We start from the raw sequence: 144179 nt of genomic DNA, 5'->3' as shown, positions 1-144179 counted from the left end.
ATTGTGTTTTGTTCACCCATTTATTTATTGATTTATTTTTTTTAAAAATTTATGAACGACTGACTTTGCTGCCACTGTGAATTGTGGGACAGCACCATTCCCTCTCTCTTTTTTGTAAAGGATGAATCAATTATCCTTTGCTAAAGAAGATGCTAAAGGAAGCTCTGAAGATCCTTTCCTTTGCATTTAGAGACTTCAAACCATTCTTACCATGGCTGATACTGACGCAAATCACATACTTCTGTACTTTCACTTTGCGTGAGTAACTGTGAGGCCAACACTGTTTGTTATGACAAAATGCAGCTCACTGTGAGGGCCCTCAAATGTGCACTCAAATCAGTAAAAAAAAAAAAAAAAAAAAAAAAGTGCGGAATGATGGACACTTCCCACCTTCAGTTATCTCCATCATGGTTGTGTTGCGGGAGAAGGGAAGGAACTACAAATGACAGAGAAGGAGGCAGCAGCAAAAATCACTCTGACCATCACAAAGTCATGGTCATTCAAAAACTTTAAATATAAATAGAAGTACAACTTAGAGAATAACACAATAGTTAATGAATTGGCAGATATTCTGGTGGTTGGAAATACTTTGCCATATTCTGTTTAAACTTAATAAACAGAATCTGTGATGTTGTCCACTGATTTCTAAGGTGCTGTTTTTGAAGTAGTTTGTGATTTTGCTGTTGTGTTTGAGCCATAAGTGAACATATTTAGACAAAAGGGGTGGAGTTGTGGGATTCAAGGGTTCTGAGGCATGCATTAACTTACTGACTCGTTATAATGAAAAACTTCATTCAGCACTGTGAAACATGTCTTTTTTAACTTTATTTATAGAACTTTTCAGCATTTATAGAAGTTTTCATTTAACAAGTATAAGATTTATAATTTCAAGTAATGTATTCATGATAAAGAGATTGACACTGGACATGATAAACAAACAGAACCCAAGGGGAAAAAAAAGGCAATACAAATTGAATTAAGGAATGTCGGGAACAAATGGAGGAGGAATGGACCCTAAGAAGCGTCATGTCCCACTCCCTTGTCTGAGAGTGGCATCCCTATGTCACTTTCCCCACTGTTCACGAAGGTGAGATACAGACGGACTCAGAGCCTCCAAAATCCACGCATAAATCATTGACACTCTGCCCTTGTCCATCATATTGACCTCTGGGACATGATCCAAACCGGATAGAGAGGGCAGATTTGGAAAATTGGCCAATTTATTTCATCCAAAATCCCTGATTTGTAAATAGCGATAAAAATGAGAATTAGTTAAAGAATATTTTGTTAGAAAGCTGCTCAAAACTGGCAAATGTGAAACAAATTATTTTTACAGTCTAGTTACTAGAACCTGTCATTTAAGAAAAACATGGTTTATTAAATAAACTTTGAAATATTTGACTTAGCAGGCAGTGAGTGATCAAAGCCTAACATGGAAGACATCAGATATAGCCTGAGATTTATTAGCTGAGGAAAAATAAAAGATGTATCACCAGAACACTTACCAGAGGTTCTATATAAAGCAAATTATACTGGAATGAGTTCTAGAGAAAAATTACTGGCTTGGTATTTTTAGAGAGAAGTTCAGTGTATGTCTATGGGCTTTTTGGATGCATCGCCAGGAGGCCATCTGCAGTATTTAACCCAGGGGTGTCGAACTAATTTTCTTCCAGGGGCCACATTCAGCCCACTTTAATCTGAAGCGGGCCGGATCGGAAAATAATAGCATGATAGCCAACAAATAATGACAACTCAAAATTGTTTTAGTGCAAAAAATAACATTCAATTATGCCCATATTTACATTTACAAATTATCCAAACAAAAAGGACATGAATAACCTGAAAAAAAATTACATTTGTTAAGAAATATAAGTACAATTTTATCAATATCATGCCTCGACTTATCATTTATTTTTATATACATATGCATTACAGATCAGATCTACATATGCACAAAACACTTAGTAACAGGCAGAAAATAGTTAAAATTGCACTTAATTTTCTTTAGACATTTCAGGTTGTTCATATTTGTTCAGGTTATTCACATTTTATTGTTAAAGGATAGTTTGTAAATGTAAATATTTTCATAATTTAATGTTTTTTGCACTAAATCAAAGAGAAAAAATTGGTATTGTCATTATTTATAGGTTACTATGATATTATTTTTGAGTTTGATGCCCTAACTTGCACTTAGTAAGTTCATCCCGCGGGCCGGATTGGAACCTTTGGCGAGCCGGTTTTGGCCCCCGGGCTGCATGTTTGACACCTGTGCTTTAACCCTTTATCGGGCAAGTGACTATTTTTGGTAATTTCCACATAAATTACAAAACAGTGACTGCAACAGTTCTAGTGAGGACAGTGAGGCAACAATCTCGAGTCCAATGTGGTCTACAGGGTCTGTAAGGTCCACCTCTGCATTAACAGTGAGTGTACCTGCTTTGTTAGGTACCATGAAGTAATGGTACTAATGTAAGGAATGATGTTCAAAGGGATAATGTGAATGTTGACAGGTGTCTGGATCAGCACTTATGTTGATGTAATGTTATAAAAGTGATGTTCTAATGTTCTACAATACCTGTTCCTTTCACCTTAGACATGTTTTTCTTGTATTTTTATGTATACTTCTTGGATTTTTTTTTGGCCACTTTTTGGGTAAGGAACCAAATATTGTAACTTCACTGACCTTGATTTTCTACATAATAATAAAAAAAATGTGGAAATTATATAAAAAAAAAAAAAAAAAAAAAGAAATACATTCTTGTTATGTCTTCCAATAACACACTAAGGTTGAAATTTTGAATTTCAGAGTATTCCTATGAGTGCCCAATAAAGGTTTGAGATACTTCAGCATTGGCTTCATTTTTAGAGATGGGATTCTTACTCCTTTTACTTTGCTGATTAAGTAAACTAATAACAAAGAGAGGTGATCGACACGGACATCCAGAAAATGAAAGGTGTGCAGGATCCAAAAAAATGATGAAAAAATAAAGGGAGGTCCACACAACCTGTGAGCTCCCAAAGAATTTATTGACAGACGTGATGTTTCGGGCCGACGTCCTTCATCAGACAGATGAAGGGCCTCGTCTGTCAGTAAATTCTTTGGGAGCTCACAGGTTGTGTGGACCTTCCTTTATTTTTTCTAAACTAATTACGAAACATGCGTCTCCATTTCTATTTCTTGTGAGTACTAAACAGCCAAATTACTTTGAGACAGCACTAATTTGTCAAAGTTTGCAGAGTGCAGGTAAGTGCAACATGTATACAGTGCACTATATGTATACTAAGAAGAGTGCTTGATTTGAGATACTTACGGGCCACCTTATTCAGTTTAAAACCTCAGGTCTATATGAAGGTTTATTGGACTCAACTTGTGTAATCGTCTGCTCTGCACAAACTGCTTTAGGATCAAATATCATCTCAATGGTTGCAGTTTTATAATGTACTATAAATCTAACACTATGCTTTCAACACTATAACAAAAGTCTTTTATTTTATGTTTTGCAGAGAGTAACGTAACACACTGTCCCTCATACAACAGCAAAAAAGCAGATGAGCCATTGCAGCCTTTATAGCTCATATATTACTCTTTGTACAATATCCTATTATTTGATAAAATAAGCTGTGTAGTAGCATGCATATCAATGGTAGACTGCTTTAATATTTTTTCTCATTCCGTTTCATCGTGCTCTATCTCTCCCACTCCCATGCACATGCTTACCTCATATTACTATAAAAAGGTCTTGTAGGCATATTGTAAATTAGATTCCATTCAACAGTGAAGGCTGAATAGCTGGGCTAATATTTCTTTTGATGATCAGAAACACCGAGGGACCTGATAGCCATTCATGTGTGGTCATATTGTTGGACTAATGTATTGCATTCATTTTACCAATGATCCAAAGGGCTTAATATTTCTTTCAAAAAAAAAAAAAAAAAAAAAGAAAAGAAAAGAAAAAAGCACCCTGTGTAATTTCCTATGTTTGGCCATTTTTGATGAGAATCAGTGTACACAAAAGATTTCAGAATGTGCAAAAGGTATCTGAGCGTTTTGGTCTGATAGAAAACATATTGAATTTAATAAAGCAAATATGGGATGTAAATAGAAAAGATAAGAAAATGTTAGCCAACATGTTTGCAGTAAATTTACAGTTAATATACTGAAGGCTACATTTCTTGTTGATATTTTTACAATACTCACACAGTTGATTTATATATAAATGTACAGCTCCTACCATGAGAACATTTGTTCATACTCTAGTAAAAATGGATAAATTGTGAAGATTTTTGAATCTCAATGCAAACACTTAAAACCTATTGTACAGTACATTATACACATTGTACTGAGAAATAGAAAAACACAGAAGTTATTCCATATCAACTAACTTCGATCTTCTCGTTCTTTGATTTGTGTAAGAAAATTAAAAAGATAAGTAAATGGTAGAGGAATAATATAAAATCATCCGACATTTAAAATGCACAATTAATAAATTATTCTGCTTGGAGAGACACAGTCAAAATGTGTGTTTTAATAGTTCTGATGCCATATTTTAATCTGTGGTTAGTTTTTGATTAAAGAGCAACAAATTATTTAGCGTTTGTTAAATTATTTCATTCCAGCAACAGTTGTTCACATGAACATATGCTGCAAATTTCCTTCAGGGCTTGTGTAGATATTCAGCCCAGTACTCTGAAAAATAAGACATTCATTCAGAGTGCACATACTGAAATTCAGGCTTATAGTAAATAGAATGTAACCATTATTAATAGGAACACAAAGCATAAGTGACATTTCTATTGACTCTCAAATTAGAGCTGGACGATATGGGCAAAAAATTAAACCTTGATTTTTTTAATTTTTAATTTTTAATTTCTTTTCTTGAAAGTGATGGATAATCTCTGACTTTAATCAATTGTTTTCTTGATACATGAACTGAAGTTAAAGCTTGATTTTAAAACCCTAGTACTAAAACAATATGTCGTAGGAGGCTATAGAGACAGGTTTGTAATATATTACAGGAAGCAAACAGGTAGTACTTAGGATTTTTGTTGAGCAAGGAAAATGTCCAGAAGGAATAATGATCTTGCAATTTAAGCATCTTCAGAACACAAAACCTCGATTAATCAAATCAATTCAATAGCTCAGTCTTACTTTAATATACACTGATAGATTGACAGTGAAAACATGAACTCAAATTCTAATTAAATAAGCACATGTCATGTTTTTACAAGTAATAAATAGGTGTGATACCAGCATGGCATTGTTTAACTTATGCATTAACATACTGTACATATAGATTTGTTCCATATCAAATCAGCCAGAGGATCTCAGGTCACCCGCTCATATCCCCCTGGAAAAAGAAATCCACTGCTCCTCCTATGGCAGCATCCCACCCGTCTGGTCAATATCTCATACTTCTGAAACTACAGCTCTTTGAAATTTGTATTAATTTCATGCATTTTACTGAACAGGCCTCTCTACAAATTTCGATACTCTTTGCTCCTTTGCTGTCATATGAAACCTTGCAAATGGAACTATTTTTCAACATCTTTCTCGTGTATTTTTCTTACATACAAGGCCTTCAAAATGACAAAAAAAATAAAAACTGAAAAAAATAAAAATAAAATAATAATAATAATAATAATAATAATTACACAGCTTCTGAAAGCTTATCATGTAAACAACTGCAGATAAAGCGCTCAAACTCAACTTTTCCTGTCTTTTAGTAAACATTAGGTGGTGTATATAGCCATTTTTATTACTCTCTTTAGTCTTCTTATATGTTTGACAATGATTGGATGAAAAATTGATGTTACTGCCGAGTGTGATTCTAGGATTCTGATATGTTTAATATACATTAAAGAGTGTGTTTGCCATCTCAGATTTTTTATTTTGAAAAAAGGATATTCAGCAGTGTTTGTTCCAGATTAACTCCTAACCACCTGCCTGGCCAAAACCCAAGTTTTAGGCATTTACGGCAACATGCAATGTCATTTTACTGTATGTACTGTTATATAATAGAGTGAATTGGTCATCTACTTCTGGAGCAGCAAATTAGAACCACTACAGTTTGCATATAGTGAGGAATGGAGTACAAACTGTTACACAGTTTGTTTTAAAACACTTTGAAGACATTAGGAATTACATTAAGATTTTGGCTCTGCTTTAACACTGTTCGGCCACATCTTTTAATACAGAAATTTATAACTCTATGGGTTAAGGTCAACAATAATCCATCTCAGTTAAACTGTCAGCTAATTCAGACAGTCACCTCCTCTGCTGCATCATGATATGCGTCTCTGTCCACACATCATCAACCAAACACACTTTCCAATTTGGCGCTCTATTTAAACTTCAGGAAGCTCTACCTCTGTCATGTCAATGCCACTGCTGCTCTGCATCAGTACCAGCCAAGGAAAGTATTTATTCATCATATATCTGCAGGGAGTAATGAGCTTTGGGCCTTGACGCTAAATTGTAAATATGTGTAATAACGAGTCATCTTCTACAACATTGATTCACCAGTTAAACCCATGGAGTTTGATAAATGACAATGGTTGTAGATGCTTGTTTTATGTTCAGTTATTGACATATTTTGCTGGAAAAGTCACTTTTTCTTCAGTGTTCTCTGTTTTGAGATAACAGTTGAATTTACTCTGAGCTTTTATGAACATCAACATGGTCAGTGAATTAGATATAAGAAAACACCAGATTGACACTGACAGACGCAAACTGCAGATGATAACATTCTAAAAGATAAGTGATTAAAAATAATTTAAAACAGATTAGATTTAGAGAAAAAAAAATCATTTGGAGGTCAAAACAAAACAAGCTTTGGGTCTTTCATAGTTAAGAAGATTCCTAACTAAATAAATGTCAGTGAAGATATGAGCTGATAAAATTCACGAATTGTTAAGAAAAGGAGCATCAGTACCTCCTCTGGTACCATACGATAAACACTGGAGCATCCCTTATAAAGGGACAGCAGATAACACCGTCCCACGATTCACTGCGGCGTTGACATCAGCCCACCAGACTGTTCACAAATGCAAACAGCGCCATGACAAACAACACATGCATCTGCTGTAATTGCCTAATGTCTTCTATGTTTTCAATTTTCTTTTTTTTTTTTTTTATTCAAGTTTTTATTTGGTTTACAATGCAAAATTTACGTATTTTATACATTGATAGTTTTGTTTTTTATAAAACAAGACAAAAAACAAACAAAAAAAACAAACAAAGAGAACAATTGAGTAGCAATTGAACAATGGGCATCAAGTATGTTCTTTTTAAGTATTTAGAAAGTCTGTCCACGGTCTCCAGCATTCCTTGAATTTGTCATGGTCGAGTCGTGGTACAAAGGTGAGTTCTTCCATTTGAGCGATTTCTTTAACAAGGTCCTTCCATTCGTCCAATGAGGGTGTCTTGTCTGTCAACCATTTCCTAGTGATCACTTTTTTGCTGGCAATCAACATGATATTCCACAGATATGTTTTACAAAATCCTTTTATACAACCTGGTCGTTTACCTAAGACCATATTCTCAAAATTTAAAGTAAGTAAAGTAAAGTAAAGTAAATTTTATTTATAGAGCACTTTTCACAGACAGAGTCACAAAGTGCTTTATCAATTCAAATCAGAATCAAATTAAGTTTACAGAGACCCAACAGAATCCTTCAGGAGCAAACACTTGTGATTGGTGACAGTGGCAAGGAAAAACTTCCCTTTAACAGGCAGAAACCTCGAGCAGACCCAGACTCCTGAAGGATGGCTGTCTGCCTTGACCAGTTGGGGTTAAAGAGAGAGAGAGAGAGAGAGTAAAGGAGGAGAAAAGAGAGAGCGATAGAGATATAGAGAGACTGGGGGGGGGGGGGGATATGACACATGGAGTACGTTATGATGAATACATAGAGTGTAATCAGTTTGTGGTGGTCCTGGGTCAGGTGGGAGACTAAAAAGCCTTTTTGAACAGGAGGGTTTTGAAGTGTTTCTTAAAGCTCTCTACAGAGTCCATGGACCGTAGGTGTAGAGGCAGGTCATTCCATAGACGTGGTGCCACAGCTTTAAAAGACCTGTCACCGCGTGTGCTAAAACAGGTCCGTGGAACCATCAGCAGGTGCTGTCCTGAAGACCTCAAGCTACAAGTCGAGCTGTAGGGCTGGATCAGGGAAGCAATGTATGCAGGGGCCTGGCCATGTAGGGCCCGGAAAGTTAGCACAAGAATTTTGAAATGAAGACGATATAGAACAGGGAGCCAGTGGAGAGATTTAAGGATGGGAGTGATGTGGGTTCTCCTGTTTGTGCGGGTCAGGAGCCTGGCAGCAGAGTTCTGGACAAACTGTAGACGGGCCAGCTCCTTCTTGTTTAAGCATGTAAACAGGCTGTTGCAGTAGTCTAAGCGAGAAGATACAAAAGCGTGAACGATCATCTCGAGCTCATTTGTGGACACCATAGATCTGAGTTTGGAGATGTTGCGTAGGTGGAAGAAACAGTTTTTGACTAGGTGTTTGGAGTAGAATTCTAAAGACATGTCCTGGTCAAAGATGACACCCAGATTCCTCAGTTTTGTCTTTACCGAGGAACTCAGGTCTCCAAGGTGATGTGTGATCCCTGGGATTGCACTATCCGGGGCAATGATGAGGGTCTCAGTTTTGCTGGAGTTCAGCTCTAGGCTGTTATCATTTAGCCACTGCTTCAGCTCTGACAAGCAGTTGATTAAGGAACTCAGTTTGTGGGGCTCAGAGGAGTTAAAGGAGCAGTATATCTGGATGTCATCCGTGAATAGATGATAGGAGACATCACTATACTGCTGGATAATGTGGCCAAGTGGGAGGACATAGAGTAAGAATAGCACTGGTCCCAGGACAGAGCCTTGGGGCACACCACACAGTAGATCCGCTGAGTCAGATTGGAAGTTGTTTATTGACACAGTGAAGCTTCTGCCAGTCAGGTAAGAGGAGAACCAGTCTAGCACAGGACCTGACATCCCTACCAGGTCCCTCAGTCTCTCAATCATTATGGTATGGTCCACTGTGTCAAAGGCCGAGGAGAGATCTAGCAGGACCAAGACCGTGGATTTCCCGGAGTCAGCCGCCATCAGGATGTCACTAGACACTTTTAATAGTGCGGTTTCTGTTGAGTGGCGTTGTCTAAACCCAGACTGAAAAGTGTCATAGATCTGGTGTGTCTCCAGAAAAGCTGTAAGTTGTTTAGACACTGCTTTCTCAAGGATTTTGGCCAATAGGGGGAGCTTTGAAATGGGCCTGTAGCTTTTGAAGTCTGTGGGGTCCAGTGTGGTTTTCTTTAGTTTAGGTTCTATGATGGCCTGTTTGAAGGAGCTGGGAAACAAACCAGTTGAGAGCGACAGGTTAAAAAACTTTGTGACCCATGGTCCAATAGTGTCAAAGACACCGACAAGGAGCTTATGGGGGAGGATGTCTGCAGAGTTGGAGGAGGGTTTCGTTTTGGATAAAAGTGCTGAGATGTCCTCCAGTGTCACAGGGTCGAAAGAGGACCAGGTTTGCAGAGGGGGATCAGATAGGGTCAGACGGCCAGAGGGTGGTGGGATATTGTGTTTAATATCCCTGATCTTGTCTGTGAAGAAGTTTAGGAAGTCATTGCTGTCAGCTTTACAGAGCACAGGGGCAGCAGGGACAGCAGGGGACACAGTGGACTGGATTGTGTCAAAGATTACTTTGGGGTTTTTCTTGTTTGTGGCTATAAGTTTGTGGAAGTAGCTGGATCTTGCCTCCTTAATCATTTTATTTAATGAGGTTATGAGATCTTTAAGATGTAACCTGTGTACTTCCAACTGGGTTGATTTCCAAAGACGCTCAGTTTTGCGACAAGTTCTCCTTAGGTTTAAGATGTTTTCATTTATCCAGGGACAAGACCACTTACGAGTGTCATTAGTTTTCACGGGAGCCACCTGGTCAAGAATAGAGCTGCAGTGTGTGGCAAAGCACTGGATAAACTCATCAACATCGGGACACTCATTAAGAAGACTAGGCGTTAAAGGCGTTTTTATTTTCATGACTTTGTCAATACCATTCCTGATATTTCCCAAAAGGGAGAAAATTTGGGACAGCTCCAAAAAATATGATGGTGATAAACTTTTTTCATCCCACACTGTCTCCAGCATGATGTATCTACATTTGAACCTTTTTGTGCAGGTGTTCTAAAAAAGTGAATCGCAAATTCTCTCCAACTAAGTGAAGATGTCTTTTTCCATATATTTTCTCGTATTTTAGTCCATTCTTCCATAGTCAGTTCAAAATTACCCTCCTTTTCCCACTTTTCTTTGATATAAACCGTACTTTCAGCCCTGATGTTTTGTAACTCGGTGTACAGTCTGGATATTAGTTTGTTGTTTGGGTATGATTTATATGATTTCAGTAAAATTGTCATTATTCCACTAAGTGGTCTGTCTAAATCTACTTTGTTCATTTTGTCCAAATAAGGATGGATTTGTAAAAACCTATAGAAATCTGAGTTATCAAGATGGTAAATCTGTTTTATTTCTTGAAAGCTTCTAAGACAACCTTTATGAAAAAGGTCACTGTATTTCACTAATCCTTTCTCGATCCACATCTTAAAATTCTTGTTTGTTTTGTTTTCGATTTTCAATAATTGTATGTGATGTGTCTCTTCTATTGAGGTAAATTGTGATGGTAATATTGCAGCCGAACCTACTTAGTTTGTGCCCTTATTTGGTGCATTGTATTTCAGGCTTAGGACTATAATTAGTTTCTGGCTCCCTCAGTTGCAGATGCCTTAGCAAAATGAAACTGTAGACAGTGAACTGTAAATTGAATCTTCAATAGGAAGAGAAATTTAGCCAAATCAGGGTGGTTGTAGTGGGGTGAAATTTTAAGGAGATGATGTTACGAATAATCTTAACAATGATTTGTAGTCCTAATTTTACCTTTTAGATGTAATTTCATATATTCATAGTGATTCTGGATTCATATTAACAAATACATCTGGAGGGTGTTTGCATATATTGCTGTATTTATTTGTACTCCAATCTCAGTTATGGAGTCTTGTTTGCCCCCTAGTTGTCCATTTTTATTATTTATACTAACTACATTAAATACTTTTTGATATTGTAGCAGATCTACATCACATCAGCCTCAAAGCAACTGATTCTGTCACAACATGTCTTCATATCCTTAGGAATTCTGCACAGTTCCTTGATTTAATTAATGTTTTTCATTAATGTGAAGAAAAAAAAAGTAAATAAGATTTAATTTTTTGGACTTTTTGAGCATAACCTTGGAGTCTACTTTGATAACCTTTTAATTAGGCTACAAATATTCTTGTTGACAGAGTTGGTCGTGACTACTTCAGAGAAGGCATATTTTATGCAGACTCATTTAACCAAAGAAATAGATTTTTACAAACATGAAACACTGTTTAGAAAGCACTGTAATCTGCTGACTTCTGTCTGAATGGTTACAAATAGGATGCCTGCATTCTGAGGGTGAAGAGTTCAGAAAGGTATATTAATGAGATCAGGTCCATATTCATTTTAGATTTTATGCATCATCCAAGCAACTAAACCAAGCTATGATTAGTGCAATATAGTCACAATTTCCCTCAAAGTGCCCATCCATCTTCACTTCCACTTCCACTCGCATGCCTGCTGTGAAACTATAATCACAATTACAATCTAAGACAGAAAAACAATGGACATTTATTTAAGTCACATTCTAAAGCTCAGGCAAAGACTATTTCAGTCACATCTATGGCAATAACAGTTGGTGAAATTATAATAGAGAAAAACTGTCAAACAACATGCGTCCTTTAATCAGCTTCTTGGATGGTGTAATGATATTTCAAATGCAATTCCATATCGCATTTCTGCTGCTGCACTGCTATTACAGGGATCATAGCGTGGTGAAATCAAATGCATTTGGAAAATAAAAAGCAATGAATTCTCTCTCCCATTGTAACAACTTGAACATATGAGTGATGAACAACTCCTCCGAAGCTGCATGACCTTTGGCTACACTAAGATAGTGTCTCACATAACCATGTATCATGACACAACATGTCACCGGATATGTTTTTTCCCCTCCTACTCATTCTCAAATGCCAGAGATGCAACACAATTGTAATGGCTCACATTTCACCAGGCCCTGTCACGGGCAATTGCCACATCGGCCAAAGAGGCAATTATTTTTCTGTTTAGCCAGTTATGAGGATATAGTATGTCAAACACACATCCCGTCCCCTAAGGTGGAAAAAACAAACCTGTTATTCTGCAACCACCATGACACCTTTTAGCCTATGCTTATACATAGGTATTGTCTGCTCCAAATAGACATAAAAAGGAGTCTATGTGACACCTTTCATCAGTAGCCGGCCCATCTTTTCAAGGGAAGCGAAACAGCCAGCGGGTGCTGATGTGTCTGTTTGATATCAAAAATCAACATTCAGAGCTAAATGAAAGGCGAAAAAAACTTGCAAATTAAATTCTCCTGTCAATCCACATCTGTTTGATCCTGTGTTCCTGTCAGTCTACATCAGGATTTCTCACCACATTATATAAAGACTGTGAAGAGGAATGATAATTGTGTTCAGACATGTCAGACCACCTTGTAAAGATGTACTTTCATTTTTTTCCTTTCATTTTTTTCTTATTTTATAACAAGCTGAACTTCAAAATAAGAAACTTATAAACATACAGGGGGGGGAAGCAAAATTTACAATGAACATTCAGTTGTTTTTTCTCAGCAGGCACTATGTCAATTGTTTTGAAACCAAACATATATTGATGTCATAATCATACCTAACACTATTATCCGTACCTTTTCAGAAACTTTTGCCCATATGAGTAATCAGGAAAGCAAACGTCAAAGAGTGTGTGATTTGCTGAATGCACTCGTCACACCAAAGGAGATTTCAAAAATAGTTGGAGTGTCCATAAAGACTGTTTATAATGTAAAGAAGAGAATGACTATGAGCAAAACTATTACGAGAAAGTCTGGAAGTGGAGGAAGCAACAAAAAATGTACCAAAGCTTTTATTAAAGCTCTCAAATCCAAAATCCTAAAGGATCCAACCAAATCCATGAGAAAAATGGCAATTGAACTTGAGGTAGACAACAAGACCCTTAGAAATGCAGTAAAATATGATTTGAAGTTAAAATCTTACACAAGAACACCAAAACACTTGTTGACAACAACAACAAATCCAACTTTAGCAATTTCTGGGAATCATGTTTATGGTCGCCTTCTAGCCCAGATCTAAACCCTCTGGATTATGCTATTTGGGGCGTTTTAGAACATGCTACCAATAGAACATCACACAGCAATGTCAACTTTCTTAAAGATACTATTAAAGAAGAATGGGAGAAGTTGTCACCCGAATATTTGAGGAACACTTGCGCAAGTTTCAGGAACCGTGTGAAGGCAGTTATTGAAAAAGAAGGAGGACACATAGAATAAAAACATTTTCTATTATGGAAATTTTCTTGTGGCAAATAAATTCTCATGACTTTCAATAAACTAATTGGTCATATACTGTCTTTCAATCCCTGCCTCAAAATATTGTAAATTTTGCTTCCCCACCCTGTATACAAGCGGATCCTTAGCTCCAGTTTCCCCTTCAGTCATCCCATGTGATTCACAGAGGAGTAAGCAGTGAGGTTCACTTTGTGTCTCTCCCTTTATGGGGTACAGTCACAAATTCTCCAAACTTTCTCATTATATAGATGGGGATGATCACCGATTTACAAGTCAAACACATAGCTCGATCCTTCCTTGTGGTCTTTGATGGAAGGCCATAAAATATTAATTTCACAACGGCTGTCTGGGGCTCTCTGTTATTCGATGTGGGCTGTCAGCCTTCTAATAATATTCCTGGGTTTTGTCTCATTTGTGTGTCCCCATCGAGGTGTCTGTAATCTCCTTCATTATTAATCTCATGGAGCAGAAATGTCATGCCGGCAGCTTCGGCGCACACCAGGCATCATTTAATTCTTGTTTACCAGTCTTCCTCTTTTGCCCCTGTGAAACCGCTCGCTCCTGCCACAGCAGCATGTTTTCCCCTAAAGAATAGTCTTTTCATTCTGTCAGGAGGGAGAGAATTTGCATTGAGATCTACAGTGTTCTTCCCGCCGTTCGTCTTATCATTCCCCTAATGGATCACAACAGCCATTGTGCCTCAGATCTGTGTGTGCATGTGTGTTGTTTGCGTGTGTGGGCTCGTAACTGTTGTATATAGATACCTTCAGAACTCCTTGAGGAAATTCTCTAAGCTGATTTTACCCGCTTGCTGCATGTCCTACTTCCTGCTCCCTCATCTCTTTTCCAGATCCCCAGGCTCTCACAGCTTTAATGTGACATCACAGGGTTGTGTACCTGGCCGGGACCCTCGGTTGGATTGAATACAGATGGAGCCTGGCTGTTTGTCTGGGTTTTGTGTAATTTATCAGGGTACTGCAGATTGGGGCTAAGAAAAAGTGGAGCAGAAGGTGACTGATGGTGATAAAAAGGTTTAGGCAAACGCTTCAGTTATAATGGAATTCAACCTTAAATTGAGAGCAAATTTTATCATGATTTAGTCTCCTGTAAATAATTTCCCATTTTCTACTGGACTCTAAATGTCTCTCAAGTGTCAGTCAAATTTAATATTAGTCAAGTTTACTTTGAAATGACTACAGATACCAGAAAATCTGAAAAACACCTTTATTTCTCTTATTTGGCCAGCAAAGGACTGTGAATGTGTTATATTAAAAGTCTTCTCACTACAGTTTTAAACAAACTAAAGTTTAACATTTGCAACAGAAGAGGATTTCTGGAAATAATTCACACAAAAAACACCACACAATGGATAATATGCAGCCCACTGGAATGACAACTCCTTTATATTTACAAAGAGGACTGTCAAAATGCTTGGCTGTGTCAAGATAACAATGTCATATTTTCTGATCCAACTTCTGATTAAAGTTGTTCTATATAGTATTAACATTCCAAACTCTCAACAGCAGGGGAAAATCTCTCACACATTTAGGACTACCAAAACCACCAATGAATCAGCATTATCTATCTACAGACTGTTTTACTCACTGAGTAAAATATAAAACTCATTGTTTACACACATCTCTATTACGGTATCAACAAATTTTCTTCTTCAAACTAAAATTCATAGATGCTAGTCTGTGTATATAATGTACACGTGTTGTATCAGCTGAAAGTTTATATTGTAGCTCTGTTAACTTAGATCTGTTTTGAGACAGAAAACAGCCACAGTAAAACCACAATTCACTTCTAGGCGTGTTTCGTGACTAATAAAAACTATGTTTTAAATTGCCAATTGTTGTATTACCATGGTGGTGCAGGGGATAGCACTGTCACCTCACAGCAAGAGGGTCCAACCAGGGACTTTTTCTGTGTAGAGTTTGCATGTTCTCCCTGAGTTTGCGTGGGTTCTCTCCAGGTACTCTGGCCTCCTCCCACCACTCAAAGACTGATCGGTTAATTATCCCAAAATTGCCCATAGGTGTAATGTGACAGTGATTGGTTGTTTGTGTCTATGTCAGTCCTGCGAAGAACTGGTGACTTGTCCAGGGTGTGCCCCACCTTCGCCCATAGGTAGCTGGGTTAGGCTTCAGCACCTCCCGTGACCCTAGTGAGGATAAAGTGGGTTCAGAAGATGAACGGATAAATGTATCAATATGGCACAGATGGAACAGGATCAAAAACTCTTTTTTTCCTCAGGATGGACCGCTGTTCATATTTTTTCTTAAGTTACATCCCAATGGGTACAGCAGGAGGGCCCTTACTTTGGTTATTTCTTGCCATCAGACTACAACAACAATAAGATACACTTTTTGAAAATATGAAAATACATTTCAGAAAACACAATGCTATTTCATAAAACAAGATTCCACAAAATCCCTGAAAAGGCTGGCAACAACAGGAAACAGGACTGTGAACTGACATGTGCTCTGTTCAATCACAAACAAGCAGTAATGTTGTTCTGTCCCACCCTTTCAATACTGTCATATCTTCTGATAAGCTTTATCCTCCAGAGTGTTGCGAGGGTGCTGGAGCCTATACTTGATACCTATGGGCCTAGTAGGGGTACACCCTGGACATGTTGCCATTTTATCGCAGGGCTCACACATTCACACCTATGGGCAGTTTTAACCTATTAATGTATGTCTTTGGGTGGAGGAAAAAGTACCCAGAGAGATCCCATGCAAACATGTAACTCCACGCAGAAATGTCCCTGGGGTTGGAATCAAATCCAGGACCTTCTTGCTGTGAGCCAACAGTGCTATTCACTGCACCACCATGCCGCCCCATAATGTCCATATGTTTATTGAAATATTGTTGTGTTTGGTGAAATTAAATATTGTGTGAAAATAACCCCTTTTCTATACTTGTCAAACCGTAGCTGAGGAAAATGTAATTTAACTTAATGCTGCCCATCAACACTCAATTAAATGCTAGCCATAGCTGTGTGTTTAGTGAAATCTGCCTTTGGATGAAAGTATCAAACCACAGGTGGCGGTGATATGAACCCAGATTTAGGATTAAGACAGCAGGGCTGTCTGGAGGTCCTAGAGGGGCTGAAATCTGGGGGTAAGTCTCTGTCTCTGAGTGCAGACGTATGTACGTATACCACTGAGGCCTTGGCACTTCACTGGGCCTGTATATTAGCACTCACCAGCTGTTCTTTTTAATATGCCAACTCCTCCTTTGTTTGCTGACAGGCTCATTGGCAGCTGCATGTGGGATGGGGAAAGGCACCTGTCAGAATTATACATAGGGCCTCAGCAGCTCCACAAATAAGCTCACAACAGATGGAGAATGCTAGAGAATGTGGCCTATGTGTAATGAATCTCTTATTTTCAAATGTATTCTGCATATGCAGTGCCGCCGACATGAACAAAAGTTATCGTAGGAAATGGAGTTTGCATAGTGGGTCAAAATTATATAAAGTTCACTTTCGCAGCCACATCCTTCACACATGTCTAATGAATATACCTGTTTTATAATAAGCTGTTTTGGATATTCTGGGTTTGCCATAATGACTTTGGTCTCTTCATCCTATTTTGATGAAATGTCAATATGTTTTCCTGACCTGACAGAGAGCACTAGCATGATAATAGAATATCATATTTAAAGGGACTCTATGTGGTATTTCTACTTTTCCATGTTATTAATGAAAATAAATCTCTGAAGTTCTATTAAAGACTGTATTGTAGAGATACAGAACTGAATTTATCAATGATAATGGTCTAGGGGATTTATGTGACCACTAGAGAGAGTAGTGTTAGTAGGCAGCATTTCTTCTACACAGATGAGTTTGATAATGAAGTTTATGAAGGAATAAAGTTATTGTATGATGTTATTATCTTTGCCAAGTTCGCCATTTAAGGACAGAGCTGGGTTAACACGGCCACGATGTAAACTATTAGCTGATGCAGCACGTAGATATATAGATGGATAATAAAACAGTATTATTTTTGACCTACTATGACACTTTATTAGGTGAATGATACAGTCTGTGGATACACACTGCTGATTTGTTGATAGTTTTGGTAGTCCTTAGTGTGTTCTGGTATGAGACTTCCCCCTGGTGGCGAGAGTTTGGAATCTCAAAACAAGAACTGCTTTAAAGCATAGGGGGATATGAGAAAGTAGGGTTCATTTCCTGTATTTTGCATGTTGCAAATCATGCACAACACACTAGGTGAACAGTTTAAATAGTTTCTAGTCACATTTGACACACTGACATTACATCTGAAAGTTTTTCACCATCTGTCTATGCTTTCATACTGCTGCGACATTTTATACTGCTTACTCTGCAGTTCATGGCCATGTTTATTTCTCCCTCTACCACTAGACTCCAATCTCCTCCTGTCTAAGGTCTTATTATCTTTTCTGCATATCCATCCTTACATTTCACCAAGGTATGTGACGTCAGTGCTCGGTTCTTCAAATCTCTTGGGAGATCGATCACAGTTTCCCCTGAATCAGTCAAATATGTCGCTTCGCTTGGCTTAATATCAGTAAGAGCAAAACCTGCACCACCAAATTAAACTGTATAACATTTGCATAAAATTTCACCTTGTCGTTTTTCTTTTTTTAAATAAGGAAGAAGGACTTGAAATGTGAACTACTAGGTACTCATTTATAATTAAAACACTTAACTTTATGATTTACTGGAACAAATTAATCGTGCATAGTGACCACTTAATAGAAGATCTATTGTTTTGATTTCTATAGTATGTTCAGATTATTTTCCCCACTTGTAAAAGTTTCCGCCTTGCACTGACTAATTGTGTTTATAATTAATTCTCTGGTTTGTTGAATAAATGCATAATTAAATCAGACTTTTGAAAAGGTGTAATGAATTGACATTTATTAAACAAGCATTACTTCAGGTAAAAAGCTCAGGGGAGGAGTTATTAAGGCATTGCCTGCTGACAGGGGTTGTGATATAAAGTGCTGCTGTTGGTACAAAACAGAACACAATCAGTTTTCATCAATATGCAGACCTGGGGGAGGCTACCGACCTGCTTCCAACACCACACGGCTCTCAGAAACGATGACTGAGATTGTAGTTATGTGTACATTATCTCATGAGCATTTTAGTTTCATTTATGCTTGTTTAATTATCACATATCAGATAAATCAATGATGCTAATATCACATTAATTGATTTGCAGTAGGGAATTAACTATATTCATTAAGACGCGTCATTTCACTTGATGTTTTATAATTAATCTGTTTCTGGTGTAATTTTGTTCCAATGATAAAGTAGACACCTATACTTCAATATATAACTATCCCGTATAGTATTTCCTTTCAGACAAGGTGTGTTGTCTGGAGTAATGGAATGGACATATTGAAGCTGCAGTAGTCAATCATTTTTGGCATTATTGAACAAAAAATCCATTAATATCCTTTAGCATATTGTCATTCAATTGGTCTGAGAGTAAACAAGAATTCGGCACAGCACTATGAACTGTTCTGTGGCTGTAAAAAGTCTCCTCCATGACACAGACTTATTTGTGCAGGAAGGGGTTGAATCAGCTGATCAAAAAACATACATGTAATTTGGATCATTATAAATGGCTGCATCCTATTCAACTGCATCAATGTAAGGACTTGGAACGGTGCATGCAGGTTCACTGAATATCCTCCTGAGGACACTGAATGGATCAGAGCTATCATACATTTCATCAGCAACACCTTTGCTTTGTCTGCATTTAGGGGTGATAGAGTCTGTCCTTCATGCGCTTTCATGGCCCAGCCCAGTGCTCCACCCCAACAGCAGCCCCTACACCTACATACTAGGATAGGTAAAATGCAGAAAACTGATCCAATCTACTGGAACAATAAAATGAGTATAACTGTTAGATTTGGGTAGATGTTAACATTGGTTGTATCACTTGGTCATCAACACTTAGTTTTTAATGACTGGGGTACTTTTTAGCATCCAGCTTTGATGAACAGGGGACCTGGGTTGAAACTGATGACAAGGAGGAGGTGACATAAGTTGGTAAAAAGCCTAGTAGGAGGCTGTCAGGTTGGTGATGGTGAAAACCTAAAGGTATGTGTACTTAAACAAGGGAGAACAGGGTTTTTCCTCACATTCCATGTTGCATTTAGTTTTGTATTTGTATGGATTAGATTAATACAGGGCTTTTTTTATTATGCATACTCAAAGCACTTATAGATGGGGATGATCACATTCACACACTGATGGTGGAAGGCTACATCTGTAGCCACAGCTGCCTTGGGGCAGGCTGATGGAAGCATGGCTGCCAAACTACAGCAATGGCCGTTCTGACTACCACCAAATATTCATATGCATTCATACACCGGTATGAGTGAAAGGTGGGTGAAGTGTCATGTTAGTCTTTCCTTAACCTTGTCTCTATTTCTAACCTATCCTAGTTGTTTTATGCCTAGACCTAACCAAATAGTATCCATGCTATTGTCTGGATATATTTTGTGGTAGTCAGCGCAGCAAAACATGATATCTACCCACCCTGTGTTATAAAAATGATGCTCTAGATGTACCCTGTCTGTCATAATATGACACTTTGACTTTGATCTGATTAAGCTTCAGTGTCAAGCTGGGAGTGAGAATGTCTTAGAGCCTGTAGCTCAGACTTTCAGGTTCTGACTTTGTAGATATTCTATTCTTCTGATATATCATTCAATCTACTGAATGAAAAGACTAGAATAGAGTCATTCTGTAACTTTTGTTTTTGTAAAAGAAAAAAAAAAATTATCAAAGGCAGGACAGTCAATTTCATTCCTCATGTTGTTCTCGTAACAAATTGTGATACTATTATTACTGTAATTAAGACTGATATTATTCTGATCAATTCAAATATTCAGTATGTAAAACTTGAAGAAACATAGAATGGTTTTAAGTACAGGACATGAAAGTAATTTATAGTTAGCTCTAATAATACATATACTGCATCTCAAATTGTGTGCTTCAGTACTTATATTGACTTTGCTAAGTGTGTAAGTGAGTGTCAGTTACAGCTTAATGCAGTACAGTGAAAGAAGCTGGATGCAAAAAAGTTGAGTGTAGAATACTGGACACTTCTAACCTTCAAAGATTGCCATCTTGGCTGCATAACAGAACAGCAGGGTCTGTAGAAAGTCATTGTGTCTGAAAAAAACGTTCAATACAACAAATTACAAACTGAAGTACACATTTGTGACTAATGTGGTAGATAACGAAAGGAAAATTAAGTTAAATTGCAGATATTCTGGCCAGCAGTAACGCTCAGCTGATTAACCATTAAAAGTAGCAGTAAAGAATAATGCTGCATTCCCATTTTTGGTTACTGTAAGTGCACAAAATGGTTTGATTAGAGACAACACTATTTTGTCAAAATGTATGCACTGTGCAAGCAAGTATGCTATGACTATGTATGTAGTGTATACTAAGTATACTAATATAAGTACTCAATTACTTGCCTCAAATGTCTGTCAATTACTTAACATTAAACACTGAAATGAGCTTGTTTATGTGTTTGCAGTGTATTTTGTTCCTGTACCTATTAGGGCATACATGGATCCCCTTGAGCTTTAATCATTCCTGTATAAAACACCTCTAATATTTTTCTTATACTTACTTGTGTAGAATGATCCGCAGATGTTACAGTGTGAATTTGGCTTATTATGACACCATTATCCCATTAGCAAGCCTATGAGCTGGATTTGTTTACTGTGACTGAAAGAGAAATGTTAAAGGCCCCTGTGAATAGAGCTGCCACTACTTTAAGTGACTTCCAGACAGCTGAATGATACCCTTTACATGAGGAATGAGCAGGGGAATGAAAAAACTCTGCAAATAATGAGTGTACTGAAATTGTCTGGTATAATGAGCCTTTTGATGGGGGGGATACACTATCATTTGTTGTCAGTTGTAGTCCTTAGAGTGAGGCACTATTCTCAGATATCATCATTTCATTCAACCTGTCTATTCATATTCAACGGACCTGGGAGGCAAAAAGAGCAGGCAACACGTGTATGAAGCAGAATATGCAGGAGTGCCATTGTGTGCAAGAAGCAGATCTTTTCCAAATGCATTCTCTGTCAAATTACTCAGATGTAATGAGACAGATAGGGAGTGCAATAAAGCCTGGACAATAAGCAAGTCACATCTGACATCCAGGTAGGGGTTCTTGAGTAAATATGGTAATATGGAACCTTTGATAAGCTGAGACTCGCATAAAAAAAACCCTCTTAGTTCTTTGATATTGGCAGAGCCATGTATCAGATAAAATGAGCTGAACAGAGTGTGGGCCTATAAACTGAATTTGAAAGGTAGCGCTGATGAGTCGACTATGAGTCTTACATATGGTCCGCTCCTCTTCATCCCTGAAAAACGTAGAGGAATACGAGCAGCTAATGAAAATGAACGGCCAGGTCCATTCAAGTTGATTGCCAGAGCTCCTTTAGTCAATAAAACTAATATAAAAGTCACACCTCCTCATAGGACAGAATGGACCTTCAGTATAGAATCAGTGAAACAGCATTAGGCTTATCGGTCGAACCATTGTCTACGTTCTCTTTTCAAATAAGGTGATGAAGTATATAGACCCATGGTTCTCAAACGGTGGTGCAAGCACCACTAATGGTATATCTGTCCTCTTCAATGGTACATGGAAGTAAGCTCTGAGAAAAAAAAAAAAAAAGAGTTAAAACCTCTAAGACTGAGACCATCTGTGGCTTAAATGGCTAATTTTCTAAAATGCGCAATACTTTTTTAACTACTAATCCACATACAGTCACGGAAAAAATTATTACACCATCAAAAGTCATCAAAAACAATGGTTATGCAATCAAGTACCAACTCCTGTGTGTATCACGTGACTAAAACAGACAGAAAAGAAACATGGAATCCCTAAAAGCACTGTTTTTGGCAATACAATGCCTTAGCTATTGATGTAAGAACTTAAGTGGGTATTATCAAGAAAACATGGAAAATGGCTGGATATCAGCTCTTAAGTTAAACTCTTATGAGCTATCTTTGTTGTTATCATTATATTTGTTTAGACAAATGTACCTTTAGTTGTACCAGGCATTAAAATGAACAAGGAATTGAAGAAAACAAGGGTGGTCTAATAATTTTTTCTGTGACTGTATATGCTTTGAAAAAGTAAAGTGGAGCTCCTGAACATTTCAGTGATATTATGTAGCTCTTATTTGGGCATGTACAGGCTCCAAAGGGAATGTGTTTACACCCTAACATTGTGCTTCACTGATTCATCATAATTCCTACTTTGAGCCAATAATTGGCTCTTGGAAGTCAACAACATCTACACTGAAGTCTCCAAATGAGGAAAAAGACATGTGCTATAGGTTTTGTCTGAGTTATAAAGTAAGGAAAAAAAAAAAAAATCACTTTTTGACAGTATTATTACTTTTATTGAAAATGAACAGGTATAGTGAACGGGGATGTGTCCTGGCATTAAAGAACTGAATACTCAGCTGATGATGTTGCCGCTGCTTGATGACTCTTTCTTTCACACCACTTACTCAACAGCTGGTAAAAAAAAAAAAAAAAAAAAAAAAAAAAAAAAAAAAAGAAACTATAAATGTCTTCATGGTAAGGCTTGTCTTTCATTTGAAACAAAAAAGAGGCTTGTGGCATCCTTTATGTCTGTGCTCGACACTGGTGATAGGATATATGAATGCATCCTCGCTGAGGTTTATCGCAAGTACAAGTTTTATTAAAGAACTCATCAATCTTGATTATTCTTTTCTGGATAAATGAACTGCTTTCTTTTTGAGACTGCCCAGGGGTCCCAGAGTCCATCAGGCCTCCTGACGAGTGAATGTGAGGTCCACCCTGGACGCATCGCTGGTTAATTGTAGGGCTGACATATACAGACGAACAACCATTTACTCTCACATTCACTCCGATGGGTGTTTTAGATTGACCAATTAACCTATAACGGTGCATGTGTTTGGACGGTGGGAGGAAGTCAGAGTACCTGGAGAGAACCCATGCAGATCATTACCCTGTAAATTAAAAACACAGGATAATCCAAGCTCACTTGGCATGTCCATTCTATGGCCTACGGATTTTATAATGTGTAGTTATAGGTCTTCTAAAAGACATCTTCAAAATACATCAATCCCAGTGTTTATGACTGTTGTTGTATTGGTTTTCCATCTTTTTGGGCAAAATGCGCAAGAATAAGTACTCAAATAGTTCAAACATGTCTGTGTTTTTTTAAAAACAAATGTTAAACACAATTTATAGCTCATTTTGAAAGCACTAGTCTATAAAAACGTACAGTAACATGGATGAAAAGATGCTAAGAGAAGTGTTAATAAGTTTTAGTTTCTGACTTTCTGAGTTTAGGATGTTTTGCTTATTCATCGCAAGAGGTTAATTCACTGGGAAAAAAACGACACTATCCCTTTAAAGGTGCGGGAGACTTCCGTGACCAATTTTTCATCAAATCTGTAAAACCTCAGTCTTAGCCTAAGTAGTCTTAGTAAGCCTGCAAGTCTTTCTGTGATTACCCACCTGAATCTCTTGCATTACGGTGAACAATTTCAAAGTGCCATCCACCATAAACAAAATGTGTGTTTACATTCAGAGCTGGGAGGTAACTCGGGCATCTTCGGAATTTTGTCGCAAAGTGCATTGTGGGAAAGGGAGGTTCATGCAGCCACCTGCAGCGGCAGTGGCAGCGCGACCATATGATATTATATGGATGAAACAAACACGCGGAAACGTCTGAAATGCGGAAACGGCTGGAGGAATATATATAGAGGGAAGGGAGCTCCTGCCATTACTGCATCGTGTCTTTAGCAGCTGCCGCTGTCAGGTGGCACACGTTTTGTTTATGGTGGATGGCACGTCGAAATTGTTCACCGTAATGCAACAGATTCAGATGAGTAATCACAGAAAGACTTGCAGATTTGTGATACTTAGGCTATGACTGAGGTTTAACAGATTTGATGAAAAATTGGTCACGAAAGTCTCCCGCACCTTTAAGGAGCTCTGAGTGCTGTGTCTATGATGTTGTTGCAAGGTACAAGATACAATGGTAACATGCTTGATCCTGAAATGTGGGATAGATTTTCATTAAAAGTTGCCAAGATGAAGATGGACATCAATAACGTTACTTGTTTTGGGGGTGCAGCAACTACAAAAATGTGCCCATGCAACTATTTATTCAGTCATAATGGTATGTTGTATAAAAACTTTGACGACTGACCTAGACCACAACAGCATTACGAGTCTGAAGGGACTTAATGTGTACATTACAAAAATGGAAATAATTTCACATTTTCATCATTTACATTTCCTGCCTGACCAACTTCAATTTCTCCACAGCAGGAAAAAAAGCATAATTTATGTTTAAATTGTTTTTTAATCTATATCCAGTAGCAGACCTCATAAATATTCATTGAGCTAATTTAAGAAAATGCTACATGTCTTAACCCACTGGCAAATACTTCAGTCATTTCATTCAGACTGGGAAAGTCAACTTCCTGAGGGTCTGCCAGCAGAGATGCCTTCCTACACGACTTTCCAGAGAGATGTTACTAAAGCTAAAACAAAGTAGTTGCCTTATCTCTTTCCGTGGCACACTCATTCATGTGCTTTAGCAAGGAAGCACAATCTAAATGCAAATGGAAAATAGCAGCCTGATTTTGTCATACGGCTGTCCTTCGGCATTTTGGGTTGAATTTAATAAGTAAAAGGTTGTTTTATTGCTGAGGGGAGTAATTGGAGTCTTACCTGTTGTGATAAAATGTCAGAGGAAAGCAGAGTTCAGCTAGACTATCACAGTCTATGTGGTCCAATCAAGTCCAGCGATGCGGTTTATTAATATATATGGTTCACTAAAGAGTATTCAAGACTGAGGAGGTGTAGGGCTTCTGTATTTTTGAGCAGAATATATTAAAATCTTTTCCCTTTTTTTTCTCCATGACATGTCTTAAAGTCATTAACTACAACCTGTCTAAAACACACTGTTAGGACATATAATTGTATTACGACGTCAAATGGAAACAGATCCTTAACTCCAGCAGTACTAATGCCATGATCTGCCTATTAGGTTCTACAGGCCCTCATTACTTTAAACACTGACACAATTGTCAAACTGTCTGACAATAACTATTGCGTTTTTCCGACCAAAATGGTTTTCTGTTACCAGGTAACCATAGGAAAAGGAAACTCAGAGACAGAAACTTCACATCATTATTTCTGCTTTGAATGACAACATGAACTGCAGAGAAGGGAACTGGTTGACATTATTTCTGAAATATAAATGAAATTGGAGGTTCTTCACATATCATCGCTTGGGCAAAATCCTGAATGACAACTTTTGAGTATGTAATGTGATGTAGGATAAGTTGGTAATAATTTAATCTAATGTATTTTTAGTCCAATCAGGCCATGTACACCTTTACACTGTGGTTGAGTCGCATCACCTCAATCTGAATCCAGAACATGAAGCTCATTACAGGCTATAGGTTGTCTATAGCCTGTCCATCCATGGGAGTGGATCTCTCCTTCACTGTGGTTCTCCCCGAGGTGTCTCTTTTCCCCCTGGGTTTTTGGAGTTTTTCCTTGCCAAGAGGGAGGGTCTAAGGATGGGGGAGGCCAAGGACATTAATCAATTTCCTTCTTCTGCTGTTTATGTGACTGTTTTTGTTTTCATATCCACCTAATTCTGTAAAGTTCTGTGAGGCAACATTGTTGTGATATAGGGCTCTACAAATAAAACTGAAATGAAATTAATTACAAACCAGCCACAGTAAGTCTTAACTGACACAAAATCAGTGATTTAAAAGAAAACAGTCAAAGTTAACAAAGTGTTTCTGTAAAGGTTTGGCAGGGAACAGGAAGTTAATTGCTAAGGAAAGGAAGCATAATGAACAAGTGGTCTTTTTTTTTGAGGCGGGGGTAGGTGCCATTCTAGGGATTTAGAAACACAGCTACAGGGAATTCCTAGATAAAAGAAAATGAATAACTTACTGCTGAAAAGAATTGTGTGAAGAGGTTGGAGAGTGACAACAAGCCCGAGATGCTCATTCATTTAGATGAAACAACACCCAAAACTGGCTCGATTTTGGCACCTTTCTTTTTTACCACAGACAACACAGAGTATATTGAGTTTACTGGTTAAATCTGATAATATAGTCTGCTGTTAGTTAAAGTATTTGTCATGATCATTCTAGTTAATTACCTTACGAATCAATATGAGGCTTTAACCTTTCTGACCTCGTTGTTGTTGTTATTCCATTTAAGTTAAACTCTGGGGAATAGAAACTTATCTAGGAAATGAGTAATTACTGTTTTTAATAGGTTGCAAATTGATTTCATCCAATACTGAAGTGCTTTGTTGAATTCATCCACAACAAAGGCAAAAGGCTAGGTTTGAACAACAATTTATGCTACAAATAATACTATTTAAAGAAGAAAAAATGGATCCTGCAGTGTGTAGAGATAATTTAATTTGCACCGTCTCAGAATGTACACATGTGACTCAGGTATCTACACAGTAAAGATTTGTCTAAATGTCAGAGAATCACACTCAATGCAGCATCTTAATTAAAATGTGTTTGCCTTGCTGATTTTTCTCATTTTCTCAAGAAATCCTGAGGGCAAATTTGTACGGATACCAATTAATCTGCAAAGACTGATTCAAGTTATCTTTGACGATAGTTGTTCAACATTAGGTCAACAGCATCACAGTTCAGACAGTTTGGAAATCTTAGTGAGATGCCGTGATTAATTCCACAAAATCCTGTTTAGTTGGAGGCAAATTATTAAATTTCTAAGGTTAATTGTAGAGAGAGGGGAATGTTATGCTATAAAAAGGATGGATTAGTGTCAAATAACAAGAAAGAGCAAAGTTTTGCTGTATGATGATGCAGGAGTGCTAATGGAGTATGTTACTAAAGTAAACTAAACTGTAGAGCAGGGGTGTCAAACTTTAGTTCAGGGGTCACATTCAGCCCTATTTGATCTCAAACAGGCCGAACCATTAAAAAAATAGCATAGTAACCTATAAATAATGACAACTCTCTTTATTTTATAGCAATAAAAAACATTAAATTATGAAAATATTTACAAACTATCCAAACAAAAAAGATGTAAATAACCTGAAAAAACTACATTTTCTCAAGAAAAATAAGTGCAATTTTAACAATATTATGCCTCAACCTATCATTTATATATGTACACACATCACACAATGTTACAGAAACATTTTGTAACATGCATAATATATGTATATATTTTTATTTTTAAGTTTGGAATTTTGAACTACACTATGAACAATTTGTACAATATTATGTGTCATCTTATTATCAAAAACTTACAGATTAGAGTGGATCTACAAATGCAGAAAACATTTAGTAAAAGGAAAAATATTGTTTATATTACACTTAATTTTCATTTTGTCCACATTTTATTGTTAAAGGGTTGTTATGCTATTATTTTACCTTCGATCATATTGGTCTGTCTGTGGCCCCTGAACTAAAACAAGTTCAACATCCTTCATTGTTAATATCAGTGTAATTTCTGCACTTTGCAAATTCATGCCACGGGCCAGATTAGAACCTTTGGAGGGCCAGTTTTGGTCCACCTGTTTGACACCTGTGCAATACTCACCCAACCTCAGTGCAATAGCCACAACCCATGCACCTTACTACTTCCTGTCTATATTATATTCGTTGTACATACCTCTCATCTGTAGTATAGAGTTGGCTTTTGTATTTTCTTTCTGTTTATTTTGTTCATCTCAAGAGTTCTAGCATTACTTTAGTAGCACATGTGTATTAATATTTTATTCTGAAGCCCTTGCACAGTCCTACTTTTTCTTAATACTCTGTGATATTTTTATTTTATTTTATTTTTCTTATACTGTCCCTTTTGCACTAAGTGCTTTGCTGCTAAATCGAACTGAGCTGCTAAACTTATTTTCATTGTTCCTGTGACAGTGACAATAAAGATCTATTCTATTCTATTCTATTCTATTCTATTCTATTCTATTCTATAGGGAAAAAAATACCAAGAAACCATACAGCACTTGGTGCCAGTTTACAGCGGAGCAGAAAAACAGCAAAACTGTTCAAAAACTAATTTATGCAACGAGGTTTCAGTCAGGGGCCAGTATTAGCTTTTTGAGTTTTGATGAGCCAGAGAGTCGCCCTCATATTTGCTGTAAAGTTGTTCACAAGCCAGGTGAGACGGGTCATTAGGGAAAAAGTAGGTCAGTGTGTCATTTTACCCACAGGGTGGAGGCATAAAAACCTGTTAGACATAAATTACTGAAATGATCTGAATATTCAACAGGCTGCACAGAAGACAGAAGCAGAGGTCAATAAAAATATGATAATATATACAATTTTAAGTTCTCAAATTTTCCAGCTGTCACTTAGCAATCAGTTACAAGCAGAAAGAAAAATATCTGTTCATTTGCAGACCAAATTATAGAAAAGAGAAAGACCTCATCTGTTTGTTACACCTAGTCAGGATATACACTGCCAGGATAAAGGTGAAAACCTCTGTCTTGGTAGGATTGGCATTCTCCTACTGGCCTGAAAGTCATCCATGTTACAAGAAAGAACATTCAAGCTTCAACAACAAGCTGAAAATTGCCAGTTTAGGCAAAGACACACATATTTTCATGTTGTGTTGTTGACTAAGGATTCAGTCTTTCCCACAGCATGAATCCTTCAGTGCATGTTCCACCAAAAAACAACTTCTCTCCTGGCACGATTTTGTAACTGCACAGTAACTCAGACTTCTTACCTTTATTCGAGAATAACTGTAGATAGTGCCAGACCCATCTCATGTACTGAGCGGAGATAGGTCTGGCTAAACAAAACTACAGCCATATTCACACAGGACCTGTGAACCTCTGGTAATTAGTAATAATTACAGAGGTTGTCTGTGATCTTAATCTTGTACAAATCTCCCATGTCTGCCATTTGTAAGGTAAAAATTCCACCACAGTTTATCTACAATATTTCTGCAAACATAGAGGTCCTGTGATATTAGTCATGTGTAAATCAGTATCTCTGTAATTCGGTAGGATTTTCATTATATTTTTTTGTTTCTGCTGCTCATTTCTTCATCTTATTTCCAGGTCAAAGATGATGGAGACTGATGATGAAAAATGTGGAAATCTTGGTGGCTCCTGTTGCAATGTCTGAAGGATGGTTTTCAAAAACAAACAAAACGAAATTGATATCTCAAAAATTGTTGAGATGGAAGACATGCATGACAACTACATTAAGGAATATATAGTTTCTATAAGTGGTGAAAGTTCACGTCACATCAGAACAAGGGACTGATGTCATTCAATTCAAGTAAAAACACCTCATGAAACATGGAGGGTCATTTCTAAATCAAATGCTGAAAAGTTAAACCAGTTGTGTGAATTGGGCTTACGTTGCACCTCTATGAAGGCAAAACCTCCATCCTGACAAGTGAAAAACAAAATACATGATAACAAGGATGAAATTTGTGGTAGAAGGAATAATCTTTGCCATTTCAGACTGAGGTTTCCAAACCAGCAGATCATAGAATGTGTCAACACTGGCTTGATGCAAGAACAGTTCGTTTTCAGCAAGAACAGTCAATATTAAAAGTCTGTCCTCTTAAATAACAATCTATTTGCATTTTCATGGCTTCTAACTTCCAAGTTAGTTCCTAAATATTTGCACTGTTGAACTGACAGACAGAGGAAGAGAAGTGAATTTGTTTCTTACAATCACATCAGCTAAAATCATTGGCATCATATCCAATTTTTCATGATTCTTTTCATCATTGTCCAAAAGATTGACTATAGTAGTAGAGTTGTCAGTGTACTTAAGACCATGGTTCTCTTAATGACCCACCCAGTAATTTTTTGTTCTAAAAACGTTCTGAAAATGTGGCCAAGAGGTTCTTGTAATGTTTTCAGCAGGAAATTGTCTTTGTTCTCTGCAAAGATTCAAAAAATGTTTTGTGGTATCCTTAAAATGCTTGGTGACAACCAAGGTGGTTGTTAGACGATTATGCCCTACTGTTCTTAAAAACATTCTGACTGGGAAGTTTTCTTTATGTTCCTAGAGTTACTGGATAACGTTCTCTGCAAACATTCTGAAAATATTTTGGGTTCACCTTCAGAAAATGTTAAGTTAAAATATTGCTAAAATATTACACCCTAATGTACTTACAACATTTTCAGCTGTTTTGTTTTGTTTGTTCCCATAAAGATTTTGGATGTTCTCTAAAAATCATTTTAAAAGTGTTTGCATGCAACTTCTTTTTGGAAGCAGCTGTCAACAGTCATTTTTATATTAAGCAAATAAATGCATAAGATGTCTCAGTATCTACATGACTGTCAGTATTTGTCTACTGTTATACTGTTAAAACAGTTCTAATACTGCTGTTAGAACCAAACAGTTCATTGGTCTACAGTGGTCTGGTAAGTCATGTAAATTAAACACTCACTCACGCACATAAATACTAACAAGAATAAGAACTTTATCTGCATGTAGCTGAATTTGAGCTCAATTTCACTCACAAATCACACTTAAGCAGCACCATTTAAGAAAAGCAGAAGTGAATTAATTCAAAACATCTCTTCAGGCTCTTCACAGCATTTTCAGAAGCAAACATGAAAACACCTTAATATGGAACAGAAGTCAGCATGGAGTTATGTTCTTTCACACAGCTACACAAAGATTAGGAAAAACCTCATTAAGCAAAGAGATTCAGAGATAAACTAATACAAATAAAGGTTGTGTGTGACTCAGTACTTGATGATGAAGCCCTTTCATTCCATGAAGATGAAGTGGTCTGTATCCAGACAAAATGTGCTGCTCTTGTTGTGTTAGTTTTATCTGTTTGTTGACTCTGTTCTTTGCTCTTCATTACTGATAGTTTATCAGTTTTTCAAAAGCATGGTACGTGATGTTATTAGCAGCACCACAAAATAAACTATTTAGCTCCATACTTTTTGTTATGAGACCACATAGGTTATTTTTCAGATAGAGTCCGTTTATATTTTGCATGTTTGAAATGTGGTTCTCTATCTTTCTCCTCTTCAGTAGACCTCTTATTGGACCATCCTGGTCCATCCAGGTTTATATGTTTCGCTAAATAAGGAAAAGGCACTGAGGACAGGAGAGAGCTGTTCAGGATGATTAGGGGGTGTCTAACATGGGCTTCTGCATTTAAAGGGGCACCAGCAGCTCCAGGCTTCTACAAATAAGAGTAATAGTTATTTGCTAGTAGGTCATTTGTTATTTTTTAACAGGGGTGATGGCACCATTAGAGCATTTCTACACACAAAACCAGACAACACTTACTCAATGAACACCTTCAAATGTATTTTATTGCAGGGTGTCTTAATTATAAGGCCCTTACATTTTATCCCATTTCCTTATCAAGGATTTTTTTTTTATGAGTGTGTATTAATTAGTTTTGGTGTGTTCAGTCAGACTCTTCCTCAAGCTGACAAGGAGGATAGATCCTTAGATCACTTACAGCCAGTGGTGTAGTCCAGGGTATACGCCGGTATATGGAGTATACCTACTTATTTTTCAGTCAGCATTGTGTATACCCACTTCTAAATCCCAGTGATGCGCACCATTCAGTAATCTCTGAGCCAAATTCCCCATTTTTTCCCTTAGGATGGTGAAGCCATGACCTGCCCTACTCTGCCTCTAATTGACTAGTACTCACTGCCTTCACTGATTACACTGGTTGACTCTAGGCATGAAGACTGATGAGCCAATCAGAGCCAGAGTAGGGCAGGTCATGCCGAGTAAAATATCGCTAACTAGTGCTGCCCACCTCTGGAACCTTAATGGACACCTCAGGTGCCAGTGCCACCCCAGCTGATTGACGGGTCACTGCATGTCTCATTGAAAGATATGCAATTATTGGAAATGCAAATGAGAAAGGCAGAGTAAACGCATCGAGAGAACTTACTTTCATGGAATACAAAATCCTGAGGTAAGTTTTAAGGTGGTTTCCAAATGAGTCAGTGTTAAACTACTGGCCATATGACTGCACATCGAGAGAAGAGATTTTGTCCCCAATAGTTAAACTGTGTGAGTAGGCTAACGGTATGAAAGGCTAACGTTATTCTATGTTTGCCTCACGTTGAATACATTTACATTCATGCAGCTTCTTGTGTGACCAGTAAAAACCTACAAACTACTCCCGATCAAGTCATGATAATTTTAGAATAGTGAGCAAATACTACTGATGGATTTTTGGGTAAACTAAATAGAGTAGTCTGACATGTCACTGTTTCTAGAATAGCATTTTTCTGGACTACTCAGAAAAAAAAAAAAAAAAAAAAACACAAAAATTGAGAGTATACCCACTTCTCTAGGGACCACTACACCACTGCTTACACCCAAATTAAGTAGCATAATATGACCAATTTTCACACGTAACATACTAGACTATTCAAATTTGAGGGTTTGATAGGTGGTGATGGATGGCTCTTGATAAGTAGAAACAGTGTTAATCTTTGAGATATGTATTTGTAGACATTCATGAATCACAGTGAACGTGAGGTGTGGCCGAAAGGTCACAGAAAATACCTTCTATCTATTTTTCTTTTGCACTTTCCTTGGCCGTCTGTGGTCGACATCAGGGGTTTAAGGAAAGATGGACCGGAGAATTTATTAGGACACAGGAAAGGACCAGCAGTGCTGAAAGAATCCTGCTGTACTTACACCAGACAGATGTTATGTAGGTCAGCTGTGGTGAAACTACAATATCCTGAAGCTTGACTACAAAAGCATCTACTGATGTAAAATGTTTAATAACTATTGATCTGCTAATTCAATTAATGTAAATAATTGATGTAAAATGCTGTTTGTCATCTTTTCATGGTTACCAGATATGACCCATTTGAACATTCAGAGGCTCCGTAGTGAGCATGGAAACACCATCATCTTCTACAACATGGATTCACCAGTAAAATCCATGAAGTTTGATAAATGACAGTGGATGGAGACACTTGGTTTAAGTTCAGTTAATGATAGATTTTACCAAATAAAATAGATTTTTCTTCAGTTTTCTCTGTTTTGAAATAATAATCTTTGAATTACCTTTGAGTTTTTGTGAACATCTACATGATCAGTGAATTAAATATAGGAAAATGAATGGTTTACACAGAAAAAAAAAAGTGGGGATAATATTATAATAAATGGTGATAAATCACTTAAAAAAAAGGTTAAATAGAGAGAAAAATTCATTTGGGAAATGCCATAAAAGTAGCACTGGGTCTTTATGGGATAATGGGTTAATACAAACATGGACATCAGATAAAAATGTGACTTCATGGTTGGATCATAAATGGATCTAAATAAATGCTAAAGCTGCAGTAAACATCTGATCATATTTGTCAATATGGATCTTGAATCAGTATGATTGTACCAAAATTGAATCTATGTAAGAGAATTCTGTAAATTCTATTCAATAAATTCTGTCTATAAATGTATTGCCTGCATGTGGTGGTCCTTCTTAAGTTTCTTTGGGGAATTAAAAACCTAACCTGCTGACCTTTATGACATCTTACCCACAGATACACTTTCTCCTTCTTGATTCAACTGGAAATCTCCTCTTGTTGACGATCCAGTTCACAGTTCACTGTTTAGTTTTATTAAGACATCTGTGACTCAAGAAGACAAACATTAATGAATGATACAACTACAGACTGTGAAGCTAGAACTCATCATAACTAAGCCCAGGTTCTGCTTCATTAACGTCACATTTTAAACCAGCTAGTATTTAAAGTAGAACATTTATCATCATATTATACAGGTGAAGGATAAGATGAAAATATGTGTCCTGTCTGTCATGTTGATAATTAGTTTTTATGAAAAGTCAGGCCAGCTGATGCTGTTGCTCCGGTGAATTGTGGGTTGTCATTCTCTCCTCTCCTTTGGCAAAGGATGTTCCAGTGTATCCTCTGCTAAATGAAACACCAAAGGAAGCACTGACGCTTCTTTCCTTTACATTTACAGAAAAAAGACAGCTCTTTTCATGACTGACACTGAGATTCTTTTTAGTCAATTCATTCTGTAAGAACCATCCTAAGATAATACAACTATTTGGATGCACAAATAGACAAAATACCCTCAGAAAATAAACATAATGTCATCTATGAAATACCCTGCCTGTCATGTAATAAGACCTATGTTGGAGAAACAGGAAGAGCGTTTGGCACAAGGAAAAATGAGCACAGGAAGGAATGTGAAAAAGAGACGTCAGTAAGACACACATGCAAAATCAAAGAAAAGGCAGAACAACAGAACATGAAATCAGCTGTAATGGATCACTGCAAAAGACAAAACCACATTATGGACTGGGAAGAGGCCACGGTCATTTGCTCTGAAACCAACAAATACCATCAATAGATCAGGGAGGCCATAGAAATCAGAAAACGGGCCCCGAGGACCATGAACAGGGATGAGGGATCCTACACCTGATCCCACACCTGGGATGCTGTCCTCTGTGGGATGCCAGGCAGCAGGGGCCATAATCGCCCCCTGTTGCCTGGCAAACCAGGATAAAACAGCTGACAACGACACATCACAGGAACAACAAATGACCCTTCAGAGGAAGGCTACAGGTTGTAGCCGAAACATGACAAGGTAAAAGAATTAACTCTTTTTCCATCTGTCTGACAAAAAAGAAAAGGAAATCTGTATTTGGATGCACGATGTCTGCACCATGAGCTGAACTGAATTAATTTTGTTACATTAAGTTTTTAGGATGATAATGAATATATAAACTTCAGAAGTTGATCTGAAATCAGATTACGGTCTTTGAATAATCCATTCATCTTTAAGTAGCTCTGTTCAGAACAGTTTCTAGAATTACTAATAGATCAGTTAGCTGTTTTATTCATTGCTAACTTTAGTGTGTATGATATTCTGCAGAAGACGGAAAAGGTCCCACCTTAAATACATTCAAGCTTTGACTGCTTGCGGCGTCATTGTTTTATGCGCTCTCTTCCCAGATATCCCACACAGCCATTAAATGGTTCTGTCTTTAATATGTCAGTTTTGTCTGCTGTTGAGATTTTTTCAAATTCATTCACCACGCTCCTATCCCCATTGGAGCATGACTGCAAGAGAGCAACACAGAAACTACAAAGGAAGTACAAAAGGTTCTTTGGCTTGGAGGCATTTGTACAGAGATAACTAGTTCCAACTCAAGTTCATATCTCTGCTTTGAATGTTTGCAGTATTTTCTGAATACACGAAGAAGGAAAAAAAAGGCTTTTTACAGAGTTCCACGCTTGGCCCTACTTTTTGCAGCGAGGCAGTATTCCTGCCTGCTGTGGTTTGCTTCATAGATTACAGACCCTTACCCTCAAAGATCATATCCACCATCTTGTATGATGCCACTATGGTGTGAACACACTAAAAGAAACACTCATACGGCAGGAATATGGTGCATTTAGAAATTAAAATATATTCACAGCACTGGATCACTAAGAAATTGATTCTGTTCCTAGATATTGTCATTTAAGATAAGATAAGATAAGATAAGATAAGATAAGATAAGATAAGATAAGATAAGATAAGATGAGATGAGATGAGATGAGATAAGATAAGATAAGATAAGACTTCACTGATCCCATCATGGGGAAATTTAACAGTTTACAGCAGCAGTATGCATCACACCAGTGCAAAAGAAAAGGCAGGTAGAAATAAACATTCATAAAAGTATAAAAATATAAAAAATTTTACATATTTACATAGTGATTGTACATATACATGATGTGATATGGGGGTGGTGGAGGGTCACTGTGTAATTTGCATATGTGTCAAAAAATTACATCCTTTATTCTAAAATCTGGACCATATTTGTAGAGAACAGAGATTTTGAGATCAACCTCATCTAAATTTCATAAAGTATCACCCACCCACCCCCACCCCAGGGTGGCACGGTGGTGCAGTGATTAGCGCTGTTGCCTCACACCACGAAGGTTCTGGGTTTCATTCCAATATCAAGACCCTTCTATGTGGACTTTGCATGTTCTTGCCACGTTTGCATGAGTTTTCTCCCACTATGCAAAGACATGCACTAATAAGTTAATTGGTCAAGTGAGTAATTGGTTGTTCGTCTCTATATGTCAGCCCTGCGATGAACTGGCGACATGTCCAGGGTGTACCCTGCCTTCGCCCATAGGTAGCTGGGATAAGCTCCAGCACCCCTGCAACCCTCTTGAGGATAAAGTGGTTCAGATGATGATGATGAACTATCACCCACCCCTATCACTACAAATTATTTCAATAGGGCTCTGGAGTGCAGTATTTTTAGTGCAAATTTATGGAATGAAGTCTATCACCTGAATGCAGAGGACAGATAAATAATTGACCTTAATCAGGATCACAGTTCGGAGTTAATGCAGACAGATTGTTGGTTGCCAATTGTTAATAAAGCAACCGCTGCCTCCTCTTAATGCATATTTAATTTTCTCCATGCTTAAGTACATTCAGTACATCACATCTTTTATCCACACAGTCTCAGAGGGTGATATTGGAGATTTCCATACCAGGAGTATTTTGCAGTGTGCTAAAAGAGTGGTAAAGGCAATAATGTCTTTTTCTATGATGGTAATAAAATAATATTGGAAATCTCGAAGTTTGGAACACATTTACTAAATCACTCTTAATCTAATCCCAGCAATTACATCTTGAATCAGGCTTTCTAAATATTCTTTTTAGCCTTCTTTTGCATCTTGTGTTGGACTTTAAACTGAAAAAAAGATGCAGAGGTGTTCTCCCTCTTCAGTACATCTGTCCTCCAAATCTCTATTAGATTAATCTGTAATTCATTTTCTCATTTAATTGCACAAATTTGTCTCGTATTTTATTTTTTTTAACCCCCTTTTTTCTCATTGTTTTGTTTCTTTTTCATTTTTATAGGGTTTACGTATGAAAAATGGAAGATTCTCATATTGTCTGAACAAAAAGGTTAAAGACATGTTAAGTGCAAAGGGACATCATACTTAATATTACCTCTGTAGTTTATAGAAACTGTTTTTTTTTTTCCTCTAAAACTTTTCCTTTTAGCGTTATACATACTTTCACATATATCCAGATTGTTTCTTAATACAGAGACTGAGAAATGCACATGTGCAGTTATTAGAATTTTACTAAACTGACAGACCTCATGTTGGCCTCAGACTTTTGTACAGTACTGTATGGTTGATTTTATTTGAATATACCAGGCAGACATTACTTTAAGCCACTTCTAGAGAGTAAAATTATAGAATATGGTGTCATAACAATGGTCAAAACATATATAGAGGAACAATGTTCAGTTTAAACGTAAAATATATACTGTACATCTTTTACTCTACAATTTAAAAAGAATTATATATTATGGATTTCCTTTTGCTTGTCTTAAAGCTCATTTAAAAACACCAATAGCAGACACCAAAATGCAATGAGTGAAATATAAGGCAAACGAAAGTTAGGACATAAAATGAATTGTCTTCTGTTGATCCCACTTTGACCATAAAGTGGCTATTGCTAAAGGTGGTTTTTCAGTCCAAACTTCCAATGCAGATCAGTGGATTGTGGATGCAAAATCTCCAAAAGCTATTGGTATTCAAAGGCATTTCCCCTTTCTGTCTGTGGAGGATATGCACCTGGGAAGAGAGAAAAAAAAAGTTTTCATCCACCAAGGTGATTGTACTCCATATCCATGTGTTATGTCAATAAATAATGGACATATCTATCATAGCTAGCTGTCATACGACACTTGCATTGCACATCAATGCTGAGATGAAGCAGCTGTCTGAGCATTATATTATTTTACCTCTGCAGTGAGAGAAACATGACCAGTGACTTCACATAACTGAGCATATAAAAACATTATTTCTTAAAGATAGGGGAGTTTTCTGAGGTCTACACTGTTACCACAATGATGCCCCGATTTGCGCAGCAGATTTGTTATTGTACCAGTCAGATTCTTTCACTCCACAACAATAGAGACGATTCATATTCAGCATGTCGTCACAGACAGCAGGAATGGCCAGAAACAACAGAGAAAGATAGTGTTATTTGTATTCACTGTATAATGGAGGCGTATGTGGGAAAACAGGAGATATAGCCTCCTTGGGGAGAATTTCTCTTGGGGATGCGGCACCTGAATAATAATGACACAGCCTGACAATTGAGAAGAGAAGAGTGGTTTTTGTAAACCAACTCAGTCACAACAGAGACAAAAACAATGGTGTTTTAAGTAAAAGAGATAACAGCTTTTAGCCATTGTGGCAAGATTGGTAAATTCCCACAAGAGGACATGGGTAGACTAGAGGTTTCGCAATGTGCAGACAGTCCCTTCCTCTTGCAGAAAGTGAGCATTTATTCCACTTTAAAATTATAAGATAGAATTAAAGTCCATTCTCATAATTATAGAGTGTTCCCGGTTTTATCACTGTGTTAAATAATGTAGATAGGGGAAATCAAAATGCATTGAATATTTGGTTTAAAGGTTTAAAATTAACTGTTGATTATTATCTGTATTTTCTCTGCCTTCTCTTGCTTCCCTGGTGGAAAGAACAATCATGTTGTATCAGCTGGGTGATTGCTCTTAACTTGTACGGCGCTCCATTACAGCTATCACATGGACTGGGGAACTCAGACGACATTGTGCTGCAAGACATTAAATAGGACTTTGCTCTTTGTGGACAAGCTGTATAAATGCCACACCGTATCATTATGATTAGGAGATGGCATCTCCTTGAAATGTTAATTGAATTAGAAATTTGGTCTCAAGCCTGAATGGCTTGAGATGATATGTGCATGTGATGATGTAGACTTGTATCTGTAGACCTGTAAAGGGTGCATGCGCTGAATTGAATTTGATCAAGAGAAGAGGGATGTTAAGTAAATAGTCATGCTGAGTTGTTCTATTACCCTCACCTTGCATTTAGACATTATATAAAGAAATTAAAAGAAAGTGCAGTGGCATGAAAGGTTGCTCAAATTGGTACCATGAAGCCAAATGATGCTTTGATGATGTTTTGCTCTAGTGCTCAAAAGTGCCGTTCATTTGGCAGTAGAGCAGGAAAGGCAGCTGCAGAAAGTATTACAAAATACCCCTATGTTATCAACAAGACTGCCATTGTTTCATAAGGTATGACAAGCCCATCTAGACTGACACCAGGAAGGCGATGTCTACATCTTTAATCTGAATTTCAATGAATCTGCAAAGCTCCTGTCAGGTTTCCTCCTTTAATTAAATACTCTACTTATCACTTGCTTGCATCATTTCTGGTTTGTTTTATGATTTATCATTTCTAAACATGAGCCTATTGCTGGTTCTCTGTATTTTCAATCCACAACAACAATTGCATCTTTGCCATTCTGGTTATTCTCTTTGGAAGAAGTTTTTCTACTGGTTTTCTATCTATTTAAAAGTCTGAAATGGTGCACTGCAGGAACAGAACCAGCATCTGTAATTGAGAGAGATATTTTTTGGTCAACATTTATGTAAGGTTTTAAAAGCTTTATTGCTTTGTAAGAAGCTGTGTGGAATAATACTCTTTGACCATTTAGGGTGGCGTCCATTAGTCTGTGCGTAAATTATTCAGTATATGAGTGAATATTTCTACATCAGTATATTGTATATTCAGGCTAAATGATAGCACAAAAGATGATTATATCACAGTTTGTGTTTGAAAGATAATCATTTGAGCTGTATGGATTATCCTCCAATGTCACAGAGTAGACTTTGGTGATCTCCAAACAGGATTAGAGGATAATCCTCTTATTAAATTGTCATTCATATATTATATAAAGTTGCAGGGCACCTGCAACATAAGTCTGGTCTTTATTGGAAAAGTCATATAATGCCAACACACTTTTGTATCACTTGAACCCATGTGTCTCGTGTGTGTAATAACTGAAGGCTTTTATGAGATTCCAGGCCTGGACAAATTCTCATGTTATAATTATTTTTTGGTTCCCTCTTAAAGGGTCTGTATGAAGTATTTCTACCGTCAAACATTAAAAAATGACCAAAAATTATCCTCGAAGTGTTTAGAATGAAGAGCTCTGAAGTTCTGCCAAAGATGCCAGTGTATTGTGTTGTAGATATGAACTGAATTTACTTCCACAGATGGGATGGGGATTTATGTGACCACTAGAGGGAGTAGTGAGTCACTGTGCTGGTCTTCCATGGTGAGGAAAACAATCAACAAAGAGGTAAACGACACGCACATCCAAAAAATAGGAGGTGTGCAGGATCCAAAAATTAACCATGAAAAAATAAAGGAAGGTCCGCACAACCTGTGAGCTCCCAAAACATTTATTCAGCAACGTAACTTTTTGGTCTGAGGCCCTTCATCAGACTGAGGACAGACAGACTTACACAGGTGTTTTATATACAGCATCTAATCACAACATGTGACCTGCAATGTACGTCATTTTAGAGAAACAGAAAAAATTCTTTTAAAACTTTTTAAACATATGATCAATTATAAATGATCAAGAGTCAAATGTTTCAAATGTCCATAAATACAAATTACACAGGTGTTTTATATGCAGTGTCTGACCACAATAGCATGTGACCTGCAATATACATCATCTTAGAAGAGCGGAAAATAACTTATTTGACCTTATCATACATATAATTAATCATAAATCATCAAATGTTTCAAATGTCCACAAATCCAAATAATTTTTAATGATCAGACTGCTTTGCACTCACACATTTATAAACAGGTATTAATCAAATTTCTTTACATTTATACAGGTCCATGTAATTATACTGTCCATCTAAATGTGGTGACAAACACCACAGCATATGTGCACAGTTCTTATTCCCAAATTTACAAAAGCAGATTTACAAAAATAGATTTACAAAAGCAAAAACAAAAGCAAAAAAAAATATTTTGGGCAACGTTGAGATACATCCAAATAGACATCTAAACTACAGTGTTGGAGTGAGGATATATATACTACATACATTGGAGTGAAGTAGTCTATGTGAAGAGTGATTTTGAAAATGTATGGGGAGATGTGAAGAGTCTATAGAAACGGTCTGAGATCAGAGGCCTTTGGGGTTAAGTGTATCTAAGGTATGAATCCACAAAGCCTCCCGTTGGAGTAACAAACGGTTCATATCACCCCTTCGGCTGGGCACACTGGCTTTTTCTATGCCCAAGTACTTTAACATGCTGACACTGTTGTGCTTGTATGAAATGTATGGCCACTGGGCTTTTTGTGTCTTTATTACGTATGTTTGATCTGGGGTCTGAGATCCTGGTTTTCAAATGCCTACTAGTTTTACCAATGTAGGCTAGTCCTCATAGACATTTTAACATGTAAACTACATTTCTTGTGTTGCAGGTTATTATTCCTTTGATTTTGTAGGATTTGCCAGACCTAGGATGAGTAAAGGTCTGTGTTTTATGCGTAAAATTACATTGAGTGCAGTGGATGCATCTATAGTTACCATGTGGTATGTTTTGTAAAAAAAATGTGGCTGCGTCAGGGGAGGTAAATGAGCCCAAACCAGCATGTTACTCAAATTTGGTGGTCTTTTAAATGCAACTCGTGGTGGAGCAGAGAAGTCTTTTAGGTTCGGATCTGATTGTATTATGTGCCAGTGTTTGTTGATAATCTGTATGAAGTCTTTGCCTAAGGGTATTTATGGACATTTGAAACATTTGACTCTTGATCATTTATAATTGATCATATGTTTGAAAAGTTTTAAAAGAATTTTTTCTGTTTCTCTAAAATGACGTACATTGCAGGTCACGTGTTGTGATTAGACGCTGTATATAAAACACCTGTGTAAGTCTGTCTGTCCTCAGGCTGATGAAGGGCCTCAGCCCAAAACGTTACGTTGCTGAATAAATGTTTTGGGAGCTCACAGGTTGTGCGGACCTTCCTTTATTTTTTCGAGTAAAACAATCAACACAGGGCCTTTGACCAAAGTGTGATGAAGTGATCAGATGGGATGAGAACCACTAAGAAACACTATTAATGTCAAATAAAGTGACAAAGTGATAAAAGCTACAAGCATTATGGTTTCATCCACTGGACGCCACTCTAAATTAAAAAAAATAGAGTTTGAAGGGGAAATTTCAAGTGTTTCTCTTACATGGGTGAGTTTCATTATGATGCTTATGAAGGTATAAAATTATTATGTGATGTTATGATCTTTGCAATGTTGGCTTTTGTTGATCCGTGGTGCAGACTGAACTGTGATAGTTCTGACCTTGTTTGTTTGATTCCAAACAGATCTTTAGGTCAGATTACTGACAACACAAAGTGTACAGAAAATAGAGGTGATTTGGGGTTTTACTGTGGTTGTTTTCTGTCTAAAACAGAGCTAATCTAACAAAGCTATAATGTAAACTATCAGCAGATGCAACACGTGAACATTATATGCCACAGTGTTATTTAGACTGACTGTCAAAATAATGAGCTATGAGTGTTAGGTTGGAGAAGAAAATTTGACAATACCATAATACAGATGTGCATAAACAGTGAGCTTTATACTTTACTCAGTGACTGATCCAATCTGTGCATATGTAGCATTAATTCATTGGTGGTTTTGGTAGTCCTAAGCGTGCTCTGATAAACAACTTCCCCCCGCTGTTGAGAGTCTGAAATATTAGATTAGATACAGTAGATCAGATTAGCAAAGCAGGGATACATAATACAATAACAAACCCATTTTTGCCTTTAAAATATTAGACCTAAAAAAGAAAGTTCAATCTCAGTAGACACCCATATAAAAGGCATTGTTGCAAGAAATGTAATCATTTTATAAAAGCGTACAGTGCCGATACTAAATGTTTCACTTGATGAAACACTTTTGATTGACTCTGCAGTCAATTGATTTCCATTGAACGTCTCTATAGGTGGAATATTGAGTTCAAAGAATGGCTGCCAGGCACAGGTAAAAGGAAATCCATGCATGCAGGAGAGAGATAATGAAACAGAGAGAAGTCTGACCCTTGAGGCGTATAACAGCGGCTAGCTCTGGGTCCCACGACAATAAAGAGTTCCCCCTTTAATTGAAATCTGGTTGTTCTCTAGTCCTGATGGACAAGTTTTTAAATAATGTGAATGTTTCTACTAATCTCATTATTAGCAGCTGAACAGTAGGACCCAGCTTGATCCTGGATGACAAATTATAGGCATTAGTCTCTCGAGTGAAGCAAATTGACACTGAAACCTGGCAAAACCTTGTGTGAAAAGGGATTGGCTGGTTGGACCCATCCAGCTTCCTGGTTACTAGTAAAGGTACTAAAAAGAATATAACAATGTCATATACCTAGTTTTAGGCTGGTTACAGGATCAAAATGTCACTTTAAAAGCTCAAAATACATCCAGAAGAGTTGAGATGCAGTTGATGAAGTTGGATGTACGAGGGCCGTTCAATAAGTTCATGGCCTCACCCAGAACAGAACAACACAGACTGATAATTTATATTTTATTTTTCAACATAATCTCCATTTACAGCAATGCACTTGGTCCATCGATGTTCAAGCATCACTATCCCATCACGAAAGAATGTAACATCCTGTATTATAACAACCAGTATTTCTGGGTGAGGCCATGAACTTATTGAACAGCCCTCGTAGTTCACTTTACAAAATGACGTCTGCTTCAGTCAGAATGACATTTTCCTGAGAAATACTCAATCAAGTCTTTGTGTAACCTATACTTATCTACTATCAGTCATATCACTGAGCAATTACGTCCTTGCTTCCTCCAAGCATGCATAAATAATGATAATGACTTATAAGAGCTTTGATGAGGAACCATCTCCATGTTTTGGTGGTCAAAGTGCCCTTGAAAATAATAAGGGAGTCTGAAAAATGGCTTTCTTGAAGCACTTTGTGCCATATTCCTTGGCTGAAACCATACAGCTCATTACGCATTTTGCAGCCTGGTAACCTTAAATTGCATTGTTGCTGTAATGCATCTGATTAATCTATTTCAGTGCTATAAATGCCTCAGAGTGCAAGAAATAGAATGCTAAATTAGTTTGAGATTAGGTTTTCATAATAGGTTTCACATGAGGGGCATGTCGAAGTTTTTCCAGAGATCCCAGCTCATTTAACACTTCAATCACAGGGAGCATTTCATGAGGTACAGAGAGATTTGGAGTAATTTGTAGAGTTTGTGGAACAGCCCATTTACCCTAGGGATTTTTCTTGTACTACTTTAAATGTACTTTCAACTCCAAATGAGAGATACTTTGGTGCCATGAAAATCCACCCATTAGAATTGTGTCCCAACTGCCTTAAATCAGATTTTTACAAGAGGTCTGATTTGACTGTGAATGTTTGTCAAGGTTTACGGAGATTGTCCTTTTCCGTGTCAGAGATAAGTGTTCTGGCAAATCCATCATGTGTTGCTGGCTGTCAGACTCAGTGAAAAACAATTAAAGGTTCCACATACAGGTCGAGTCGCTCCAATAGTCAATGAAGCAACCTCTGTGTGTGGGCCTACGAATGATAGATTCATTAGGAAATGCCAGGAAGGAAGGGTGTGTGGGGGAAGACAATTAAATGACCTATAGTATATGAGGTTGAGGACTCAGGAGACTAAGAACACAAAGTGAAAAGACATCCTTTATTAAAAAAAAAAAAACAACTGCAAGGAGCAAACTTTAATCAGTATCAGTCCAATTATTAAGTCATTAAAACTACTTAAAAGTTTTCTCAGTTGGGCACAGGTTAACATCAGTAAACAAAGTAAAATGTGAACCAACGCTAGCCATGTGTTTCCTCAAAAGTCAGCTCATACACACAAACATAACCGTACATTCATTTGCATCCAAACATAATCACACTCTTGGCATTTGACCAAATCGCAAACAATTTATGGACACTGATGCCAATGCGTGAAAGTGGATGCGTGTAATAAGTCTATGCAGTCAGTCAGTTACCATGAATCACATGCTCTGTCCATTAATACTACTTGTCATTGATGTCTGCAACACAATCAAGAAAGTGTGGGATATTGAATCATGAGGCGTATTATTCACTAACAGTACTTGGCATGGCATTGATTAGAACCAGTAGTTCTTTAGGCCTCAGGCACTGGAAGGTGGCTCATTGATGAGACACTTTATCAGGGGAAAAAGGTCAGCTGAAATGATTGATACCCTTTTTTATGAGTGGTAATACAGACAGCATTACTTGTGCATTCCAAATGCTGAATCTCAGTGACATTTGCACCAACCGGGCCATAAAAAGCCAATACAAGAGAGAGACTGAGTAATAACATCCTTATTTTTGTGTGTTTGAATGTTCCGCATCTATAAAACATACCCTGGTATCGTCCGTGCTATGGCGGCGGAGGCGAGAGCCCCTCAGGTCAAACAGAGGGCTTTTTCAGCTGTTGTTTACCACTGCCAGAGAAGAGGAACCAGCACCCTTACCTAGACGGGGTATGGATTATTTGTTGAAACATTGATCCACACTTTGTAGCTGTGAGGCCATAATTTAGCTCACCTTCTGTTCTTTGATGGATAGATTAAAAGAATTGGGTAGACAACTACTGAATTAAGGACGGGAACTGCAGGTTGAAATAAGCAGATAAAAGGACACTTTTTTCCTGAAGTCTAAATTGACAGCACGATCAATCAATCAAGTTAGTGCTTGTTGCCAAATGACAAGATGAGAGGAGTTAAAATGCTGTCATAGATTATATATATTTATATTTTTAATGCTCATTCTCTTTTGCATGCCATTCTTAAAGGCCATTTTGTTTTGTTTGTTTTAACTTCCTAGTTAAATGATTATATTTCTATTTTGAAACATCTTAAATTCTCTTGGCATTCAGTGTGGACAGCAAAGTAAGCTTTTCATTGTACAGGGAAACCTGTGTTTTTACTGTACACATGACAATATAACGCTTTGTTTTGAATCTTGGATAGATTATTCCCCACCTAAAATCATTACTTTGTCATAAATTGGTTACATTGAACTTCATTTCATGACAAGGTGATAGTTGTACTTTGTGAGAGAAGGCACTGAACTAGAGATTTCATGTTATTTGCATATGCATATATCTCATCTTGTTCTGCTTACAGTGGCAAATTCTCTTCTCAGCATGATGCTGAAGGATCCATGCATAGCTAATGTTCAACGGTAAATTACATTAATTGTTTTAAACACTGACATATCAGCACAATTATACCTGTCTCAGCAGTGCAGGCAAATGTAATATTGATGAAAATGTTCACGAGTTAAATAATATCCATCTACAGCAGGAATGAGGGAAGCAGAAAGATAGATGTACAGGGGAAAAATGATTTTCTTCTTGGTCCATTCAGCTGCGATGAACTTTTTACTTCCCTCTCATCTGGTTTGTCACTTTGTTCAGTTTATCAAACTGACAAGATATGAGACTCTGTGGAGTTTTATCCCCCCGAGAAGTGCTGTCTTGCAAATTTACAAGGTTGAGGAGCAGTCTTTCATATGTAGTAACTGATGAGTAAAACTCTTGTGTTGAGTAATCTATTTTATCTGAGACTCAACAGCCCTTCAGTTTCATCGTAGCCACTTTTCTGTTCGAAGGAAAACAAATATCACACTTTAGCTATGTATGAAGCAAGAGAAATTCTGCCATTATCACTGAACCGGTGAGGTGCATACATCTCTTAAGTATGTCAAGTGTACATCGTTTATATTCAAGTCCTCAGGTGAAATGGACTCCAAACAAGCAGAAAAACACATCTTGTCATTATGAAACTTTAAATGTCTTATATTTTACATAAATGTCTCCCTACTTTCTCAAGATAAATCTGATGGTGACGACTTTGAACTGTCTCATATTGCATTAAGTTGTGATACTTCTTACTCTGTGTTTCCCTATGCTTGTATTAATTTATGTCTTGGCTGAAAATTGCTATTGAACATCACGGAGAGCAAGTGGTGCGAGCTATAACATGAATAATCCATTGGCAGTTCCTGTTAAGACGGAGAGTGAAGGAGACCTCAATCACCTGGGAGTGAAACCAGGCTGTAGTAGCATTAGCCTTTCCCCTAAAAACACAGCATGCTTTGCATTTTGGAGTTGTAAACATCCATTTCACAAAGTGCTGTGCTTGAAGGTATTCAATAATAACAGTTAGCATTTCTCTGCAAATGCATAATTACCTCATGGGAGAGAGAAATTGACCTCTAGTGCATATTTGTTCAGTTATTTTGTGTGCATAAAGTAAAAAACACTAGTAATGAGAGGTGAAAAAGTATTTTGAAATGGAGGATGGTGTATCTAATAAAAGTTCATAAACCTTCATGATCGCCTGTAGCATATGACCCAGGTCTGCGTAGGAGTAATACAGCCTCGGGTTAGGAATGAACTTCTACCATCCTGACCATATCCTTATTTCATTAAATACTCAACTCCCAGCCCATTAGCTCAAAATGCAGTACAGCCATTAATTGCCTAATATGCAAATTCCTGGAATGACTCTTATGTTCTGGATGACTGAAACTGAGAGGTTCCTTGGTAGTGTTTAAACAGCATTAGCACTAAAACACTACAGTTTGCTCAACAGAATGTAAATCTTCTTAAGGAATAATTGTTTCTTAAGACACAATGGTTTTCCTGGACCTTGCACACTTTGAATGTCTTCAGAATGAAAAAAAACAAAGGACAAACAGCTTCTTAGCTCAGAGACCATTTTAAATTCATCACGCAGACCCATTGCCTATTCCAGGCATGTCTGTCAATCTGCCTGTGAAATGAAGAGCCAGAGGCTGCTGACCCAGACACATCAGCTCCTTTTTGGCCAATCTAACAACACTTTCTGAAGTCTTCACATTGATTTCTTCTTGCATTGATTTCTTATTTTTTCAGCTTGTTGCTGCTTCCAAGGACGAAGCTGGAGCTCAGTCTTTGTGTGGAGCAAGTGGGCAAGAAGTACAGTAAACCACTTTATGCAAAGAGATTATGATGGCAGATGCAAAACGCAATGAAATGAAATGAAAGAATGAAGGAACAGAAAAATAACTATGGGCACATTAAAAATCAGAGTTTATAAAATAGTATTTCCCATACATTTGATATGCATTTATACATTTATGTTTACTTTTTGCATCATTACAATCCTTTATCTCTCAGATCAATAGTGCAATTTGTCTATATAACTCTCTGGGAAAAGATTTCATGATTACAGGTTTGACTGGAACTGCTCTGTGTGACACTACTCCAGTTAGAATAAAATATCTTGACACTGGTAAAGTTAAATACTTAAAACCATCAACCATGTAAAGTAGAGAACAGTCTGAAAACTCTCATCCCTTAAACATGAAAATGATAGTCATTAATAAGGAGACACAATGTGCTTCCTTTCATACAATAAAAAAAAAAAATACTGACATATATATTCTTTTATATAATTCAAATAACCATAATGAACTTTGTAACCTTAAACAGAAAATAAAAACTGTACCTTTGTACTTTACAAGTACCTAAAAACAAGTGATATCCTTTTAACTGACTGGAGTTAAAGTGGTAGACAAAACTTGTACATTATGGTCAAAATAAACACACATCCTGGCCAAAATACATCCTACACTTTAAAGTTTCAATGGACCATCTTTAGCTTTGATTACAGCACACATTCATTCATACTGTTACATTGTTTTGGCGAACTTATGCAACATCACAACATTTATCACTGTCATTTTATGAACACATAATGTTGCTGAACCTAGACCTGACCAACTGAAGAAACCTCAGATGATAACACTACTCCCACTGGCCTGTACTGTAGGCAACCGGCATCATGGGTAATCACTTCATCCACCTCTCTTCTCACCCTGATGTGCCCATTAGTCTGAAACAGGGTCAATCTGGACTCATCAGACCACATGACCTTTTTCGATTGAAACAAAGTTCAGTCTTTATGCTCTCTGTCAAACTGATGGTTGTTTAAGAAAAGAGAAGCTACTCACAGCATCAATGAGCCTGTTTACATGCGCACGAATACGCCGATTGATATCCGATTTCTGGAGTTATCAGACTATTCAAGTAACCATGTAAACAGAATAATCTGATATGCTTTATCAGATACACCAATATCTTTCTGCATGTATACAGGTTAATCTGATTTATTTAATTCTTTTACATCTGCGCATGTGTAAACAAAATTAAAAACATAGAGAATGGAAGTTACAAGTGGTGTGAGCAGAGGACAAAAGGAAGTTTAAGTCTACCATCACTATGTAGTACATACTCCGAAAGAAATCGATAATGGACTGGAGGGTCTAAACCAGGGTTTTTTCGATTATCGCACTTCTTACGTGCATGTAAATGCACTAGATCTGATTATTAAAGTTATCCGATTACTCCCACTTATCGGACTTTTATGGTAATGTAAACAAGCTCCATTAGAGTTAAAAAATTTGGAACATGTTGAAACACATTAATCACTTCACTGTAGTAATTATCCAATGGAAGAATCTGAACTATTTGCTCAGTAAATCCAAGAGCGGACATTATTTTTGGCCAGGAAGTGTATGTTACAGATATATATTAAAAAACCTGTAACAATAAATCATGGTAAAAAAATACCACATCAAGTACCTGAAAATCACGGGCACAAAGTTATTGTAGGTTTTCTCTGAAATAAAAAATATCAGAACCTGATTGTCTGGAAAATATGACTTTCTAAAGTGTTTTCTTCAACTACGTAGTTTAAAAATCTTTGCAAGTCAAAGTGGATTCAGTGCATTTTCTACCTGGTTACACAGTTACTGTGACTGGGTTTATGTCACTGGACACATATGTACCAATCCTGGCTGTGATTTAATAAGTTAAAGACTAAACCTGCAAACTTGATAAAACTTGAACATTTCCAGTCTTTCCACATTTGTCAACAGCTAATGTTTCATCATCGACCTGAGCGCGTCACCCAGCTCAATGCTTCCACTGGAGTATCATAAACCAAAGTCTCCCTTCCAGAGTGTCACATCAGACTCTCACCACAGGTTGTGTTGACATCATCATCATCTTGGTATGACCTAATGTTGAACAGACATGATGCTCTGTTTTAGCCTCTTGGTAAACAAATGGCTGCTCCTTCCACAGTAGGTATGTGTCGTGGTTTGCAGCGATGTTTCCAGAGGCTGAAGCAGGGACTTCTCCATGTTCTCGCCAAACTGGTACTGTTGAAAAGAGAAAAATGTGCATGTGTTACACGGCTGACTTGAGAGATTCGCATCACTGTATCGTACACCCACATTGTTATGGATCTCTGCTGCCTGTACTTCCTTCAATTTGTACTGCTCTCCTGAAATGACTGAAATACCACTCATAAGGTTTTGTCAAATTAGGCATATAGTGTTTAACCTACAATCTATAAAGTGATGCTAGTACCGAATAAGTGCCCTGAAGTGTTAATTTCACCCAATCTACTGATTCTGACTGTCTATCCTCAGCTAGCTGTCTGTCCGTCTGCCTATAACACAAAGCAGCTGAGAAGAAAGCCAAAGACTGTCTTCACCAGGACGACGGACAGCAGAAAATTTCTGAATATAACTGTCATAATATTATTGAAAAAAATCTACAGAAGCCTTATCTTTAACCATCTGGCTGGAAATTATTCTTCACTGAATGTACCAAAAAGAAAGATCAAACAATGGACACATTTGATAAAACAGGACAGATTTTGATCTACTGTGTGACATGTACGTGACATTAAAAGCTCTCAAAAAAACACTTCCGTTGTGTTACATGTCCATGTGACAACCTTGGCAAAAAAATAAAAATTTCAGTGCCACATTTGTCACCTAAGAAAGAGATCTGTATTTGATTCAAATCTGTTATATGATACCAAATCTGTTATATTATATTGAGGCAGGCCATTGTTATTGTGCTCTTGTAAATAAGAATAAATGACTATTTTACAGCATCTCATTTGACTCCAGTTTGGCCCAGCATTAGGTTACTCAAAGCACACTTTCTTTATTATCTTTCATATAGTGCAGAAGGCAATAAAGCACCATTAACAGCCTCCTATCGATTTTATGTGGATGCTGGTGGTGCGTTGTCCACACAGCCATCATGATGTCTCAAACTCGCATCAGCACTAAAAATTTTACAACTCTTCTGTGGGCTTGGCTGGGTAATGGTAGTGCCCTTTATTGCAAGCTCCTCTGCTGGCTCAGAGAGCCTGCCTTGGGAGCAGGCTGACTAAGAAGCTCTCGGTGGGATGGAAATGAGAGTTTCCTCCAGAACTACCTGCTCCAGGCTGTAGAATGCTGTCCTCAATGGACTGAGTGGGAGGGGGCTCAAGTAGCTGGATCAACAGGAAGCAGTGATAAATGCTTTAATGAAATCTAGTCAGTATTCTAATTATACATTAAAAACCCTAGTATGTCATAGACCTTGCACCAACATTACACAGACTAATGACAACATGAAAGCTCTCCTCCAACTCCTAAAATTAGGTGGGATCTGGTATGTGCGGTCTTGGATGCAGTATGTGTGTCTGTGCTGTCTGAGAGACTGATGGAGGGATGAGGGCCGAGTGCCCCATAATGAAGCCTGCTCATTTACTTAATGGCTGCGAACACTGCCCGTGCTGATAGCGGCCAGGTTGGGCCCTGTGGCGGTAATGGATGGAGACCAGCTAGTAAAGCTTCTCTTGCACTCCCTATTGCTGCTTGAATGGTGACCGGTGTGCTGAAATCAACAAGAGCAGATCGAAGGCACACCGCCAGCGCAGCAGTAAGGGAGCTCTCCAGATCATTTGCTACTTCATTGATGACAGTGTTCAGCGAACAGTGAAGCTCTGAAGGCTGACATGGATTTCAAGTCAGTGAGACAGATGTCATATTTTTTCATCCAAACAAAGCCATCATGTTCAGAACTGCTATAAGTTAGGTCAAACCAACAGTGGGCTTGTGTTTTATTGTGCTTTCACGTTACATATTTTGGGAATGAGTCAATACATAGTAAACATTACTTTACTTAAAAAATGTAAATCACTCCTTGTGATGTGTTATTGATTAAATGATGTTAGGAATCATTCAAGTAAAGGCTGTCTTTGTCAGCTCCTTCATAACTGTGTCAGCATTCATGAATTTCAGTTTCACACCATTTCAAACCATAGTTTTACCGGTCGAAGCAGGGTGCAGTTGATTTGCCTGGGTTGGGACATCCATGACAGGATGACGGAAACATTTAACAGGCTATTGATTAAGCAATGGTAGACGGAAGCATCCATAAGAGAAAAGCAATGGCCTGGAGTGCCTATTGATAAAGTAATGACTAGTAAATGTCTGGCCAAATAGTCTGCAATACCTACACAACTGTCCTCTGAAGAAACAAAGGCACAGAGGTCATAAAAAGATCAATTACTAACAATGACTATTAAAAATACTTCCCTGACTACTGAAGGGGCTAATTATGAAGTTTTGCCATTAACTGTATATGACACACTTTTAATAAAGAAAAGTGGAGGTGTGAAAAAACCTACAAAATAGATTTCTACTTACTTGGAACTATCCCTACCTTTTGGATGGCCTCATAGACTGCTCGAAAAACTGGCTGCTTGTCATCATGGAAAACTCCCCTGTTACCATGGAGAATGAAGACACCTTCCTGTTCAGCCTGTTGACAGTTGCTGCCATAAATACAATGGTCTGGACGGTAGTTCCACTGACAAGGGAAAACATACAGGCTTTCTGTAATGAAAATGAACAGATACTTTGATTTTGAGTACAAATAACCCCCCTGTTTAATAAAAAACACTCATTACAAAGCAAATACATGGGTTAGAGGGCAAACATCCCAAAAAGCTTAGAATTCCTTAAAACCTCATGCAATAAATACATGTGTTACCACAAACCTGGATTATGGTGAAATATGATGTTAAGGAGGTCCTGATCACCCCAGGTGATATTGAGTTTATACTTCTGAAGAAGGGGCATCAGCATTTCTTCCCAGCGTAAAGGGACTGCTGTCATATCATTCTAGAGGGAAACATAACAACAACATAACAGGGAACATTTGTTTAGTTTTGCATTTAAGAAATAACAATCTGCAATTCTGGAAATTAATCTCTTTATCAACACTTTACATTAAATCAAAGAAAATGTTTTGCCTGTATGGTCATGCCACAGATTTAGAAATGAATGACAATACTGACCTCTACTGGTAAATCTTGGTAGTGCAGCTATTTCTAAAGCCCCTAAAATATTGTCACCTATTTATCAACGTTTCAACAAACACAGTATGGAAATTCATTAAAGCACACTGCATTGCTTATCAGTTGCTGGCCAACTGGAATAGTGTTGATTGGATTAGTTTACAGAACCAGAGCTACAAACATTTTTTTGTGGAATACACAGACAATTTCACAAAAGCACACTGGATAAGAACAGCTTACTCCACCTCTAAATGTGGCATTATAATCAGTAACATAATTCCACCATACAACATGACCTGGACTGTGGAGCTGTCTTGAAATTATCTGATCTGTGTACTTACTGTGTGACAAAATATGTATTTGAAATTTGAATTATTGCAAAGTAATATTCCAAATGTCTAGTATACATAACTTTTGACATGTAGTAGCATATTAACAGGTGCAAGGCTTAAAACAAAAGTAATGCTGTAACATGATGAGAGAAATAAAATGCATTCCCATTACCTTAAAAAAATTCTCCCTGAGGCGTGTCATGTTCATAAGCATGACCCCTGAGTTTACGCCTGTCCTGCCATAGAAAGGGTGACGGGCGAAGCGGTTATACCAGCCGATGCGTGGCTCCTCATGCTCTGGAGCCATGGCAGCCAAGTGGCTTGAATTAAAATGAGAAAGCAGTGCCCAGATGTCCTCTACCGGTTGGAGAAAAAGAATATCTGTGTCCACATACAGCAAAGAATCCACATTCTTCAGGATTAACTGGAAAAAAAATATATAATTACTGAATGCTGAAAATCGTTTTTTAATGCATCAAAAACCATTTGGAACTTACTGGGAGGAAAAGCCTCTGAGAAGCACAAGGTTTGAAGAGCTTCTTCCACTCTTTTGCATTCTCTTTGGGAAAAGTAATGGGAAAGATGGTGAACTTAAACTTCATGTGAACCATCTGTGGCCAGGAGTCCATCTTTAAAAGAAGATAAGCACAAATTGAAACTGTTCTTCAAAAATCAAAACGCAAGAGTTCAAAATTTAGTTGTTCTTTTCCCCACTGATGATGAAACTGTGGAAATGTCATGATTCCGACAGATATATATGTCAATGATATAATATACTGTGTTAAAAGTAGTTGAATTTGTGTGCCCAAATAAATAAATACAGTATGCAACAGGACATTGTTGTCAGGACACTTACAGCACTTCTGAAGCTGTCATGGAGTTCATCCTCTGCGAAGATGTAAAAGTGCAGAGGTTTTTTGCTGAAGAGCAGGGCAGACTTCAACATGGTGAGAGTTTCCTCTTGCCTGGGGCCACAAGCCACCACAGCCAGGTGACTCCACTCATCAACAACCTTGACAGATCTCTCTCTAAAAGACCAAGATAATATAAAAGTCAGTAGCTCATTAGTTTTTATTCTTCCATGTACATGGGCACAATGTAAAGAAATTAACACAGGTGGCAGGATCATCTGACAAGTACTCAGCCTTGTGGGGTTGGAACTGTTAGTGAAAGGATGTAAAACAGGACTGTAACTCACACACTGTACTGCATTCAGGTTCTCAGTGTACACTACCTCTTTCATGTTTGGATCTCATGATTTTTCACTTGTCACACATTTATTTGTGGCTTAAAAACTCTGTAGGTATTGCCCAGAAGTACTTCTGATATTAAGAGGATATACCAAGGGAAAATGAAAAGTTACTGAAGAAAATGCTTACACCTCTTATTTACTTATCAACACTGAGATGACACTGAGTATGTTAAGGTGAACATTATTATCAGTGACTAATCTAAATATGACAATGTTCCAAATTTGACAGTGACACATAAACACCATAATCTGTCTGGATATTCTGAATTAGGCCTTACTGTATAGGTAACAGATCAGTTTCCAACTTCCATATGTGGTATATGTCAGTATTTTGGTTTAAAGAACTTTCTTTGTGCATGGCTGCAGGTTGTAACACGTTGTTTACAGTGAGCTGGGTTCAAAACAAATATAATTTCGATGCATGCATAGATGTATAAGAGCTTATTAAGAATTTAAACTTTATATCTTTTTGACAGCTCAGACTCTGGCTAATCATAAAACCCAAGGCTCCAGTGGGCTCCATCAGAAGTGTTTTTTAGGGTGGTCTCTTTTCTCAGCTATTTCAGACATGTCAGGGTGTAGACACTGACTTTTGCCATTTTTGGAATAAGGCCAAAATTGACTCATTGAGAGCCTGGAGGACTAAAGGGTCATTCCATGCCAAATAACTGAGACTTTTCCAGTTCATGTTTATATATATATATATATATATATATATATACACACACACACACACACACTGTATGTGTGGTTCTGTGTTTGTGTGGGTACTCTGGCTTCCTCCCACCCTCCAAAGACACACACTTAATAGATTAATATGTCAGTGTAACTTGCTCTTAGATGTGGATGGTTGTTTGCCTGTATAGGTCAGCCCTGTCAGTGACTGATAACATGCCCACGATGTACCCCGCCTTCACCCACTGGTAGCTGGGATAGGCTCCAATGCCCCCCATGACCGTCTTGAGGATTAAATGGTTCAGAAAATGAATGAATGAAGAATTAAGGTACAAATTTAAAGAATCACAATTGCCAAACTGAAAAAAGTCATAACTGAAATGTAATAAGTAAAGCAATAGGATTTTGCCATTTCCCATGAATTTAACAAGAGATTTTACATAATGAATTCATAACATAAACTGGGAAATTTTGGAGTGAGTTGGCATAGAATGACCCTACATAGCCATTAAAAATGAAATTATTGTCAACCTATATCAGAAACTTAGGGTCCAGGTGGCGATAAAAGACAACACATACAACTGTGCTTTATGAAGCGGTTTTATACTTGTGAGGACTTCTTTTTTTCATGGAATTTTTTTTTTTTTCTAAGTGGTCACAGTGCAGACAGTGAATGCAGTTAATGGGCCAAACATTAAACGGTGAACCTGTGAGTTATAATGTCAATATTCACTGTTATCCTTTTTTATTGAGATGCACAAAATCAGTCATACCCAGGAGACGGTTCCATTAAGTAGTTCACTCCACAAACATCGGCAGGCAGTCTCCAATATGGACTCCAGTAAGAAACTGACTTACACCTGACAGAACGAAAACATGATCTTTCCTCAGTAATAAATTTAATCTGAGGGACACAAACCGTATGCTTGTATGGAAATGATCTAAACTGCCTCTTAGATTTAGCTGATGAACAGATGGCGATCTTTTATATCCAGTCCAAAGTTAAAGTGGCAGAATTGGTTTGCAGTGCTTAGTGATCTAGCTAACAGGTGGTTGTTGACAGATTACTAGACAACTGTTAGTGTGAAGTCGAACAGGTTATGAGTCCAAAACAGCGCAATTAAAATACTGGAATTGGTTGTTATTCAGTCAGAAAAATTACGAACCTTGTCGCTTGCGTTAAAACCTGGATTTTATAACCTATCTTAAGATAAGTGTATTTACCAGCAGTTAGCTGCAAAGTAGCCACTTCATGCTAGCTTGCTAATGTTTGAACTGCAAAGTAAGTTAGCGCTGTATAAATTTATATTTCTGGTCCGTAAAACTGGGTAGAAATAGCAAACATTCCTAGCGATTGCCAACTGTATACTGCTTTGGACAATTATTACGTGAAATAGCACACAAGTCCTAAAAATCTAAGATATATTGGCTGGAAAAGCTACCTGTCAAGTTCTTCTCCATGGTGTCGAAGGCCTGTCGATCCGGGCCTTTTCCTGAGAAAGTGCCCTTTGTCGTGACTGCTCTTGTCGGCTACACCCTGTTCCCTGAGGTCCCACTCGTCTCTGTCCTCCAAGGTGGAGGCTAGTTGACTGAATACATACAACAGTGAAAAGAAGGTAAAGAGCATGCACAGAAGAAATGCATGAAGATAGCATCGCATTTTGCATTTTTGTTTCATACGCTACGGAGACATTTTTTTTTTATAGTTGAGCTAGCATGAGATGTAGCTAACTAATCTAAGCAATAACCCTTGACTGAAGGTAAACTGAAGGAGTGCACAGTTGGTGTTTACATCGTTCCGCCCCACCCACTTCTGTTACACGTGTAACCGGTTTGTATAGTGTAGTGTGGAGTGAAGAGTGTGCAAACTACATGTTAATTCAGGTAACTGCCTTGAAATCTTTCAGATAATCACATTTTATCTTATTGCCATTAACTGTTAAAGTAGTGGAGGTCTGGTAGAACACTGACCTGAAATGTTACACTACAAAACTAGAAGCACTCGGAGAGCGCAGACCTCCGCCAAGGCTGATCAGTGGCGCCCCCCACCCCCGATTACCACCAAAATTTAATCATTTCTTCCTTATCCCATTTCCAACAAACCCTGAAAATTTCATCCAAATCTGTCCATAACTTTTTGAGTTATGTTGCACACTAACGGACAGACAAACAGACAAACCCTGGCAAAAACATAACCTCCTTGGCGGAGGTAATTAAGCAGTGGAAAGAAATATAGCTACTTTAAATTACTTTCAAAGTTATTTAATTGCATTATAATCACATTTAAGTGCCTTGTTTATGAGCCCGAAATTACAGCAAGTTATTGAAACATTTTCTATTTTATGTTTTTACCTGAGATAAAAGTTACAATAAAAATTGCAACCGTTAATCAATTGTCAGACTAAAACAAATTGACCTCTATTTTTTGATCATTGGAGTGAGTCAATTTTTTTAAAAGAAAAAAAAAAAATCCAAAATTCTCTGATCCCAGCATGTTAAATGTTAATATTTTCTGGTGTCTTTCCACTTTGTTGTCTTTCCTTTCAGCGGATCAAACAAGGCATTTGAGGAGGACACCTTGGGCTTTGGGCAGCACCTTTTCACCATTTGCTTACATTTTTTTTTTTTTTTTTTTACCAAAAAATTGAAAAAATACTCAACAGATTAATTGACAAACATTGAAACATTAGTAGCAGCCCTAGGATGTTAGTTTAATTTTGTCAGTGTTAAAGTAAATGATGTTATTTTTCATGGATATATAAAAAAAATGGTTTCTTAAAAAAAGAAGAAAGAAAATGAACAGGATATTATATTGAGGTATCTACAACTTATTTTATTCCACATTATTTTACAATATAAACCATTCTATAGATTAAACCATGCTTAACTCTACAAAGAGGAGGAGAAGCATACTTTGAATAAATGTTCAATATTTTTTACTCAAATGTTAGACAGTAGAAGAATGATTGCATCCAGTGGCATTAAAAAAAGATGAAGGCCAATAACCAACAGTGTTATGATATGCTGATGATGACAAAAGTGGAAATAATGCTTATATAAAACATAAGATGCCATCAAGTGCAAATAATGGTAACAAGGGTAAACTACAATTCTGAGATGACTTCACATTGTCTTTCATAATGCATCATTTATTTTTTGCATTATCACTCTGAATACTTTTAATAGTAAATAATGTGAACAACCACCTGAATATGACATTGACAACCTGCCACAACAAGTGACAATTTTTGACTAATGTCCAGGATTTAATGCTACGTTTCCTTTTTCAGTTCATCAGGACATATCTTGCTAAAACAGTTCTTTAACTTGAGAGTGCAGCGTTCATCCTGACTCCTGAATTCTGTCAAAAATGAGACGGCAGTGAAAAATACAACCTGAAAAGTAAGTGAACGCTGTCAAATTGGAATTCAAACTTGTTAAAAAACGTGCATGTTGAAGTTAATCTCTGGTTGAGGCTGTTAAGAGTGCAGAAGAAAAGGTTGTGCTGAGTTGAAGTGTGAAGGTTAGTGAGTCTCTCCGTTTACCGGCGATCCCTCCCCATGTGGCGAAGAGGACCTGGAGACTCCTCGTTCAGCATTGTCAGAGCTTGAGCCACTTTGACTGTGCGGGTCTGCTGAGGCAGTGCTCGTTGAAGTGGATGTGGGTTTGGCTTTCTCTTTAAAGTCTGTGATTATTACAGTCAAGTCTCCAACTGTGACCTCTAGATGTTGGGCGCTGCTCCTGTCTATGTTTTTTAACCTGGGCCTTGTGAAAAGAAAAACAGACAAAGGTAAGTTGCTTTGAGGATGCTAAATATTTCAGTGAAGCACAAAAAGAAGATTGAAAACAAACTGTGGCTAATCCATATCATTACTTTCACAAGCATGAACCTTTACCTTATCTTTTTATGGCTTTTCTTTTTCAGTGTTGGCTCTTTATCACTTTTGTCTTTCTCTGATTTTTCTCTCTTATCCTTTTTGGGATGTGTAGGTGAAGCAAACTGCTGATTTACTTGTTGTGCAACCAGCTGAGAGACAGGCCGTGGTTTTCTGAAAAAACAAACAAACATATTACACACGAGTATTATTATTATTATTATTATTATTATTATTATTATTATTATTATTATTATTACAGATAAACAAATATCAGGAGGAAAAAAAAAAAAAAAAATCACCCATATCTTCTTTTTTTGTGTTATCTGGTGCTGTGTTTTCTGTGAATTGTGGAAAATGAGTATAAGGGACAAATGTATTCTCTCAATGCAACTATGTACCTGAACCTGCACTAAGTTCCACTTCTTTGGCTCTACTTCTTAAAGGGTAATGCATAACACAACAGAAATAGAAACTCTACAATAAGATTCATAAATACACCATAACATGTACTAGTTTTCAGTCTTTTTTGGTCATATATTCACTGACTGAAAGCTGAATCAGCACAATTTCAATAAAAGGGAAAAATAAGCTTAATGGAGATATGAACAATTACAGATCTGTATTAGACTAGGGTGACTAGAAAGACTGTACAGCATTTTTATCCTCGTGGCCAAGCACTTCGCACTTACTTCTTCTATGAGCATATTCCTTTCACTTGTTGATTGCAATTGTCTGAGTGTAATGTGAAAATATGCGGTCTGTCTATTCTAATTTTTATAAACAGTCTTTTTTCCTTTTTTGTTAATAATAATTATTTTTCTGTCAGTCTGATCTTTCATTTAAGTCTCATAAATGAAACAGTATATAGATTTTTACATGGTTTCCTGGGGGCTTAGGCATTTCAGATGCATTGAGAGTTTAGAAAAATAATAATGATATAAAATGACAACATGCGGGTCATAGATTTTCAAATGACCCTCAGAAAGTAGCAATAAACAAATTACTGAGCATGGTCATGGAAGAAGTATCTATCAATCTATCTATCTATCTATCTATGAATTCATGAGGGTCCTGGCCAACACAGGCAGCAGGGCAATTGACAGGGATAGACATTATTACAGCTGATCATGTGACAATACATGCCTATTATTTTTGTATGAGTCCCTTGGAGTTATTTATGTCTGCAGTACATCTGCACTATTTTCTGTACACCAATGATTGATTTTTGTCCTTTTTTCAGTCCCTCTTGCCATTTTGTTGCTTATGTGACTCAGTGAAGAACCTACTAATATTTTTTCCTTATTATGTTGTTTGTGAATAAGTGTTAGTTAGATGGACATTAACTGGACATAAATAATAAAGTGAGCCTCAACTAATATTTGGTTGTTAGTCTTCTGTCTCCGCATTTATTCCTTCTGTCTGTTCCAAGGGTCTGGAATGAGATGGCATCTATAGTTGCTTCTCCCTCTGCTTGAAATAAAGGACATCTAAGCTCTAAGACTGAAGAAGCTGGTCTCATTGAACGCTTCTAAAGGGATTTTAAGTATGGAGGACGAAACAACTGGCTGTAGATTGTTTTTTTGTTTTTTTTAAACTTCTGTATTTAAAGTTCTTTGTTTCATTTATCATTCATCTTCTGAACCACTTTATCCTCAAGAGGGTTGCAGGGTGCTGGAGCCTATCCCATTTACCCATTGGTGAAGGCAGGGTACACCCTGGATGTGTCACCAGTTCATCGCAGGGCTGACATATAGAGATGAACAGCCAGTTGCTCTCACATTCACACCTAAGGGCAATTTAGCTTAACCAATTAACCTATTAGTGCATGTCTTTGGATGGTGGGAGGAAGCCGGAATACCTGGAGAAAATTCACACAAACTCCACACAGAAAGGTCCCACCCCCCCCCATCAGCTGGGGTTAGAATCAACCCCAGGTCCTTCTTGCTGTGAGGCGACAGTGCTATCCACTGCACCACTGTAGTTCATTGTGATATAGTTTCCTTGTATTTCATACAAGGTCTGTATATTTATCTCTGGGTGTTATTTATGTCCCCAGCCTAAAGGGCTGGAGATCTGGCTTGTCTCTGAGTGGACACCAGTTCAATTCTCTGGACTGACTTTGAGCAAACCCCTTAGTCTCCCATTTGCTCCCCAGCACCTAACATGGCAGCCCACTGCTCCCAGTCTGCAGTGTGTGGTGTGTTCCTGCAGCTTCAATTAGTGATGGGATAAATGCAGTGGGTCAGTGTGTGTTGCATGTCCACTTGTACAATATATACTGACAAATGAAGAGATTCTTCTTCTTACACTGTCTGTAACCTGGCTAATTGGGCTGCTGCTTATCTTGGCCAGCAGCTTTCTAATCTCAATGAGTAGATAAGATAAGATACTTTATTAGTCCAACATCTGGGAAATTTGCAGTGTTTCAGCAACATAGATGTAATAATATTAAAAGTAAGAATTAAACAAAGCAATAAAAGCAGTATTAAAAATATATGAACTAGCACTCAAATGAAGCAGGAATAGCCTGATAAATGTGTAAAAGAAAAATATGTCAAAGAGTGTGTGCTGTGTGCTGCATGTAATTTTTTTCAAATCATTACCACCAACCATTACCATTTGATGCAGTTACAAAAATACATTTAACTGCACTGTACTATATATAACTGTGCATATGCCAAATAAATGTATCTTTTATTATCTTTTATTATATAATATTAATCTATCTTACCTAATAGTCATTTGCTGGTTAAATAAAAAATAAACACATTTGGTTTGTAGTGTGATCTTTACAACATTACAATAGATTTGGTTTTATAATGTGTGGTGACTTGTATATTTGACATGGGAACATTTCTTACAGAACATGACTTAGTGAATGCAGGCCACATGGACAGAAACATGGCGCTTTCAAAGTCACTGATGAGCTCGGTTGGTTTGAGATAATAAAAGTTGCTTCTTACCGAGTAGACGTGCCCTTCCTGACATCACACATCATGCACTTGAACGCCTCAGCGCTGTTCCTGAACGTGCACACGCTACAGTCCCAGTAGCCGTCGTCGGGGGAGGGTTTGGACTGCCGCTTCGGCCTTCAACACAACAAAAACACACGCACAGCGAATGTTTACCAACGACGGCACTGTTCTCTGAGGCAACCTCTAAGGTAATGACTAATAAACCTGAACAGAAACGATTCTAAAACCTGATAATGTTTTCAGAAGTCGGTCAACGAGGACGAGGTGCTTTCAGTTTCCACAGACAGATGGCCCATATTAAAGCAGCCAGCCGCCATGAACACTTCACTAAAACAGCTCCATCCATTGACCGTGCTTTCTGTTCACTAACGGCCACGTAATGTCGTCATTTAACAAGCCGGCGGCTGCGTTACCTTGTGGGACTCTTCTTGTCTCCCATTTTACGAAACTTGGTCGTAGCGGAGTCAAAAAGGATCAATGTTACCGCTGGAAAAACGCATATAGCTGCTACTCAGCTGTCGTGGAAACTCCTGTCGAAGGACGGTCACGTGACTGGGGATCACCCAATCACTGGTAATTGAATCACAACAGAGGCTGATCAATGGGACTGATGAAGAGGATGGTCCAAGACCGCAGAGGGACGGAGGAATCCCCTTGGGCTGCCTTTAACCAGGAATCAGAGTTGTACAACCAGACACAAAACAAATCCATGTGCTCTAAAGTGAATTGAGACAAGATGCAGATTCACACACTTTTCCATCATCATCATCATCATCATCATCATCATCATTTATTTTCGGTCCTCATTTGCCACAATAAAACAAGAAACAATGCATCACACAAACGGGACATCGTTTAGCGCAACAACAGTGTATGCAGTCAAAATAGGTCAAACTAATAAAACATTCAATAAAATACAGCATACTTATACAAAACAATTACAAGTGGAGGGGTTTGATTTTTAAAAAATTTGAAGTGAATTTTAGTTTTATGTTTAATATTAGAAGGTGCTCTATTTTGTTCCATGATGCAGGGGGTAGAGTTGAGGCTGAGTACATATTCATTCATTCATTCATTTTCTGAACCTGCTTTATCCTCACTAGGGTCACAGGGGTCGCTTGGAGCCTATCCCAGCTACATAGGGGCGAAGGCGGGGTACACCCTGGACAGGTCGCCAGTTCATCGCAGGGCTGAACATATAGAGACAAACAATCACTCTCACATTCACACCTTATGGGCAGTTTAGATTAACCAATTAACCTATTGGTGCATGTCTTTGGATGGTGGGAGGAAGCTGGAGTACCCGGAGAGAACCCACGCAGACACGGGGAGAACATGCAAACTCCACACAGAAAGGTCCCACCCCCCTTTGACTGGTGTTGGAATTGAACCCAGGACCTTCTTGCTGTGAGGCACGAGCGCGTACGTATTCATTTTATTTTATTCAGGTTGTCTGCTGTCATAATAATAATGCATTGTTATAATTATTGTAATTTATTATTACATTGACCAAAGAACAAGTCCCAGACTCCAACATTGCATTGGATTGCCTTTGATTACAGCATCGTTTCAATAATTTGCAATCCCATGATATTAATTTCTGTCATTTTACAGACCTGACCAACTGAAGCAACCACAGATCATAACACTGCCCCCACAGGCTTGTACTGTAGGCATTCGGCACGATGGGTAATGACTTTATCCACCTCCCTTCTCACCCTGCTGCACCCATCATTCTGGAACAGGGTCAACCTGGACTCATCAGATCACATGACCTTTTCCATTGAAAAATTTTCCAATCTTTAGGCTCTGTCAAACTGATGGTTACCTGGTAGGGGACATACTAAGATCAAGAAGGTGGTTCACTCAGGGCGAGGCTCAACCATTGCACTCCAGTTGTGCTGACCCCTGCGAATTCCCCGAATGTGGGAATCTTGACTGCATAATTTCTAGTGGGGGTCTGCATTCGCACCCTCCCCTGAATTCCCCCATATACTGTCCACCATGCACCTTAAAGCAGCATATGACTTTCATCTCAATTTTTTTTTTCAAATTTGTAAAACCCCAGTGATAGCCTATCACTAATCCATTAGTCTTTCTGTGCTCACGCAACTGAATCACTTCCCTCATGGTGAACAACTTTGAAGATGACTCCACCACCACTTTAACTGTTACTGTTGGTGTATATTGTGCAATATTTTACACTATTATTACATCAAAGTTTATTTTCTTATATATTTTTTAGCATATTTTATGATAGTTTTTTTTTCTATCCTATTTAGCTTTTATACTGTATATGTTATTGTATATTTTGTCCTCTTATTTTTTTTCATCCTACAAAAAACAAGACCTGGGTAACCATATTTTGTTCTATCATATCTATGACAATAAAGCTGAGTCTGAGTCTGATGGTTGTTTAAGAAATGAGGTGCTTCTCACTGCATCAGTTAAGGTTAAAGAGCTTGCTTCCAGCTGAAAAAAATATTGCTGTAATAAAGGAATCCTACATATTTGTTTATACTATCAGTCCAGATGGGGAGACAATTTTTTGGCCAGTCATTGTACATGGATAAAACTTTCTCTTGATCACTTGTAGACACTTAAGGTTGGGAAAATTTCAGGAAATCTTTGGCATCAGACACTTTATTCCCTGCTGTCTGGTTAGTTTGTGATGGTATATGACGGTAATAACAGGCATTCAAGCATCCTTGAATATTTATTGTCCTGCATGGACAATTTCATTTCCCTACAAGGTCTACACAAAGAGACATTTACTTTTCTGTGCCTTTTGTTTTCCTCTTAAATATGTGCAAATTTGAAACTTTTTTCATTAACAGATCATATCATATATTTCAGAGGGATTTCTAATCAAGTTCAAAACACATCACACTTTCCTGTGATTTAGAATTATTTTAGGAACACTGATGCTGAATAAATGCCTACATCACATTTGGGCACAACATATAAAAATATTGATCAATGACAATTAGTCCTTATAAAGCAAAATTAAATTATTTTGTTCATCTTATGTTTTATGAGTGGGAAGACAAAAGCACATGTTCTGGATGTTGAGGAGGGTGTATCTTCTGCATCCCATCTAAAAACTACATCTAACATGTTAAAGGCTCACTCCCACTTCCAGGTTCACTTACTATCTTTTTGATAGTTGAAAGTTTTTTTTTTTTTTTTTGGTTTCTTTTTGCTGTCTTGTGCCTTGTATACATAAATAAATAAAGAAACAAACAAATAAATAAATGACAGCTCCAGACCAGACTAGTTGCGTGTACGATACATATAGTCCAAAGTACTTTTGCAGGACCCGTCCATGTAACTTATGTGTTGGCGTTCTGGTCAGTCGACACCAGGGGGCGGCACCATACTGATTTTTGCAAGTGAACGCATTCGTGAAGAAGAATGGGCCGTAAGTAGTGGTGCAGTCGTGGTTGCTGTTGTTTTTCCCCAGCGCATGGATTATTGAAACTCACGTTGTTTGATTTTATTTTTCTTATTAAGGCACTGCAAGAAAATGCAAAATGCACGTTCTGCATACATGTTTTGAAATCATTAACAGGTTAGTGTTTTAACGTGTTCATCACAAGACTCAGGATGCTACCTGCTAGCTAAGGCCAACAACATTTGGGCTTATTAAGGTAAGGGTTTTAAGCAAAACCTTCGATTCTGAGATTTCACAGCTACGCAGTCTCTCAGGACAACAGTCTGTCTTTGCACTCTTTACACATCCTCTTCAAGAGTCACCCTTTAAGACATTACTTGTTGACAATGATGTGTGAAGTAGCTTGTAACAAATTATTTGTTTTCTTTCTTTCTTTCTTTTAGGTTCATCTTTTCCTATTGAGACATTTTGAGAATAATAGTCTGGGAACATAAACCAGTAAGTGAAACTCATCTGAAATAGATATTTTTCACAAAGTTTTACATAATTTTATCATGCCTCCTTACAGCTGATACACAGTGATACGTTCGTAGGTGTTTGCTTTCCTAAACTCTTTATATTTAGTGTTTTACTTCTTACATTTTTTTTTTATTACTCAAGCACATTTTCTTCCTTTATAGTGGCGTATCGACGTGGTCGAAAATCAATTAGAGACGCGTATGAAGAGAACTTTTCACCAATGGGCTCAAGGGAGGTAAGAAAGGATGTTTCTCTGAAGGTCAATATATGTTAATGTGAAAGCTTTTAAGGTAATTGGTAAACACAGTGGTGTACATAGTTTACTGTCTCTCAGCACCAAAAAAGGTTGTGTAGTTACAGTGTAGTGATCATCATCCTGGTATTTACACTGATGTCTAACATATAAAGTTGTGTATTTACAGGTGACATTCCACAGAGTTGTCAACATTGTCGAAAAGAGGACTCCTACGCCTCTGCTGGGTTTTGAATATGACAGACGAGTCAGTGATGACCAGTGGTATGATGATCCCCGAAATTACCAGGATTCAAGAGAATTTCAAGAGGATGGCGGTTACCCATCCAGTGATTGTCGATACTTTGAAAATGATAACCCCAGCTATGGCAATTTTCACAGGAATTCACCGCCTCTCAGAAACGTAAGTCAAGTATGGTTGTGCACGCTTTTAAACTTCACTCTAAATTTTTAAGTATTTTAGTTGTAAAATCAGCTCCATTGAATGTTTGACTTTTTAATAGTTTGTTAATTTTTGGTCAAACAAAAACATCATGAATAAAAATGCCTTATTCTAACCTCTATATGAAAAGTCAACAACGGGGCCCTTTTTTGCTAGTGGGTTCAGTGTAAACTCTGAGTCTGTTTAACCTGAAATAGGACAAACTCAGGGTTTTTGGTTGAACAAAATAAGTTGACTTAAACTCTGTCAGTTACTCCTGCAACTTAAACCGTAACCCTAACCTGCTTGCTGTTTAGTTTTTCTTCAACAAGCAGCTTTGAGTGTATGTGTGTTTTGTCCCTTCTGCTGTTTGAATGGAGCTCTTTGATTGCCAGCTATGTTTCCACCTGCATTCAGATGATATGACAACGCATATCCAAAGCACAGATCCATCCACAATCCACATATTCATTAGAATTTAAAAGGGAGATTACTTTCACTTTTCAGTAGCACAGTCAATGTTTTATGTGCAGAGGCAGTTGGAAATTGTACAGTGTTCACTTGTGACATTACCTGAATCATCTTGTCACTTCCTAGTGGTCACTTTGCCTCTGATCTTAGAATGGTGAATACCATTGCATGCAGTGTGAGCACCAAATGACTGATAGCATCTTATTGTAAAAGTTAGGTGAATATTATTACTAAAAGTATTTTATGTGCTGCTCTCATGACATGCACTCACACTGAAAGAAAATGCATTAAATGTACAGAATGATGTGAAAATTGTGCTGTGGATAAAGTTACTATGTTTAAATGTACACAAGGTTATATGTTCCTCATGTGTTCAGCTTTAATATTCATAGGTTAGATTGGAAGTGTGATTGTAAATTCAATCATGTGGGAGCAGTAGCAATTAAAAAATGTCCATCTTCCTTTGGAATGGACCGATTCAGGTCCAACAAATCGGTGTATTGGACAGTCATTGCGTATCTTTCGAGACCAGGCTGCACATTTTTGCTGTTATATGTGTGGGTCTACTTCCAAAGCTCTGGGCTGCATTTTTTTTAAGTTCCATGATATAGGGTAATAGGTCAGTTATAATAATAATCATGATCATTATCAGTGTAACGAATACTGTGCCTTGCATTGCATGCAAGCTATGTGGAAATATGTGGCAAGGGATGAATGAATGGCCAGTATTAAATAACTTCTTATCAAAATATTGTTTATTATTTTTAAACTATATTTAGCACTTTATGCTTTGTAGATGTTAGGTCTATTAGACAAATGTGCATATAGTCATGTATTGCATGTATTTTTGCACACATTTCGACCCCCTTTGAATTAACAGTGGCAACTACCTTTCAATGCTGTGTTGCCATGGTGAATCATCGTGTCTAAGCCCAACTAATAATGGCTTTTTTCATTCCTAATGAATGCTCTTAAGAGTAGACATATTCGGAGCTGACTGAACTAACTCAAATCAGCTGTTGGGAAGCAAAAACTCGAGTTTCACATCTCAGACTTAAGTGACTCAGAGTTCAGGGTTAGACTCAGACTTTGTTAAACATGCTCCCTTGAGCAGCACTCAGTCCTCAGCGGTGAATGATCACATACGTAATATGTTCTAGCTCATCCTGGGTTGATCTACATTATTATCATGTCTGCTGTTGATCATTTGTACTACTGTCCATACACCTCAAACTGTTCCATTATGCATCTCCTCACCTTCAGTTACTGTTGCTGTATTTGCTTTACCGCCTCTATTGTAAACAAGTTCAATTTATATGTCCACAGTGTCTATTTTATCTTTTCTAGTACTCTGTTTATTCTTATTCTATTTTGATCTCTCTTTTTTAATTGTATGGCATTTATTACTAATGTGAGAGAGAAACAGGATTTCAATTCTCTGTATATCTTGTACATCAGGGGTCACCAACCCTGATCCTCAAGAGCTACTATCCTGCATGTGTTAGATCAGGGGTCACCAACCCTGGTCCTTGAGAGCTATTATCCCGCATGTTTTAGATGTATCCCTCTTCCAACAATCATCAAGCTCTGCAGAAGCCTGATAATGACCTCTCAGGTGTGCTGGAAGAGGGAAACATCTAAAACATGTGGGATAGTAGCTCTCAAGAACCAGGGTTGGTGACCCGTGCTGCACATTCAGTGAATGGACAGTAAAAATCTTTGATTCTGAATCTTAATGATTTTGATTATTTTTCTTTTAGGACGGCCCATATGCCCACTACCCTCCAAACAGAGATGATTTGAGGCACCAGTTAGATTCAAGGTAATTAATGTGTATTATTCTGTTAAATCTTTTTAATGTGGTTGTCAAAGTCTTTGAGTTAAATTCTTATTAAACCTACTTGTCAGCTCCTGGGCGTTCTTTTATGCAATAGACCAAACCAGCCTCTAGGTGGAAGCAGAGTTCTGCTCTTTGTACATACAACATTTTTATCCCGATAAAAGTGCAATAGCCTCATGGTTTGTGAATATTGTCTATGCATTAAAATAAAATAAGCTTATGGAGCCTTTAAGTGGAAAAACAAGCCTTCATATTTCACAGAGCAGCAAATAATTTTCTGCCTCTTGTTTCAGATTGTTGCTTTGGCAGGACAATAGCACTGGGCTTTGGAAAATGTATTTTAGGAAGTATTTTCCAATTATGTGTGACCACATTGCTCTTAAGGTAAGCTCAGGAGTTTAACCCTGCATAGGGTAGTTAAGTGTGGCAGCTCTAACTCCTACATCAACATACACTCAGCTAGCCACTTTAGCACACCAACAGAAACCCCACCACCCTTTCCAGAAGTCATACCAGGCTAGAGAAAAGGGACAAAGGGCACTAGTGTCTGCTCACTCAGCCAACCAACCACACCCCCACTCCCTACCCCACCCTGAGAGGAAAAATAGTCTGAAACACACCTTTTTTTAGTTAAACAACCATACACAATCTGTGCAGCGCATGGTCCGCGTCTGTGATTTAAGTATCTCTCCCAGGATTGATATAAACTGTATGTCCCTCTACTGTACCATCTGGTTTGTTAGTTGTTTTTTCAAAGTGCTTAGAAAAAAGGGAAATTTTACCATGCAAATCTAGAAAAAATGAAAAATCTGTAAATTTTTGTAGCATTCTTTTTTTTTTGTCAATATGGCACTGCAGTCATGTCAAAAAAAGGTTAAAAAAAATAAATTAATTTTTAAAAAAATCACTGAAACCCCACCAGAGAGAAACAAGGCTATGTAAGGTTCTGTAAGCCGTCAGAAATCACACTCATTTGGAGGAATGTGTGGAGGGTAAAGAGTAGTCCTGGCACCCACTTGATTCACTTTTACATCCATCTTGTTGAGGTTTTGCTCAGATCTAGAAAGTGAGGCACTGAGGTAAATGCAGAGTGAGTGGTCTGACATACAGCTGTCAAGAGATTTGTCACTTTCTTCATAAATGGTCAAAAGTCACCCTGTAAATTTAATCTTTGTCTCTGTTTTATCTTTTACGCACAGTCTCACAAAACACGATCCAGTTATGTCAAGTATTCTTTTAAACAAGTCCTGCTGCTATTGTAATTATTGAAGACTTAAATATTTGCACTTAGTATCCAGAGACTATTTTTCATCTTTAAGTGAAATTAATGTATGCTCGTTGATGAATTTATTTAATTCGTGGCCTTTTGATGTTAGTTTTGTTCAAGTACTGAATGGATAGCACTGCAGTATTTGGCAAATGGCAGGCTGAGTCTTGGCTACTTCAAACAGGTCCAGAGTCGTAAAAGTTTGAGGCTTGTTAGACCTGCTCTCTGTTTGAGATGTGGTCTGAGTTCAGGCAGAGGTCATGATTACCAGGTGCCTTTGGATCATTTATACCTCATATACTTCTAAAGTTTGTCGCTCGGATAAAACGTGAGTACACAAGGTCATATACAACATGACTTGTGCTTGGCCTATGGCCGTTTTTAATAAGAGCTAAAAAATGACAAGTATTACATCACCACATGAAATGACATGGTTTTTGTCTTAAGCTGCATGTTGAGCCATGACCGTGGTTCTGGCTGCAAGTAAAGTAGATACTAGTGAAAGAAGACCAAAATTGGTCTGACTGTCAGCCAGCTGTTATCTGTGCCAAGGAAGGAGATTGCTTCCATTTCACAAACTGAACAGTATACCATAGTGCCCGACAAAAACTTGATTTTACATCTCTGTGGCTTCTTCTTCATTCTAATTTTTTAAAATTGTAGTTTACGCTTATGAATATCCATCATATGTAACATTTGGTGTGAACTTAAGGATTTAGGATTGTGATGAGCAGTGCTGCATTTCTAAATCTGTTTTTTTTTTTTTTTTTTTTTTTTTTAATGTTTTTTCAGGAGCAGTGGCAGAGGTGGACCCTATTACCGCAACAGAGGTCGAGGGTCTGCACCTCCTTTAAGGTTGGTGTCATACAGAAATCCAAACTTAACATCCATGTTAAAGACGAAGTTAAGGGAAGGTTAATATCTGGTCAAAAAAAATTTAATTACAATAATCTATGCCGAACTTATTTTCTTGAGTAGGTAATTACTTATATTTTTAGAAAAATGTATTTTGAAATGAGAAAAAATTTGAGGAGTTTTACAAGTGTGAATGTTTGGAAAGTGACAAAGTTTTCTGCCGTCATTCTGGGTTCATTTCATAAACTCTCAGAAATAACATTTCTTTCAAATACATTGATATTTGACCATTATATTATTTATGTCATATTCTAAACACACAGTGTCTAAAATTAATAAATGCAAATATCTATGCAAAATAAATTTGAATATCATGTTAATATTATTTGTATGTTGTAAATATTGTAAAAAAAAAAATGTACATGATATTGATAATTTAATTGAAATTTAAAAAATGTTCAATTTAATATTTACTTTTGTTGGTCATCTGTGATGTTTTTGGCTTTGTCCATCTGTGATGCTACCATTTGCCAAAACTCTTGCTATTTAGGTATGATATTTTTTTTTTTTTCCTCTAACCAATTATTAGGTTGTAAAATAGAGGGTTTAAGGTATACACTGAATACATTTTAAGACAAAAATGTCATAGGAAATTCACTTTTGAGAACTTTGTAATTCTTGCAAAAAATAGACTTTAATTTTTTGTCTATCTGTGACAGTAGTTTTTGATATTTTTCATTTAAAAATATTTGAAAAAAAATTTTGCCATTTGAGTATGTTTAAGATGGCATTTAGACGTTTCCAATTATGTGTAATATTTGTCTTAAACTTGTCTGATTCAAAAGTTATGAATCAAAAAGTAGTGGGCTGTCCATCCATGATGCCCTTGACCTCGCCCTTAAATAGGTTTAAATTGCAGTTCTGTGTTATATCAGAAGCTGCACAGTTAATCAAATGACAATCACCATATCAGCCTGTGCAATTTTATAATTGCTAAAGGCTGCAATGTAAAGGTCTGGATTTAGGAGGATTTAGGATGATCTCATCACAGAAATGGGGGAAAAAATGAAAACAACCTCTCTGTCTAGTGATATGTTGGATTTAGCAACACTTATAAGAAAGAGGTACAATGTATAATGTGCAAAATGAAAGTCACAGCATGGTTTTTATTTATTTATTTTTGTTTTCTGTATAGTGATTTAACATCGCTAAATGAGTAATGTGCATTTTCTTTGATAGCAAGGCATGAACTCCCAATATTGCCCGCAGTACTCACATTGCAACTTTCCAGCAAATCATGCAGTCCTAGTTAGATCGAATGCAATTGTTTAACATTATGTCCAAGCTCACCAGATATGGACCTCCAAATATGTATAGTGTGTGTGGGTTGGTCATGACAGTGTGAATGCCTGAAAGAAAATAACATGAAAGTCAGAATTTTGCACAGACTTTTTAAGGCTATGGTCTTAAACTTTTGAACTGTTGATGAACAGCCTGTTTGACTTAAAATGTATTTTCAGTCTATTGCCTGTTCTCTTTTTTTGTCTCTTGCTCCAGTTTCTTCTTTTTGCGTTTTGAAGCCATATTTATAACCTGGTTACAATCCACCATTGCAAAATGTGAATTATTGTAATTTCTTACTGAGTCTTAAGATTTTGTTCAGGAATGTATGTATCATAGTAGCCAAACCTTTGAATGCTGCTTTTCCCCCTAGAGAGGACCATGATGACTACAGGCGGAGAGAGTTCTACCCTTCTGTACGGGACCGATCACCTGTAAGAAGGGACATCCAGTCTGCGTCATCAGGATCAAAATCCAGCACCAAGAGTTTTACCCCTGACAAGGAAAAAAGCTACAGCTACCAGCCAAGGCGTAAGTGTGCACATTGTGATCACATGGAAAGAATCAAAGGAGCAACAAAACAAACTCTGGTGATGCATTGTTTTATTATTTCATTGCAAAACAATACTTGTGTATAGTTTCAAATGAGATGAAGCCAAACAAAAGGTGTCGCTACATCTGAGTCCTGCTTGGACATCCACCTTTGGTTTCTAATCTCTTGCACAGAACTAGCAGTTGTGGGTGTAGCTGTCTGACCTGCTGCCCCAGTGGATAGTTTGGTATCCAATAACAAAGGGCCGCTGAAATACCTGTCTGTGATTGGCCACAGTATGCGAAACCTGAGGGAGCAGAGAAAATGAGAGTGCCACAGTATCAGAGGTTATTACTTTTATATTATAAATAAATAAATAAATAAATAAATGCTGATCTTTATGTCCTACTATCTATTTCCAATGGGACATCTGTGTTATTAATATTTCTCAACAAAGCATCTTTTTCTAGACATGATATCAGATGCAAAAACACCATGGTTTGGAAGAATGATCTCAGATTATTTGACTGGTTTTGTTTTAGATTCATATCCAGACATCCTTCACTGAGTATTTTTTGTGTGTTAGCTTAACAATTTCTACAAAATTACTTTTACTTTTGACTTTTTTACAAGCTTTTTAACATTTTTACAGCCTATACAGCCTTAATTAACAACACTTGGCAAGTGAAATTTATAGGTGAATTTGACCAGAGCTGGTTTTAAAGTGATCTGACATAGGAGTGGGGACTATAACTTTTCCAGTGCTTTGATTCTCTAAGATGCATAAACGTATTAATGCGTTAAAAGTGTAGCTCATTGTTGTACCAGTCTTTGAAGATCTTATAAAACAGTACCTCCCACCTCTAACCCATCTGGGATACTAATTAGGCAGGCACAGCAGAGTACAAAGCGATAAGGTATGTGTACCCGGCTTTGTTACAATGTGGTAAGTCATGACAGTTCTTGGCCCAGCACCCGTAAGGGTTCACGTAGGCGTCTGGTTCTTTGGTGGTTGGAGAGTGGGGGAAGGCTTTTGTGTCAAACAGAAGTCCTGCTATATAAAGCAGCTCTTATGATGTGGAATGTCACCTAATGTGGAGCCTAGAACTGCTGTTGAGGATAGCCTTATAATATTTGGTTATTTATTGTAAATTCATCATTTCACTTATACATTGTTATCACACATTGCAGAATTTCTATGTCATATCATGCATGTAGATAGTGAGAGGAAGAAGTTAGTACATCTTATCATATTAGTCATCATTGTGATATGAACATGCATGATAAACAGATGGCAGATGACTGTGGAATGTGATTAGATTATACATTGAATTAATTATTCCTCTGGGGACTTTTTGACAAAAATTCAAAATGTACCTGTTTGCTTTGTGTAATATATTAATTATGAATGTGTTTCTTCAATCATACATGGTATATAGCTTGTTTTGTCCGTGGTTCTTGTAACCATAAATTGATGAAATAAGAAAAATTTAACTTTAATTTTGTTTTGCCATATTGGCCAGTCCTATACATACACAGATACGTCCAATACATAGACCTCTAGATTTACAGTAGATTGGACTGATGTATTGTTTTGACCAGTTGATCGGTGCCAATACAGACACACTGTAATGGCAGAAGTTGACACCAGTAGTGACCAATGGCTCCTATTAGACTTCTGAATTGAGAAGTGTGACTTTGAAGGAATTTCACCATCTGTTAAATTGGCCATCATCTTATCCTCTCCTCCAAACTTTCATTATTACATCTACCTTTACAATCCACTGTCAGTTAACTTTTTAATTCACATTCAGTGTATAATAGAAGCATTGGATGTAGCACAGGGTAGTGATGTGCTAGTCTGATACGAATCATTCAAAACTCGTGAGTCATTTTCCTGAGTCGTGAGTCATGATTCCTTGGATCTATTTACTCATCCGTGCTAGCTGCTTTCTAGCTACCTGCAAAGAAGACACCAGATGAAATGTCACTATTTTGCAAATGCTATTCTAACTGCATTTGTGTAAATATATCAAGTTAATCACTATATTAGCCCTGTGGGAAATGCAACTGCTCTGGTTTCTTGTTTTAACTCAACTCTCCCTTTCCCTCCCTGCTATGAGCTGTGAACAAATGAATCATGCACTATCTAACAGTAGCCTGGCACAACTTACAGAATGAATTAATCACTCAGACTGGCATTTTCTTACCACTGGGACAGCCCCCCCCTTACCTGAGTTGAAAGTCTGCTGTTCTGCTCTGGTAGTAAGACTGACAGCATAGAAATAAATTATTTATTATTATTTATTTTTATTTTGTACACGTGATGTTTCTCTCAAGCAAAAGTAATCAGTGTTATTAGCAATATGAATCACTGGGGAATTGAAGTAGGTGGAGCTTGTGTGCACAAAAGGATTTCTGCACACCCTGGTTGACTGACTCAGTGACTGAAATGACTCAAAACTCGATTCTCTTAGGTGCATTACTCATGCGAACTTGAGTCCGTAAAAAGAATAGAGTTTCTCGTCACTACTCTAAGATGTCTGAGTGTTTGAGCTGCTCGGTGCAGTGTGTGACAGAGCAGACTCACCTCTCAGAGACCTAAACCCAGGTCTGGACTGAAAATCACAGAATTGTATCACAAAAGTATTATTAAGAAATGGAGTTAGTGACATAACTTTGATAAACAACCCTTTTGCTGCTGAAGTGTTAGTAGCGGCTGTGGCTCAGTTGGTAATGACCAATGACCGAAGGGTCGACGGTTTGAATTCTGGCTCCAACTGTCCACATGTCAAAGTGTCCTTGGCCAAGACAGATGAACCCTAAATTGCTCCCAGTAGGGAGCGCAGTGTCTTGCAAGGCAGCAGCACTGGTGAATGGGTGAATGTGAGGCTTTGTAAAGCGCTTTGGGCACCATGAAGGTGTAGAAAATATGCTATATAGGTGCAGTCCATTTACCAATACAGTGGAAATCTACATACTTTTTTCCTTTCTCCAGTGCTGTTATTGATACAGCAGTGTTTACTTATTTGTCTCCTGGGCCCGTTTAGTACCGGGTTTTAGTACCCATCCCTATTTGTAGGTGCATGCAAAGAGAAACATTTTCAACATAGATGTAAAAATGTCTACATTTGGGGTAAGTCTAAGCATTATTGGAAGTCTGCTCCAGTTGTTTGTAGCATAACGGTTAAATAGTGCTTCTTTGTGTGTAGTCTGGACCCTGGGCTCAAGATTGGAGTCCATAATCTAGGAGTTGTCTTTGGTTTATATTCCTTAACACAAGTCACTAATGTATTTTGGACCTAAACTATTCAGTGATTTATGGACTTTCAAGTCTGTTCTGTAACTACCTGGAAGCCAGTATAAAGAGTTAAGAACTGGTGTAAGGTCCTCTGTTCTCTTAGTTCTGGTTCTGAATGACCTGCAGCTGTTCAATGTTTAAAGCTTTTTTTTTTTTTTTTTTTACAAGTCCTGTTTGACCATTTCTGTAATCAATTGTACTGGAGATGATGGCATGGATGAGCTTCTCGGCCTTTTACGGCAATGTAATTGCTAGGAGAGGAGAGACAAGTGAGGAAAATGAGACTGACAAAGACCATGTATTGAAAAACAATCACGTCAGCTATTTGAGACTAGTTTTATACAGTAGAGATGAACCTTTAAAAGCAGGACATTATACCTGTATAGCTTATACAGTGTTGGATAATAATGATGAAAAGGTGACCTGTTAATTAATGATGTGAATTGTAATATATGAAATAAGCTACAGTGTCGTACAGGCTCTGTAAAAACTCCATAGCTCATTAGTTGAGGGCTGTGGGTCACTTCAATCACTTTGATAGATTCTGTCTGTAAAAACCAACCTAACCATATTAGTTTTCATTTAGACACAGTGGAACCAGCAAAACCTCAATATTTCAGTTCAGGAACTATTAAACCTACTTAACTCCTCTAGCATTTTGTATGAGAGGCAGAAATAAGGACATGATTTATCCTTTTCAGCTGCCTCACGACATCCTGGGTTTGGATTCTCTGTTATTCACAGTGTTATGTGAGTGATTGTTTAATGTCTCAAAGTCACATGTAATTTTTCCCTAGGGTGTTTTTAGAGTCGGAAAATGTCATTCTGCTGTTTTTAGAGACAGCTACAGAATGTGAGAAGAGAGCAATGTCTAAAAAAGGTCTTTATCAGATTTCTACTGTAGATGCTGCAGTTGAACTGGCATGTACCCAAGACCACTGACCCACTAGCGTTCTCCCTGAAGGGTTAGTAGATAAGTTCACAAGAGAAGATTTATCTGTCAGCTCCTATTATGTTTAAGATTCGATTTCTCAAGAACAGCATCACAAAATGTCTTAGAATTTGGCACAACTGTCCACTTGGACTCAAGGATGTACATTACCCTCTTCTTTCAGCCATCTCTTCTCTCTGTCAGAACTATATTGTTTAGCTCGGATCTCTAAGGTTGACTTTTTTGTTTTGACTTTACATTTTGAATGAATGAATGGTTTATTTTTGGTTTGTACAGTAATTACCACACACAGTATAACAACCACAATAGACACAAAAAACAAAAACATGAATAGGCCAGAAGCAGAAACTTATTTTTTGCCTATCCTTCTCACCTGACACACCACTTACATTAAATTAAATGTGTACATCATCGAGCATTGTCATTATAACAAAAGAATCAATAACAACAAAAACACATCTACCATCTCCACTTAATATTCCTGAATTTTCTTATACTTAAGGCATTTTTTAAACTTTGTCAGAGAAGTGAACAACTTAAATTCATCAAGCCCATTCCATAATTTCACACCCACAACCGAAATACATCTGGATTTCACATTTGTCCTCACTTTTATACATTTAAAAATATAAAGACCTCTTAAATTATAATTACTCTCTTAATTTAAAGAACTCTTGAATGGTATTTGGAACAATATTATTTTTTACTTCATAATACAGTATACAACATACATAAATACAATATCTGTCAATTTTAAGGTTTTAAGTTGAATAAATAAATTATTAGTTGCTTCAAAATATCCAACTTGGTTAATTATTCTAATAGCTCTTTTTTGTGGTTTTACTAATCTATCTATACTAGTTTTTCCTGCATTTCCCCATATTTATGCACAATATGTTAATTTTCAAGCATATTGGTCTATATTTCTATTTATCCGCCATATCTTTAAGCTCATAGAGAAACAGGTACAGAGAAGCCATCTTAAATACTTAAAACCCCTTGGTGTTACCAGTCGTGTGATCAGTCATTTTAAAAGTAAACACATAAGATACAGAAAGATTTGTAAAAAGTATTTAGATTATGTACACAAGGTAGACAACAAAGACCTAGCATACAATAATACTAGAAAATATACACAAAAACAAATTTATGTACACAAGAAGTAAAGGATAGACCCAATATTTAGTGGGGAATCTGTGTACATAACTGTCATTAATAATATACAGGGTGGGGAAGCAAAATTTACAATGAACATTTAGTTGTTTTTTCTCAGCAGGCACTACGTCAATTGTTTTAAAACCAAACATATATTGATGTCATAATCATACCTAACACTGTTATCCATACCTTTTCAGAAACTTTTGCCCATATGAGTAATCAGAAAAGCAAACGTCAAAGAGTGTGTGATTTGCTGAATGCACTCGTCACACCAAAGGAGATTTCAAAAATAGTTGGAGTGTCCATGAAGACTGTATATAATGTAAAGAAGAGAATGACTATGAGCAAAACTATTACGAGAAAGTCTGGAAGATACTGTTAAAGAAGAATGGGAGAAGTTGTCACCCGAATATTTGAGGAACACTTGCGCAAGTTTCAGGAAGCGTGTGAAGGCAGTTATTGAGAAAGAAGGAGGACACATAGAATCAAAACATTTTCTATTATGTAAATTTTCTTGTGGCAAATAAATTCTCATGACTTTCACTAAACTAATTGGTCATACACTGTCTTTCAATCCCTGCCTCAAAATATTGTAAATTTTGCTTCCCCACCCTGTATGTATAGAGCATCTCTAGAATAATGTTTAGTGTTATGAAGGAATTAAAATGAAACCACTGTCTCTGTAAGGTTTGTACCAAATTAAAGACAAATCTGAACCAAACCAAATTTTATTTTTGTGCCAAATCATAATAAAAGTTATCTCATGACACTTTACATGTAGAGCTGGTCAAGACCATACCCTTAATAATCTAACTACATATAAAAAAAAATTGATGGATAAACAGATGTACAAAGGAACTGCATAGCATTAAAGACTTTTTTTTCTTCGTGAAATTGCAGATCCAGAGATGCTTTCTTGCTCTGGTTTTTACATTTTTCATGTTGGGGATGTGCATTCTATGAAATTTTTAACCTTTCATGATACTTTCAGATAAATCCAGCATGCCGCCAAGTCAAACTCCCAGCAGCTCCAAAGAGGGGTCTCCTCACAGCTCGGGATCATCAAAGGTAAAACCAGCATTTAAGGGTAAATTCAAGCAGTTTTAGAGCCATAAGAAAGTTTGTCAGTTGAGTAATACAAAAGTACTCAACAGAAAGCACATCAAATCTAGTCAAACCTGTAAAGTTACCTCTAAGACTTGACTAGGAATAACAGGGTTCCTCCGGGGTCTTAAAAAGTCTTAGAAGTCTTGAATTTACAAATCTGCATTTAATACCGTAAAAAGTCTTTAGAAGGTATTACATTTGATGTGGTAGGTCTTAAGTTATGTTCCTATCAACTTGGTCATTGTATTGTGTTTAAATGTCCAAGCTGTAAAGAAAGTATCGTTAGTCAACTCAGTTCCACCCGTTCCAACCCAACAATTTATGTTAAAATTAGGAACCAGTTATCGCTAACTTTGCAGCCCCTGGTGAGAAATGACTCAGAACGGTGGGAATCAAGGCGTACATAAATACATTTTCCTAAATTCGAGGAGTCACAAATCTTTTGCCAGTATGGCTGTGAAATAGGCATTTAATTCTGTTCTAAGTAGTCTTAAAAAGGTCTTAAAAAATCTTCAATTTAAATTTGTAGAAACCTGTTGGAACCCTGTAATAAGAATTTGAACTGAAGCTCAAGTAACCCAAGATGACGTAAGACGAAACTGTGAAAAACATTTAAAAATAAAAAATGTAATACAAACTAGACAAAACTCTTATTTATTTGTTATCCCATTTTTTTACATTAAGTTGTCTGCAATTTTTGATGTGGAATGTTACTGTTTACTGTCGACGCATGGCCAGCTTGATGAGGCATGTATGAAAACAAAGAGTCAACACTTGCAAAGCAGCAGAGTTGTCTCTATTTGAAACACTTTGAAATGAGAACCAGTTTCTAATAGTGGTGACCTCGGCTCTAACCCTTAACCTTTGGCCCGCCAGGAAAAAGCTTCCGCATCTGTAGCGGAGTCGGAGGAGGTAGTAGCTGCCAGCATGGAGCCAAAGCTGACACCAGAGAAAGACATCAAGGCCCGCCGGTCGGAGGCCATTAAGGCTAAAGCTTTGGAAATTGAGAAGGTAGTAAAATCTGCTCCAACAACAACCTTACCACCTGAATAATCTCCTTACTTTTGGTATTAGCATTGTCTCGGTCTTAAAGAGAGAAATGAAAATAGCTTTATCAATAAGGTAAAATCACCTTCCCTCTTTCTCTCTCTCAAGGTATTTATTATAACAACACTTTATTTTACACTGGTATTATGTGGGAGTGAGAGGGAAATAAGGTGTTGATTTGAAAGGTGTTATAATATGCCTTTGTTCACTAAACATACAGTAGTGTGCGAGAAACATTTGAACAAGGGATGAGTCAGCAGAAAAATCCTTAGCACCTGGGGTTGTGACGCCCATCTTCTCTCAGCTATTTGGAGTTGCACTTTTCCCTTTTTCATCGCTCTACTCTATAGTACCACTTATCTCTTCCTGGTAAAGCAGGACAGAAATTGCCCTGCAGGTTGCAGGCGGCCCACCCACAGTGTGGCGCGTCTCTTGGCATTAGCTGCCACATGCTTACCCTGCCATTTCAAACTGCGTGGTGAGAGTTGAAAACCTCCACTGTGTCTTCACTGTAACGTCTGCCCCAGGCTCAACTAAACACGCGCTTTACAATGGAAGACCAAACTGGGCAGATCAAGCAAGCAGATGTTCTGTGTTCAGCCCTCTGTAAACCGTGAAGTGACAGTTACAAACACCACAAAACTTTACTACTTCATCCTTTTTGCTAATTTCCTGATGGTTTTGTTGACAAGCCTGCTAGTGTGGAGCTAGTCGAATCAGAAATTGATTAGTCACACCAGCAGAGTGCATAGCTTATTATTTGGCCAACATTTGCTGTAATACATACTCTCTGAGGGTGTTTCAGGGTTAGAAGGGCAATCAGAAACCAGAAACCAATTTATTGACATAGTCAGTATTACAGATGATGACACTGTTTTTACATGTTTTAAAATGTTAAATGATTTCATTATGGCAACAATGACCATTATGCAGTTGTTGTGTAAGTTTTCATGATCATACTTTTCTTTCCCATAACACAGATGATGAGCAAATTTGTTTGTTGATGGGGGAATACCACAAAACAAATCTGGGCATTTAAGAAAAACAACAACAATGTAGTAGCTTGGAAAATATCCATTGAAAAAAAATGCCTGGGAATGATTTTGAGAGAAGTTCATTCATCATCTCAATCAGTGCAAATGAAACATATCCATTTCAACTATTAGCCCCTCCATCAAGAGGTCCGGTTTGCAGCTTGAGTGATTAAAATGGCTCTTTTAATATCCCCTAATGTGTACCAGCCCTCAAGTCATTACCCTACTTCCCTTATTATGCAGGACCCCTGCCTGCATCTGCGCTCATTTGAACAGAGCCTCACTAAGTGTCCATGTGAGAGCTGCATGCATAATCTCACTTCCCAGCCCCCACCCACTGTCCCAGCGCACACTCCTGTCTGTATGTTCACAATTTGGACCTCCACAAACATCCGATTTGGGCAGTAGCCCATTTTTTAAGGCTTCTCCTTAAGGCCCCTGGTGTGGCTGCTTCTCTCGGGGCTCCAGCCGTCCTGTGTGGCCCTTTAGTATCAGGCTTAAAGATCAGCTTGTGGGTCCTGCTTCGTGGAGGAAACTTTAAGACCAAACCTCCCTGCAACCTTTTCTCACAACACACAGAGAACAGTCAGGTCAAAGGCACCCTTCCTGTTTGTTCAAGTAACATGGGAGCAGTTCTCAAGAAAAAATAACAGGCTATAGCTTGAAGTTACTCCTCGATTATTTAATATTGTAGTAAATGTGTAGTGAAGCGCTCTGTCTCACACATGTGCAGCTTTGTCTTCTAAGCTGCAGTATCAGGGGAAGTCTCTTAATTTGAGTTCATAGTTCATTATAAGGCCACTTTTGCCTCCCTGTTCCCCATCCTGCTTTAAAGTGTCTAACACTGTGTTTATATGGGATATAATGAAGTGAAAATGTAATCAGTGTCAACAAAGGCTGTATCTTGGGAAAAGCTTAAGAGGGTTTTGTTTTGAACGATGGCAAACATAATCAGCCTTAAATGATTAGAGGGATACTGGTTTGTGGGACATATACCACATGTTTGTGTCTCATTTAGGCCATGTTTCCTCTCACATCTTAAAACCTGGAACCAATTTTTCCCTCTGCTACATAACGGTCACTGAGTGAAAATGTTTTACAACGGAGAAATTTTCACCTAAGTAATGTGAAAAAGCACCTGAAGAGGGTGTATGATGTTTCATTCAGATTATGTAATAGTAAAGGTTCAGCATAGCAGGGGAAGGGACAAGTCACACTGGATGTACACAAAGAAGAAAACCTGTCTTTGCATGAAGTTGACCCTGAGCTTTGTTGGCCACACGTGTCGTGAGTTTCTCACTTCCTTGTGGTTGAGCTGAAGACTATTATTATGTGGGGCCTCGAATTCGCTTGACATGATCTGCAGACATTAAAGCATCAGGCGAAGTCCAAACATCTCCCACAGTCTGGGATATTTCTGTCTGAGCTTTCTCAACTTGCCTTCCCCTGTTTATGCAGTACATGTTGTGACAGAAAACTGAATGGAATTGATATTAACCTGGATTTAAACTTCTGTGAAAACATTTCACTGTAATGCAGCATTTGGTCCATTTGTTCTTGTATTTCGGTGCAGCATGTGGGTTAGCCATGTCAGATAGATGTACATCAAGTTTCTGAACATGCTGTTGCTAGTTCAACAGGGGAATTATCAGAAATAAAATAAGAAAACCACAAAGGAGGACTGACACCAGCCCAGTACTTTAGGCATTGCAGTTTTTTAACATTATTGTAATTAGCAGTTAGAGCAGAAACTGCATCCCCGTCATTTTCTTCCTCCAAGTTGTGTGTGTGTGTGTTTGTGTGCGTGTGTGTGTGTGTAATTTTATTTTGCTTAACCTTACTTGGCCTACTTTAGTTGTAGTCTGACACCCACATTAAAATTGTACACCTGGGAATTTTTCCCCCCCAACTCTCTATAGCCTCTATCAGCCTTTTTCATGTCAGATGTGGGACCTTTCCTTTCCTTGAAAACACACCGAGTGGTTCCCATGTGGTGAATTGTTTCCATACTTATTGTTCCAAACTGAATGTCACATTATTTTTTTGTTTCCTTGACCTTTTCTTTGTGTCGAAAAACCCCACCCAGCAGAGCTTGCTTACAGATTTTGATCATAAAGGTCAGGTTTTAACATATTGGCATTCTCCAGTGTAGAATTCAAAATTATTTCAGTCTTAGTAACAAAGGCGACACTCTGCAGTGGCAGAGCTACTTGCTCAAATCTGTCATGAAATCCTCATCAAATGCAGTTAAGTCATGTGACAGTGATATGATGAATGTGCATATGTTGTCGTGATCTCCATACAAATTGATGGATACATGATCACAAGTTAGCCTAGATGCATTTATGCAATGTGTATCTAGGCAAAGAAAGAGCAGTTGTGGTTTGAAATTACCCCAGGAACTGACAGAAATCTGGAATATAGCCGTTTAACCGGTTAACCTCACATTCTGCTTAAGACTGGACTTTAATTTAAGTCGACAGGCAGCATTTTTACTCGCTTGTTTTTTTTTTTTTTTCTTGAACAGTTAATGCTAGATGAGGTATATGTAGACAACTAAAGTTTGCACAGTTCACACTTGTTAAGTCAGAATGAGGTTTAGACAGTTAACAGTTCAGTATGTCTAAAAACCAACAGCTGTTTGTTAAATCTCTTCTTTTATGTTATGGGTTTGATGTATAATTTTAATGCCTACTAGGATAAGTTCCTATCCCTAAAAACCTACAACCGTCTTTCTTGATGACTTCCAAATTAATTTCTCTACATCTAACCTTGGCTAAGAAATTTATCACGATAATTTATTATTTTCTTTTCTGCATTTTTCAAGGAAAATCCAGTATTGTCTCATATTTAATTTACTGATCACGTAGATGTTCGTAAAAGCTCAGAAAATTCAAAGTTTATTGAATCAAAAAAGAGAAAACTGAAGCAAAAAGGGACTTTTTTCCTGCAAAATATATCAATAACTAAATGTAAAAACAAACATCTACAATCACAGCAATTTGTCTGTCTACCTAGATTTTATTTTTGAATCATTAATGCAGAAGATGACTGTGTTTCCATGTTCATTACAGAGCTTAAATCCAAATGGGTCATATTTGATGACAGTGAAAAGCCAAGAAACTGCATTTTACATTAATTATTTAAATATCTTAATATGGTTAGTGGTTTAGAAGTTATTAGACATTTTAGATCAGTAGATGCAGTTGCAGTCTGAACAGCGTAGTGGATGTTGCTGTCTTGGACTGGTTGAGCCCTAAACCTAAACACGGGTTAAGTTCAGGGTGCCACATATAGCTTTTACTCCCCAAGTGATAAAGATGTGGTGAGCTTGCACCTGGGACTCTAATAAAGAACTTAACAGCCGTTTTGGGTCAGCAGTAAAATCCAAGAGGGATGTGAGAGCTTGTTACAATGTGGTGTGAAAGAATGCTGCAACGCCGCTAACATACTCTAACACCTCCCGTCCCTTGTGTTATGGGCCGACATGCACTTGAATAGGCTCGCATACGCATATCCACACACCTGTTTCATGGAAGTTTATCACAACTGGGTTTTATTGAGTTCTTGGATAAGCATATAGCATTCATAGAGTTGTCAGATAATGGTATTTTGTGAGGTAAGTTTTAATGTGTGATAATGACATTATTTATTGTTCTGAATGTATAAATCTATTGTGTGTATATAAAATTAACATATTCACCCAAGTTATGAGGTTGTAAATTAGTGTACGAAACACTGACATGTTTGTTTTAGTTGGAAATTAAAATATAGACATAACAATGTCTCGACACCAAACTGATTTAATATTTGCAGGTGAACAAGTTTGTAATATTTCCTGACATTTGGAAGTCTAAGGTCATGAATATAAACTTAAGCAGAACCTATATTTTTCACATGTATATGTTTATAACCTAATCATAAACAATATTGACATTCCTGATGTGTTTCTTTTTTTTATGTGCAGCATTACAGGCAAGACTGTGAGACATTTTGCACAGTGGTGAAGATGTTGGTGGACAAGGAGCCAAGTTTGGATTATCTGCTGCAAGCTCCACTGGATAAGAACCTTGAGGAGATCAAAGTGCGGTGCCTAGATAGTCTGAAGCAGTTCATCAAGGACATGAATGAGATGATAGAGCAGCCGGACAAGTCTGAAGAAGCCACAGGCAGCAAAACATCAAAGTGACAATATGGAATTATTATGGTGTTATTACTGTAGTGTTACATTGAAAAAAGTGGAAAAGGAAAGACAAGATGGTTTACATCCATTGTTTTCTTGGATTCATGTTTATGTAATAATTTTCATCAGTTATTTGAATGTTTTATGTTCTGCAATAATGGTAAATGTTGCTATTTTTCTTGAACAACCAGATACAGTCACAGCAGAAAGGAAGAGTATGATCTTGTCCCAGTAGCTATTTCCCACGTGCTGCTACAGAATGAAAGATGTAGAATATTGAGTGGAAGCAGTGACTTTAAATGAACTCTGAATGTTGGTGAAACTTCAAATCTAAAGGTTCTGTTGTAATTTAACTGTAAAATATGTTAGACAAATTGTGTTGCTCTAACTGGTTACTGACAACATTTTACATTTGATAGTTATATTCATGCAGTGAGAACCTTGGTCTTTTTTAGCTTTGCATAATAAAAACTTGAAATATGTGTTGAAACTTTATTATGACTTGTTCTGTGTCTTTAATGTTGAAAGTGATGTATCCAGTACCTGTATTTGTTTTGAAACTTGTACGAAACTATTTTAACACCAGTATTCTGGGACCATTGACAGAAAGAGCAGCATTATTTTTTGAGAACTAAATCATAGTCGGATTTTATTGCTTGTTTTTTTTCTTTTTTAGACATACATTTAAAGATATTTTGTTGTAATACTTAAATATACAAATATATAAATAAGTGACATGTCCCTGTGTTTTACTTGCATGAATAAGCAACGCTGGTGATGATATAGATATTTTTATTACAATTATCATCTATCTTCGCCTTATATTCCAGTTTTTACATTTATACAGATTACAATGATTTGCTTACAATACAGCACGACCCATAAATAAACCACTCAACCAGGCCTTTTATTGTATGTAGTGTTTCTCTAATGTTAGTGCTGCACAAGTCTGGAAAAAACACATCTTAGAAAATCTTGGGTCACAGTCACTTTGTCCATACATTTCTGAGACCCTTGTGGAAAAATAGCTCCAAACCAAATGCCAATAGTTTAGTCTCAGTAAGTACAAGCATGTCATGAACTGAAGGATATAAAAATAGCTATTTAGTTTTAACTCTACAATATATACATAAGTATCTGCAATGTTAAATAAACTCAGGTGTTGTTTTATAAATATGCATTACTCTGGAATACTTAATGGGCAGTATGTAATGCTGCAAAGTGTATGAAGAATTGGAATACAGACTTGTGTCTTACACAAACATCTTGATAAATTGAGTGCCATGAAGCTTTTAATAATTGCGTTTCAAAACAGTGGACATGAGAGGCAGATGTGAGTGGCAGAGCAATACCCAAAGCTGAGAGTAAAAGTGAAATTGAATTCTATGAAATTATACAATTTTTCCCCTTGTGTCCTTTCTTCTTTTTGGACTTAGTCCGTTGACCATAAGGAGATGAGGACATTCCTGCCACAGGGCTTGGCAAGTCATCAGTGTAGTAGTGTCTATGGGGCCTGGGTTGAGGAATGGGCTGACCCAGGAAAAAACCCTCCTCTTCTGAGTCAGAAGATGAGGAAGAGCATGTGGAGCACCAGTCATCATCATCATCTCCATACAAGCCCAAGAACCCTCCCATAGCTGGGCCCTGCAGCGTGTAGTCTGACATGGTGGGATTGTTTGAGTGTCCATGGAAGGCATGATGCCCTTTGGGGCCAAGAGCATTCCCTCTGTAGTCCACTTTGTAGCACATTTGAGCCCTTTCCTTAGGCAGCAGGTTAAGAGCATTATCAGAGCGAGACTTACGGCTGCGACGCCTCCTGTGATGGTGATGGCGGCGACCAGAGTGAAACTCCTGACCCTGCTCCTCAAAGTGGTATACTCTGCGGCGAGTCCGTTCACTCATTGGGGGTTGGCGAACTGGAAGGTCATGATAATGGCCATTGTCCACCACATCATCAGAGAATTTAACTTGCTGAGGTTTAGATTGTGAGCGTGTCCTCCTGAGGGCAGGGACATGAGGTTTGGGTCTGTCATCTGAGAGAGGAACCTCCTCTTCTGCAACATTTTCTACATCCTCCCCCTGCTCAGACACAAGGCTCTTAAGCGAATTTGCACTTCTGTGTAGCATGGAAGAGTTCAGTGTTCCCATATTACTGGTTTTCTCACAGTCCTCTGTCTCCAGTTCATGAAAGCCTTGCAAGGAATATACCAATGCTCGATCCTTACTATCGCCATCAACTGAAGCCCCTGGGAAGGTGAGAGAAAAATAGTAAATGTTCCTACAGAGACTTAAATGGCAAACAGGCAAAAACATGTATATGTATGTTGTTACTTTTACCCACCTGTAATATTAGAGAGAGCCAGTGAGTCCATGGAGTCTCTGACGCTTTGATCAGTCTTTTTGAACTCATCAGTGATGCACTCCAAAGAGTCATTGTACCATTGTGGCTCCTCTCCCTGGAAACTTGCTCCAGCTCCATGATCCATCTCCAGTTCCTGGATCTTCCTGCTGCTTGCTGGACCTGGGTGACTACCATAGGCCGAGTCCCCAAGCCCATCCTGTGATTGGGCCCAATACATGTCAGCCTGGTACTTCTTACTGGCTAGACTCCCCCTTCCACCTCCTCCGCTGACACTGCTGGCTTTAACAGACTCCTTTTTGGACTTGATTTCAGTTTCTGCTATCCAGAAATCTGTCTGTCTGGAGTCATTTGCCTGCTGGAACACTCCATGTTCCCCAAACTTCAGCAGCAACTGAGTCATGTAGTCTTCATGCTCAGCCCACTCCTCTTCCTGGTCTTCAGGTGCTTCAGTCTCCTCAGCTCGTCCCCTCCAGAAATGTTCATCAGATAAGTTCATGTGGGCCAGTTTGTTGGTCAGGGTGTCATCAGCATTTCCGCTGAAGCCAGGGAACTTGTAGTTGACAGAGGGCGAGAAGAGGAGTGACTGACGGCACTGGTCAGCTGAACGGCTACTCTTGCCCATGCGCACACTACGGCGGGATTCACGTGAGCGTGCTGACTGAAAAGCAGAGTCGGAGGAGTCAGAGGCATGCACGTCTTCATCCAAACTGCAGGCCTTGGAGCAGTAAATGCGGCCTTGATAAGGCAGGAAGGGGCAGCCCAGTAAAGAGCTTTTACATTGAGCACAGCTAAAGCAGCTTTCAGTTGCGTGCCAGTGGAGCCCATCGTAGGTCATCTGAGCATGATCCACACCTAAAATAGAACAAATGTTCAGATTGTATATTCTACTCTAAAAAGTCAGGACTTTATTTTAGCCTAAAAAAAAACAAACAAACAAACTTACCAATGTGTTCTCCACAGGCTTCACAATACTCTGCATACAGAGACTCAAAGCAGCCACAACAGTATGGTCTTCCATCCTTCATAATATATCGCTGACCCCCCAAAATTGTCTCACATTCAAAACAGGAGAAGTGCTTCATATGCCAGTGACGCCCCTCTGCTTCTGTGCACTCATCAGCAAAGATAATCTGTAGAAACAGATGTACACTCAATGAGAAAACATGTCATTTCTTCCAATCCCAGCTGTCCTCAGTATGTTATTCACATCTGATTTACACTTGGCAGTGGAAAAGTAATATAAACGTTGAAATTTTCAAAGGCCATAAATGTCAGACTGTGGATGCTTTTCCTCCACTACATTGTTTTCTTGCAGTATTTCAGTTGCGGTTTTACCTCATCACAGGCTGAGCAGCGTGGTTTGAGCAGCTCAGCATGGTGCCTTCCACAGTGGATCTTTCCATCGTGGTAGAAGTAAATCAAGTCCACCAATAGTTCCCTACATGTGGAGCAGGCGAAGCATGCAGGGTGCCAGCACGTCCCAGGCCCCACCCTTGTGGCAAACACTACCATTTCCCCACCATTGATGTTTTCTCCACACTGCCAAAAGCACAAATGATCATGAGGATAAGTAAAATGTCCTGAAGTTACTCTCAAACTGCACATTAGCCATAGCTGCAAAACAGTCTCAGTCCTGATCACCAACTGTAGCATAATATGGGCTTTATATCACTTTTCCCTGTTGATGAGAGGCTAGATGTACAACCATGCACTGGGCAGTTTCACAAGTACATAAGAGAACAACATCATTGTGGAACCTTTCATTAAAGAGCTTATATGTAACCTGGGGTGCTGATAAGGGGGGGTAAAGATGACAAATTCATAGGGCCTAGCATTTGTATTTTTGAGGATACCTTAAAGAGGATGGCTGAATTTTATAATTTCCTGTGGGTTTTGGATATTATTATTATTATTATTATTATTATTATTATTAATAATAATAATAATAATAATAATAATAATAATAATAATAATAATAATAATAATAATAATAATAATAAATTGCATTTATAAAGCACTTTTTATTCAGCAGAATCTCAGAGTGCTACAAAGAAAAGATAAAACTAGATTCAAATTAGCAAAATACCTGCAAAGACAGTGCAAACAAGATAAAGACACAAATACGACAGCTTATTTTCTGCTTAATTACATATGTAATTGAGAAGGGACTAATAGTTTAAAATGAAGAAACATGAAAGACAGAGTACATACTTGCTCACAAATGCTGTTCTGTAGATTTCGAGGGAGCAGTTTCACTGTCCCCCTGCCGAGTGCTTCTTTCTTCCGCTGGACACTGAACATATGTAGCTCCTTCTTCTCCTCTTCACTGAGGGACTGACAATAGCGCACCTGGAAGGGCAGGTAGGAGTTTCTGGATGTGAGGGTTTCTTTTACATTCACACATTTTTAGTCACAAAATGGTTTCTGTTGATAGGTTTAATACAAAAAATATTGCTCAAATGGTCCAGCTAAAATAATCAGTCAACAAAAAATGTTAGAAACTCAGTTTGAGAGAGGGCAGAGTGCATACCAGAAAAAGCTGAACAAAGGCAACTCTTGACCCCAGGTTGCCCTTCCTACAGCCCCCTAAATTTCTTCGCCCACAGTCCCTGATTGAGAACCTCATTTTTACAACAGGCCTTTTTTGATGTTTCCCACAGCCTTAACAAGAGGGAAAGCAGACGTTTACACAAACAAGGCCTGTGTTTAGAGTGAAATCAAGAGCACGGGCAACAAAGGAACAGAGACAGCCAACTAGAGCTGTGGTGCCACTGCGGTGGTGGCATCACATAAAGCTTCTTTCAACCAGCAGCCCTCTCTCCCGCTGAGCAGTCCTCGTAAAAACCACTGCTATGACAGGAATCTTGCTGGTGGGGGCTCCCAGCAAACATCATAAAATCATCAAGTCAAAAGTCACATTGTGCCCACACTACATGCCTACAAGATTGTGGGACAAAAATCCCCCGGTGTGATGTCAACATGAATGCCAAGTGCTCACATTAGTGGGATGGCACGGAGATGGTGAGGCTATTAATGCTGTGAGTTTAGTGGGCAGTTGCCAATATGGCTACATAAACATAACTGAAAGTGGATTTATGTATGTTGCATCTGAGGCGTAAATGAGTGAACAAATTCTGGATGAATCTGACGATATATGCATTTACCCACATGCATATGTAAAATATTCTCACCTCATTATCATGTGGCGGTAGCTGGTAGAGGAGCTGTTTGATCCTGAACTTCTCTCCTGGACTGTTCACATAGGGGACCTTGTCCTCAGGCAGACAAGAGAAAAACAACTGGACCTGGGGAAATAATGCCAGAGTATACAGATTACACTTCAGCATGTCTGATAGTACGTAAAGTTAGAAGGCATCTGATCAACTATTAGTTTTTGTTAACTATGCTAAAATGTGTGCCTGTTCAACATGATGTGTTTTTTAGTTTTATCTCTGTTATTCCAAGACATTCTTCTACCATTACAGGCAATAAAGTAATGCTGACCATAAAAAAAAACATTTCAACTAATTGTAACGCAAAACATGTAATTTAATGCTAAGGTTAACTGAAAGCTTTAAATATTACTTTGTGGTAAAGTAAAATAAAAAATCTCCACACAGGGCTCATGAAACCATTTGATAATTGAAATTCATGCTGAAAATACACTGAGTATTTGCTTGCTCACCCCATGAAGCTCTTTATGACAATTGTTTTATCCGTCCCATTGAAGCAGTATATTATCGGCTAGCACAGAACACATTTACGAACAGATTCTTTTCCCAAAAGAGAACCAAAACATTAATATGATGACAAGACACATTCTGGGACAGCTCTGTGTATCTTTATGGGAGACTGCCTTTGCGGAATCAAAGCCCAAATCACTAAATCAGCTTTATTTCAAACAGTAATACAATGGTAAATGTATTGTACCCGTATCCTCCCTTCATGTTACATGATGATTGTTTGGAGGAGTCTTTTTCTCCAAAAATGTACATCGAAAAGATCAAATTAGGCTAAAGGCTGTGTGTTTCTAGTCATATGCCTGTCTCTATAGGGACAGGACAAAGCAGGCTGCTGCAGTGGCACTTTGACCCTTGGGGCTGGTCACTGAAAACTAAACTTTATGAGGGAGGGGCCATTACAGCCAGTTAGATAAAGAGTTAGGATGTGCTTGTCTTGTGTGTTTGGAGGGGCTTCCTGCAGCTTAGGCCATCTAGAGGGAGGGGAAACAGCAATTTACCCTGACAATCACCCAGAGTTTGCCCCCACCATAAATTATGCACATTTTCATGCTGCTATTACCTCTCATCTAGCTCCCTAGGGGCTGGGGAACAGTCAACTATCACCATGGCCCTATGGGTTTCTTCACTGTAATGATGACCCATAATGCACGGCCCATTCAGGGCAATGGGTGCAGTAAAGGCATTACAGTTGAACCATGCATTTCTCAAACAAAAGGGCCTGCGTGTTTAGGCTTTAGCGTTAGCTGTTACTGCAAACCCCTTCACCTCTTTCCCATCACCCCCTCATTGCTTCCATGTGTGTTGTTTAACAGTGGAGGCAGAAAGGAGAGAGATGGAGAAGAGAAATAACAAGAAAAAAGACAGAAATAAGGAGAATCAGTAAAAATGCAACCCATTTAAGAAAAATGCGACATCACATTGGCTGCCCTGTGCACACAACTAACAGCCCTGCTTGTGTTTGTGGAGGAGAGGGCTTGTTAAAAGACAGCCCCCTGATTTCCAATACTGCCAGCAGCAGCAGGCTTCACCCACCAAGTCCTCTCCCTAACAGATCTGTGATAATCACAAGCAGATTCTCCCATGCCGCAGTTAGTAAATAAAAGTACACACATCCTGCCTGTAAGTGGCTGTCTCACAAGCCTCAAATAAAGATACAAAGTTTTTTTTTAAAAAATATGTTCTATCCCATAGGTACTGGTATCTAGAGACTTGAGTTGGCATGTTAACCAAGTGAAGGGCTGAATAGTAATTATCTGGGTCAGGCAAGTGGGATAGAGAGGAGTTAGAATCAGGTCAGATCTGTTTTTATTCTGTCAGGAGGATACACTATTATTCATTCTTGTGATTTGGGGAAGGGGAAATAGGTGCACCACAACACATATACTGAGACTTCTTTGTTGTGTAAGAGTGATTCTCAAGGTCAGGTCAGACTACCTTTATGAAGTTCATGAGCAAATGCACAGAGAATAGTTTAAGCAAAAAAAAAAGGATTTGGTTTACCTGCTCAGGCCTCAGGCCTGGTGGTACCCAGGAGTACTCCTCCAAGGCACAGCCTGAGTCATCATCAGAGGTGGAGCTGCGTTGGAAGCCCAAGTTCATCTTACTGACTTTCTGCTCCATCATCAGGTCTTGCTGGCCTGCCCCACCCTGAAAGCCAGCTGTGGACACTCCTGCACTCGCCAGGCTCATCAGATTCTCTTTGTACTAAACAGATCAAGACACAGAGAAGGCAAGTTGGGGGGGTTGAGGGGGAAAAAAGAGATGGGGAAATAGAAAGACAAACAAAATGTTGTTTAATGAGCCGTTTCATCAACCAACTCCCAAATCATGCTATCCACACTCTGCCTAAGCCAGTAGTCACATGTCAGTGCCATCTGAGTCGATGTTAACCATCAGATGAATCACATCGTCACTGTCTCTTTCATGAGGGTTCCAGCCCCCTCTGAAGCCCATTATGGTATCTGAGCAAGCTTTTCTTGGTTCTCTTCTGGTGATGAGTCTACTACATAAAGACACTCATAAAAAGAACTATACCCTTTCACTGATGTTGCACTGGCAGTTAAACATGTGCCCTCCTCATGTGGCTTTTGAGGATACAGAGACAATTAGGAAATTCCCAAAGCTTCATGAGGTGACGTCCGATCCCATTATGGTGACAATAACAAGCAGTTAGCTATTCATAAATGCACACCATAAATGCAGAATTACTTATATAAACGCTGAGTGTCGGGTAGTGTGGAGATCCTACATTCCTTTCCAATAGTGTAATTCAGTTTGCCATTAGCAAACAAGAACAATACCAGACACTAGTTTCTCAGTCTTCAAGGTTTCACCTTATCTGTGGAGCTCAGGCCTGAATGAGTAATCATTTGAGCTACGTCATACTGTCTCGAGAGAGGCCACCACATGGGATGAGATGCTGGCTTGATCAGTTGAGCTTGAGGTCTGTATAAACACAGGCCTGGCCTTAGACAGGGCCACCATATGGGGAATGTCCACAAGCCTGATCTCTGCCTTCATCTTCTTTTTCTTTGGACTGTTTGTTTTCCAACCTGCTGCACTGAGTGTCTTTCATCTTTTAGATGGAAGGAGCATTGCCAGACAGGTGAAGCAGGCTGCCTGGACAAGAGGGGGTGGATAGAGGGGAAAATGGATGGATGGAGTCGACTGATGCTCAGCTGGACACTGATAATGCAATAAAGGAGCAAAATAGGGGAAGGGAGATCAAAGATAGGTATGTAATTGTCACCAATGCATTACTGCACATCCACACTTTTATAAACATGGCAGTACAGCAATAAAAACAGACAGAAACAAAATAGACAAGCACTTATATTATACAATACATTATTAAATACTAGTAAATCATTACAATAAATACATATTTGTTGTCATGCATTGTTGATGAATGTAGGCTATTTCATGCAATTATTCTAAACAGCTGAACTGGAAATAAGTAGTATAATATTTTAGAAATGGAAGGAAGTCATTAAATCAACGAATTAGTGCCAGTAATACTTCATGTTAGATGTGTTTTATGTCTGCTACAGCTGACTGTCCATATACAAAGCAGGAATGAGTCAGCTCAATTTTATTTAACAATCAGATTTTTTTGAGATTAAAAATGTGTAGCCTCTTCAATTACTGCATAAATTTAAGCTGCACTCACTTTAGCAGCTCTGTAAAAACAAATGGTGAGTCATTTTACTTGTTGATACATATGAAATGATATCAAATTAAATGTTTGCAAACTACATTTTTTAAAAACTAGCAAAAATGCAAGTAACAAGTCGCATCCAAATTGTCTAAGTTTTAGTAAATTTTCCTGAACCGTGCTCGAAAATGGTCAGTGTGTGTCCAGTTGTGGTCATTTCTCACTGGCCAAAGGCTCCAGCTGAGATCAAATGGGAGCCCAGGCAGCATCCAGCAGCCTGGCCCTCACATCACCTCCCCCCGTGCCCCCACCCCCTATGGCCAGTGAGGGCATCCAGGGCCATGAAGAGACAGCTGAGAAAACCAGACACACACGAGCGCAGTCTTTGAACACAGGCATGACAGTGAAGGGGCCTGAAAATCTGCGCTCTCTCTCCCAGAATGATATATATGCATGGCTGCCCCTGGGAGTGTTCAGCTCCTATGCAAAAGGGAATGCACACATTTATACTGAAGCCACCATGGTTACAGGTGTGCAGACATATAGACAGGCTCATATGGATATTCTGGTCCTTGCACGCAGATGAATTATACGGTACCATTGACATTCTGTCAAAGTCAGCTGTATAGTCATGCACCCTGCTACTCATTTCGTGACAACTCTGTCTGAGATAGTGACACACTAGACTCCCCTAAGAATTATTAACTGCTCCTCACAGAGCATGCCAGTCCAGGCAGCTATTCATATCAGCTCATCCTACTCAAGGACAAGTCAGCCACTGTAGCCTTGCCACTTTCAACACCTGGCATGCCCTCCTCAAGCATGCCCAGTCAACACCCTTCAGAGTGTGTGGTAGTTGTTTCATTGGATTTCATTGGCTGGGTTGTAGCACAAGTGTCAAGTCAGGCGGCTTGGCTTATGGCATGTCCCATTAAAACACCTCTGATGTCCTGAACAATAGTGCTTTTGTGAAGGCTTGTTCCGTCAAAAACCTGTTTATCTCTCTTTAAGCTTTTTTTTCCTCCTGAAGATGTGGTGTGTTATCTCCACATACATTAAAGCCCTCAAACCCAGATAACCTGTCTTCTACTGGGAAAGCAGGGTGAGAAATGAGACACTATCTTGTTCTATTCACATCTATTGACTTGCAAATGAGACTAAAATAACCTGCAAAAATGTGGCCTTGTTTGAGTGCAGCTTGGGTTTCACATGGGAGATAGCTAACTATAGGCAGGTTCAGTCAGGAGCCAGGAGACTCTAACTTCACAGCCACACATTTTATCAGCCACAGATTTACTCATGCACTACGTTTTCTTTTAAACATAAGATGTTTGCTTTTACAAGTTGGCCAACTCTCTGCAAAGATGCCTCACAGTAAATCATGATGCCCAGGAATATCAGATTTGAACTTCATCCAGGTCTGTGAAGAAGAATAATACAGGATGTACGCTGATGGTGTTCGGCACAGGCACTTTCTCATTCAACCACATCTGCTCACATGCTAATTTTTCCTTTAGATGCCATTCAGTTCATTTCCTCTGACTTTCCCCAGAAGGCCTCCCTTTTTATTTGAGTGACAGGAGAACTGAGCCAAACTCACTAACCTAACTGACTTGCCAACTCACTGAGTCATCACTTGTTGCCGTTTTATGTTTTTCTCTTAACAAGGAACCCATAGTTTGTGAGATTAGTTTTTAAACACCCCCCCACCCCAGCCCACCCTACGCCCCAGCCTTGCCCTCCTCCCACACTAGCCAGACCCCTGCAGTCCTGAATGTTTAACAGCCCCTCACTCCTTTGTAAAGGTGCTTGTTAACATGGCTTTGGGAGCTCCAGGCGTGCATATCTGACTGATCAGCCCACAGAGGGCCAGAGGGTTGTGGGGGTGCTACCAGACTGAGGCCAAAATGGGGTGACTGACATGTATGAAAATGTTAATGTGTCTTGTTCGACAAAAGAGAGGAAATTTCAGTCAAGGCAGGTGAAAAGGGGAAGCAGAGAAGCACAGGCTTGTATTGAATGGTTTTTAGTGACTGAACATTTTAAAACCTACTTATTGGGACGAATGAAAAGGATTGTTAAGAGAAAAGTGCATGGTAACTCTGCTTGTTGAACATAAACCCTAAAACCTACACAACTGTAACAAGCTAATTTGTTACATAAGTTCAATGCAGAAACTGTGCGGATTTTACCCTTAAGGAACAAAATAATCACTGATCTGTTTTCACTGTGAAGAAAGCACTGTAGACATGAGGCATCATGTGTTAACTACAGTGTAATGTTATTCATCACAAACCTCTTACAGGACCTCATACAGTGGTTGACCAATAAATACAGACGCCTGAGACATTTTTAAAGGGTATTCAACAACACTTTAACCAGAGTCCTCCAAAGTCCAGACACTGGAGCCTTGGATTAACAGCCCTTGAGAGAGTGCACGGGAAAAATAAGCAGCTTCTGGTCTGAATTACTCTATTTCTCTAGGAAGTGGATGATGGACATGCACACAACCCAACACAGTGCTCTCTGTCAGCTTGGACTGGCCTGACATGTTTAACTTGGCTCTTGCGAACTCAGCAATGTAGGATCGGCTCTACTTGAAGAGAAAAACAAGATTTTGTGTTCAGATCTCCTGCTTACTTGAGCCTAAACTCAGACAAATTTAGGACGATATTTCTTGACTTGAGAAAAATACACAGCATTTCTCTGGCAGCATAATTACCAAAAATGCTTCCACTTAAGAATACCGGCCCCTAAAAAAGCAAGGTGATCACACAAACTAACATCATCAATCTGAAGGGCTCTGTCAGACAGATGTGTGAATCAGCAGCCTCACATGTGTGCCTAAGTAATCAGTGTTTAAGGTTAAACTTGCAAATGAATCCTCCAATAAACCAACTGAGGATAATAATGTCAAGAACACAAAAACTACACTGATAAAATGTAACAATAAAATGCTTCCAAATGTCAACATTATGCTGGAAAATCAGTGCATTGGTGACAGAAGAACCAGGGAAAAGCAGCGTTGGGGTGCTACATTGCCTGAGTTTGCTCAGCTTATGGATGACTCCCTCCATGGCCCAGTGAGTGTTTTTCTAAGACCAAATGGAAGGGAGTAACATCTCCACGCAAATCTATGCAAGAGAGACCACCTGCATGCACTGGTCAGACTGAACTAGGACTCAACACACGTGCTGCTGTCACGTAGTAGACTTCAAACACATTTATATCCCAGTGGATTCAGTTTGCAGTACAGGAAGCCTAAAATCAACTCTTTGAACACAGGCACCCTTCATACCACCTCGGTGGGCAAAAGGTCCCCCTGAAGGGTTTTACTTGGATCGTAAGTTAGACAGGACTTATTCCAATTAATAGCTAGATTATGCTTACGTCAAGCTCAAAATTATACATCAGGATATTTATTTTAGGTCTAGTGACAACTTGCATTATGATTTACACCAAGTGTCAATAATTTCCTACTAAGTCTTACCTTATCGTAAGCCAACTCCCCTGATGCAAGCAGGAAATTGTGTGTTATCACCAATATATCCAGCACTAAACTCTTCCCCAGCCTCTGTGCTCCATATCTCTGCAAGATCCTCAGGGCTTTAGATCCAGGACAGAAGCAGCAAGCTTTCCCTAGCAGAGCTGTCAGCACAGTAACAGCCCATATCAAAACTAAGACTGAAAAAGTAAAGGAGATGTCTGTCTGAGTGTGTGAGAGAGAGTGTTTGAGAGGGGTGTGTGTATGTGTGTGCATGTACATGGAGGAGCTGAACCAGATGGTCATTCCACCCCATTCCTCCTCCTCCTCCTCCTTTCCCCATCCCAACCCTCTACACCTCAGCCCAGCCCCTTAACCTCGGAGCAGCCAGTCACGGCAGAGCAAGGCGTCCCTCATCCGGTGACCCTCCCCTCGCACTTCAAACATGTGTTTCCAAATGCGAACCACTAGTGGTCCTTCAGCTAACAGGAGTTGCACTTTTAAGTAGCATGTTGGTGATGGGAGAGCCAGTTTTACCACACAGACTGCCCCATATCCACAACAGCTTTTACATGATAATCTTCTTTCTATCCCCCCATCAACCGCTTAAAGATGTGGAGAAGGTGGTGAACTGTACAGTAAGGCTTTGGTTTATGTGGTAGTTCATCTCTTCTCTTATACAATAAAATGTCACTTAGTTACAGAGAGCTGTTTGCTAAGAACAGTTGTATGATTACAGAGTGATCGACTCAACAAAAGATGCTTTATTTATCCTGCTACAAAATATGGCTTCCCTCCATCCTGGTTTATCCTTACACAACCCTTCCCACTAACTGAACATGATGTCAGCAAATCTAAACAAGACAAGCTATCAGGACTTCAACATATGATTCATAGAAGTCTTTCACGAAGCAATTACGCTAACCACAAATCTGTTATTATGAGCTTAACATTGTCTGAATGAGGTTTAAAAATGTCCGACAGTATACAGCTCAATGTTGTGAAGTCATTCAAATGCATACAGGCAACCATGCTATGGGATTCTTTGAGTTCACACGGTAATGCAAGGTTGAACAAATATATTCATGTGAAAAGTCACTGAATTTACAGCTGCAAGAATATATATTAGCACTTCCCAGACATGAACATGGGAGAATATGTCTTTCAAACAAGAAACTTGAACACTATGTGGCTCATACTGGCTGATTATTGTACTTTTATTTCAGATGGGACCTTTATAGACATGTTCAGTCAAACCCAAATAGCCCACTCCCCGGGGAGGATGTTGTTGACCTCTGTCTCTCCTTCACCTCTTCAGGAATGTCAGAAGGTGAACCTCTTCCTGTTGCTTCAAAAAACAAAAGTGACCATATTCAGGTCAAACTCTGGACAGTTGCACCTTTTGCATCCTCTTGCAGTTGTTTAGTTGTTCAAAGTGTTACTTTCTCCTAAAAGGACATGTTTATAGGGGGACATGACTGTAAGAACTACATGTTCATCCTTTTCCGGACACGCCGTTGCTGTGAAGGGTTAACATACTTTAAGACTCTGAAACAGAGCTGTAGAACATTTTATGAGGAACAGAGGAATCTATTAAACAACTAGAATTTCTTTCTTTATTAACAGTTTAACAGTGGTTTAATTTTGTAGAGATGACGACAGATGTTTCTTTTTGAACTTGAACAAACTGTTTTTTTGTTCTCAGAAATGAAGATTTAATGACAGAAGTCAATGTTGTTATGCAGGATGACAAAATTATCTAAAACTCTTAGAAAGTTTGTAATGTTTTAAGTTTATAGACTTATTTCATCAGCTCTTAAATAAGCTGATACACCAAACTTTACATGGCAGGACACAGTCTGCCCACTCAATGCATGATTGACTGTATCTAACTATTTCCCCATGACACTCTTTGCTCACCCACAGTCACACATTCACACCATTATCTGTTAAAATATCACAGCGTGGGTGGAGGACAGCAACTGTCATTTCATTTCACTGCAAGCTCATTTTATTAAATGTTGCAACATGTTGTCTTCTTTTCTATTCAGTGATGTTAGTTGCTTATATGCTTTATCTCCTCATGGTGTATGTTCTGAGGTGTGTGTGGGTGTGTGGACAAAGCCATTGTAGCAGCCAAGGCCAGGAAGAGAGAGATACTATTTCACTGTGAACCACTGGCCTTTGTGCTGGTCCAAAAGACACAGCACCCTGCTCCATTAGCAAGTCTTAGAGGGGAGGGTCAGCACAGCATCCTGCCTTTGTGGGGGCATTCATGAAATGCAAGGGTAAGACGGTAAACTAATCTGGATAACAGTAGCAGTAGCAGTATCCAAGAATATTGGCATAAGTAAACAGAAGTGTTCCTACTTTCCTAGAAATGCTGCAATTAAGGAGCGTTGATTTTTTGCAGGGAAATAGTGTCCTGTGTCATTTTGACAGAAGTTGAGAAACAGGTTTGAAGGTTTTGAGCTCCTATCACTTCACAGAAGTTCAAATGATGGAACAGTTAAAAATTAAACTGTGGCATTTAACAATGAACTGAAATGTAGACGTCTGTTTCATGCCATATAGATTATCTTTAGTCTTACACTCAGGAAAAGGGGGCTATTTAAAGAAGAACAATGTTCTGCGCATCAATCTGAGACTGTACGGCTCTATAGTTAGAAGCGGCTAGCTGCACAGTTCAAGGTTCGCCTCAGATAGTTGAATAATATAAAGTTGGACATGTCCTGTATCCCTGACCTCTGACCTTAAAGAGCAGCAGATGACCCATAAATCTATGCCCTCAGGGCTTTACGGCCCATTCCTCTGTCATAGTCACAACGACCTGAACAGCACCTCACACCTGGTCCGCACCTTCTCACTGCAGTAAAAAAAAAAAAAAAAAACGCCCTATGCTTACAGCGTGGTAGTCCATGACCAGCATGCCCTGACAATGACAGGACAGGGATGATGATCATCAGAACCTACGCCCGGTGATAAAGCTGCATTCTTCTCTGGTCCAAACATGTCTTTGAACAAGGGAACCATAAAATAAAGCATCTTAACACTGCTTATTGTAAACCAGTAAACCTATGTGAAAGAGTGTGCACAGATGACACCAGAATAGTTTTAGTTTAGGAAAGTTTAAGCCATAAGAAATGCCTTGAGTGAGGGTACCAAAAGGGCAAATGGAAGGTCAGTCTCTAACTTAACGTCACTGATGACCATTGTTGGGAACAGTTCTCATTGGTGTGTGAGCTACCTTATAAAATGTAGGCATTCTCCAGGTTTAAATGACTTGCCAACGGGTATTAGCAGGACACAGGCCCAACAAAAGCCTCAGTTATAAAGGCCAATAAAACCCTATCACTCTACTGTAAAAACAATCCTTTTTACGCCTTGAAAGAGGGAGGAAAAGGTCAACTGGTGGAGCAGTCAGTGCATTGATATTGACTTAGCTAGATTGGCGCTGACAAACTCAGGTCAGACTGTGGTCTTGTTAGCCCTATAACCCTCACATAACCCCTTTTACTGTTGCACTCTTGACACATTGGAGGGAGCTGAGGGCAAAACATGGTTCTAAATTTAGTTTCTGACAAGATATTTAAATTAATGAAAAAGAATATCTTTTCACTTCTCACTTCTTGAAGATGATTTGTTTCCTCAAGAGCCTTAAATAAGAGAACATTTATAAGGAGTAAAAAAGGAGACTAATGGTAACACAATATGAATATATGTGAACTTTTCAACTTCTGAAAATCTAATTTTTTGGCTTAACAGCAACTAACAGGTCACGAGACATTTAATTTACAAGGAGTTTAAAATCTTAATTTATTAGATTATTGTATGTCATGGTAGTTAATACATAATAAATGATGTCAGACTGAATGTATCCAGTTTCAAGGATGCAGTTTGTGAGCATATTATCTATCTCACTGTTGCTTTATTGAATTTACTGCTACACTAATAGGTCATGTATGACATAACTCAATGTGAATGTACAGTTTCCATACAGTTACCCTGTGATGCATTACGCAAATCCCAGTCTGCATGTTACATCTCTTTTGAACAAAGCCTGATGTCAGTACACTGGTTGTCTCTTCACATTGTCATAAGGACATATAAGGACTAACTGCTTTGCCAAATATAGCAGAGATGTACGATTGGGACAGGTCATATTTTACCCTCAATTTGACACCCTCTCACCTAGTTGTAAAAGCTGGACCTCATTGGGAACAATGGGAAGTGGAGCGACAGAGCTCCTGGGGCTGTTAAAAGGGAGGAAGCCCCTTTATTTGAGGACACTATAACTCAACAAAAGCCTGTGGCTGTCTACACACAGAGCAGATCGTGGATGAATGGCCTGCTCTTACACTACACACTTGCACCGACAAAGACATGGATCAGCAAAGGACAAATCCTGTCATGTGTGGTCTCCCTGGATAAACACTGAGAAATACAGACATTTACAAAACAGCCCCATTAACACAATTAAACAGAAAAGCTGTCAGGTTTTCAGGCCGCTTGAAAAAGAGCATGCAATGTTCAGGTTCAGCACTTGTGGCCTCCACTGAGTTCTTCACTTATGACCTCACACTTTAAAAAAGTCTTACACACAACACTTAAACCTCAAACACATCTGGGCTTTTCTCCTTTAACTTTCCTACAAGTTCAACAGTATGCTTCATATTTAGAGAAACTATTTCCTGTGTGTTTCCAGCTCCAGGGTAAATGGACACATGAATGAGGCCGCCCTAACAAAATGGGGTGAGAGTGCTACGAGCAAGTTGTACAAGGAATGGATGCAGTTAAAAGAAGAGGATGATGATGAAGAAGAAGTCGTTGGCAATTTCCACACGTGGAAGCATTTTCCTGAGCCGTACAACTTCAAAAGGCAAACCATGGAATCCAACAATACTCTGAAACAGTTAAGAGCTGCTCAGTCAGGATCCCACTAATGATTAACATTCCTGGAGAAACACTCCGTTACAGTCTTTTAGAGTGTTCTAATTAAACACATGCTCCAGTGCCGCAGCACAGAGGGAACACTGACTACTGAGAGTGGGGATGCTTCTTTCCAACGCTGCTTAATTGGACACAATTTAAGTCATTAAGGTGGTAGTAAAAACAGCAGAAAGAGTAGAGGAGAGGCCCAAAGATCTCCCCTGTAAGGCTCCCTGTTGCTCAGATGTTGTTGACCCTTTCACCTCCTGGTGTCATTCTCATTCAAATGTACTGATAAAACCTCTAACATTCATTATGCGTTTGACTGGACTCATGAGACCAGTCTGGACTTGTCAGATTTATAAAGCTGTCCAAAAATGGTTGCTATATATTTAACTTCCTGTATGAATTTATGTCAAATGAGGACAAGAAGAGACAAGATGAGGCTATACATGGAGGTCCTACATCTTGGGAGGCAAACTTATAGTCAGCAAACGGACCTATAATTACGTATGCATCTGTTTGCCACATTGAGTCATAATTCTCGTCTCTTGAGGCTTCTTAGTGCAGTTCTTGACACGTTTGATTTATTGTCTATAGATGGAATATCATGACACAACAGTTTTGTATCTTATGTAGCTATGTTTGGATATGTATATAACTGAAAACCACATGGGTGATAAATTAAGGGAAAAACTAAAGTGCCTTAGCCACTGTGTGCTGCCAGAATACCTTGATTTTACCCTGGTATTGATTCTATGTGTCCTAACCCGATAGGAGGGTTGAGCAGGATTCTAGATATTCTCACATTTGGTGTTTTGATCATAGTGGAGAGTGCTGTCATCAAACATGTTTCCATTGGTGTTTAATTAAGGAAAGATTTTATAGCACTATTCACATCATTTTCACGCTCATGGAAGAGACCACTCCAGTCCTTTACATTTTCTCCTGCCTTTATATAATACTGGTAACACTGGATATAATTTACTTTGCCAATAGAGCTACAGCTATTATTACATACTGATTATTAGAAAATTTTTATCAGTTCATTATCAGTTACAATAAAGTACCATTTCTGCTGACAGTTACAATTAAGCTAATTATCTTTAGAATCTTAAGTCGGGATGTGACCTTTGCGTTGGAGTATGTGCATGTGATGTCCAAGTGTGATTCCCAGTCTAGTGCGATCCAGTCAGCAAGTCTCAGGAGACCTTAGATATACAGACACATGGGGTCATTAGCACCTGAGTGATACAGAGAGATGGAGATACCTAAATTTGTATGTGTTGGTGTAATATATTTGTGGTTAGGAAACAGGACATAATTGGCTGCTTATCACTGCACAAATTACAGATGCGAGTGAAAGACAGGACTTATTATTAGAAGCCTCACATGCAATACATTTGATTCTGTCAGCATCAGAGTGTTATTTTTGGAGCTGTTAATGCTGAGGCCACTGTGATATTGAAGTATTTTAAGCCAGCTTCATGAAGGAACATGTGACAGAGAGGGGGTACACTGTAACTGTTTTGAGAAATAACAGTCCTTTCCATAAAATCATTACAGCTGCTTTTTAATCTTACTTTTATTCTATTTCATCAAAAAAAAGTCAGATGATCCCTCTCAATATGAGTTTCCCCTTCAGACAGGACACATGTACAGATGCACACATCTGGTGAGCCACTGCTCTTGTTTTCTTTGGAAGCCCAGCCCCTAACAGGAAGACAGTGCGAGCATAGCAAACAAAAGCCTGACTCTTTGAACTGCCCTCTCACTAGGAGCCTCCATCAGGTTGTTGTGGCAAAACGAACTGTTTCTGTGTCAGCTCAGTGGGTCCACTGTGAGCTTCAGGCTGCTGCTCTGCAAGAGGCGTCCTCAGTTGGCCTTTGCCAATATTGACCCAGTATATTCTCCTTCAACATCTGCCTCCACTGAGATGTGTGTCCCATTTCCAGCTGATAAAAATATAATCATTGAAGTTTGTTTGAGAGACAACAGAAACAAACATGAGAACCAAAAAGAGCCCAAGAATTTCATGCACTACTTAACTATGCAATGTTCTGAATCCATCTCTGGAGCTACGCATATGAAAACATTGGTAAAAACTGTGTCAGTGTGCCACACTTTCCTAACCAAACCAATTTTAGGTTTCAGATCAAATAGACATGAGCTTAGAAATTAATTATTAATGTAGAGGATGCACTGTATGTCATATCCATTGGAATACAGACTACAAACTATTCAAGGATGGACTCTTTGAATAAGCGCACATGAAAAATTCCACTGAAAATTAAGAACAAAACAAGAATTTAAAATCTTTCAGTAAAATGTAGGAAAGGAGTAATGCATTAAAATAATGCTTAGTGTTCATGATAATCTTCCTAAGATGCATATTGGGAAATATAGTCTAAGTCACATAAGCATAAATCTGTTCCCAAACAAAGTGACAACATCAAAGTATAATGAATAAATGTGGCTTGAGAAACATTCTGGCTGACATCCAGCACCTCAAAGTATAACCTCTCTGAAAAATGTCAGGAAATACCTTTGTTGTCAGTCCAAAAATCCCTCTTGACCTTTTCCATATCATCCATGCCAACCATCCCACTCCACCCCTGCCACAAAGCCAAAAGGCCAAGAGGAGCCACAGGAAGAGGAGGGGTGGTGGGGGGTGTTTTGCCTATTTCCAGCCGAGGGTCCGGAAAGCTTTAACTGAATCCCCTGTTGTGTGGCAGGGAAATCAGCTAGGCTTTTTAATGACTATCTCAGGGTAATATGTTTTCTTTAGCTTCCAGTCCTGTGATGTTGTGATTGTTGAGATGGATCCCTATAGATGTGGAGGACAGAGGGGTAAACACACCCTCCTGCAAGCATTGCTGTGTGGCTCATGCTGGGTCAGACCACCTCTCCAAAAACTCCATCATAAAGGGTGCTGATATTTGGTGTCTTTCCATCTGTAATTCCCCTTTTTCAAAGACAAATATGTCGATAATAAACTCATTTATAGTCCAACTCTATGGTTATTACACAGGATTCATTGAGGGAGAGCATCATGCCTATACATGGTGATGATAATGAAACATGTGTGCCAAGTATGACTTTCATCATCATGGTGGTCTGATGGGTACTCCCGCAATTATGCCGTGTGGTTACCAGAGATCTGCTGCGGCAATAAACTACAGTGTGTGAGCCAAACCCGTTTTCCTCTAACATGATCCTGCAACTCCTAATAAACAGAGTTGTGCCTGGAAGCGCTAAATCACTAACTACCTTTAATCACTTTAGAATAATGCTTAGCATGTGCATCCAATGTGTGCCACCGCTGCAGGCAGATCCCACTGATTTTCATACTGTGCTTGAACATCACATCGGAGCAAACTTACTACATGCAGCTTATAATCTATCTCACAGACAGAAGCATCGGCAGTGGTTATCCCACTCTACAACCGCAGTGTAACAGTGGCCTAAATTTGACCATGCAGGCCGCTGTCCTTTCAGCCAGACCCTGCGACCACAGATTCAGGGACCACCGGCGTTTAAACAAGACATATTTCATCCACCCTCCTGCCAACCTACCACAAACAGTTTACAGGCAATGGGCTCTGCTCTCTGGAGTTTGTGTATGGCAACCCTGCACTATGCCACATCTCCCCATCCAGACCCACGAAAGACTGGCCTCCTCTGACAGCTCCTTACAACACACACCCGTGTCTCGCTCTGCTTTTAGCCCTCCTGTGGTGAGCTGGACCACGTCTGAGGATAAAAGGCTGCCAGAGTGTTTGGCTTGCAGGCGATTTACACGGACGCGAGGGTGATTCATTCTAGCTTTGCACAAACAGGCCTCTGTGTACATTTCACTGGTACTGGGCTTTTAAATCAACACGGAGACACGTATACACAAGGGCAGTGCGACTTATACTCTGCTCATTCACACTCAGCTTGGTGTCTGCCACACATGCATACACTCTCCAACACCTACAGACAGTCCTACACACATTGGTGAACACTTTGTCTTTGTCCATCTGTCTCTCTCAGGGACACACACTCACACACATGGCATACACTGTTTATGTCTGCGCGTCATATCTGTGATTAGTCTGTACCTCCACCACTAAAGCAGTGGCATATAAGTGTGGCAATGTTGTAGATCTAGCCTCTGGAAAGGTGCATTAATCCTGGATTCTCACATTTTTAACAATGCACTTTGGCACCGCAATAATCCATCAACATAGACCTCATTTATTTAGCCAGCACTCATAAATATTAAGTTGTTCAACAAGAACCAGAACTGTTTCCATTGTTTTATCCAAGAAATGTTATGATAAAGGAACTATTTTATTTCCCTCATACACTCACACAGATCTGGAGCAAAAAGATTTTGGACTCTTTTGATTCTATTAATATTACCTTTGACTCATTTCAAGTCTTTAGAAATGAAATGCACAAACGCACCATGTGACATGTGGCACTGCTCCAAAAACACCACTTGTAAACCCTCAGACTATAAATATCTAAATATTCAGAGAATTCTCACCTGCACATGATATGTGAAACTAAGCTCAGTTTATATCTCTTCTATCACATGCCTTGTCTGTTATATCATCTGAACATGAAATAACTGTAGCTGTAAAGTATGAGTCCCAGATTCCAGCTGATACAGGATGTTGTTCCAATATCCAGTGCATCCAATAATACTAAGAGTAAAACACCAAAGATTACATGGTATTAAAGTATAGAAATTGTGCTGGATCTCTGTACTTATTAATTCCTTAGACACTGTGTACAATTTCTATGAAAGGCTCATGTGATGAAAAGCTAATTTTAAAGGAATTTTTGGGTTTAACACTTTAATAAATGTAAAGTAGTTCAGACAGGGAGATGATCTCATGAGTTTGTAGAGCACCAAAGAGGTGAAATCACCAGCCTCTATTCTGGCCACTAGGTGACACCACCTCCTTGGTTCTGTGGTGTCTCTGCTGAATCACAGTGCTTTACATTCACACTTACACAGAAACTACTTTTTATAATCTTATCCATTGGCAAGCGTCCCTGGAACAAACAAGTCAGAGAAAGTGCTGTATTTTGAAGTTATATTCCGAAGTAACTTCAGGTAGGCAATGTTTTGGCAACTTCAGTTGGAAACAGTGTAGTTGAAATTCCTTGTTCATTTCTGTTCAAATTGTGGCCAGTTTACATGCATACAAGTGAGTGTCCTGGTTCTTTTCTCTCACCTTTAATATCTGACAGGATGAGGCTGAACTGTGGGGTCAGCACACTGTGTTTTTGTCAGCTGTGGCCATAGTGACAGATATGAGGCCAGTCTGACTTGGGTTGAGCCTAGTGGGTCTGACATTCTGTCAACCCCCAGGAGGGCATGCACAGGACTTAATGGCTTATGGTGATGTTTACGGTACTCCATTGAGAGCAAAATATTATTCTAGACACCTTTGGTTAAATATAACAGTAACTGCTCTCCTGTGCCCTGTAGGTTTAGCAGGTTCTATCACAGCTGAGAATGGAAATGTTTGAAACTTCAGGGTGTGTCATTGTTCTGCAAAGGAAACACTTAAAGGCATGTTTAGCTTCTGTGAGGTCCATAAGGAGTGATGAATTCACTCTGGCTGTTCTTAAGCTTTTTTTATTCAAAGATCCCAGCGCACAGAAACTCCATCTGACCAAACCATCTCAGTCGTAAAATCAGAAGGGTTGGTTTAGCAGGTTTTTTTTTTTTTTTTTTTTTAATTTAATTTAATGTAATTTTTTTTACTGTAGTGTTAACACTGCAGATAATGAGAAAATTCTGTCTCAAGAAAACTCTGACTCAAGAATGTTTAAGAAGAAAAAAAGTTATCAGAACATTTTTGACTGATTTCTTTGGTGGACAGATTTGATGCAGTGCACTTTTTTAGCTGGTCCGTTTTCACCTTATCCATCATGGTTGAAATCAAAGACAGTGAGAGTGAAAGCAGAAAGACTTCTCATACTGTATGTGGCCGGTGTGTGCGACCACATTCTCCCTCACTCAACAGCATTCTTGGCAGCTCTGGAGCCCTACGGTGGTGGACAGACAGCGGTCATAGAGCGCAGACCAGTTGTCACCAAAGTGACAGGCGACAGCTGAGTCCATACATCTGGAGGCTCCAGGGACTCCACACTTCTACACACGTTCCTGACCAAGGTTTTTTTTTTCTCTGCGTCAGAGAAATGAGGTTACTGTTGACTATACAGACAAGGAAAGTGAAACGTATCTTTTTAGAATTGCGTAAAAGCGCACATAAGTATTAGACATTAAGGTGTGCGGACTCTAGGCCAACGCAAGAGGTGTGACCTCTGATAAAAGTTATAATATGGAAGATGTGTAAATAGTTTTTCCGCTACAGACTGTTTCTTGTTTTACCTGTTTTAGTTAATTTAATTAAATATTGCATCGGTGTTGCATTTTTGGGATATAGTGATGTATTTCATGGTAAGATTAAATAAAGTGAATATGAACTGTTTACTCTTTAAATACAATCATCCAACCCTAAACAGCCACATGCATTACATATGTATTCCCAACATCTGTAAAAGTGCGCAAAAAGGACTCACCCTGAAAGTGACTCGCAGTGAACAGAGTATCCAGAGCCAATACTCCTGAAATGTGAAAAGCAACTCTCGCTGAGTCTCATTGGCATAAGATGGAAAGTCCAAAGACGGTGCACCACTGTGCCGTAAAGCTGAACCAAGAGCTGTGCGAAGCGATAAGCTTAACCCCCAACTACTGGCTGCATTGGAGAGGAGCGCTGCGAGAGAGTCTGGTCTGACTTCCCCCACTGTCACCACATCCCAGTCGACGGCGCACAATGCGCTATGGGCTCCTGTCGACAGTCACAGTGAAATGACATTAACGCCGCTCCCTGCCTATTGGCTTAAACAAGCAGCCCCCACCAACTCTACAGAGACGGATCAGTCTGGAGCACAGTGGACAAATGCTCCTATGAGTAACTCCTGCTCCTGGAGGAGTTAGAGGAGAAACGTTTTTGCAGTAAAAAAAAAAAAAAAAAAAGTGCTTGAAAACTACATAAAGGAAAATAGTCCAGCATACTTTATGTAAATGTAAACTTTAACCTTTGCTTAGCCTTTCAACGAGCCAATAAAACTACTATAAATAACTGTACATAATATGTACAGACCCTCTTTTGCTCCCCCTTCCCTACATAGTTTGTCACAGGGTGTAGAAATATGATCTTTTTTGCAAACCTATTTGTCCCCCTTGCCACCAATGTGACATTTTCACAATGTGCTTTATGTTCTCCCACACAGACTGTGTAACTCAACTCTTACTTACATGGGGTGATGAAAGGTAAATCAATATGTATACTGTCAAAGGAGGCTAATGTCTAGCTGTCCTTTGAGATGGACAAAATGTGGGGTGATCAAAGATTTTAAGAGAATGGCCACCACCCATAAATCAGTGCCAAACAATAATACAATAGCAGAGATGAGATGAAAACACTGTTAGTTCTGCAGGTTTGTGTTTCCTTTGGCTCTATGCTTCATATGTTGTTCACTGGTTGTTTAGAATGTTGTTTACTTCAGTCATATTTTAACACATTCAGCTAAATATTTTAATTTTATGGCATACTTAACATGATACTTCTAGTCATGTTGTATGAACTCAAGGGCCAGTTTTGGTCAATTACAGAGCTTTTTGACCTGTTATGGCTCTGATAAGGCATTACCATAACATTAAGACTGACAGTGTACTCCCAAATACTTCAGCCAGGTCCGGATCATTTGTCGTATCTGAAATCAGGATCTTAAAATGCCTTTGAAATTCATCTCTGTGTAATAAGACTTCAGACAACTGCAGCATGAAGCATAAATGTAACAAATGCAATCGATTTAATTACATTCCCTATGACCTGTAGGGCACTCGCCATCGCTGGAACAAACGCTCCGTCTCTGTCTGACCTTGGTTGTGACCCACTGACTGTCACATAGATCTGACGGTGTGAATGCATCTTAAGTAAGAACAGATTTAGCGAGCACAAACCTGTCAGTCATTCTCTACACAACCTTGGCATTAAGCAGTGGAACGCAGCACAATGCCAAATCTTATATGGAGCAGATGGATGTATGCTTCTGTTTGGTATTACACTTCAATGCTATATCTCTTTCTGTCAGAGCTGCATATATGAAGATTATTCATCGCTTTAGGGATAATCTAAATGCAGTATCACATGAGTGGTTCTTCATCCACCCCGTCATTTTATCTGATACACGGTAATTTGTCTCAAAGAAGTGCATAAACATTTACTCAAGTGCTTTTCTTTCCATCTTTATTTATGACTTGCCATCTGAATTATCTGGAAAGTTTCAGTATTTGGAGATATTCAACATCATTTTGTTCTGGCATCCCAGATACAAATGAGCTCTGGTTGTCAGGTTTCTGTAACACAGTGCTGAGAGTAAAATATATTATTTCAGGCCCCTAATTATTTTGAGGAGCCCTTTTGCTTTGACCAGAATGTTTGACTGGTTAGACCTGAATGTTAAACCTATTCTCAATTGCTTATCTCACCTCACTTCAGAATTTATCTCTGGCTTATCTAATGAGATATTTATGGCAGCACTGTTTAAGAAAAAACTGAGCAGCATCATTCACATGGCTCTGGACCATAAAGATTCTCAGCATACTTTCCAGAGTATCTCACTTAATGTGGCATGTGATTTTTTTCTCCCTTGATTTTAATAACATAGAACTTGATTCTGATTGCTGTGTATCAGATGTAATCCCAGTGAATTGCTGGGCATAACGGCATCAATTGGTCAACAAACCATCATGTTTTTTTCCGTCACAGCTGTTTTATATTTGTCGTGCTGTGCGACAGAGCAGTGGTGAATGTGTTGGTTAAATCATCAATCCCTATGACAAGATTAGGAGTTTAAGACGCCATAACCTTTTGCTCTTCACCAAGTCTCCTTTAATTAGAGCAGATGCTATTTACTTTTTAAGATGTCCTTTTACTGCCGATACATAGACGCATGTAACAGTGCAAAAAAAAAAAAAAAAAAAAAACCCTTTCCTTCTTTTTTGACTTTCCACGTCTGTCTTCCACTATCTTGGTTTTGCAGAATAGCTATTTTTCAATTGCTTCTCTATTATTTATTAATGCAGCAGCACTGACCGATGTGTCTTATGCTGTGCACAAACAATAATGGAGCATGTTTCAAAGTCAGACTACTGACTTGGAGACCCAGTTTTTGAGCTTAAGGGAGTTCTGAGTGAATCCCGTTTCCATCTATATTTTACAGTCATGAAGTGTAAATGCATCCCTCTGAGAAGTAAAGAGTGCTATATAGTTAGGAAAGTAAGTTTGCCGCTAAAGTTGTTTGAGTTTTAGCCAGGAATAATAGATATTGGGCGGTCTGACAGATTCAAGCCTGGGTTTAACTTGAGCCACTAACAGTAATGTAGTTATAGCTGTGGTTGCCGGGTTGGGTGAGGATATTTGCTGGTGTGTTAGCTTGGTCTTAATGAAGTTGTTTGCTCTGCTTTTCATGTTTGTTCTGGTGTTTGCTTCAGCTCAGGTTGAGTGGACATGAAGCTGCGATGTATGTGTAAACTGGTTTTGCTGAGTTTCACATTTTTTAGTAAAATCTAAAGGAAAAGAGATACATATGGAAATTGTGTCCTACTCTGACACATGTACCATAAGCATATTTCCCCTAATTTGTTTTTAGATGACTGGATATTTTAACTTGTTGGCCAAACAAGGAAAAATAAACCCACACCGAGGTGCAATGAGACAAATTGGGGTGGATTCTTTTTCAAAAGGGATCTTTTTTCTTGGAATTTACACAAGGAAATCTCTAGTCCAAACAAAGCCCGGAAAACAAACAAACAAGAGCCAGGATTGAGGTTGAAGTCTGAAGGCAAAGGTGGGACCAGGCGGCGGAGCAGCTGGACCTCTTGACCACTCGCCTGGCTGCAGACCATACTCAAACACTGGTGACCAATTAGTAACCACTGGTCATCCCCAAAAGGCCCCACATAGTCAGTTTGTTGATGTGACTTGTTGTTGGACAGACTGACAAATGGTACTGCATATCTACAACAAACAAACCCAAGCATACGCTGGAGATACAGTCAGATCCTGACTGGTTTCCACAGTTTATTTAGAATCCCATGAAGCAGGGCAATGATAGACTCCAGGGCTTAGATAAATTGCTGCAATAACAATAGGCTATTGGCATCATGTTTGGCTTGTTGATAAAGCATTTTGTGAATGCCAAGCCATTATAATTGATATTCTACACTTTATACTGTAATTGGCTCTTGCTCAAGCTCCCCAAAATAACTACAAACAGCCACTGAAACAAGAGAAGGCTTGTTTGCTTGCAGCATGCTAATTATGGAATTGTTACAGGGTAGAAGTGGTTCCTGGCTGCTTGTATTAGTGTCATGATGGTTGCTAGTCCTTTTCCTTGTGCCTCATTTGGATTTTGTTGTTATATTGCTGTTTTAATGGTCAATAGGTTGATTGTGAGTGGACAGGAAAACCAGAATATCCATGGATGTATGGTCAGAATTTGAACCCCCCATATAATAAATCCTTAAGATATACTACTTGCTCAAATACACAGGATGTTTTTAGTTCCCTTCAGGTTGTCTTTTTTCTGTTCTTGCTCGCTAGCAAGAGAACGTCCTTTCAGCGGTTACTCAAAATTAATGTATTTTCCTGATCTTCTATCCACCATCTGCAATCATACTTCAACTGTTCTCTGCAACAGTAATTTTTGAGAAGCTGCGTGCAACTCAAACTAAATTGATTTTGTAGCATCCCAAAGTAATTTTACCTTTTCAATAATCCCACTCTCTACTGGAATAATATTTGAACTATATAATAAGCCTTGGAATTGCCAGATTATGGTGAAATATATGTTATTAAAGCATGTATATAATAACCACCTTGACAAATGGTTACCTGATCTGATCATATGTGGAGTCTCTGCAGAACATGATGTCATAATGTCTGGCCACTTGGGCTTTTATTTAGGTAATTTAAGGAGGAAATATGCACAATATGAGGGAAAGTTAATTCAGTGGTATATAATAATTTCATGCACTCCAACTGTGGAAGGTCTGTAGGCTGCTGGGCAGGAAAGTTCAGAGTTCAGAGCATAATCCTTTCTTTCCTGACAAATCTGGCTGATGAGCTCTGCATCTTTGCTCATACGGGCGAGGTTCCCAGCTGAATTTTTCACGCCCGTCTAATGTTATTCCTCAAACATAAATTGTCAAAGGATCGGACCCTAATGTTAGCTGGTTCCTGTTGCTTTTTTCCATCTTTGTGTCCTCCCTCAGTCTTTTATTCCTATCCCAGACTTTGCAATGCTTCTGCCATTAATTCCCCAGCGGTGTACTGAAGCACCTTTAGGCATGCTGCATTCCCTGAGCCCATCGTCTGTCGACTGTGAGATAGCACAGAGCACACAACCTGCACTACTATTAAGATTCCTTATGTTACCCAGATAAGAGACATAAGAGGATCTCTGCTTTTTTTCTTTCTTCCTTTCTGTTTCTTTTTTCCTTTTGTGTCAGTAATGTCTTCCTCCCTTCTTCTCCCCCTCCGTCTTTACTAAGTAGCCGTGACGTTCGCATGTTTGTGCCATCTCTTTCTCTGTCTGACTTTTCAGATCTTGTCCACTAAAGCTACCACACTGACTGTGGTGTTTGGTTTCTGTGTAACAGTTGATAGCTCTTTGACTCTGTTCTTTTGACACCCCAGACTGAAACCTCCTGAGGTTTTCCTGCCCCATAGTTACACCTTTGTAAATTTTCATATATAGATATGCTGAGAGTATATATACAGATAAGTGCAACTCTAGGGAAGAAACTGATGAAGAAATTTTCACCTTTAAACTTTCAACAAAAGGTTGAGAATTCCTGTGAATGAGAAATATTGCCTGGAAGCTATTTGTATAAATTCTTACCCTGCTGTATATAATCCCTTTTCAGTATTATCCTTTCTTTACTTGGCGATGGAAACCATTTGCAAAGGGTCGACCCAGTGGATAGTGTCTGTTTCCCTCATAACAGGGGCTGTACATCTTCAACTGCAATCCTGTGCAGCTTTCAGCAGCACTAGGCTGTAATTTAATGTGTGCCTGTGGAATTCAGCGTCGGGCCATAGTGCTTCAGTAAAATACCATCAACAGCTTTGTTCCGCCACAAAAAATATATTAACAAAATGAGGTCAGCCGCAATTCTGGGCAACACTTTACATATAACACTTAACTTTTTACAGACTTGAGAAGGGCTGATAAAAGCTAAATAGTCACATCTTCAGCCCTGCTTCTAGTATTAGCACTTGCAGGCACAGGTTTCGTCATTTTACATCAGCCTGTGGCACTGTGATTCTTGGAATTTGCTCAGATGAAAGGTGTCCATGCAAGACATTTTTTTCCTGAGGATCATCAACCTGGTGTTGCGCCAGAACAACTCTGTCTGCACCTCTTCAAGATGGGATGATGGGGGAGTGTTTTGGGGAGCGTGGGGGTGGCTTTGGAAAGGTTGACTGAAGGTAGAAGCCTCTCAGAGGAATCTGCCCCATTCCCTAAATTCTTTAGTAGGCAGTCTGCTTCAGAGTAACATGTTTCAATGTAAGATGCTTGGAGAAACCTTTCTACAAGCCCCCCCACCCCCCACTCCCAACCTTCTGTCCATGGAAACGCACTATTGACAGATCTTTATCAGTAGACCCATCTTTGCATGGGCTCACCGTTTGCCTTTGTTTTATTTCCTAACCAAATGCTGAGCCAGGATGAGGGAACTGTGGGCACTTCCCACTGCAGCTCTGCAGTCCTAATGTGAAACTGGTTTAGTTGTGGTCCTGACAATCCTTTTCCACTCTACGAATGTTGCTCTGGATGATAATAACATGGGCCCATGCCTGGGGGACAACACACTGTGGTCAGGGTCAGCCACAGATGGTTGTGCCTGTGGAGGATATAAACAGTGAATATGTCAAAACAACCTCAGACAAGTAGAGGGAGAGGGAATAGAATACTGAGAAAGTGAGACTGAACGGCATGTTGAAGTATGGCATGAGATCTGGAAGAGAATGAGAGTTTGAAACAGGAATTACAAAGAACATGGCTAAATATAAATATTGACAGCGTGTAGAAGACATTTAGAAAAGCCCACTTGTCTTTGATTGATGTAATTGTGTGGTAGTGGTATGTAGAGCAGTATGTGAACCAGAGCTGTGGACAGGGGTGTCCTCTTACAGACTGGATGAGTTGCTAATGATGACCAGTTTTATCTGTATGGCCAAGAAAAAGTTGCACAGCTAATATTTTATTGGATCACCTCTAGGTTTGATTGCAGAACACATTTGCTGCAGCAGAGTGTATGCCACGCAGTGGTTATGTAATGTCAAAATTCACATCACAACATTTACTCCATCCATAGTTACATTAATTTTGTTGCAAAAATTGGTATTAATGATGAAGAGTTAGACCACTGCATGAAGTCTTCTCCACCACATTCCACAGATTCTTGATGGGGTTTAGGTCTGGAAAATGAGGTCTCATGCTCCCTGAACCACTATTCCACAATTTGAGCACGATGAATCCTGGTATTGTTATCTTTGAATATGCCTGTGTCATCAGAGAAGAAAAAAACACACCAATGTTCAGACCTGATCATTCAGTATATTCAGGTAGTCAGCTGACCTCAGATCAATACAGTGCTCCCACAGGCTTGTACTGCAGACACTAGGCATGATGGGTAATCACTTGATTCACCTCTCTTCTCACCCTGATAAGCCTATCACTCTGGAACAGGGTAAATCTGGACCAATCAGACCACATGACCTTTTATGATTCAAACACAGTCCAATCTTTATGCTCGCTATCAAATTGCTGTTTTGTTTTTTAAGAGAATAGACTCACTTGCATCAGTTAGGGTTAAAACACTTGTTGCAGATGAAATAGATTAATCACTGCAGTAATTATATCCCCGGAATGGAGGTTTGGGGATATAATGGTTTTACCCCGACTGCTGGATCCTCCACTACCAGATATCCTTTGCGTGAATTTAATCACTAGGACAGATTTGGTTGGATTTCTTATCCTTTGATAACCAACATAGGGGACCCCTAGTGGAAGAACTCTGCCAATTTCAGCTTCTCTATGAGTATTATAAGTCATTCAAATGGGGGCGCTTTAGTTGAAAATCAGTTTTTTGGACATAAATCAAGCAATAAAGAGATAAAATTTGATGACATATTGATTGTCTTACAAATGTCCATTTTCTCGCTACCATCCAGAGTTCATATGGTGTTCTTTTCATTCACTAGGTGCAGTTTTGTGGGGAAAAATCAGCTCTCTGATGATTATTCTGCCACTATCTGGTCGAAGGTCAAATTGAGTTCATATCTATTATTTAACAATTATCTTTCTTCATGCCACTACCTTGAATTTACATGGTATTTTGACACTATGTGGTGTGTTTTTTTTCCAAATGGTTGGGGGATGTTTGATAATGTTCTGAGTATATATCAAATGAACAGTTGTGGGTATTTCAATACAATGTCACATTTCGTTGTTAAATCTATTCATAATCTGGTTTCTGAATCACAGTTAAGTTGGTATCTTTTGTACATTGTGTCGTTTATTTGCTTTATTATATGGCAGAGGATTAGGGGGATTTCGGAGATATGCCATTGCTATTGTCCCCTGAGAGCGTAAGCCTTGTTATCCAATGGAAGGATCTGAAATATTTGCTTATTGTTACGTCTAGTTGCCAACTTTTTTTGGGGCCAGAATGTGTGTATTTCCCAGAAAAGATGAATCACATTAATGCTTTCCCTTTACCCTTTATTGGGCAAGTGACTATTTTTGGTAATTTCTGAATGCATTACAAGACAGGGACAGCATTAGTTAGAGTGAGGACAGTGAGTCAACAATCTCAGGTCAAATGTGGTCTACAGGGTCTGTAAGATCCACCTCTGCATGAACAGTGAGTGTCACTGCTTTGTTAGGTACCATGAAGTAATGGTACTAATGTAAAAAATGATGTTCAAAGTGATAATGTGTATGTTTACAGGTGTCTGGATCAGCACTTAGATTGTTGTAATGTTCTAAAATACATCTATCGATCACTCAATCAATCAATCTTTATTTATATAGCACTTTTCGTACAGTGAAATGTGACACAAAGTGCTTCATATATAAAAACAGTACACCCCCCCCCCCCCCCCCACCGCCACACACACCAACAACACACACGCACCCACACACACACCCAATGTAACCAGTGTTGATACGGATAAATAACAGTACAGAAAAAGAAATAGGCTGAGCATGGGAGGACCACAAAGCAAAAGAGGACGCACTATCACATGGAGCCATCTGCACCAGGGGGCAGCCACCACCCCCAGCAACCTGACCAGTGAGAGAGGGCCAAAACGCCACTGTATCATGGCAGCAGGGACCACCATCCCACCAGGAAGGAGCAGGCTCCAAGAGAGCGCCACAGCCACCTCAACCCACAGATGTTCCTAGCACCTCACACGTGTGCCACTTATGGGTAAGGAACCAAATATGGTAACTTCATTAACCTTCATTTTCTACATGACAAAAAAATAACACACTAAGGCAGACATTTCTATGAGTATTTCTGTGAGTGCTCTATAAAGGGTCAACATTATATCACAAAATCAAGTTTCACAGAGGAAAATTTGGTTTTCTTTTTCGAAAAAGCTGGCTATTTTTTGTTGGTAGTGTTTTTCTTATGTGGACATTCCCCTCAGTTTGATTTCATGACTCACAAAAAAAGTTACAAAAATGTATGTGTAAGCTGCCAGTTTTTCTTCATAATGTGGTTTGTTCATATTTGACACTGTTGAAGCCTGTGTCTTAGTGCGTTTGCCTCACAAACACAGATGACCACTTACCATGATGTATATTTCGAAGAAAGGAGCCCAGAATAGACGCAGGATGACACATCCCATTCCACCACCTTTCAGTCTCTGTCTCCTCTGTCTTTTTAACTCTGTCTCTTTGTTGTGAATTGGAAGTGGTTCACAGAGGTGGTGTTGACTGCATGTGCTGCTGATGTCTGGTCGCCACAGTGGTTGGCTTGTCAATCATTGGTTTCTCTAATTAGATAAACTGTATGTGTGAATACTGTCTGGTTTAATTTGGGTGTCTGTGTTTTCAAAAGTATCTGAGCTTCCCACTCACTGAAAATTTAATGATGTCAGAACAATTAGAGAAAGCTGAACCATGTACACGGCTTTTGTGTAGCTCTTAATGATTACGCTATTACTGTTGTCACAACACATGTTACCATTCCCACTTTGTGATTTCTTTTGTGCACTGAGCTCATTAAAAGTGTCACCAAAAGAGAATTTGCTTCTTGAACCAGAAATAAGTCAACTTGTGGCCTTTGAGCGACAGACCTGTCTAATTAGCCAAAGAGGCGACCTTCCCCTGAGATCAGCTTTAAAAACACACACTTAACCTTTTAGAATTCAGGCTGCAGTCTAACACCTGTGCCAGGGCATTAGCTGAATCTGATATCTAAAAGAAATAACCATTACCTTAGAGTCTGCATGTGTGTCTGTGTGTGCACCCATGTAAACCAATTTCAGCCTGAGGAAAATTTGTGATAATTCAAATAGAAATATTTGATCCCATCCAACGAATCGCTTGATACAGTTTTATCATTGTAGTGATTTTCCGTGTAAGGCTGCCAAATGACAAAAATGCACTCAACTGAGGATGTGGAGTTTTTTTTTTTTTTTTTTTTGAGCCAGTCACTTCTATTTTCAGGTGTAAATGGGAGGTCTTATTTCACGTCTACCCACACCACCAAAGATCACAATGGCCCATTAACAGCCAGTCTTCTGTGACATGCAGAGACAAACACTATTACAATATTTATGACTAATTTTCTAAAGCTGCCATGTGTAGGAAAATTAGATAAATGTATTTTTGGGGAAGAAGCATGACTGTGACAGAGGAGACAATGACAGAGCGTGAGCAGCTGATGAAATGCATCAGTCAAATGCTGGTTGGATTTTCCACAATGAATATTACTCAAGAATTGAATAAAATGAAAGATGTGCTTCTAAGAAGTCATTGTTAATTCATTTTTAGTCTATTCAGGCTAACAGAAATTTTTTGAATTTGTTATTTTTGTGCTGAATCTTGTAATGCATGCCAAGGTCTTTCTTTGGATAACAAGAAAAATTACATTTGCATAATAATAAATGCCAAATGACTTTGAATTGGGCATGTGACAAGTGTTGAGATAAAAATGTAACACACATGACTGCACACAACGGAACAAATTAATTGGGTAGTAAAATGTTTCCTTACATTATTTCTCATTCTTCTCCCTGATTCAGTGAATGCAATAAGCCAAGAGACTGCAAAAATGTTTGTTTGTAATGTGAGATGTAAAATAACTATAATGCAAAATTGTCAGTACACCAGTGGTGGAGGAAGTTATGAAGCTTATTACATAAGTAAAAGTACAAATATCCTGCAAAATATATACTCAAGTAAAAGTAGAAGTACTACATCAACAAATTTACTGAAGTAGTATGTTTTTTTCTTTTTTCTTTCTTTTTTTTTTTTTAAGTAAAACTATTCACACAATGGGTTGTCTCAGTGTCCGGGCTGTGCCATTTTGATAAAGACTGCAGATACAGTATACTGACTTACGCCTCTGCTGATGTCACTAATAATGACAACCAACTGTACAGTATATGTGTATCGGAAAGCTTGGCGTGCCTGCTCTGTGCAATACTGTGCGTATTGTAATTTACAGTTCTGTGGATGACAAGCTATCTACTACATATTACCTACTAATTTACCATCAACTTAAAGTTTTTAAATGCCAACAATTCTTGGGTTGAGGCAGACATGGCATACACTGAAAATGCCAGGACTCATTCTTTGCTCCTTTGAATTCAAATAACTTGCTTAAATACAGCCCAGGATGGCTTTCTAATTCAGAGCTGGAGGGCTCAAGCTAACGGTCAATCAACGTTGGCTCTGGGTCCACGTTGAATGTCTTGTCTTCTTCTCAGAATCAAGCCAATCCACCTGCTCGTGCTTTCTACCAAACACGTGCTCTGCTATCATTGGAGCTAACAGAGACACTTGATCGGTTGGCAAAAGTAAACAACGCCACAATGCAATCAGTAACAATTTTTTCATGCAAGATTTAGAGGAAATTGTGTTCATGAATTGTAATGAGTAATGGCATAAATTGTAGAAATGTCATGGAGTAGAAAGTACAGATAATTACCACAAAATGTAATGGAGTAAAATCAAAATATGCTTTATTATTTTTATTTAAAGGAGTTGTAAGTAGGATTGTGGCCAAAACTGGTACTGCAATCACATTCAAAATACTATAAAGCACAGTATCTCCACACCCTCCCCCCAGACTAGGGGTTGCCAGATCCAGCATGAGCGTCTACTACAGGGAGCTACCATGGCAAATGATGAGTCCTACACCAGCCTCTACCGGGACGAGAAGACACTGCGGCCCAGGAGAAGACATTGTAGCCCAATTGAAGACCAATGCTGGCTCTCAGTGGCCACAGAGTGACCACGGGAGAGCCAGCATTGGTCTTCAAATTCTTCTCCACTTTCAGCCATCTCTATGTTTCAAAAGCATCTATTTGGGAATAATAAGAGGCCTTTTAGGTTTAGTAATGTCAGATATTTATGATCAGAAATGTTCCCAGCTGCAGCTCAGCGGGAACTGGCTACCTGGATGCCCAAACGCTACTGACTTGGTGATTGGGACATAGGTGATGGGTGGAGCATCAGACCAAAACACAAAATGCTACACAACAACACACAAGCTGCCACTTTGTTTTTCAAATGTGAATATTCTGGGTGGACCACTACTATCAGTGATATCAGTATTTAAAATGACATAACATGATTCTTTAATGTCTGGTGACATTCAGGGCCATTTTATGATTACTTGGAACATAATTCTTACATATAGCTCCTTTAAGTAAAGTACAGATACGTATTTTTTTTTTTTTTTTTTTTTACGTAAGTACAGTAACGAACTACAAATACTTAGTTACATTCCACCACTGCAGTACACCAATTCATGTGTCTCAAATTACAGCCTCTTTAAAAAAAAAAAATCTACTGAAAATATGTGCATTTTGCCTTGTCTTTATCGTTTAAAGGTCAGATCTATTGTGGATTTTCGGCTATTATACACATGTAACCAAAAACTCTACTGAAACTCCTTTTAGTCAGTTTTGGTATATCAAGTTTTACTTTACAACTTTGTTCCAATAAACTGAATGGACCTGTTTTGTTTTGTTTTTTTTAGCAGAGATGCAGGATAATAAATATGTATTTTTTTAGTAATTAACCAAAAATGCTAAGGTTTGCACTGCATTACTATGTACAACAATATATAGAAGGGTCAGTCAACAGGACTCATTGACCTTTTTCAAGCTTGTCAAACAATAGAAGCTACAACCACTTGGAGATCAGTTGTAGAAAAGTCTGAAGAGTTGTCAGAGGGACAAAAGGTGCTGCCACTCCAGTGGTGTAGCATAACGTCCATGTATATCCCCCCTGTCAACTGTTCTCTTTCTCCTGTTCAAGTGCTTATCCATCAATTGAACCCAACACTCCTTCACTGTCTGCTTCACAATCAGTGTGGCGTGGAGTGATACGAGCAGCCGGCCGACCATCCGCCGGGAGCAGGCAGGAGTGTCATCACCCTCTTTTTCTTCTTCAGGCGTTGTCCGTTTAAAACACTCAGCTGCGGCTCATATGCACAGACACAAAAAAAGACACAAACTCAGGGCATAGAGTTAACGGTGGGATTGTTTGAGCTTTGTCCGTAACTGTGGATATAGCCTGTCACCATCATAATGGGATGGGATTTAAAACTATGCATGCAAGAGAAAAAATAAGAGCACTCTACATCTCAGAGGGGCGAAGCCTTTTGTGTGCATATTTTCTGCGGGCACTGTTTGATGAAGACAAATTATCCTCTTGCAGCTGGACTGAAACAGCAATTGAGTTGGACAATGAGGTTGATCAGGCGGGTATGAAGATATAAATACAGGGTAAACTAGGAGCATAATTCACTGTCAGTGCTTTAACAGTGTGTTCTGGGTTATATTAGGACATGCTTTAGTTAAGTAAAGCGAGCAAGTGCAGACTGAAAGGATCAGACTGCAAAAAAATACACATCCTTAAAAATCAGCAAATATATTTTTTTCTTTTTCTGATGAGAATGCAATGTATTTATATTTAAGTGTTGTTTTTTCAGTTTTTGTAGTTTAACTCATAGCCCACATATGATGACACATAGTTCTTCATTTTGTAGAACATATTAGACTAGTGTTTTTCAGCCTTGGGGTCGGGACCCCACGTGGGGTCACCTGGAATTCAAATGGGGTCACCTGAAATTTCTAGTAACTGATAAAAAATAAATAAATTAGTAATAAAAAATCTGTATGGTGAGTTGAGAGAGACAATCACAATACATAAAAGACATGACAAACTCTCAAGCTGAAACTGAAGCACTGTGGTAGTGTTTATCTTTCAAATGTTCATTGTGACCAGTTTAAGATGCTGCGGCTCTTTCATAATTCATAGTTTGAGTTAGTAATAATAACAATAATAATAATACATTTTATTTATAGGCGACTTTCTTGGCACTCAAGGACACCGTACAGTAAACAGGAGAGTAAAAACAAGCAAAAAAACAGAGTAAAAAGTAAAAGGCAGGTTAAAAATTGGACAATGCAATTGTGGTCACAAAGAGAAAGCGGTCCTAAACAGATGGGTTTTGAGTTTGGATTTGAAGAGAGGGAGTGAAGTGGTATTTCTGAGCTCCGGTGGCAAGGAGTTCCAGAGTTGGGAGCAGAGTGGCTGAATACTCTGCTGCCCATGGTGGTGAGATGGAGGGGGAACTGTGAGGTGGATGGAGGACGAAGATCTGAGGGTGCGAGAGGGAGTGGTAACATGAAGGAGATCAGACAGATATAGAGGGGCGAGGTTATGGATGGCCTTGAATGTCAATAAAAGTATTTTGAATTCAATCCGGAACTTTACCGGGAGCCAGTGGAGCAGTTGCAGGACAGCAGTGATATAGTGAGTGGAGGGGGTCCTGGTGATAATGCGAGCAGCTGAATTCTGAACCACTTGAAGTTTATGGAGGGATTTGTGTGTGAGACCAAAGAGGAGAGAGTTGCAATAATAGTTATTGTTTGTTCAGTATTAATTTGCAGCCTTGTAAATCCAAGATGGACTGACTGTACATATCCTGACCAAGGAAAATAAAATTCTCACTTTGTGCAGTAATCTACACCTGGCTTTTCTGCCTCCGTCTATAATAATATACATTAAATAGCCTAAATGTTGTCTAAAATTAATGTTTATTTGCAACATAATATAGAAAACTATGACATGATCAAAAACAAATTAATTTTTGCAAAAAAAAAAAAAAAGTCTCTGTTTTGAATGTCTGGGGTTGCCAGAAATATGTGATGTTAAAATGGGGTCATGAGCCAAAAAAGGCTGGGAACTACTGGTTTAAGTTATTCTAATTAAAATGATGTTAAATTACACACAACTTGATTTATCTATCATGTTAAACCAATCATGCTGAGTATTCTAATTTTCTCTTACTAATACTAAAGGGGTTCTTTGTCGCTGCCTGTCATCTGGAATGAGCAAAAGATGGGCCCAAGGGTGCTGTTGGGAGCAGAGGAGCGCAGGGGGAACAGTGAGACTTATTTTAGGGGGTATTTTCTAAGACTTAAATTTGTAGTCGAGATATTTAAGGTTTGGATTATTAGCGTAAACTTTATGACTGGGTGTGTCATTGTGTTATTGTTATCTCCATTGTGTTTAACTGGTTTGGTCATTTTAGCCCCTTTTGTTCTTAGGCCAGTCAGTTGAGTTCTATTATATGGGTTTGGTCAATGTAGAACTTTCTTTGTCACATCATGAATTTAGTTCTGTTCATTCAGCCCATTTTATGTGTAGAGAACTCAATATGGGAGATTTTCCCATATATTTACTAAAATACAATCTTAATTTTGAAAAATACACCTGTGATTGTTCATATATCCTGCTTGGGTCCCTCAGAGATTCATAAGTAATGGACTATTGATCTGATTCCACTGGTAGCTGGTCAATAGGAGGCACTGGGTTACTGCCTTACTTAAAGGTGCCCTACCACACAAAACCATTTTTACTTGTATTTTTTGAAATATGTTAGGTCCATAGGTGTTTGTGTTATGTAGTGAATTTGAAAATGAACTGCTACCTCTGTCTGCTGTTGCCACTGGAAAGAAATAAGTGGAGAAATCAGGTCAATTAGAAAAGCTGGTCAGTGTGATGTGTTAATGCCTGAGGCCAATACTATTCATGAGCTTGCCCGGGTGAGACTACGCCCACAGAATTCGTCTAGCTCAGTGACAGTTTTTGTATATAGCAAGCTGGGGCACCGTAAAAGGGGGTAAACATGACAAATTCTTGGGGCCCAGCATTCCTGGGGGCCCATAGAGCAGTTGAGGGGCCCAGTGGATACAGGTTAGAAGTTGTGAAAATTCCGTGTCTGCAGTGCAAGAGAGGCATAGAAGCCGGTAGTCAAATGTTCAAAGCATGTTGACTTTTGCCGCGTTTCCACTGCGTGGTTCCGGCTCGACTCGACTCGACTCGGCCTTTTTGCATTTCCATTACGAAAAAGGACCTGGAATCTGGTACCCAGTACTAGTTTTTTGGTATCACCTCCGCCGAGGTTCCAAGCGATACTAAACCGTGACGTATAAACACTGCAGACCACTGATTGGTCAGACAGTTTTCTCTGTCACCTGCCGTTTTACAAAAAACAGATGCGGAAGTTTACAGTAAATATAGCAGTACATTAATCCACATGATAACAGCTCAAAACTACACCATGATTGGTCGAGGAGATTCAGTCTTTGGTGGCCGACATAAAAATTCAGACGATACAACACGCAATGAGCGAGTTTTCTGCAACTCTCTGAGCACACAACACGGAAATAACACGCTGCATCGCTATGACATCCAGGTACTGTAAAGTCAGTAGTATCCTGCAATGGAAACAGTCTCCAGGAATACTGAGTCGAGCCAAGCCGAGTCGAGCTGGTTCCACTTGGTGGAAACGCAGCATTTCACTTTTGTTTCAACCAGTTCCTCTAGTCTACTTGTTGCACAGGGTAAAGGATGCTGAAAAGCCAGGCTCTCATTGGCTAGCTGTTAGCCAATCAGAGTCCAGCAGATTAGCATGTTGAATATTCATGAGAAGTGGCACAAATCGAGCCAAGTCTTCCAAAAGGCTTTCTATACCACGTTAGAATGGCTTGAAACTTGATAACCGAGGTATTTTTTTTCCACAAAAAATGTTACAGAGTCCATGATAGAGCTTTGGATATTACCACAGAAGTAATGAAATACATGTGGCAGGGCACCTTTAAAATTATATGGATATGAAGATCTACATAATGTTCATTCATTCATGAATTTTCCAAACTGTTTAAGTCCTTGAGAGTGTCACAGCTACCAACATGTGGTTCCAACATAGATGTGTCACCAGTTCATCACAGGGTTGGCATATATAGACAAACAAATATTAATTAGATGGACCAGTCTTTGGACAGTGGGAAGAAGCCAGAGCACCTATTATAAAGAATCCCAAAATCCCACCATGCTGCCAGAGCTGGTGGGCCTGAGCATAAAGTCTGTATTCCATTCTCTGCACCATGTTTTCTCCTCCATCAGAATTCTTTTTAATTTTTGACCTTATGTTACTGGATACTTTACACTGAGTTTCCAAGACACCTTGAGTGATGAGTGATTAATCTGCTCCAAGGACTTGTTGGTATGTCTGATTATCTGGGCTGTGAGGGACTGGTCACTGACCCTATGGATCAGACCCCAGTCTAAGATGACACATTATCGCTGAGTGCTGGGTCGCGTCCCTGGGACAACGGCGGAAAGCAAAGCCTATGGCTGTACAAACAACAAGCGCAAACTCGTGCTTTCCACTCAATTTTGCTCTCTGACTGCTACTTCTTTACTCACACTCAATCACATGGAATCAGTGATGATATGTCACTTACAGCTGGTAATGGCTGCTCCCCATAGGTTCTGCCCACACTCCTAATTTTCATAATTAAAAGGTCCAATGTGATGGATGCATTTATGGATTTTTTTTTTTTTCTTTTTTTTTACTGAATTTGTGCCTATCTTGCTTATAAATAATGCACAGTTAATGTCATAAGGATGACTAGTACAAGTACACTTTAAGGTCTGTTTTTTTTTTCCAAAAGAAAAAAGATACAAACAAAGCAAAAATGCAGGGGAGCTCCAGTTAATCATTACAATGAAAGGCTTATGATGATCATTATCAGCTGACTGAAAAATGACACAGAAATATTGTCTTGTTTAACACTAGGTGCCACCGTAGAAAAAGTGGATGTGAATAAAAATATGTGGAAAATTAACGTAAAAAGAGATTAGTATTACTATACAGCAGTGGCTATTTCTCATAGACTGCAAGGGAAGCCCGGCTTCCCCTAAAATTAAGAAAATTAAATGGTTAAATATGTACAGCTGTGTTGACATTTTATTGACTATTGTGTTAGAACACGTTCATCTCAAAGACGAGTTCGTTCAGAATCAGCTTTGTCACAAATCAACGGACGCGATGTTGTTCACTTCTCATACATTCCCATTGCGCTGTTTTCTCATTCGATCTCTGCTCAGTGCATTTGCCTGTAGACGCCGGGTGTCTATGGGCTTCAATGGGACTGAGTGGAACAGTTTTTTTTTCATTGCCTCAAAACTGGACGGTAACTGGATAAATGCCACAATGTTGTCCCGCCCCTGGATGCCAGGCGTCTCTGGGGGTGAATGGAGCTGTGGGCGGAGCTCAGCCGGGCCGGACGCCAGAATCCCACGTGCTGATTGGAGGATCAGTCGAAAGGCTGAATCCCGTTTGACTGACAGCTAGTTTGAGATCTACTCCTTCACTGACACAGTTCAGTTTAATACTGTCGCACATTCTGCTGTGAAATCAAGAGAGAAACTACTACGAAATTACTCGTTCATTTCTTGCACTGTAAATAAAACACACTCAATATACTTCCTTGTTTCAATTTAAGATAATTTCAGCGTTTTCTTGTTTCAGTTACATAATTTAATCATTTCTTGTTCAAGTTTAATATCGTTTTGTAGACAGTTAAATCAATCAAACTGTCGGCTAGGTCGGAGTGAAAGGAGCATCTCTTGTTTAAAAAGGCTGAAGTCTTACACCCACAACACAATGGGCCAAGGCAATCTAAGCAGCCTAGGTCTGATGGACATTCAGAGGACACTGGTCCAGTCCCTGGAAAAGACGCCTACTTGGTACGATAAGGTCACTGACCATTTTCTTAAAAAGGAACGGAGGGCCGAATGTATGTTTAAATAACTTGACTTTTTTTTTTTTTTTTTATGTAAGCCAACAGTGAGCTTCCCCTGTCTGAAAGACGAGCAGCCGCCACTGCTATACAGGATGCCCCTCTTCTATGAAGCTTAAATCTGTGTTGGTTTTACTTTTTTGATTTTATTTTTTTTACTCTTGTTTTGGCTCTGCTCACACTGTGATGTGTGTGTGTGATTAGACAGATGAACAAACTTAGTGCATTCACAAAGAACCATTCAGCAGGAAATTTTCTCAAGACTAAAACTGAGCAAAGAGGAGCATGATTAGACAACTGGACACAGACGTAACTATGCTCATGATGATTTGGGCCTGCTGGACGTAAGAAAAAGCAGCTGTTTATAAATGCAAACTATGAATTTTACAGAACGGTTTGTAATTATCTAGGATCATAAATAAACCAATAACCTCATTGCCATGTTTTTTGTTTTCTCTTCACTTTGAGTTAATGTAAAGTGTTATTCATAAGTTCCCCTCGGGGTGCTTAAACTCAGAACATTATATGGTGAACATCACAATGAGGCATGAGAGGAAAATAAGACTTGTTCCACTCTGTTATTATGGTGATACCGCAGTACAATGCCAGACAGATGTCACTGTGAATGAGAAAGGCCATGATGAGTGGATTGAAGCGGTGACACAGTTTAAGAGACATGAGTCAGTCTGCAGACTACGTCTTCACTGTTCTGGGGAGTGTGTGTGGATGAGAATGAACTTAAGAGAATGAATATACAATGGAGAGTATTGTGTGTGGAGTGAATGTGTCAACACTGGCTCTCTTTTGTTAAATCTTCTTAATGACTACACTGCACACTGCTGAATAAACGTTTGCAAATGAGCAGCACCACACTGGGAAGAAAAGTTTAGTCTCCGTGAATCATCCAAACACCAAAAAACGCAGCTGTACATTAGCCTTTGCAAACAAAATGTAGAGTTGTTACATTAATGAACATGGTGCTGTTTTATTAGTCTATAGTTAATAGTGCTGCACAAATTCCTGCAATTAAATGCAAAAGATATATCAAGTCTTCAATGTTAAAAGCGAAATTAGAGGCAAAAAAAATCCTGACAGTTTATACAGATTTATGCTGGGTTCACACCATTTTGCCTGAGCATAACCACAGCTAAAATAACCCAAAAATGGTCCAAACCCTCAAGCAGTCATTCCCACTTTAAGCAGTGCTAGTAGCATGAATTATATGGAACATGTGCTACAACATTATGCAGGAGACAGAAAAAATGCCAAGAGTGTCATCTTTTCATGATAACATAATAATCAAGCAAAATAAGAGCTTTAGCATTTGGTTTTGAGCAGGATGGAGCTCCTAGGATTCTAGACCACTGATGTTTGATTCAGTTTGATCTCTGTCAGAGTCCGCGGCCTGCCGACCAGCTGTGTTCAAACAACCTACACCCTCCGACTGTGTCTGGGAGATTTGACTGTGGCTGGTGTTAGTAGTAGAAGGGGGGTCAGCTGAGGGTGTACCGAAAGCTCTCTCTATGCTACAGTAACTTCTGCTTTTGACATGTGGAGGCCCTGGGCTCATCCATCCTCCATTTGACAGCTCAGCTCTCAGCCAGGGGAAGGTAGATAGCTTTGTGTTTTAAACTTATAATCTGTGACATTTTAATAGAAAATGTCTGTTTCCTCTCTTCCAGTTTATATAAATGATTATGCTGTGATTCCACAGTGACTTCTATATGTCACCAAAATGTTATATATTTATATGTCATAGTCGTCTGAGAAACTAGGGTCTTACTTTGAGAAGGAGTAGAGTTATTTGTTTGGGAAAAGAAATAACTCATCTGAATGTAAGAGTCTAAAAGTCAACGCAAATGCCAGAAACTATTGAAATCTAACCAGAACTGACAATAATGGATGGGAAAAAAGCATTTCAATAGCAGTCAGTGATTACTGCACAGCGAAAACTTATGGTGAACTTATGGTAAACTGCACTTTTTGACTTTGGCGTGTACACTGAGCCAAAAAAAAAAAAAAAAAGAAAAAGAGCATTAATAAAAGCCATCTTCGGTGGGCAAACCTCAGTGGCTTGTCAAAGTTTTGTTCCCCATCATACAGATCCTCCCTCAAAAGGAGCTGGGGGACGCGCTAGAAGAAAAACCTGGATGAAATAACAGATATGCTGTAGTGCAGATGGTGTATCTTAATAGATGTGAGCTCAGCGAGCTGTGATAGGAGACCATGCGTGCATTGAACAGGGAGAACATGCGATCCCTGCTCAGGGGGTTGAGCAGCATCTGCAGTCAGACGTTAATAGATGACTGGGAGTACTACGTTGACAAATTGAATGCCACTGATGAATAATGGCAAGAGACTTGTAAAAAAGAGGTTGTCACAGGAAACAATGCAGACTCAATTGTTCCCGAAAGCACTGGAGCATGTACACAGTAAAGGAGAAGGAGTATATGTTAACACACACATATCTGAAAAAAACTGAAGGTAAAATTTCAGATATGCGGCAAGTGAGCTGGAAACAAATATACCCTGCATCGGGTTGGATCAGAGATTTATACTATAAATGTTCTTTAAAGTGGCTTTGGGAGTTGGGATCCAAGATATGGTGCATAACCCTCCTAAATATTTTTCAGTGTAAGATACAGCCAGACCCCACCCTGATTTGGCAAAGCAAATACTTCCAATTCTTCTATCGTATAATTACTGCACTGATTAATATGTATGAAGTTCCTTCTCTTTAACTGATGCTCTGAGTAACTTCTCATTTTTTAAACAACAAGCAGTTTGCAAGAGAGCATAAAGACTGGATAATGTCAGAATTCATGAAGATCAGATTGTGAAAGAGTACTTTGGGAGCATGAGCATCATTTTCACACATGGGCCAGCCATTATAGAATTGAAACCTGAACCCCACTGAGAATCTCTGAGAAGAGCTGGAGAAGATTTTACACAGCAGTTTGTTTCTATCATCAATACAAGATCTGGGGGAAAAAAATTAATGCAACTCTGGATGTAAAGAATCTTGTGACATTAACACTTTCATGCACAGTGGTCACTCCAGTGGTCACTCCAGTGGTCACTCCAGTGGACAGTTCTTCTCCAGCTGTTCTCTTCTATATTCATGGGTTTTGTTGTTTTAGTTCCATTTCAGCCAACACAGTGGACACTTCTGCATCATCTCATACACTGACATTCATACCATTACTGTCACTTTGCTGTTCTTGATAAACCTGATCTGCATGAACATGTCTGAGTGGAAACCAATTGTTAATTGTTATTAGACTGTAATGAATAGTTTTTTTTTTGTTTTTGTTTTTCTTTTAAGCAAAAAGCCTTTTTTTTCATATTAACTCCATGAAGTGAATAATAATTAGTATTAAGGTATGTTAAAATGTGAGAAAACATCTGATTAGCAGCATTAAAAATGTTTTTATCGCATAATTTTCCATATCACTTTCTGATATAAGGTTTTAAGTACACGTTTCTTTGCTTCAAAAATTAAATGCATGGTGTCCAGCTGAGTGGACATGTTTGTACTCCTTAAAAAAACAAACAAACAAAAAAAAACTCAGTCACATTGTTTTTTTTTCTTGCCTAAAGAGGAATAAAAACACTCAGGAAAAATATCTTGACTAAGGTTCTCATAATTCATGCATGAAAGGGTTAATTGTGACATTACATAAGCACTGTCACATGGTGGTGAGTGTGTTATGTAGTCTGAAAAAACTGAATGAACCTGGACAAAATATTGTACATTTTCTTTTGGCCAAGCTTTGTACAAATAATAAAACAAATAAATAAGACAGGACATGTTAGCTGTATGTAAAAGATGCTACCATGCAATTTCTTTGACCTTTTGACAGACCTGGAGGAACTGTTTTCCCTGTTTTTCTTACTTTATCCCAGGCTAAATTAATAGTCCTGCTGCCTGACCTTTTCCAACAGCTCTATATGGACATGTCTTCAGACTGTCTTGTGCACATAACCATGTTTTCACTGAATGTACATGACGGCTTTGCCTCTCTACAGGGTTTGACAGTAATCTTTCAACGTCTTTGTAAAATGTAAACACTGCAACCCTTAGATGTGAATGGGCAACATGGTGTATGAATGTAATTTCGTCTCACACTGGGATCTGGGGATACAGTACCAATAACAGCATGCCCAAATGTGTGAAGACCATAATAATGTTTAAGTTGGCTTCCTGCTGAAAATACTTGTGTTCTCAAGCACCTTTCATCCCGTCAGCCGATGTTGCAGCTAAAATCACAGCAAGGGATTGAGTCATATGGTTTCACTTTGAGGAATATACTATTCTACATGCACTCAGTAAAGCTCATGTTTCCATTTTCGTAGGTGTGGTCTTCTATTTAGGTCACAACAGAACTCAGAGGAGAGGAATTCCCTGTATATCTATGTGAGGGAGGGCTTTTAATGAACTGCTCACTGATTGAAATGGGGCGAGTCAGCTTACTTTTATGTGAAGGCACGACTGTTACTGCTTCATTGTTGGAACCGAGTAGATTAAAATATGCAAAAAAACAAAAAAAAAAAACCCAGGGAAATCAACTCTCACATTTTCTCGCACCCACATGTTTAAAATTAGTAATTACCCAAATTTAGGGGAAAAAAATGTCTTTAATGTACTGTTACAAAGTTTTAACCACACACTGTATCTCCAACTTTTCATCAGGTTATCATAAGCTGCATACCAAATAGCTTTTCATCTGTGCAAAAAATGCACATTTGGAGGTTTAGGGAGTAGGATATATGACTTAAAGCCAGGCAATGTGGTTGTAGTCCAGCCAGAGCTCCCACTCATACCCCAGGACAACTTTCTCTGATGAATAAAGAGGATGCTTTACGGCCCTTGGTCCTGCCGGGTCTTGGCCAGTCATGCACCGCAGAACTATAGCTTTCCCAGACAGCCAGACTGCTTTTATCAAAGTGACACAATTTGAAAGGCCCACAGAGACTAGTGGTCTCATTAAATGAAAAGTTGGTTTGTGAGCGAGTTTGTAACATACCACATATGAGTTTATTTTGAATCTGGGGCTTTTAACAGTAGCCTGTTGTAGATATGCTGTTGTCTTTAACGCAGAGGCTCTACAACAAAAAAAGGAAAGGGTGTGTTATGACATTATGACTTAACTCTGCAGAAATGAAGGATATTCCAGTTCCTCATGTGTCATCATCCGGGCATCACCTTGCTGGAATACTTTCCAAACCACTAAACTATCAACAGATGTTCACTGTTTTGGAAAAAAAGTTTAAACTAATTCAGCATGTCACACATAATCCCACACACTTTGATTCATTGCTGTTTTAAAATGCTTTCCTCATTGGATATACAGTAATTAATTAGCTGGATTGCTAGCAAACAAATTAAAACATGATGTTGTTTGACTGCTTTTAGAGAACAGTAGCTGTGTTCTATGTATATGCATGAGCAGGCCCTTTTGTGCATGTATGCATATACTTGTATGAGTTCAGGTTGGGAGTCTGGATTAGGTTTGGGCTCTGGCTCTCGTCAGCACATGCCGGACACAGCGCTCTGAGGCCCCGCATTCATTCCATGTTGTTTTCATTCCCCCACCTTTGCTAGGTGCACAAAAAATGTTTTCTCAAGTCTCAGCATTCCATAAAAAAAGTGCTAGCATTTACTTTTACACACACCTGGATTGTGGCTGTTCATTTGATACCCGACTTTTTCAATTATGCAGCACGGCCCAAAAGTATGCTCCATTTCTTTTTTTTTTTTTTTTTTTTTTTTTTTTTTGCACAAGATGAAGTCTGAATCATTCTGGCACATAGGACAAACAAACTGTAGGTGAAGCTTTATTTAACAAACATTTCCGACTCCATTTCCATTGTTTGGAAAATCTACATTTATCATGGAAATTAGTACAAATAAGACAAGAGTTGCATGAAAAAGACTTTTCAGTAGCAGAGGGGTCACATCACCCTGTTAGCACTGTAAATTGGAGCAGGAAATATCAAGGCTTGTAATTACAGTCAAATACAGAAGGTAAGGAAGTGAACTAACATTCCTGATCAGAGTGCAGTCTGGATTGAAGATACTCAAGACTTCCTCTAGTACACATTCATTTATTAGCTTTTCATTAGGCAACTCACCCTGGGTTTGATCCCTTCCCAAATAAAGCTACAGACTTTCCAAGAAGCAGTTTTACATTTTCTGTTCCTCAGCAGACAACCCAGGGCCAGGATATAGACCCCTACTAACAAGAACATTTACCGCCCAGCCGTGACAAACTGCTCTATAAACACACACATCTGGAATATTGTTGGTGCTCTGATGGGCTTTTTCTTTGATCCAGATGACATTTCTAACTCTCTGGGACTGGACAGCCTACAGGAAGCAGTTGGCATGCTCTGGCACATCCCGAGGCTGGCCAGCAGTTGTGCAGATGGTTACGCTGAACGTGTTGTGTCATCTCACAGCCCTCTTACCGGAATCAGACTTGGCTGAACACCTCCTGCCCACAGTAAAATGCACCACCACACACACTCATTATAAATCTGTGATTTTTAAGACCCAATGAATCAGATCACATTTGCATATTTTACCATTATGTCTTGCTTTTTAGTCATGTCTGCATACAGACCGCATTACAGAGACACTTTGTTTGATTTCATCCAGTCAGATCATGATCATACTTTAATTTGAAGGGTGAAAGTCACATTAGTTTCAGTTGAGTTAACTAAGGTGTTCATGTTCAAATATATAATTATCTATAATTAATCTATAACCTCAGCTTTACCTCTATATGTTATAAATGCCCATTGTATATCTATATCTTAAGGTTGGATCTTTGTAGAAAATGCCTAAAGAAATGTGTTATTTCACTTTTTCTCTGTTTTAGTATTTTTAATATTGTAAATTTGCCAGGAAGTTATTTCAGTCCTTCAACTTTCAGGGGTCTATCAGGCAGCACAAGTCATGATCTTTCCCTTAAAAGCCATGAACTTGTCAGCACGGTGTTGTCTTTTCTTCACATGTTAGCATATTTACTAAATTATCTGTGCAATTGCTGGGCTGATAAAAGGGTAAATGTCTGTGCATCTCATAGCCAGGAGAAGGCATGACGGTCTGTCTCGCTGTTGCCCCTATGGCTTTCCAGATCCCACAGATGACCTCATTCCACAGAGATGTGCTGCACTGACATAGAGCTGCAGATCCAGCCACTTACAAAGACAGCCTCAACCGGGGCAGGCTTTCAAAACAACGCTCCTTGTTCCGCTTCCTCTCACTGATTGTGTGATTTGTAGATGAGTCGGACAACTCTCCACTGAACAAACAGCAGGTTACCGGAGGCCACGATACTGCCAGACTCTAAAATTACATTGCATATGTTCTTCTTCCACTAAATCAGCTTTTCATTTTTCTCCCCATGGCTGCATGTGCCTGGTCAGTCTTCCACGGAATATTCAGAGCCCCGGTATGGAGAGCTAAAATACATTCCCCTCTTTCAGGATCTTGATATGATTCACAGCTCAGTTTCCAGCGGATATGTGCTGGCATAGTTTTTGCTGGAGTATCATTCTGAAAGCAGGGGTGCTTTGTTGTGGTGGGAAGCTGCTTTGCTATCCCAACAGAGATCTCTGTCGCATGGATTTTGGACAGCAGGAAAGCCAACAAGAAGAGCTTTCACATGAAATCCCCTGAACTGGTTGCTACTGTACTGTCGTACTTCCCCTATACCTTGCCCAGCGGAAAAAGATCCTATCTGTCCTTATCGTTGGGGTAACTCTACCCATATTCATTCAGTCCCCTGAGTTGTCTGTTTGCAGAGGCAACAATGACTCACATTATTACATCATGTATACAGATCTTAAGGAATACATCATATTGATGCAAAATGAAGGCTGCACACTTTCCCACGTGGCAAAGCACATGCTTGGTCCAACTTAATCCTTGAACTTAGGATCTAAACACCAGTGAGCAGAGAAAGACAAGCTACTTTTCCCTTTAACAAGAACACATTTCAAATACTTTCTTGGCTTCAAAAGTTGGACAAACTGTCGAAAACAAGCTGAAGGCAAAAGTGCCAGCTCTGAATGAAAGGAAAAATGATCATGACCGCACAGACTTTGGCTTGGATGTGACATCTTGTTTACTGCCAAGAACAGCAATTCAGCCGAGGAAACAAGATCATTCTGACACTCTCTGAATGAGTCCCTGGTCTTGTGGAACAGCCTATTAACTGACCAAGTTTAATTAAAAATAAACTGATTTCAAGTTTTACATAGTTGTGACTTGGATGAACAGCAGATTCATATAACATAAGTCACTGGATGGGAGGCTTTCTTAGAGTTGTGTTCAAGTTCCCACATTAAAATATGAACCTTCCAAAGTTTTGTCAGTTGGATAACATCTAAAGCGCATACTAGAAGTCGAGAAGTTGTATTAAGACTCGGATAAAGATCATAATGCCAGAATTGGCTCACATTTTAGCAAGGAACACTCCCAGTGCAGACAAAAGTTGACCTCCTATTAAATTATCCCAAAGTCTCAGCCGCATTGGGAACTGAAAGGCTTTGGTCTGACTCACATTGGCACCAAAACTTATGTCTCACTCATGGCCCTTGAGGTGTCTGCCTGGTTTCCAACCAGTTGTGGAGGGTCTGCCCTCACAGCCACAAAGTTCACCAGTCAGTGAACTCAATGCATAAAGGTCAGAGGGTCAAGAGCCCTGGGCCAGGCCACAGCCTCAGCAGCTGACAGTTATGCTTAAAGATCATACTCTGCAAGCTGATTTGTGAGGTTTACATAGAGCATGGGCGGGATTGTCAAACAAAGCTGTTTATGGCCCAAGTGTTTACCTGCGTCCTGCCCCTGGAACATTATTTACAGCCTATTATTCTAAAACTACAGCACACAGGATATTTAACAGCAATGACAGGAAGCTTTGAGTAAATAGTGAATATATCAATAGGCAAAGTAAGCAAAGGCAGAAATATTCCTAATTGCATGTCTTTGTTGATTACATATAACATGAATCCAAGACCTTCAACTCATCATAGATGTCCTTACATTACAGCAAAGCCTTAATGTGGCACAACGTTAAAGAAAAAAATGTCTTTTAAAGAGGAGCAGCACCAACAAAGTGGCCCATTGCAAATCTTGTCAAGGCTTTTTTGTAGAGCTCTCTCATAATGCCTGCTGACCCCAAGGTAGAATAAACATTCCATTTGGCCTTCATGACTCACCAGTAATTACCCAGACTGCCCCAGGGCCCTGCTCACTGCCCTGCTGGCTAACTGGCTGGCTGGATGACTAGCTGGCCGACTGGCTGGCTGATTTTACTAGTTAACAGACAAAGAAATGTGCATGCATTTCCTAACAAGTTTACCCCATACTACTGAATTGGAGTGCACTTGCAAGGGGCTAGGAACTCGCCTTCATAAAAGTCAGACTCAAAGCAGAGGGCGTCTTCTTAATTAAAAACAGCTTGAATGTTTTTTTTGGGTTTTTTTTTATTATAGATGTGTTCATGTTGCTGTTCTTCATCACTGTTCAAAATGTTTTCATTAAAGGGTGCAACCTATTGAACTACGTCAAGTCATTGAATTGCGACACTGGCTGGTGATTCTGTGACTCCTGATGTCTATCATTAAGGTTAACTGTTTTTGGTTGCAGTAGTTGTTACTGTCTGCCGGTCTTGACACTGGACTGACGCAGTGACGACTGCTCCTGGCCATGTGCTTACACACACAACACACAAACACACAGGTCTGATTGTCCCCTGTCCGGCTCCACTCCGTCATTATCTGTATAACTGCATGTCTGAGACCTTTAGCTCAGTAGCCAAGCCAAGTCACCACTATGCAGACAAACATCCCAGCCATGATAATTCACCTCTGGACATGAATACGTTAGTCTGGATTCACTGATTTGGTTAAGTTGTTGATCCTGTTCTAATGCTCATTAAATTTGCTGGAGGACTTACAATAAGGCTTCTTAGGCCAAGGACTGAGGAGTCTCTCTGTAGCCATTTAAATTCAGATTTTTTTTTTTTTTTTATCTGCATGACTATAATTACATAAAAACTATCACTAATGCATGTTGTAAAAGATTTACAATGTCAGTGCAATTGAGCGACTTTTTCTCTTGTGCACACATGCTAACATTCACAGTTTCTTGCCTTGAGCTACATGTAAAGTGATTGTTTTTACGTGTCTGTGTCTGCAAGAGTGTGACTCTTGAGCAGGTGATTCACAATGAGCTATTGAAACAGAGACTGAACTCACAAAGACAATGGTGAAAGAGTCTGGGTTGACGCATGTGACACCAATGACGGAATGACTGTTGTTGCACAGATGAAAAAACAAAATTAGACAAAATGTGAGTAAATTTGCAAGATAACATAAGTCACTTGGTTTTAATAACAAATGTTGGAAAGGCAGTGAAAACATGAACACAAACAAACCATTAAAAACATAAGAAAAACAGGTGGTTTTCAACTTGAGTCCCCATTACAATAACAGCACTTTGAGACACAGTTTTCTTTGAAATTTTCTTGTCTCAGCACAGCAGCCAAGTCAGCCATTCAGGTCAGTCCTATCCTCGGCCTAAATAGTAAATGAACGTGTTGTTAGTTTGATGGATGTGAGTTTCCTGAGAGCCGGCACTTGTCTTAACATAAAACCATACATCATTTTTAATTGGCTGGGTCCTGACTGGAACTTGCAGTAATTAAAATGTAAAGTCCTGGCAAATGAGCCACTCAGCAGTTCCACAATCCTGTTATCTTAATTTCCATTAGAGGTTTACCAATAAACTAAGCACGTGTAAGCCTTAAAGCATGTTAACCACATGCAGAGGATCTGGAAAAATGTCTTGCCAAAAGAAAAAAAAAAGAAGAAGAAAGGAAAGAAATGTGTTGTAGATGTTTTAGATAACAAAGAATTTAGATTTGGACAAACAGTTGATCCAAAATGAGAAATCTGCTATTTTTTTGTACAAGCCGTGTTGCCAGGGGCTGCTGCTGGAGGTTTAAAGGGACTGGGGGAGATGGCAGGGATGAATGCAGGTACTGTTCACACAAGGTCCTCTCTGAATACATGTTTACTCAACTAGTCACATGTCCGAATCGAAGCATAAAAAAAGTCATATTACCGTTTTCCAGACAGATTAACCTTCAGATTCAGGTTAACAGCCCTCCAGCACAGGAAATTCCTGTTTCACATGCTAGGAGGGACACTGTCGTTTCTGCATTAGCCATGAATTTTGATCTGTGGCGTAATGAGCTCTGAATGTAATCTATAAATTTAAAGGATATGAAATGAAATCAGTCACGTGGATTTCCTAGGTGGAAGACTTTCTACTGTGTTTGGCAATGTGTCAGACATTTATCATTTTATATATAGCCTAGGTACAGAGCCACACATATACATTTATTACCCTTTTTAATGGAATGGCAAAGAAAACACTTGCTTTATACAACCTATACTTAACAGTTTAATATAACTTGGTGTAAATCTTGAATGGCAGTGATTGGTTGCGCCACATTTGTAGAGTTTGACAATAAAGATATTCCTGGAGCTCATTAAGAAAGTCTGATAGGGTGGATTTTCCATGGTTGTGTGCACCCAGAGTCTATGTAAATAAAGGGAAAGGGCTGGTAGAGTTTGCTCTCCCTGCTCAGGCCTTATAAGGAGGCTTGTCTGATCAACAGAGCAGTCGCTGGGACATTTGATCCACAGAGACAAATGGAGAGCACTTGCACTGGAAACAGTGGGCAGGCAGTCTGGGGAAGGGGAGCTATCATGGTTAACCATCCTGAAGATATCACTAACATTTCCGAAAGGCTCTTTCCAGTGACTTTAGGTTAAATGTGTGGGAAATTACTTCTAAAATTTTTACTATATAGAGTCATCACTGAATGTTGGAATTACTATGATAATCTGATAAGAAATCCAATGAAGATATAAATGAAAATCCCTGCTATTGCTAAGACAACTTTGTAACATGCAGGATCAGCTTGCTCCCCCCCACCCGCAAGGCTAAAGATGCTTATTCACAGAGACCTGAGAGGTGCAGGAATGGGATGGTGCTGCCAATCTCACAGACGCTTGACACTTCAAGATTAAAGGGAAGAATGTTCTCATCCCCACAAGCTGTTGACAGTAGAACTGACTTCCAGGTCAGGATGGGTGAAGATCATCTCCAGGGTCCAGACTTTTGTGGTAACCATCAAGAAAACAGCTGGTCTTGAATCCACCCATCCTCCCTTCCTCTGTCACTCACCATGCTTAGCAAGAGCTGAGTCAACTACATCTAACCAACACTCCCCTTACCGCCAACCATTTTCCCAGACAGTTGGCTGTTATCTCAAGCCTACACCATCAATAGGTCTTTGACAGTCTTAGGTGATTGTAGGGTGACTGTAAAATCCTACATGAGGGGTTTCTCTGGACATCTGTTTGTGAGAAATCCTCAGGTTCCTCTGTTGGTGGTATTTTCTTGGCCGTTTGTTGAACCAAAGAGAGTGACAGTGAGAAGTCTGATGCATGCTGGTTGATGCGGGGGCTCAGGTGGCACAATGGAAGTGGAACTGGAAGAAAAGTCAAGCAAATGCGTGGGAGGCAAGGGAAGGAAAGGCCACCAATTGCATAGCAGTGGAGCAAAACATTACACACTAGCTCTGTCGGTTCAAGGATCAGTCTGAAGTTGAAGCAGCTCATTGGAGTGATTCAGCCTGATGACCTGACACCCTTATCGCAAGGGTGTGTTTTGATCAGTTGTCACTCAGTGAAGCCCCCGCAGGTTCCACATCATATAAACCAGAGGAGGTAAATGCCTGTGATGCAGAAATGCTGTTAAGACATGGTGTTAAGTGAGTGACAGTGCTGTGGTGCAGCTGTGTGGCTGGGAGGGCCAGGATCCAGAGGCAGGTGTGAGAACCAGACCACCTACAGTCGAGCTGAGAGGACGACTGTTGAATACCGCTCTTCCAGTCCCTCATAAACAGTACAGGTGTAATACCACAATGCAGTGAGGTCCCCATCATGTTAACATGTTCTGTGTAATTCCATCTCCTTGGCTCTTCTGTTTTATTATATGTACCTTGAATTATTACCGAGGCATTAAAATGGTTCCTATAGTCCTCATTCGTATGTCATAAAGTTTGCGTCCTTTCATTCATTCATTCATTATCTGAACCTGCTTTATCCTCACTAGGGTCATGGAGGTCACTTGAAGCTTATCCCAGCTACTTAACGGGCAAAGGCGGGATACACCCTGGACATTTCGGCAGTTCATCACAGGGCTGTGTCCCCTTTAAGGTAATTTTTACTAGTGCTATATTCATTACAGGGCTACATTCTTCCCTTTATTGAATAGTTTGGGGGCATTATCATGTAAATTTAGTTAAATGCATTTTATACATTTTGATTTATGCATCAGAATAATCTGCTTTCTGTCAGATATGTCATGTATTTTTTATATCCTTCTTTTATTTATTTATTTTTTTATTTTTTTATTTTCTTTATGGGCTCAGCTGGCTGACAGGCAGCTGTCTGTACCGATAAGGCAGCAGCCAACTGTACTCCTAGTCATCATTGCCCATTTTTCTGACACCTTTGCTTGTGTATCCTCTTTTATTTGGACATTTTACCAAGGAGTATTTCTCACTACTTTTTTTTTTTTTTTTTTTTTCTACTTGTCTTGTCCAGCGTCCTAACAGCAGAATGGTAGTCTGGTTCCTCCCGGTGCTGAACAAATTTGCTTTGCCAAGGGTAACTTCATAAAGTACATGAAGTGCCCTTTGATATTCTACTGTTTTTTTATCCTTCTAAATCTTCATCATGATGGATCTAGTGCAGGGGTGTCAAACTCATTTTCTTCCAGGGGCCACATTCAGCCCAATTTAATCTGAAGTGGGCCAGACCAGTAAACTAATAGCATGATAGCGAATAAATAATGACAACTCCAAATTGTTTTAGTGCAAAAAAATAACATTCAGTTACGCCAATATTTACATTTACAAACTATCAAGGATGTGAATAACCTGAAAAAAAAGAAATTTGTTAAGAAATATAAGTACAATTTTATCAATATTATGCCTTGACTTATCATTTTTTATACATATGCACTGCAGATCAGATCTACAAAGGCACAAAACATTTAATAACAGGCGGAATATGGTTTTAATTGCACTTGATTTTCTTTAGACATTTCAGGTTATTCATATTTGTTCAGCTTATTCACATTTTATTGTTACAGGATAGTTGGGTACTGTAAACATTTTCATAATTTAATGTTTTTTGCACTAAATCAGAGATTTAAAAAAAATTGGTGTTGTCATTATTTAAAGGTTATTATGATATTATTTTTGAGTTTGATGCCCTAACTTGCATTTCACAGATTCATCCAGGCCAGATTGGAACCTTCAGCGGGCCGGTTTTGGCCCCCAGGCCGGATGTTTGACACCTGTGATCTAGTGTAAAATTAGACTAATGACTCATGCATGAGGGTGAATTATCACTAATCCACTTTAAAAAGTTATACAATACTATACTATACAATACTATACTATACTATACTATACTAAAGATA

At 38.7% G+C, this 144179-nt stretch overlaps 4 protein-coding genes and 1 non-coding gene across 7 annotated transcripts; 2 read left to right on the top strand and 3 right to left on the bottom strand.

Annotated features, from left to right (window-relative positions):
* Window positions 1-48505: 48505 nt before the first annotated feature.
* gxylt1a (glucoside xylosyltransferase 1a) lies at window positions 48506-57707 on the bottom strand. Of its 2 annotated transcripts, XM_030136899.1 has the most exons (8): window positions 57348-57707; window positions 56679-56765; window positions 54835-55006; window positions 54476-54607; window positions 54151-54402; window positions 53347-53470; window positions 53010-53182; window positions 48506-50659 (listed from the first exon to the last, which is right to left on the bottom strand). In XM_030136899.1, the coding sequence occupies exons 1-8, from the start codon at window positions 57581-57583 to the stop codon at window positions 50516-50518; spliced, it is 1320 nt and encodes a 439-aa protein (XP_029992759.1). In that variant the 5' UTR covers window positions 57584-57707; the 3' UTR covers window positions 48506-50515. The 2 variants fall into 2 exon arrangements, with proteins under 2 accessions (XP_029992759.1, XP_029992760.1); XM_030136900.1 differs by lacking the exon at window positions 56679-56765 and having other exon boundaries at window positions 57348-57705.
* Window positions 57708-58715: 1008 nt separating this feature from the next.
* LOC115421507 (YY1-associated factor 2-like) lies at window positions 58716-63326 on the bottom strand. Its single transcript, XM_030137429.1, has 4 exons — window positions 63172-63326; window positions 62747-62872; window positions 59802-59954; window positions 58716-59670 (listed from the first exon to the last, which is right to left on the bottom strand). The coding sequence occupies exons 1-4, from the start codon at window positions 63195-63197 to the stop codon at window positions 59430-59432; spliced, it is 546 nt and encodes a 181-aa protein (XP_029993289.1). The 5' UTR covers window positions 63198-63326; the 3' UTR covers window positions 58716-59429.
* Window positions 63327-64578: 1252 nt separating this feature from the next.
* Window positions 64579-64739, top strand: LOC115421696 (U1 spliceosomal RNA). Its single transcript, XR_003935713.1, has one exon. It is a non-coding gene; the product is annotated as a U1 spliceosomal RNA (small nuclear RNA).
* Window positions 64740-66160: 1421 nt separating this feature from the next.
* LOC115421115 (periphilin-1) lies at window positions 66161-86999 on the top strand. Its single transcript, XM_030136842.1, has 10 exons — window positions 66161-66408; window positions 66596-66650; window positions 66833-66906; window positions 67094-67327; window positions 69577-69638; window positions 71716-71778; window positions 73493-73650; window positions 80054-80130; window positions 81046-81180; window positions 86218-86999. Coding segments are annotated over exons 2-10 (1026 nt in total). The 5' UTR covers window positions 66161-66408; window positions 66596-66649; the 3' UTR covers window positions 86440-86999.
* An 817-nt stretch (window positions 87000-87816) lies between these two features.
* On the bottom strand, window positions 87817-110984 carry prickle1a (prickle homolog 1a). 2 transcript variants are annotated; one of them, XM_030136840.1, is made up of 8 exons: window positions 110694-110984; window positions 94039-94242; window positions 91987-92100; window positions 91007-91144; window positions 90131-90334; window positions 89739-89925; window positions 88775-89647; window positions 87817-88679 (listed from the first exon to the last, which is right to left on the bottom strand). In XM_030136840.1, exons 2-8 carry the CDS (start codon window positions 94225-94227, stop codon window positions 87817-87819), a joined length of 2568 nt encoding a protein of 855 aa, XP_029992700.1. In that variant the 5' UTR covers window positions 94228-94242; window positions 110694-110984. The 2 variants fall into 2 exon arrangements, with proteins under 2 accessions (XP_029992700.1, XP_029992701.1); XM_030136841.1 differs by lacking the exon at window positions 110694-110984 and adding an exon at window positions 99183-99394.
* Window positions 110985-144179: the final 33195 nt, after the last annotated feature.

Source organism: Sphaeramia orbicularis, chromosome 6 (genome assembly GCF_902148855.1).
Source record: "Sphaeramia orbicularis chromosome 6, fSphaOr1.1, whole genome shotgun sequence".
Taxonomy (NCBI): domain Eukaryota; kingdom Metazoa; phylum Chordata; class Actinopteri; order Kurtiformes; family Apogonidae; genus Sphaeramia; species Sphaeramia orbicularis.
The sequence above is the reverse complement of the archived record's forward strand: the minus strand, read 5'-3'. Positions and strand labels throughout refer to the sequence as shown.

What these genes read in the sequence shown, in the direction of transcription:
- gxylt1a (XM_030136899.1), bottom strand. Translation starts at nt 57,583, where the DNA reads ATGAAACAAAAATGCAAAATGCGATGCTATCTTCATGCATTTCTTCTG. An exon ending in TTAATGGAACCGTCTCCTGG is followed by an intron (nt 55,007 to 56,678) that starts GTATGACTGATT and finishes TTGGTCTTTTAG; the next exon opens with AGAGAGATCTGTCAAGGTTG. An exon ending in TCAGGGAGAATTTTTTTAAG is followed by an intron (nt 53,471 to 54,150) that starts GTAATGGGAATG and finishes GTTTCCCTCTAG; the next exon opens with AATGATATGACAGCAGTCCC.
- LOC115421507 (XM_030137429.1), bottom strand. Translation starts at nt 63,197, where the DNA reads ATGGGAGACAAGAAGAGTCCCACAAG. An exon ending in GACAAGAAGAGTCCCACAAG is followed by an intron (nt 62,873 to 63,171) that starts GTAACGCAGCCG and finishes GTTGTGTTGAAG; the next exon opens with GCCGAAGCGGCAGTCCAAAC. An exon ending in AGGAAGGGCACGTCTACTCG is followed by an intron (nt 59,955 to 62,746) that starts GTAAGAAGCAAC and finishes TTGTTTTTTCAG; the next exon opens with AAAACCACGGCCTGTCTCTC.
- prickle1a (XM_030136840.1), bottom strand. Translation starts at nt 94,227, where the DNA reads ATGAGCCTGGCGAGTGCAGGAGTGTCCACAGCTGGCTTTCAGGGTGGG. An exon ending in TACCGCCACATGATAATGAG is followed by an intron (nt 91,145 to 91,986) that starts GTGAGAATATTT and finishes CTGCCCTTCCAG; the next exon opens with GTGCGCTATTGTCAGTCCCT. An exon ending in AGAACAGCATTTGTGAGCAA is followed by an intron (nt 90,335 to 91,006) that starts GTATGTACTCTG and finishes TGCTTTTGGCAG; the next exon opens with TGTGGAGAAAACATCAATGG.
- LOC115421115 (XM_030136842.1), top strand. An exon ending in CTACAGCTACCAGCCAAGGC is followed by an intron (nt 73,651 to 80,053) that starts GTAAGTGTGCAC and finishes TGATACTTTCAG; the next exon opens with ATAAATCCAGCATGCCGCCA. An exon ending in ACAGCTCGGGATCATCAAAG is followed by an intron (nt 80,131 to 81,045) that starts GTAAAACCAGCA and finishes TTGGCCCGCCAG; the next exon opens with GAAAAAGCTTCCGCATCTGT.